The sequence below is a fragment of the Lagenorhynchus albirostris genome, chromosome 1 (genome assembly GCF_949774975.1).
Source record: "Lagenorhynchus albirostris chromosome 1, mLagAlb1.1, whole genome shotgun sequence".
Classification (NCBI taxonomy): domain Eukaryota; kingdom Metazoa; phylum Chordata; class Mammalia; order Artiodactyla; family Delphinidae; genus Lagenorhynchus; species Lagenorhynchus albirostris.
In genome coordinates this window covers 25,638,068-25,775,865 of record NC_083095.1, presented here as the reverse complement: position 1 = coordinate 25,775,865, position 137,798 = coordinate 25,638,068, and the positions used below count along the sequence as shown (strand labels likewise).

General features: G+C 50.6%; 3 protein-coding genes across 10 annotated transcripts; 2 read left to right on the top strand and 1 right to left on the bottom strand.

Moving 5' to 3' along the window:
* Positions 1-15,565: 15,565 nt before the first annotated feature.
* On the bottom strand, positions 15,566-21,966 carry ZDHHC22 (zinc finger DHHC-type palmitoyltransferase 22). The gene is made up of 2 exons (XM_060166311.1): positions 21,441-21,966; positions 15,566-15,831 (listed from the first exon to the last, which is right to left on the bottom strand). Exons 1-2 carry the CDS (start codon positions 21,964-21,966, stop codon positions 15,566-15,568), a joined length of 792 nt encoding a protein of 263 aa, XP_060022294.1.
* Positions 21,967-50,199: 28,233 nt separating this feature from the next.
* Positions 50,200-51,017, top strand: LOC132529591 (transmembrane protein 230-like). The gene is made up of 4 exons (XM_060166296.1): positions 50,200-50,296; positions 50,377-50,434; positions 50,726-50,809; positions 50,867-51,017. The coding sequence occupies exons 1-4, from the start codon at positions 50,200-50,202 to the stop codon at positions 51,015-51,017; spliced, it is 390 nt and encodes a 129-aa protein (XP_060022279.1).
* Positions 51,018-61,356: 10,339 nt separating this feature from the next.
* On the top strand, positions 61,357-131,530 carry TMEM63C (transmembrane protein 63C). Of its 8 annotated transcripts, none has more exons than XM_060129655.1 (25): positions 61,357-61,475; positions 74,991-75,132; positions 93,333-93,392; positions 98,445-98,607; positions 99,146-99,225; positions 99,638-99,719; positions 103,026-103,063; positions 107,928-108,070; positions 109,488-109,536; positions 111,351-111,459; positions 112,853-112,926; positions 113,536-113,616; positions 113,729-113,852; positions 114,607-114,740; positions 116,192-116,314; positions 116,751-116,904; positions 118,336-118,442; positions 119,476-119,562; positions 120,131-120,196; positions 122,911-123,073; positions 123,310-123,415; positions 123,684-123,929; positions 126,161-126,270; positions 127,653-127,721; positions 130,569-131,530. In XM_060129655.1, the coding sequence occupies exons 4-25, from the start codon at positions 98,458-98,460 to the stop codon at positions 130,767-130,769; spliced, it is 2,496 nt and encodes an 831-aa protein (XP_059985638.1). In that variant the 5' UTR covers positions 61,357-61,475; positions 74,991-75,132; positions 93,333-93,392; positions 98,445-98,457; the 3' UTR covers positions 130,770-131,530. The 8 variants fall into 8 exon arrangements, 7 of the variants coding, with proteins under 7 accessions (XP_059985638.1, XP_059985723.1, XP_059985442.1 ...); XR_009536928.1 differs by having other exon boundaries at positions 61,442-61,562; positions 123,845-123,929; positions 130,569-130,638; XM_060129740.1 differs by having other exon boundaries at positions 61,442-61,562; positions 123,762-123,929.
* Positions 131,531-137,798: the final 6,268 nt, after the last annotated feature.

Sequence of the window (137,798 nt, the reverse complement as noted above, 5' to 3'; positions counted from 1 at the left end):
TGACCTACGGAACATCATAGCTTAGCCCAGCCAACCTTAAACTTGCCCAGAACACTTACATTAGCCTACAGTTGGGCAGGATCATCTCACACAAAGCCTATTATATAATGATGTGTTGGATAGCTCATGGGATTTGTTGACTGCTGTACTGAAAGTGAAAACAGAACGGTTGTCTGAGTACAGAATGGTGGTAGGTATATCGGTTGTTGACCTTCGTGATTGCGTGGCTGACTGGGGGCTGCCCAGCATCACGAGGGGATCCTACCTGCACATCACTAGGCCGGGGAATAGATCAAAATTCAAAATTTAAAGTAGGGTTTCTGCAGAATGCCTCTCTCTTTCGCACCATCGTAAAGTCAAAAAATCCTAAGTCGGAGACTGTAGGTAATCAATTAAATTTTAAAGGAAACCCTGGGTGCCTACCAAGTAGGTTCCTAGTGCTCTGGTTAGTTGATTTTAAGGTGTTCTGTCAGATTTTAAACTTATTATATGTGACTCTGGGAGAAGCATTTTGCCAGCCTGCATTGGTTTTGATTACCTGGTTGCAGCTAACATGGATTTACTAACTCCCATGTAAGAGACTGCCCTCGAGTGAAGACTCATTAGCCCCAAAGGAGAATAATTGGGGATTAAATCAAATTATGTCCTTTCCTAGTCAGTCATCTGCCAATAGCTCTTTCATCTGAAATGAAGGACATAATGGGTTTTTATATTTTAGAGAATATGTCAGTTTGCTTTTATTTTGTTCCAGATTTCTCTCCCCATAACCTTTTAATATATTTCTCTTGGCCCACTCCCTTTGCCTCCCCCTGAATCTGTGTGATGCTGCCTCAGCTCTTCTCTGTGCACCGTGCTAGGAAGCTTCCTTTTTGGCAGAGAAGATGTTGCTGCGTGTTTTCTAAGGAGGCTCTTAGGTTGGTTTAATGTTACTTTAATGGTAAATAGTCATAGACCATGTAGATGTGGTGGTACTTTGTAAGGACTTTATTCTGGTCCCAGGCTCTGGGTATCATCTTTCATCCCCACCGGGAGAGAGGTAAGAGATGAGAAGAGGTCTGCCTGGGCGACACAGCACGAGCAGAGTGGCTGAAGAGAAAGAGGCAGCAGAAAGAAGCTTTATCTCAGTTCCCTTTATTATAAGAAAAGGGGAGTAGTCCTTGCTGTCCACTCGACATCCTGGGATTATGGTGAAGTACAAAAAAATGATGTCTCTAAAGTACTGTGAAATTGCTCCACAGAGCAAGGCAGCCTTCCTGCACGAAAGCCCAGCAATGGAATTCAAGTGATGACCTTTCACCCCTTAAGGGTTGTCATTTGCTTGGAACAATTAACAGTATTTTCTACCAAAATCACACTGACAACTAATGGGAAGAGAGTAAATCTCAACCCAGCCTTTGACTGGTTTCCTGGAAGGAGATATTCTGTGGGTCCATGGACTCCTGTGACCACTTTGGCATTTTCCTCTCTTCGTTCTTATGGCACGTGGCTTTCCTATCTGTTTCTCTTTCTGAAGGATGGTTATGCAAGGCATGAGAGAATTGCTTGAAAGAACAGTCTGTGTGGTTCCTGCCTCACATTACAGCATCTGGAGGAGATGAGAAAGAAAGAGAAAAGCCTGTGGAGTAACACAGTGAGTGGGTGGAAGCTGTTAGGAAATGAAAGGGAATAAAAACTGAAAGTAGGATCCCGAGGCCAGCCCGCGTGAGGGCCCAAGTCAGGTTGAATGATGTGCGTTTGGAGCGAGGCCTTCAGAGCGGCTGGAGAGCGCGAGAGTAAAAATAGCTGCCTTTAATCTTCCTAAAGCCTCACTTTATCTCAGGAATTGCAGGGGCCTTGGAGGAGTGCTCGCTAATTCTGGGAAATGTCTGTATAACAGAGGTGGGCCAGGGCCTCTGTTCTCCAGGGTCACCCGCAAGCCTTTGACCTCTGGCTGGGCAGGTGGGAGTGCTTGGCTTGGAGCCTGTCCTCCGTCAGGGGCCGAGAGCACGGCAGCTCCTGAGCCCTGGCCGCAAAACCCAGAGCTGCTCCCGCTCGCACATAGTAAAACCATAATACCCCTCCAGAGAGCTGGGCTGAAATCACCATCTCTTCTGCTCACCCTGATACAAATTCATAGGTCGCCCCAGAGTCAGGGGAAGAGAAGAAGCTTAAAGATACCCACAAATAAAAAACTGCACCTTCAGGAGGCCCTGCCTCCTATTTAGCAAGTGCAGGAAAGTCTGGTTCTGGAGGTCAGGTGGTCCCCCTAGAGAATGATTAATTCTGACTCCCCTCTGTTCTTCAGCAAGGCTTCTCGCCTGTCACTGGGCTGCTCGGGAAATGCAGGTGTGTGTTCACTTAAGCAAAACACGGAGGAAGGGCAGTGAACCACCAAAACCAACAGCCCAGGATGCCCGCAGCTGACAGGGCAGTCCCAGGCCTGGTTTAGAGCGCGTGCTTTCACTGATGGTCCCGGAGATCCAGCAGGCCAGAGGCGCTGGGGTAACTTTAAGGTGCAAGCCTTTTTTTAAAGCCTCAAGCCGATGCTTGTCTAGTCAAGATGTATTTGGAAGTTTACGCTGCTTGCATTCTTGAAGCATTTTCCAGGCTCAGTTACTCTGCGAAGCCCCTAGTCACTTACCAGAGTTGCCAATTGTACTCGTCAGGTCCGGCCGCAGTGACAGGACTGGCCTCCTGGCCCCGCCAACTGCAGGGCATAGGGAAACGTGGGAGAGCATGTACCCAGCTGTAAATGTCTCTGTTGCACTGATTTTTTTTTTTTTTCGGTACGCGGGCCTCTCACTGTTGTGGCCTCTCCCGTTGCAGAGCACAGGCTCCGGACGCGCAGGCTCAGCGGCCATGGCTCACGGGCCCAGCCGCTCCACGGCATGTGGCATCTTCCCCGACCAGGGCACGAACCCGTGTCCCCTGCATTGGCAGATTCTTTTTTTTTTTTTAAATTTATTTATTTTTGGCCGCGTTGGGTCTTCGTTGCTGCGCACGGGCTTTCTCTAGCTGCGGTGAGCAGGGGCTACTCTTCGTTGCAGTGTGTGGGCTTCTCATTGCGGTGGCTTCCCTTGTTGCAGAGCACGGGCCCTAGGCGTGCGGGCTTCAGTAGTTGTGGCACACGGGCTCAGTAGTTGTGGCGCACGGGCTTAGTTGCTCCGCGGCATGTGGGATCCTCCTGGACCAGGGATTGAACGCATGTCCCGTGCATTGGCAGGCGGATTCTCAACCACTGCACCACCAGGGAAGCCCCTGGCAGGCAGATTCTTAACCACTGTGCCACCAGGGAAGCCCATCTGTTGCACTGATTTTTTAATTGAGGGAAACAAGCATTCTGGGACCCACAGACTCAGAGGTGAGCAGGCATCTGACAGCAGAGGTCAGCCCCATGGTAGGTCCCACTTTGGGGACCTTTAAAAATCCTCAAACGTGGTCCTCACTACTCAGATTTTTCACTCCCCCTACCCCCCTAAGATTTGTATTACTCTCAAACCCTGATCATTTCCACTGCTGAAAGCTTTAATGTTTCCTGAAGCTTACCTGACCAAGACATTACCATTGTTAACTTCGGAGTAACAAATACATAAAATTGTCAATACATTTATGTCCCAGGTGCTGACCTAGTTGTAGGGTATGAAATGGTGAATGAAACAGACATGTTTCTTGCTTCTGTTCTAGTGGGAGGGTAGCAATGACCGTCAGTTAGTCAGTCTTCCCTCTGATGGTTTGGGTCTCACCAGGTCTTGTACATCCAGAGTTCTGTGTGTGAGCCTGGGCAAGGTGATATGGCCTACTCACTTCTACTTCTATTTCAAAGATTAATGTTTTGATAATTTTTGGCTTTAGCATCCTTTGATTAGGGCAAGAGTCCTTCATGTTAAACCACTAGCTGAGAACAGAAGTGTTGATAGAGGCGCAGTATATTAATGAGTTGGTAAGTTCACTCCAACACCCAGCACACTAGGAGAGAGTTCTGGAAAGTGGATTTCGGACTTCTGGGCTCACCCACAAGAGAACTGCGTCTGCTTTCCCCAGCCTCCCCCCAGCTGCCGCAGAAGCATTTACAAGACCCCAAGCGAGCCTGGGCACCTCTTTAAATTTTGCACCGTAGGCACCTCGCTTGCCTCACCCGAGGCCCAGCCCTGGCAGCACCAAACAGTTCCCGAGACCCAAGTCCTACAGAAGGACACACGTGGTCTCCCGCCCTGGGGCCCTCACAGCTGAGCCAGGAGATGTGACTCACGGGGAGAGTAGCAACGGCGAGGTAGTGTGTCTGGTGCCCAAGGTCAACTACAGACCAGGGTGGTAGGAGCTCTCCAAGGTCTCGAAAGGAACACGAGGCGAGTTGAGCTTCGAGCTCAGCCTTGGCGTTGGGTGGAGTTTAGATAAGCTGAGAGAAAGGGGAACAGCATTTTAGCCAAAGGCAAGAGTCTGAGTAGAGGCATCATGGTGAGATGGAAATACAACTTTGGATCCGGTTTCTGTGTGATCCTGGCAAGTTACATACCCTTCCTGGGCCTCCTTTCCAAGTTTGTTAGATTACTGTCTCCTCTAAAGGGTTACTGTGCCGTAAGGTGTGAAGTGTCTACTGCAGTGGCTCCACGTGGGGAGGGGGAGGGGTGCTCAAGAAGCGGTAATCATACGATCGTTGCTGCAGGTAAAGCACGAAGTTCGAAGCTCGAGGGGGTAGGATGGAGCCAGCTGAGCTGGCCTCCATCCAGGGTCAGCCTTTCACGTAGTCCTGAACGGGCAGTGAGCAGCCAATCAGCCCAGCTCCCTGCCGGCCTCCCACCCCCGGCTGCACCGAAAACAGAGCCCCTCCTTAGCACACACACTTGGCAAGCACGCTCTCCCAGCCTGTCCTAGGCCTCACCCCTCTTTAGGCCTATACAGCCAGGGGGTGGGGAGCTATTGAGGAATCCGTATTGATTGCAGGCCCCACCCTAGCCAGGATCCTAATCTCACACGTGGCCCAGACCCCTAGCTGATGACTCAGCCTCCAGTCTCGGCACATTCTGTCCTCACACCTGTACGGGGTGAACTTCTTCAGACCCTCTTGCTCTGGTCACTGCCCTCTGCAGGCACCACCAGGGCAGCGGGTCTAGCCCTGGCTGCATAGCGGAAGCCCTTGAAAATCCCGATGCCCGAGGCCACACCCCAGACCGATTCTGTCAGCTTCTCTGGGAGGTAGGACCTCCCCTTCCCTTTCCCCATCAGTAATTAAAGCTCCTCAGAGGACTGCGAATGTACAGACAAAACTGGGAACTCCTGCAATGGCTCCCCGTCATGGGCTTGGGTTTAGGGCTGGGACGGAGGAGAAGGGACTAGCCCTGCACTGTGCAGTGTGATCGGTAGCATCGCCATCCCCTGGGGCTTGTTAGAAATGCAGAATCAGAGGACTAGCCGATTGTGAATCTGCACTTTTACCAGGTTCCCGGGTGATTCCTGCACACTGTCAAGCACTGGCACCAGCTTTTACTAGACGCTCACAGTGGTCCAAGTGAGGTGCCAGGTACTTACACATGCCATTTCATCTCAGCCTCGCAGCCTCTCAGCCGTTAGCGCACCCTCCGACAAACAAGGAGACACCGGCCATTCGTTCAACAAATCCTTACTGAGTGCCTAATATGAGAGAAGCTCCGTACTAGGGACTGGAGATCAAGGAGGGCGCTCCCCTGCTGGACTAGTGCTTAGAGACCAATGGGGTATGATGTCAGCGTTATCACTTAACAGCTGTGTGTTCATGGGTGACTTCCTTGGCCTCTCTGAGCTCCAGTTTCCTCTTCTGCAGCTCTGGGCTGTGGTCATGATTCAGTGATTTCCCCTAGGCCAAGTACTCACCAGAAGGCTTGGATCTAGCGTGAGTTCAAGAATGGTTGCTATTGTCTATACTAGTAAAATACCAGCAGGTTGTGGGGAGGAGGGGGAGTGGGGTAGAGGGACACCAGGCCACAGTGGTGCCTGCGGAGAGGCGGCAGGGATGAGAGCGAGGTCGTGAACGCCAAGAACCTCCCAGGAGCTGATGCACCGGGGAGGAGCCGGGGTGTGGACAAGGCTGCCTTGTCCTCGCACTGCCTGCCGTCATTTCTCTGGATCAGGCTGGTTCTTCCCACTTTTCTGACGAGTAGATGAATCAGACCACTAGAAGCAGCATGAGTCTGGGCCTAGATCTCGCCCTTGGTCCCTTGAAGCCCTTTGTGGTTCCTCGAGGCAAGACACCGAGCAGCCCCTCCAGACCCGGGCTTGATTAGCCCGAGGTCCTCTCCTGCGCCCCACCTTGGCCTGCGGAGCGCGGGCGCCCCCTTACGGCGGAGCCGAGCCACGGCAGCGGCCCTGGCGAGTCCCAGGCGTGCCAAGGGCGACGGGGAAGCGCAGCCAAGCCGGCTGAGACCCCGCCCCACGCGGCCCTGGTCCCACGGGGTGGGGCCCCGGCTGTGGAATTGCGGCCCGGGCCCGCGCAGGGGTCGGGTCCGCGGAATCGGCTTAGGGGTTTCGTGTTCCTCGGAGTCCCACCATTGTTCCCTGTAATTTAATTTTCTCTCCTGAAGGCGTTGCTAATTAAATCCTTTCTCCGGCGAGCCGTCGTCCCCCTCCCCTGCTCCTCTGTTTATTAATTATCCAGCACGTGCGAGGGAGCCAGGCGCGCTCGGGTGGACGGGCCTCGCTGCTCGCTCTACTGGCCGCCTGCTCAGCTCCCTCCTCGGGTCTCTCAGGGCTCTTTCCACCTGGACCATGTGAGCAGTCCTTACAAGTCTGATTAAAAGCAGGAACAGCCCTTTTCCTGCTGCTGCTGACCTCTGCTGGCTTGGAATCCATCAAAATCCAGTTCATTGCATTTCACCTCCCCTTTCTTCCCACCTCTGAAATCGTACTCCTCGCTGCTTTTTCCCCTAAGCACTCTTCCTGCCTTTCCCCCCACCGTCCAGTGCACGACATGCTAGGCAGAGGTTTGCCACACTGAGCCCAGTGGCTGTGGAAGGTCTCACAGCTTATCTAAGGCACAGACGGGACTAGAACCCAACTCTCCTGAAGCTTAGCCTCTCAGGGGTCACGAACTCAGAAGGCTCCAGGGGCCCTGTGTGTTGCACAGTGGGGAGGGGTGGAGTCTGCGGCAAGGGAGAGCTGTGCTTGCGCCTTTGGGGGGGGTTCATTCAGTGTGCCCCACTGAGGGCCGAGAATGGCCACTTCTTGATAAGTCTAAGAGTGAGTCCAAAGAGGGTGTGGAGAAAAGGGAAGCCTCCTACACTGTTGGTGGGAATGGAAATTGGTGCAGCCAAAAACAGTATGGAAGTCCCTTAAAAAACTAAAACTAAAGTTTAAGCAATTCCACTCCTAGGCATATAATCTGGAAACAATGAAAACTCTAATTCAGAAACATACATTCACCCCAGTGTTCATAGCAGCACTATTTACAATAGCCAAGACATGGAAACAACCTAAGTGTCCATCGACAGATGAACAGATAAAGAAGATGTGGCACATATATGCTATGGAATATTACTCAGCCATAAAAAAGAAGGAAATAATGCCATTTGCAGCAACATAGATGGACCTAGAGTTTATCATACTGAGCGAAGGAAGTCAGAGAAAGACGAATATCCTATGATATCACTTATACATGGAATCTTAAAAAATGATACAAATGAACTTATTTACAAAACAGAAACAGACTCACGGACATAGAAAAACTAATCATTACCAAAGTGGAAAGTAGAGGAGATGGATAAATTTGGGATTAACAGATACATACTACTCTATATAAAATAGATAAACAATGAGGACCTACTGCATAGCACAGGGATCAATATCTTGTAATAAGCTATAATGGGAAAGAATCTGAAAAAGAATATCTATCATCTATAGATACATAGATGTACATATATATGTACGTATATATGTACAACTGAATCATTTTGCTGTACACCTGAAACATTGTAAATCAATTATACTTCAGTAAAAAATTAATATTGCATATTTAACTATAAAAAAGAAAAGAGTGAGTCCGATGTCCGAGGATGGCAGTGACCGGAACCACTGGGCACTTTGGACTCACCGTGTGGTGATCTTTCCAAGATGCCACTTACTGCTTAGGGGACATGTGAGCCCCACCCCCATGCCTGCCCATCCAAGGCCTAGTTCTGCCCATGCTGTGGAGAAGGTTCCCAGGCTGGCACCCCTCCCACCGCTCATGCAGGGCCCCCCTTCCCCTCAGATCTCCCCATGTCTTGGACGCCACTCTCCCCTCCTCTCTATCTACAATTCCCCATTCAGACCGCATCTGGCCCAACTCTCAGCTCTCTATCAATCAGGCAGAAAAAGAAGGCAGCTCCAGTGGATCCCAGAATTTGAAAGGAGGCTTCGTGGCTGGGGGGTGTGTGCTGTCTTTAAGGAGATACTGGTGGTCGGGATTTCAGGCATCACAAGGAGGCCAGAAGGGGGCATTTGGGGACAGGGACTCTGGGAAGGAGCCCACACACAGGACTGCCTCCCCTCTGGAAGCCTCCCAACGCTGGCTCTCAGCTGCTCTCGGCTCAGAGTTTCAGGTCAGTGCCCTGCTCCCTGCCTGCTAGCTTCTGGCTAAGGCTGCCTTCAGTGGGGAGGGCGTTAACATGTGATCTCGCTTCGCCAGCTATCCCTTTGGCCCCTCCGGAGGCTTCTCTTTTCGCATAGGTTGTAGATGAGCTTTGGCGGCTGTGTCTCTTCCTCCTCAGGGCCCACTCCATCTTAGGGTCTCTGGTGCCTCCCCTGCTCTGGTCTCTGTGGGAGGGGGTGTGAGAGGTGCCTGGCTGTGCTCAGCCTTCTGGCAGTGTCTGGTCCCCACCTGCAGGTGCCCTGATACTGCCTGGGAGTAACTGCCTGGAAATAACTGAGGCCTTTCCCCCGGGCTAGGCATTGTCCCTGAGCCCTGGAGGATGGCCCCCAGCCTGGACTGTCCTCAGACCCGCACAGTCAGTCTCTGGTAGAAGCTGCTTCATCCAGGGCAACTCGCCATCATCATCAGTCTGGGAGGAACCAGATACACCCCATAGTGCCTGAAATCAGCCTGTTTTCACCTGCACAGTCACCTTAAGCAGCTGACTGTCTGCTCTGTGAAGAGAGAGGCTGAGCCTTATTCCTGTCTCTGTTCCCACCAGGGCCTGTCACATAGTAGGTGCTCAATAAATGTGTTGGCTGAATCAGTCAGTCAATGAATTGATGAATAAAAATGCGACTCCTTGTTACTTTTCAGCAGGGAATTTATTGGATGTCTACAACAGTCCACGTAGAAAGACAATCTAGTGTCTGGGTTAAAAGGATAAAGTCAGGAGCAGGCAGCCTGGGTTTGAATCCCAGCTCTGCCACAAGGCTTTGGACAAGTTATATAACCTCTTTGGGCCTCAGTTTCTTTATCTGGAAAATAGGGGTAGGTAAATCATACCTCAAGGGGTTGCTATGAGGAATAAATAGTGCAGGTAAAGTGTGTGTACGACAAGGGCCTGCCATGCAGAGAATGTTCAGTAAGTGCTGGTCATTCTCACTCACGGTAGAATTACTGCGACAGTAGTGTCAGTGGACTGCACTCTACACGAGGAATGGGGGAAACCAGGGCACTTCATCGTCTCCATTCCTGCCTTCTAAGGTTCACAGTAGAGTTGGGAGATGAAATCCACAAGGAGGGAGGAAGTTAGAGCTGCCAGGTGTAGGGGAAGATTCCCCCAGGGCTGGACTAGTTGAGGAGAGGCCCTGTGGGATGTAGTGGGGCTGGGAGAGGCCTAGGCTGATGGAGGAGGCATGTAGTTGTGGGGTGTGGGGTCACCCATGAGGGGGCAGCGGGCCACAAGGGGGATGTGGACCTTGCCAGTCAACTCAGGAGATTGTACATCACGCAGGTCATCCCTACATTTCAGGGTTTTCAGCTTTTCAATTCTACTCTAGCTCCTGGAGGCCATCTTGGCAGAAACAGTTTCCTTCCAGCCCCATTTGCTGAGTCTGGGTGGGAAGGAAAGAGTGATGGGGAGCTCCCAGAGGCCCCTCTTTGGGCCCAGGGTGAGGTCCAGGGATCTCCGATGGTCCCAATTGAGTTTTCCAGCAGCTTCAGGCTGAAACTCTGGGCAGTAAACATGACCCCCTGCCTTTGGTCTCCAACCTGGAGGACGCTGCTGATCTAAACATCAGTTTGTGCCTGACGCACCCAAGCAGGACACCCTTGACCCAGGATGAGCCAAGGGTTTGTAAGAAGTGATCAGAGGGAGGAGACAGGGGCAGCGTGCCCTTAGGACTAAAACCTTCTCTGACTGTGGTTGCATACTCATGCTCCTATCACTCCTAAATGGAGACTTGAAATTCTCAGAAATCAACTGGCATCCCTGCCCCTGGATAGTCCTTCCCATCCCCACTTCCACCCACAGCCTTGCTTTTCTGCCTAGCCAACTCCTATTCATCCTCTGTGACCCAGATGTCACCTCCTCTGGGAAGTCTTCCAGCCTACCCACGGCTGAGTGAGTGCTCTCCTCCAGGCTTCCCTAGCACCCTGTCCTCCTCCTTCCATCAGCGCTGTCATACCACAGGACTGTCTGTGATTGGTCCTCTTCCCTGTGAACTCCCCCAGGTCAGGCAATGGGTCTCATTCATCTTTGCCTTCCTGGTTTTTGGCACCATGCCTGGCATCGAGTCAGCATCAATGAATGTTTGAGGCATGAATGGAGAAGCTGGGCCAGCACGACCCAGAGAGAGAGGAATAGGGCAGAGGCAGAGGCCAACACCAAGAGCAGCTGAGCTACCCCAGACACTGCCTGCCCCACCAGCAGGCTCGCCTGGCCGCTAAGCAGGTCCAAGGTTCTACCTCATCTCTAAGGCACCTGGGATAAGACAGGAGTCAGGCATCCTTGCTCTCTGCCCATCACCCCCTTCTCTCCCCAGCAGGAGGGGCTGCTTCCCAAGCATCCCTGAGTGCATGCCCAGAAGCAGGGCGGGAGGGACGTGAGGGGGAACAATGAGGCCAGTTGGAGGACACAGGGTACAGAGAGGAGCCAGGGCACTGGGGGGACCAAATACATGGAGTGACAGGGACAACCATGCTCTTAGTGGAGGAGACTGGCTGAAAGATGGCTGCCAGGACCGAAGGACTGGGCTCCTCATTATATTGGAGGGGGATGTGGTTTAGGTCTCCTCAAGTACATCGTTTCTCCAAAGCTCCTTTGGTTCCCGAGCGCTGGGGAGCCCAGTATCTCCCTGTGTCTGCCACTGGGTGTGGAGACCAGAGGACCTACGACCTCTATTGCCACAGGCAGATGGTTCCCCACCCCCCGGCTTTGGGAGTAGAGACTTGTGCGTAAAAAAGCTCTGAACCCCTTCCTCCACTCAAGGTTGCAGAGTGGTTATTAAGAGTGACACCATCAACTGCCAACCAATGGGCCAATGACAGTGGCGAGCGCTTCAGGGGCCCTGAACCCTGCCCAGGGTCATGTTCTCCTCCCAATTCCAGTGCTCCTGATGGCCTGTCCTTTGAGGTCACACTGATCACCCCACCTCAACCTTCAGGATCACCTTGGATCCTTTCACCAGTGCCCCTTCAGTCATGCTCCATGTCTGTGAAGTGCCTCTGATATCTTCCCTTCCTTACCAGCCGACAGCTACTATCCCCCCAGACCCTGGTTACATCATATGCAGATCATAGCAAATGCCTCTTATCTGGTCCCTCCCACTTCCAGTCTACCTGCCAAGGCTCCATTTTCTGAACTCTAGCTCTAATCAGGTAATTCCCTTGCTCAAAACCTTTAATGGTTCCCTATTACCGGTCAAATTTACTCCAGATCTCTTAGCTTGGCATTCAAGGCCCCTCTGCTCAGGTCCCAACTGTTAGCCTTAACTCCCTCTGCCTCACTGTGATGTCCCCTATCCTAACTGTTCCACGATCATTCCAAGGCTCCAGGCCTGTTCCCTCCACCTGGACAGCCCTCTCCATCCCTCTCCACCTGCAGAGATCTCATCCCTCCTTCCAGGCTCTGCCCAAATGGAAGCTCCCTACCTCTGGATGTGCTCTCTTCGTCCTTTGAGCACTCCCAGGAACCTCTCCCAGGATGTGAACCCCTGGAGAACAGAGCTGTCTCATTTGTCTTCCAGCCCCACTGTGTGCACAGCCCAGTGCTGGGCACATCAGGGGAAGAAGAGGTATGCGGTGAGTGAATGAGCACGGATCTGTGCAATCATTGAGCACCTACTACGTGCCTGGTCCCTGCCAGGTATCCAGGGTACAGTGTGAACAAGGCAGGTGTGTCTGCCCTGTGGAGGATGGATAGCTCACACTCTAGAATGTGCTGAGGGTTAGCTGCAGCTCCATTCATCCCTCCCCGCTGGCCCCAGCACATCTCGGGACTGCCTTGCTGGTTGCCCCTTGGTGTGTGTTCAGGGAACGCCGACCCATATACAACACTGACCTCGGCTGAAGGTTCTTCAACAGCCCAAGTAGGATGAGCACTTTGCAGCTGTGTCTTCCATCAGTCCAGGCCTGCACATCTTTGGGTGCATCAGAGGCTATGCCCATTCCCCTGCTCAGGGACCACTCCCTCCCTGCAGGGCTCCACACCCTCCCAGCTGCCAAGGGGCCGAGAGGAGGGGGCCCTGCCTGATCCTCGGTGGTGGTCAGCTGTGGCTGAGATGGAGGGCCAGGCGGACTCCCCTCTTCATTCACTCCCCAACTGTCATGGGAAGGAGTGGGAGAGGGGGATTGCGAGAGGGAGGCGGAGGCAAGTTCCCAGGTGGGACATTCCGTCCCTGGTGCCTGTGGGTCCACGCGGACCTGCTACCAACCAGGCTTGATACCCGCACTTTTACCAACCACGTGGCACAATCCTGACCGCTCACAGTGGACACTGGCTGAAGGGCTGGAGCAGGATCCTGGGGGCCCCGCGCCACTGCCAGGCGCTGCCCTTTTCATCGCTGGATTCGAGGTGAGCCCGGGATCCCAGGGAAGGAGCGACAGTGTCTGGGCAGCAGGGGCGGATTACTCAGGGAGTCTGGACACTGGTTACTTACCTACTGGAACAGAAGCGTTTTTAATACTTACCTTAAATATTTTAGCAGCTAGTATGACCGTGTCGGTATACTCCAGCCTTGCCAGCCCTGCTACCAACCAGAGCGCCAAAACCATCACAACAAGTCCAATTTAAAACCACATATTTTATTGATGTTCTTCATCGACATTATAGGGCCATGTGTACAAATATTTCTCAAGTCCTACACCTGGCAACCTCCCCACTGTCACCCCCACTGGCCAGTCAGCCAGGAGATGACTCCCTGCACGTATCCCTTTTGCTCCCTCACACTGCTGAGCCTCCAGGAGACTGAGCAGGGCAGGGCTGGCTTCCAAGCCTGAGCTTTGGGGTCAGGAGTGAGCCAGGCCCTTTCCCTTCTCGCCTTCCACTCCCACTGATTCAATATGGTCAGAACTGAGGGTGAGGATGCCCCCCCCGCCCCAATGACCCCTCCATCCAGGAAGCCTGGGCTCCCCTTCAACCCTCTCCGCCACATCCTTCCCCTCCAAGTGACCTATCCTGCTGCCCAGCAAGATGGCAGAGTGACTGTTTTGCAGGGGGTGGGGACATGGGGGCAGCAACAGGATGCTCCTGGTGGCAGGGATTTCATCCTGTTCACCACCGTATACCAGTGCCTGGTGGAGACTTGGCACACAGTTGGTGCTCAGTAAATACATGTAGGATGAACGAGTGAATAATATAAGAGGGAGAACTATGAGCAGGTGGCACCATTACTACATTAGTTCTCTAGGGGCCATGAAGGCAGAACCAAGATAAAGTCCTCCCAAGCTCTGCTCGAGACCTCGAGGTGCTGTGCGGTGTCGTGTGGCAACGGTTGGGGTCACTGTGGCCACCAGCTGGACACTGCAGAGTGTGGGCTCCAGCAGACTGGATGGCAGAATGGCCTTGGGACCCGGTCAGGAGGGGGCGCTTGTGTTGTCCCCACTCCCTCATATGCCCCAGGAGTCTGGTCTTCTGGGTCCCAGAATGCAGAGCAGTGCCCTCACCCAGAGCTAGTCAGGGCTGGTCTCCCAACTGCACCCCTATATTCCGGTCTCCCCGTTCCTGAGCCTCAACTCTCCCAATCTCACTCCTCAGAGTTGAACATGATTTTCCAGCTTTGCTCTCCCCACCACTGCCCCGACCTGCCCCTGACACTGTCCCCTCTCCCTGTCCTCAAAGGCCAACCCCCTCAGCTAGCATTAATACCTAGTAGTCCCATCTCGCTGGTGGTCGGGTAGGGTCCTGAAAGTTTGCATCATGATTTTCAGACTACTCCACGCCCGCCCCATCCTCCACGAAAGCAAATAATTCACAGGTGTCTCTGCAGATCTTGCCTCTGGACCTGGCAATCATGAAGAAGACACTGGCATCTTGGGGTGGGAAAGGATCTTCCTTTCCCTGACCCTGTGCAGAAATTCTTTCCACAGCATGCCTGCCAGATGACTGCCTAGTCCCTTCCGGAATACCTCCAGTTGTGAGGCACTCACTACCTTCCCAGGCAACTATTCAAACACTGAACAGCTTTAGCTGCTAGAATGTCCTTCAGAAATGAACCCATTTGCCCCTTTCATTCTCAGTCCCCAAATATCCCAGTGCCCAATCTCTGTGTGACCCTCTGTCTTCCCATTCTTTCTCTATTTTCATAACAACATTCCTCACCACTTCTCTCTCTCTCTCTCTCTCTCTCTCTCTCTCTCTCTCTCTCACACACACACACACACACACGATCACATGCCCCCCCTTCTATATGGTTGTGCAGTCACACACCACTCTCATTTATCAGTAGCTCCCTTTCCTTCTCTCTTCTTCCTTGCCTTCCCAGCATCTAGCAAAGACCCAGAGGCTGGAAGAGTGCCAGGGAAAGGAAGCATCCAGCCAGGCCCTGGATGGCACTGGGTAGCCGGCTGGGGCGGGGTGGACAGGGGACAGCAGCTAGAAGTCCCAGGCCATTGGCTGCTGTCTCCCAGAGAAAGGCCTTGCAACTTGAGGGCTGGGCAGCGAGCTGCTGAGTTCTTTTTTCCCTCCATTGTTCACAATTCCACGGAGGGGATGAGGACACACACCCCTCCTTTCCCAACCTCACTAGCAGCTGGCAGAGCTGACTTGGCTGCCTCTCACACGTGGTAATTTTAAAACTTTTGCCAGACTCCAGGTCCTGGGGAGCTGCATACCAGCAGCAAGAATCCCCTCCCGACTCCTGACATGGGGCTGAGAGGAAAAGCTCTAGCAGATAGCAGTGATGACATGAGACTTGGTGGAGCGTGGGTGAACCAGGCAGAGGGGAAAAGCAGGCACCCCAAGGGGGAAGAAACAAAAGAGAAGCTCTGAACGGTTAGCAGCCACCAGGCTGGCTCACGGGGAACCTAGCAACGCCTCAGTGGCCATTTTCCCTCCTTGTCATGATCCACCAGCCAACGCTGTTCTCTGTATGTTACAGACCAGGGGTGGATGCTAGGGCCTTACCGGCCCAAAGCTGTAGTGGGCCATGGGTGGAGACAGGGTGCTGTGGTCTTATGTTCACGAGGAGTCAACACACACACAGAGAGAAATGATGGGAGTGCCTGCTACTTGTCCCGCTGCTTGGAGCTCTCACTTCCAACATTGAACATGGGGACCAGCAGGCCCAGGAGCCACCTCTTTCCGAAGACCTCCTGTAAGTTCTTGCGCCAAGGCCGGGCCCTCACTGCCACCCCCTTCCGCACCTGGTGGCGGGTCTGCCCCCGGAGGATCAGCAGCAGCTGATGGCAGCAGAAGCCAGCGCAGGCCAGGCCGACGGCAAACCAGAGGTAGAGCATGAGGATGACGAACATTTCAGGACCAAGGACAGCTCCTGCAGGGGGGCGGGAAAACAACAGAATCGCTTTACACCCAGGCCACGCCCCGAACTGCCGTCCAAGCAGGCGCTTTCCGCTAGGGAGGGAGATTAATGAGATTGAAGCTACATCTCAGCTCGGCAGCGAGGGAGAGGAACAAGTTGTCCTAACTTCTTCTTACTGCTGATGGCTCCTGAGGCGAGAGAGGAGAACGGGGGACGTGGGAGACGCTTCTATGGGCAGTGCCTAGATGCTAGCATTTCCTCAGGGTCAGCGATACCATCTCTCTCTGCCTTCTCTTTTGGGGCTAGAAACAGGGAGAAGGGTTGTTTTTCAGGAGGAGAGAGGAGTGAGCTGAGGACCCTGGAGAGGGAGCTGGTGCCTGGGCAGCTGTCTAGACTGCAGTGCCTTCTCCTCGGAGCTGTGAGCACTGGCTGGGAGGACTCGGGAAAGTGACAGCATGATGGAGAACAGGGCCTAGTCATCAAGAAGAATAAATCACGAGTTTCAAGGCAGTGCAGAGGATAATTCAGTCATCAATGTTAAAAAGAGGACAGTATGGCCGCTGGAACTTTCAGCCACAGCTGTCCTGTCAGAGCTTGCTAAGGCTGGAAAAGGCCCCCAAGGTCATCAGTCTAGGTCCCTGCCTTGAGCTGGACCTTCCCTAAACCCCTCTAAACCAGCACTCTCCATGACTGGTTTAAACATCACTGAGTAAGAGATTCTCCACTCTTCCTCCGAGTTGGGGTGGCTGGTCCATGCTAAGTTTGAATCTCCCAGCTCTGTGGTCTTGCACAAGTTTCTTAACTTCTCTGAGCTGCAGTTTGCTCATAATGTAAAATGGGTATAACAACAATGACTCCATGGTGTTGCACGATTCAGAGAAATTGTATGCGCAGTGGCCAGCATTCTGGTTCACACTCAGCGCAGCACTCCCTGCTGGGCATCCTTCACAGATAAGGAGACTACCTCCAAAAGGGGCTCAAGCTTAACTCTTAAGACCATCACGCTTTCTCCTTCTCTTTTCCAGGGCTTGGAGATCTGGCTGGGCTACAACTTTAGCAGCCTTGACCTGCCCAGCAGCCAGGGCAGTGGGCCCAGGAGAGAACTCAAAAGCCCTCCTAAGCCCCTCTCTCCAGCAGGGCAAGCTCACCATCACTTCCTCCAGTGAGATGCCAGAGACCCTACCTTATAACCTATTCAACCTCTGCAAATCTCAACCCTATTCCTCCCTTCTCCAGCTTCCCGTGGTGCCCACGGACCTCTTCTCAGCTCCCCACGTTTCCATTCCCAGACCCCTGAGGGCTGGGCTTTTAAAACTTTTCCAGGGACTTCCCTGGTGGCGCAGTGGTTAAGACTTCACGCTCCCTATGCAGGGGGCCCAGGTTCGATCCCTGATCAGGGAATGAGATCCCACATGCATGCCACAACTAAGAGTTCACATGCCACAATTAAGCAGCCTGTGAGCCTCAACTAAGGAGCCCGCCTGTCGCAACTAAGATCCAGTGCAACCAAATAAATAAATTAAAAAAAAACACTTTTCCAATCTGAGCAATGGTGGACTCAGTGGCCAGGAGGATGTGGATATGACTCAGGTTTGCTCATTAGCATCCCCCTCTTGCCCTCAGCCCTAGGAACTTTGATAGCAGGTTTCTCTTTGCAAACTTGGGGACAAATAAAGTCCTGCTGTCCAGGGGACGGAAAGCTCAGTCCAGCTGGCTTGCACGGGGGGCAGGGGGCAGCAACGGTACAGGGCTCACCTTGCGCTGTGCCATGCCTCTGACCTACTTCTTCCTTGTCAGCACAGGTTAGCTCATGCAGCCATGTGCAGGATGAAGGATCCTGGAACCATGGTGCCCTCTGGGGTGCAGGAATGCTACAGGCAAAGATGGCGTTCAAGCTGGGCTGTGCAAACATCAGAGCTGTCGAGCGCAAGCCTGCCTTGCACCTCAGCCTCAGGGACAAGCCTGGGCTGATGGAAACTGTTTTCCACAGTCTCTTTTTTCTGGCGCTAAATCAAGGCATGAAGAAAAGACCTTGTGGCCTTTCCCCGGCCCCTTGCAGCAGCTACAAAAGGCTAATCTGGGGACATGCTTTCTCTCAAAGTGTTTGAAGCTGCCTAGCCTGGCTGCCTCAGCTTCTCTGAACTATTTAATAATAGTTCTGCTTCTTTTAGAAAATCACAGAATATTCCTAATGGGCCTGAAGGGTCACACCACCCAATCACTCCACCCTGGCTTTCCACCAAGCACCTATAGCACCTCTGACAGATCATCACCCAGCATCTTTAATATACATCCTGGGATAAGAAGCTCTCTCCCTCCCAAAGTGGCTCATTCATCAAGAAGCAACTGCAGGGAGGCAGTATTGTGGGAAGAATGTGGGCTCTGGAGGCTAGCAGCTCTGAGTCCAAAGCTTGGGTTGGACTCATACTAGCTGTGTGCTTTCAAAGCAACTTAACCTTGTTAAGCCTTTGGTTGCTGAGTCTTTAAAAATGATATAATAATACCTACCTCACAAACTTGTCCTGAGGATTGGATGAAATGAGACCTGCACAGTGGTTAGCACATAATATTTGCTCAACAAATATTAACCCCTTTTCCCTTCTACTGGACTTTCTGGCACTCACCACACTGGCGTACTTTTCCAAATGCCATGACACAGGTCAGATGGTGTCATCTCCATTTCCCAGATGAGAAGAATGAGGCTCAGAGAAGTGACACAACCTGTACTGGTCCCACGAAGCCAAAAGAAAGAACAGCTTCTAAAATCTAACTGGCCAGTCTCCTTCCTCTCTGGCATCAACGGAGGGCATGTGGGTACAGCCACCAGAAGACCCCCACCCCACTTCTGGCTCACGGGGCCCACACACGGCCATCCCATGCTCTGGTGGCAGATCTGCCTTAGGGGCAGTACCACAGTTGGGGACAGCTCAATCTAGCAAACGACTTGTCCCTTTTTACACCCTCCTGTCCACCTGGCCTCTGGAGCAGATGAGAGGGCAGTGCCCTCAACCATCTGGGTTGAGAAGAGAGGGAGAAGGGACAGGAAGGGAGAAGCTGAACAGGTGAGGTGTGTGTCAGGGCAGGCGAGAGAAGGGCTGTCAAGGGGAAAGATGAAAGGCCAGCAAAGGAGGAGAACGAGATGGGAGAGTTGGAGATTAGAAATCATGGCCTCGGGACTTCCCTGGTGGTCCAGTGGTTAGGAATCTGCCTTCCAGTGCAGGGGATGTGGGTTTGATCCCTGGTCGGGGAACTAAGATCCCACATGCCATGGGGCAACTAAGCCCGTGCACTCTAGGGCCCGCGGGACAACTAGAGAGTCCCCGCACCTCCACTACGGAGCCCGAGCACCACAACTAGAGAGAAGCTCGCGCGCCGCAGCAAAGAGCCCATGAACCGCAACAAAAGATCCCGCACGCGACAATGAAGATCCTGCGTGCCGCGGCTAAGACCCAATGCAGCCAAATAAGAAAAAGAAAAAGAAAAAGAAATCTTGTCCTCCTTTTCCTAGTGGGTCTGGTGAGGAGGTAAAAGATAGTGGGACTCACTTTTCTGCTAGAATAAGGATCTGGGCCCCAGGACAGGCACTGACTGGCTCTGCTCCCCCATCAGATCAAAGCAAGAGGTTCCTCTTCTTTACTTTCCTGTCTCCCACCCAAACCTAGCACATATGGACAGGCCTCAAGCCCAGCTTAAATCAAACCATTTCAAGATCCTCTCTTTGGAAGCATCCATTTTTATGTGATGAAACTACTTGGAAAAGAAAGTGTAATCAGCCTCTCTGGCTCTCCTCATCTCTCCACCTGCCTGTGCTCACACTCTACCGCCTAGCCCGCCCACTTTCCCTCCCTCGTCCTGGCTATTTCAGTCCCAGCAGCCTCCTATGCTGGCGCCAGGATCCAGAAGGTCGGAGAGCTCTGAGTTCTGGGTCCAGCTCAACCACCAGCCCTCAAGGCAACCCTCATAGCTGGGTCCTTCTTCCAGGGCCTCTGTGTTCCCACTGCCAAATGGCACAAAGTTTTACATCTGCAGAGGACTGGGCTGAGGCCCCAACAAAGACCAAAACGATGGCTTCCCCCAGAGTGGGGCCGAATTTTATGAATGTACAGCCCAGGCATATCAAGACAATTTGGGGTTCTCAGTGGAAGAAGCTGCACTCTGTCTTTTTCGTCCCTGAAAGTTCAGTGGGGTATGAAACACGCTGTATTCCCTCCGCTGCTGCGCGTTGTCTAAAGACCTGGGAGGCAGGCCAGAGGCTGCTGCTCGGAAGTACTAAGATCCTGGGAAGCCATTTAACCGCATCTGAGCCTCGGTTTCTTCATGAGAAATGGAGATGACATCACACACGCACAGCTACGTGTCCCTATGTGCATGCTACTAATTGTAACAGCCAAGTCAGTCAGAGTCAAAGGCCGGGGTAGGTGGAGTGAAGGAAATGAGGTAGGGGCCAATTTCATGGCCAGGTAGGGTGGGTCCTGACCGGTGTCAAGGCCTGGTCCCTGCCACCAGGAACCAGGTTCTCCTTGGGGTACTCTCCTTGGGGTACGCTATATAAAGCACAGTCCTCACCAGGGGGCATAGCTGAGCCCCAGCGTGAAGCGGTACTCTCCTTGGGGTACGCTATATAAAGCACAGTCCTCACCAGGGGGCATAGCTGAGCCCCAGCGTGAAGCCCCAGGTCTACATGCCTGGCTCCTGCAAGTGTAAGAGCCTCCTGGAGGGTCAGATCCCACGCCAGTCCCATGGCGCTGTGGTGTGAAGAAGGAGCCATTAAATGTGGCTGCATCTCCAACCAGATGCTCCTTGCTCTGAGCCATCTGCAGACTGGAGGACCACCTGGAGGGGGTCAAACATAGTGGGTAGGAGGGCGAGGGTTAGCCTCCTGCTGGGACTGGCCCGGCACCCTGGTCAGCCTTACTGTGGTTGACCAGCAAGACCGTTGGAGGGCAAAGTCCTCGGAGGAATGTGAGCAGGATTGGGGTCCAGGCAGAGGAAGGACAGAGCATGGGGGTACCTTGCAGGCTGCACGGAGGGACGGCCAGCAATCAGCCCCTCCTGGCACAGGGCAGGTGTATTGCCTGGTTTGCCACAATTCTATGAGCAAATGGGCAGCGGCGAGCACCGAGGAGAAGATGAATGAGGATGGATGTGGGGAGGGAGGTTGCCAGCTGACATACAGCATGCCCAGTTAGTCTGCTTTTGTTTGTTTTTTTTTACGGTACGCGGGCCTCTCACTGCTGTGGCCTCTCCCGTCGCGGAGCACAGGCTCCGGACGCGCAGGCTCAGCGGCCATGGCTCACGGGCCCAGCCGCTCCGCGGCATGTGGGATCTTCCCGGACCGGGGCACGAACCCGTGTCCCCTGCATCGGCAGGCGGACTCTCAACCACTGCGCCACCAGGGAAGCCCTGCCCAGTTAGTCTGAATTTCAAACAGATAACTAAAAAACTTTAGTGTAAGTATGTCCGCTGCAATATTCAGGAAATACTTATATTAAATAGTTATGCATTGTTTATCTGAAATTACAATTTAATTGGGCATCCTGTATTTGCTAAACCTGGCAAACTTGGGGTTGAGGTAGAAGGTCTTTGCATAGGGCCCAACCTGCCTGCCAAGGCCCACTCACCGGAGAAGAACTGGCTGATGGAGGTGGGAAGGAGTGTGAGGAAGGCCAGGGGGTGGGCGAAGGAGATGGAAAGGACTGCGGAGATGTAGGCCACGCCGGCCACCATGGAGTAGAGGCAGGCCAGGGAGGTGTAGAGGCAGAACAGGATGAAGTTGCGCATGTTCCTGCTCCCGATGCAGTTGCCGGTGAAGAAACAGTGATGGTCGTGCCTCAGGGTGACTCTGGCGCACACTCGGCAGAAGTGGGCGCTGGGCGGAGGGCACAGGGCCCTCCTGGCTGCGGTCCCCTGGCAGGCGTCCAGGTCGTCTGGGGAGTTCTGGATGACCAGGACGTAATTACCCAGGGCGTTGGTTGAGAGGAACAGGAAGAATGCCCCGTGGAGCAGCGCAGGTGAGAAGAGCCGGGCGGCCGAGGGGTCCTCACGCATACTAGGCAGGAAGAGGAAGAGCTGCAGCACGAAGGTCACCAGGGAGATGCACAGGAAGTAGGCGGGGGCCACCACGTTGAGCAGCCTGAGGGCCAGCATCCTCGATTACATTCCTAAGGGGCCCAGGGGGAGAGGAAGACTCACTGCAGCGTCCGGAGGGCTCCCTAGGGCTCTCCCCGGCGCTGTCTGTCCGTCCTGCTCCACGCAAATCCATGTCCCTCGGACCACCCCTCCTCTCTTCCCTAACCCGTGACCAAGCAGGCGTGAGACCCCGAGATCGTGACAGCGTCTGGGAGCCAAGCCCTACTTTCTGGTGCCCACCTCCTCCGTGTTTGAGGCACCTCGGCGCCTTGACGGCCCGGGGGTCAGGTACAAGGAGGGCGAGGTGGGGACTTGTTCTCAGTCCGTAGGAGGTGGATGGGGGTGGAGGAGCGGCGGGCGGGGGAGGGGGGGCTGCCTAGGGCTCTGCTTTTTTTTTTCTTTTTCTTTTTTTTTGCGGTACGCGTGCCTCTCACTGCCGCGGCCTCGGGCCCAGCCGCTCCGCGGTATGTGGGATCCTCCCGCACCGGGGCACGAACCGGCGTCCCCTGCCTCGGCAGGCGGACTCTCAACCACTGCGCCACCAGGGAAGCCCCTAGGGCTCTGCTTTTTTATGGCAGTGGAGACGTGCCCAGGTTTGGGATTCCTCCTTCAGACCCCCTAGGAGGAGAAAGCAGAAGATCTGGGGTGGGGGCAGATAGAAATGACCTACTGGAAGTACTGTTTCACCTCCCCTTTCTCCTTGCCACCCCCCCCATATTGGGCAATACTCAGGGACCTTACGCATAACGCAAAGAGCTTTGGGGGTATGTGTGCTTGCCTGTGTGTGCGTGCGTGTGTGTGTGCGGGGGGTGCTCCTTGTGTGTGATTTTGTATGTGTAATCTGTGTGTGCCTCGGTATCTGTGTTTGTGTGTATCTGTGTGTACACATACGCAGCCGCTGCCACCTGGCTTTTTAGAAAAAATCAATGACAACAATCGATACATTCCCACAAGCACTTAGGCGATGGGTGGGATGGGGGGCGCAGCAGGAATACCTGTGTCAGCCGTTTCCGGTCAGCCCATCTCTCCGAAGCTGGCTGCCCTAGCTATTTCTTGGCAAAGAGCGTTTTCATTTGAGGCGACGAAATTAAAATCGCCCCCCCCTCCGCGCTTTCCTCCCGCCCTCCTGGAGCGAGAAACCCAAACAACCCCGATGCGCTGAAACCCCTTCGATGCCAACAAGCTCTCCCTGGGCGCAGGCGTGGATGCTTGGCCAGGTTTCCAGGGGATCGACCCCCGCCGCTGAGCGCAGCCCTACCACAAATTTATTCCACCCCGCCCCACAGCCCCGGTTCCTGCCCGGCTTCGGAAGCCACTGAAAAATAGGATTCCGGGCGCCCGCGAGAACTTTTCCAGGGGCTAAGGAGCAGGCGAGCCCGAGGCGCGAGAAAAGTTCTGGGAAGGCTGCTGCACCCAGGACGGGCGAATGCCAGTAGGCCTCCGTCCAGGCTGTCCCGTCCCCACTGGGTGACTGATCACCTTGGAGTCCCCTTTGCAGGTGCCAGTGCCCCAGGAGACTCGCGCCAGCCGTGGGGACCGCGGATCTCTCTCCGCCGCAGGGGCTCAGCGCAGGGCACGCCAGGGGGTGGTCGCTGGGGGCTCCCGGGGGCTGCGGCGGCGCTGACCACCCTAGAGAGCCCGCGGCCCGGGATCCGGCGAAGCGAGTGTCTTCCCCACGCTGGTCGCCAGGGGGGCCGCGGGAGCAGCCTCCAGATGCGCGGCGGCGCCTGGAAGGCGAAGGATGGGCTGGGGGAGTGAGGGGCGCACGGCGGGCGGCCGCACCGCAGCCCCGGCCCTGTGCGGGAGAAGGGACATCGGAGACCGCCGGGGCGGCCCGGTGGCCGTTTAGCACTGGCGCCGGCCGCGCCCGCGGCGGCGGGCGGCACAGCCGGAGCCCTAGCGAGGCAGGCAGCGCGGGCGGCCGCCGGCCACCGCCTCCCGGACGCCCGGGAAGCCGCCCCCCGCGCGGCCGCCGCCGCCGCCGCACCGCCGCAGAGCAGTGGGGAAATGAACTCACCAAGCTCTGGTCGCGGACAAGAGGAGCCCTGCACGCCGGCTCTCGCCCTCCCCGAGGCTGCAAAGTTGTGGGCTCGGCCCCGCTGGCTCGTAGCCTCCTCACGCTTCGCTTCGGGGACTGGGCAGGTAGCGGGGGTGTGGGGAGGAGGGAGCGGGCAGCTGCCGTCCTCCCACTGGGGCGCCGGCGAGTGGGGGCCAGGAGACGGCGGGGATGGCAGCTGGGCACCCCCGCCCCCAGCCCGCCACCCCTCCCTCCCCTCCTGGGGGCGGTGCTCTGGCCACCCCTCTCAGCCTCGGGGACTTGCCCCCCTTCCTCCCCTCACTCCTCTGGAGCGGGCTGGGGCTCCCCGCCTGACTTCAGCCACTGGTTCCAGCTGGGAGCTCTGGATTCCACCCTGATGTGATGCTCTAACCATCATCTGCTCCTTCCCTCCCCGCTGTGGCTAACAGCCCTCCTCCGCTGCTCTCCATTCTCAGACCGAGGAAAACCTGGGGGTTTAGGAGTTCAGCTTGCCAGGGGCAACACCCGTAAAGATCAAAGTCATTGTGCACAGAAGTGCTGAGAGCCCCGACTCTGGAACCTGTCTGCCCGGGTCTGAATATCCATCATTCACTACTGTGTGATCTTCAGATTCCAGTTTCCCCATCTGTAAAACAGAGATGTGAGGGTTATATGACAACAATTTACGTAAAGCCCTTAAACAGGGCCTACCTATGGTGAGCACTTTGAGCATTATTTTATAACCATTGACTCTATCTATTGGGTCCTTACTAGGAACCAGGCACTGTGCTAATAAGCCTTTAGCATAAGGCAGCTTTGTTGATCCTCTCAGCAGAAGCTCCATGATCCCCTTGTATGGATGAGGAGATTGGTGCACAGAGAAGCTAAGTCACATGCCCAAGGACACAGAGCGGGTAAGTGACAGAGCCTGGATTTGAACTAATGGACCTGCTCTCAGCCTCTACACAACGCAGCATCACCCTGAGACCCAGGGGGAGCTCTGATTTGGGAGAAGGGAGGACAACTGAGTGGTTCATCCAGACACAGAGCTTCTGCCTGGAGTCCCACCCTCATCTCCCTGTTCCTATTTCCTTTCTTTTTCTGATCCCACTAGTCTGAGGTGGGTACCAAGAGGGTGGGGACAGTTGGCCAGTGTGTGTCAAATGGAGGTTGGAGGGAGCAGAGACAGCTTTGAACCACTGCAGGAATATTGACACCGCCACTACGTCGGTTTCTTGGGCTGTCGGAGCTCACCTACCTGCCCTGTTCCACTCCTCTGGGTGAAGGCAAACGTCATAAATAAATGATTATTTATTGTTCCTCAACGGGTTGATTAAAACAAGAACAATCCCTTAAAACGAGGACAATATGCTTATCAGCTCAGCCTGTATTTTTGAAACATCACATACTGTTTTCTCTGGATTTCGACAGTGTGCATCAAAATAAAAGAGGGGGGCTTCCCTGTTGGTGCAGTGGTTGAGAGTCCACCTGCCGATGCAGGGAATGCGGGTTCGTGCCCCGGTCCGGGAAGATCCCACATGCCACGGAGCGGCTGGGCCCGTGAGCCACGGCCACTGAGCCTGCTCGTCTGGAGCCTGTGCTCCGCAAAGGGAGAGGCCACAACAGTGAGAGGCCCGCGTACCAGAAAAAAAAAACCAAAAAACAAAAAAAGAGGGGACCAGGAAACATTTTCATGTTCTGAAAGGATTTTACATACAAACAAAAGAACAGCTTGCCAGGTGTTGGCTCTGAGAATCTGGCAGCCCTGTGAGATCCAGCGGCCACAGGGCAGATAGAGGAAAGCACAGGTGGCTTTTTTTTCCTTTAGAGCTTCTTGGTGTCAAAATCATAGCTGTCTGGAGGAGACAGGGAGGGAATGGAGCATTTGGCTCTATTGATTGAAGATCTCCATTCCCTAAATACCTTGAGAGTTGGGGGGTATTTCTAATTTTATTTTGCATATGGGTGTGTGGTGGGAAGGTGTGCGTCTGAATGTCTGTGTGTGTGTGAGGGTAGGGAAGGAGAGAGAGAGAAAGGAGAAGCTTTAAAAGAAACGTGGGAAGATGTTGGTGGGGGAAGGGAGTATTAAGCCAGGAAAGAGGCAGAGATCTGGCCTTGGAAACACAAACGGACAAAAACAATGATTTATTTAGAAATATGGTTTATCAACAGAAAAGGCCATTAAAGCTTCAGATCTAGAGCTAGTAGCTCCTCGGCACCCCGCTCCTAAGTGAACGGAGTAAGAGGAAACACAGCCAAATGTTATTTTGTTTTTGTTTTTCTAAAGTTGGTGATTATCTCTGACAAAATCAATATAGAAGGCAGTTCGAAAACTTCCCTTCAATTCTGGCCCCACCAGAATTAAGCAGACTAAGAATGGACACTTTATTGCCACTAACCAGCTGTGGCACCTGGAGCAAGTCATCAAACCTCTCTGATCTCAGTATTCTCATCCGCAAAACGGGATGAAGATGTTACCTTGTGGTGTTGCTGATGATCAAATGGGATGACATAAGTGCCTCAGTCCCAGCAGGAGACTGGACAGTGTTAGCTTCTTCCTCCTCCTGTCTCTCTTCTGGGCTCTTATCTTTATCGGCAAGAACGCCTTATCTTTCTAACTAAAATGAGAGCTTCCGGTCTATGTTGGAAATATTTGGGGGTCTCCTCCATATTGCCTAACATGATGATGGGACACTGAGTAAAAGTGTATCGATGATGAATTGATACTGGTCTTTATCTGAGAGGAAAAGCTACATTCCAAGGTCTTTGAAATGTCTGCTGAGGACACATTTCCCATTGATCTTGCATCCCGCCACCACCCACCCCAACTCCAGTCTCATCCTCCACAAACAGTGCCAGAAAATGATTTATAAGCCACACTCTCCCTCGCCCTTATCATATGTTCTCATAGTCAAGCTATGACTGTACCTGCAGGCGATCCCAAGGGGTCAGGAACACAGACAGGCATCTGATTGCTTGTGAGCGCTTTCCCAGAAATATGTACCACAAATCTTGCTATTTCCTGAGGTTATCTGAATAAAATGAATTCCCTTCCCAGTGGCGATCATTCCACTTTGCTTCAAAATATTGTGTACAAAGAGAAGAACTCTGTGCAGTAAGCAGCTTCTCCCTTGGGTGGGGAACCCTACACATGTCTGTCTGGCCCTACAACTCCCCAAGTGTCTGGGACAGAGAACATTCCAAGAAGCAAGGGCCACACCTAAGGAGGCAGTGGGGGTGGGTTTCCTTCATTCTCATGCTCTTATTTCAGATTGATCAGGATGAAGATAGACTGGGGTCTCAAGGTTACCTTTTTGTTTTTTCCAATGTTCAGTTTCCTTTAATGACTCCCATTCTCCCTGAAGGGCAGGTGCAGGCAGCTAGGCGATGGCAGGAGATGTTCACTTAAAGATATTGCCCTGATTGAAGGTTTTGCCTAGTGCCCTGAAATTAAGATTTTAATAGACATCCTCAGACAGGATGCTCTTCACTGTCAATACCAAGTCATAGCCAGAGGCAACCACAAAATGCTCCCCAAGTCTCAGAAAGTTTAGTGAGACGCCATCCCTGCCTGCCTGGATTCAAAAAACATACAAGTGTAATCTTCGTCTTAGCCAGCCGAATACATGAAAATTGGATTATCACAGAATTTCTATTTGGAGGTGATAATTTACTTGGCCAACTGCATCTTCACTTTAACAGTAACATTACTTTGATGTAATATACTGCTTTGCAGTTTACAAAGTACATCTACAAAATTAAAATTTTATTCCACAAGCCTCTCCACAGCCCTGTAAGCTAGCTGGGGAAAACGTATTAAACCCATTTTTCTTATGAGGAAACTGAGGTTCAGAGATTTCCTGCACATTAATTTGCAAGCCTTGCCTATGTTCGATTTAAAATGTGGCTTAACATGGAAAAATCTCATTGATAGTTAACTTTTCTGGAAGATGAATGAAGGATGCAGGTACAAAACATACTCCCTCAGAATAAGAGATCTGCATAATATCTCTTTACATAAGATATTTGGGTAAAATTGCATAAACAAAGTAAGCCTGCAGCACATTAATCAAATGTTCTCTAACGCTCTGATGTTTGTGGTGCTGGAGAGTGTGAATGTGATTGGGGCCAGTGATGTTCATCATGCAAGACCACAGGCCAAGGTAGAAACAGCAGGTGTGAATGTCACCCTCTGAGTGACAGGTACCCTCAGCGGTCTCCCTAGTGATTGATGCATCAGGGTGGCAACCTTGCCTCGGCTTTGGCAGAGCCTCCTTTGAAGTGTTCAGGCTATGGAAAAATGAATGCGATCTTTTACCAATTAGCCATGGTTTTCAGGGACTGCTCAGGCAGTCGTGGTAGGAATGCCTATGCCTGTGGACCGGTACACAGCTTAGCGGACAGAGGTAGTGGCAGCAAGATTAATTGGCCCTTTCGTCTCCAAGCATGCAGGAGGCAGAGGGAGAGAGAAAGAGGGAGGGAAAAGAAGAAGGAGGTAGAAGGCAGAGGGGAGAAGAAGGAAAAGGAGGGAGGAAAGGAAAGCGGTGCTGAGAGAGTGGACATTCACCTGTCTGACACAACCTCAGTGTATGTCTTCAAGATGGAGAAGCTCGGGAGGCACAGGAGGAGGTCGGCGGTCTCCGTGGAGACCCCTGCAATGCCAGGTGTCCAAGATGGGAGGGTATGAGGCAGAAGGTTGACATCTCAATTAGAGGAGGAGGGAGGGGAGACCAGGAGAGTGAGGTCACTGCAGTGCGCTTGGCTGTCATAGGGCTCTTGGCTATGCCCTTATGGCCGCAGAGCAGCAGGCTGCCCAGACCTCACACCCCGGAACCCCCGCTGCTCCAGCAGAGATGGCCCAGGGCCTGGTGTGATGTGATGGAAAAAGCACGAGCTTTTGGTGTGAGCTTTTGGTGTCTGCTGGCTAGAGCCTGAAGCCTTGTTTTCCCATTCACTTGCTGTGTGACCTTGAGGAAGTTCCTTCCTTTGAGCCTCAAATACCTTGCCCATTAAATGGGGCTTTTAACTAACCTGCAGCTTTGGTTGTGAATTTTAAATGACAAGGATAGCACCTGCCTTTTCGACTGAAATAATCCCCCAGCTACTAACTACCAAATAATCCTGCTTGCTGCATAGCATCTACTGCTTCTATGATGATCCTGTTTGTTTGTATGTTTATTTTCTAGTTTGTTGTCCCGTTCCATCTGATAAACTATAAACTTCCAAGGACAGGGACTTACCTGTCAGCTTTGTTTCTGTAGCTTGGACCCAGCACAGAGCCTGGCACACAGTGGGTGCTCAATAAATGTTAGAATGAGTAAGAAACAGTCTTGGGGACGAAGGAGGGAACAATTTGGGTGTGGAAATCTATACCTTGATTGTGGTGGTAGTTATATGACTATATGTTTGTCAAAACTTATAGATCTGTACCCTTCAAGAAGGTGGACGTTACTGTATCTCAATGTCTGACCTTTAAAAATAGGCTAGAAGGAGCAACGGATAAACAGAATCCCACCGTATAAAGATTCATATTTACTGATACTTATTGTGCCTGGCCGGTGGGGGCCAGGAGCCTTCACACTGGTTATTTCATTTAATCCTTACAGCACCCATGCCTAATGAAAGTCTGATTCTACCTATTTTGTAGAGGGGGAAAATGGGGGCTCAGAGTGGTTTTGAGATGTGCCAAGATTGCAAAGCTTGCTGGCAGCAGGTATAAAATTCACTTTACTTGATTCCAGTGCCCAAGCCTCACCCAGTGTTGTTCCTTCTGTGTTTCTCACACTTAAACCCTCACACTGACATAGAAATAAAGAGCCTGCTTTTCTTATGGAGCGGGAACATATCATGCTGAGGCTGGTCTCTTATGCTTTAGCCTGAGTTAGCCAGCCAGAATCCTTTCTCAGTGAAACAAGGTGTAGAGAGAATGGGCTTTTTGCTGGAGACAGGGAATGGGGTGGAATGGGGACTAGAGATAGCATAAAGAGGTCTGCAGTAGGGGATGGAAGTGTTAGCTGGGACCAGGAGCCAAAGGAGAGGGTCCGGAAGAGCAGTCAGAGGACAGCCTCCGGCGCCAGATGATCTAGGCTCAGACTTCAGTTCCATCAGTCACCTGTGTGACCTTGAGCAAGTTAATCAACCTCTCTGTGTCTCAGGTTCCTGATTTGCGAAACAAGGTTAATAATAGTTCCCACCTCATAGAATTTTTATATGGATTAAACAAGGTAACACTTGTAAAGCACTTAGAATAGTGGCTGGGGCAGAAATATTAAGTAAGAGGTAGCTATGGTAATTAATTAAGGTTAGGTTCTGTGATGTATGACAGAAACCCCAAGAGAACACTGGTTTAAACTAAGATGGAAGTTTACTTCACTGTCACATCAGTGAAGTTTAAAGGAGCCAGTCCCGGGCTGCTACGGAGGCTCAATGTTTATCTGCCCAGACTCTTTCTACTTTGTTGCTCCATCATCCCAAGCATGTTGCCTGATGGTCCAGAATGGTTGCTCCTGCCCCAGCCATCATATCTATATTCCAACCAGCAAGAAGGGGACAAGGAGAAAGGACATGCCCCTCTCTTTAAGGATGTTTCCTGGAAGTTGCACACAACACAGCCACTTACTTCTCATCACCCAGAACTTAGTCACATGGCCACACCTAGCTACGGATAGCTAGGTAATCAGCTAAAATTTGTGAGTTGTATTGATAAAAAGGAAAAGTAAAATTAATTTGGGGGACACCTTGGAGTGCTTTCTTCTACTATGGAAAAGCTTAGGCACATTCAAGTTATTTATCCCCCAGATCTCAGGACAGACACAAGATTTTCCTGGCACTTCCGGCCTCACTGAGATCCCAGTTCCTCACTGGTCAAATGGAGCTACTACCCCCTGCCCTTCCCCCCACCCCCACTGCCCTTTGCCTTGCTCTTGGCATCTCTCCTCACAGAAACAGGCCCAGGAGAGGCAGCTGCAGCCTGCCAAAGCCTTGACCTCAAATGAACATGGACAGTAAGGACTACAGGCAGCTGTGGTCAGTGTCCCAGACCATCTGGCCAGCTCAGCAAGCTTGAAATCTGGCCCTGGATGAAACAGAAAAGAAGAGACAGAAAAGGTGAATTTTGAATTTTTTTTTTTTTTTTTTTTTTGCGGTACGCGGACCTCTCACTGTCGTGGCCTCTCCCATTGCGGAGCACAGGCTCCGGAAGCGCAGGCTCAGCGGCCATGGCTCACGGGCCCAGCCGCTCCGCGGCATGTGGGATCCTCCCGGACCGGGGCGCGAACCTGTGTCCCCTGCATCGGCAGGCGGACTCTCAACCACTGAGCCACCAGGGAAGCCCAAATATTTTCTATTTTTAAAAATCATATGAGTAACATGTTTTATAAGAAAACACAAAAATTTTTATTAAAACAAAGCAGAAATCCTTTAATACTAAACCCAGAGATAATCATCATTAACATTTCATATGTGTCCTTCAATCCTCTATCTATTCAGACTTTTCCTCCTTAATTACAAATTTGGGCTCACACTTCATCCTCTTTTATAACTAGTGTTTAAAATTCAGCAATAATAAAAAAAGTCCTTCCATGTTGATAAATACATTTCCCACATCATTTTCAATGGACCATTTGTGTATGTCTCTCTTACAGAAGGGACACAGTTTAGCAGGGAGGCAATTTGCCTTTGACCTTGGTATCTGGTCAGAATATGCTCTTCAGCTTCATCTTCAGCCTTGGTCTTTGAAAGGCTGAAGAGCTAAGTTCAGACTTCAGCATCATTTCTGGGTTCCCTGGACTTGTGTATGATCCATGAGCTATGACTGTGTTACATAACCTTCGCATCCAAGAAGCAAAATCATCTCCGTTATACACACATGGCATGTCATTTGGCTCTACCGCTAATAATCACTTTCTAATGTAGATCACCTTCTAGAAGTAACTTGTAATGAGTATCTTCTTTTGTGCTCTATTTGTTGAAATTCTACCAGTTAAAGAATAAATGTATATTTATTATTGCAAAAGTAAAATGCTGTATCACTCATGATAATTATAAACACTGTCCCTTTTTTTGGGTACAGAAATCATTATTAAGCCTTTCAAATGTTTAAATATAGAAGGAAACATGGATAGCTAATACAAATATTGAGAAAGCATGTCAGCCAAATACTTTTAGAAGATGCTTTTGGAGGCGACAACAATAAAACATTAAAATATTATGAAGCAGAATAATAGAGATTAGATTGTATCGTAGTTCTAATCTTTGTAGAATTGTTTGTGACACTAGCATTTGCAACACTAAACAAAATAATCTTTTTTTATTTTTTTAATTTTATTTATTTATTTTTGGCTGCACTGGGTCTTCGTTGCTGTGCGTGGGCTCTCTCTAGTTGCAGTGAGCGGGGGCTACTCTTCGGTGCGGTGCGTAGGCTTCTCATTGCGGTGGCTTCTCTTGCTGCGGAGCACGGGCTCTAGGCACGTGGGCTCCAGTAGTTGCGGTGTGTGGGCTCAGTAGTTGTGGCTCGCGGGCTCTAGAGCGCAGGCTCAGTAGTTGTGGCGCATGGGCTTAGTTGCTCCGTAGCCGGACCAGGGATCGAACCCGTGTCCCCGGCACTGGCAGGTGGATTCTTAACCACTGCACCACCAGGGAAGTCCCAATCTTTTAAAATGTAGTCAACTTTTAGTCACCTTATTCTATCTAGGTCATGAAGCTTTAATAGAAAGCCCTATTTGTCATTATTTACACCTTGTAAAGATAAAATAAAAACAGAATGTCAGCCAACATCCCAATTTCATGAGGAGGCAAACCTCTAAAATAATGTGTAATACTATCCATGGCAAATCATATTTGACCCAACATAGGAAGAAATATAAAGAATTTAAAGAAAAGTAGAAATTATTAGAACAAGTGAGGATCACACTTCTCCACCATCCTCAGTTGAAAGTAAGCATCAATTTATTAACACAAACGTGCGTAGTATCCAATACAGGAGCAAAGCTCACTACTGCCAGCCCTGGGGAAGTGAGTATTGCTCTCACTCTAAAATGTTAAATGGTTAAGCATTGACAATGACATTCATTAATAATGAAATTATCATCACAAGCAATCTCTGATAAAATTTTAGATGTACTCTTTATCAAAGATGTTTGTTCCATAAAGGTCATATTAGACATTGACCTGGACTTCAGCTGAATAGTACTGATCTTGGCCATTTGGCATTCAACCAAAGTGTGTGTTGAGTGCATCTCTGACTTTAGATTATTCCCAATTTCTCACTATTATTAGTAACATTGCAGTGAATGTCCTAGCACAAACAACTCTGTGGGGCTCTATGATTATTTCCTTGGCTGAATTCCTAGAAGTGGAGTGGCTGAGTGGAAAGGATCCCTATTGCCAGCTACCCACCGCAGAAAGTTTGTACCAGCTTCTCTCCCATAAGAGGAGTGGAGCAGGGCGAGATTGGCTCCTGGCGCCTCGACAGCTATGGCACCTGTATTCTCAACCTCGCACGGTGGTTAGCAGTTGGATGGTTGAGAGTAGCATCCTTCAGGTAGCTCCAAACCCTCCTGGATCCCACCACTGTGACCATAGCTATACTTCCTTTTGGGTTTATCTTGTTTCTGGCGTTGTGATAGACCCTTTAGGTACTTCTTGCATTTTAATCCTCACAGTGGTGGTCTTAGTAAAGATTACTTGCCTCATTTTATACATGAGGAAACTGAAGCTCAAAGGTTGGGTGGCCCTGCTCCCAGCCCTAATGGAAGCCTCCAGAGGCTGGCCAAGCAGCAGAGTGAAAGTTATTTCCTGCAAGTAAACGAAACTGTAAACTCCAAACCCCATTACGCCAACTATTCAGTCCCTGGAAGCTAATAGGCTCCCTGAGGCCTCCTACCTGCATCCATTCCAGCCAGGGCTTAAAGGTAGAAGAAAGGTGAAGGGCAGCGCCGACCGAACCCAACCGTGCTCTGGGCTGGGCTCTGTGCTGGGCACTTTACGAGCTTTGCATGTCCATTGCTTCTTGGTTGTTTCTGAAGGAGGCTGGGCCAGAGCCTCTGTTATCCCTGAGCAAGCTGCCCCTCTGCCTGGTGTGCGTGTGTGTGCGTGTGTGTGTGTGTGTGTGTGTGTGGTAACTCAGACTCTAACAGCACCAGGAGAAGGTCAAGACTGTTGGCCACTGAGTCCCCCACATAGCTAGTTGACAGTTGACTAGTTGGGGAGAAGTGTAAGTAATGACCACATGCCTGGAACTTTATATACACTATCTCATTCAGGTCTCAAACTGCCAGGTGAGATATTCACATCTTACTGGAGAGGAGCCAAAGGCTTAGGAAAATGTTCAAGAACTCACAGCTAGTAAGTGGCGAAGGACACAAATAGTCCAGGATAGACGCTTACACTTTCTCTGATCCAGATGGGAAAATGCACCCTAGTACATTTCTATAAATATTACCCTTGTAAGAGCCTGAAGGCTTGAGGGAGAAACAAGCAGTCTTCAGAAGCCCCGTAAGAGCAGGAAGGCTGCTGTTCTGAGGCCTTGCAGAGGAAGAACGCATTGTCCCTGAGCTGAGGGGGACGCACGAGGGGAGTCCGCCTGGGGAGGGTGCTGAGCCCTGACTTTCCAGGCTGGAGCAGAATTGCCTGGGCTGAATGAGTGGTAGCGGTGAGGCGTTGTCCTCTCATATAAGGACCTACCCCCTTCCTTTCTTTTTCTAGGTCTGGGCCTCAGGAAGGGAGACCTGAAAGCTTAAAGGAGATGAGGATGGGAGTGGTCTCCTCTCCTCCCTGGTGTCCTTCAGCAGAGACACATACAAGACCCATGGGTGCCACTTCCAGAGCTTGGAGTCACAGATCTGAATCCAACCTGTCTTAGTTACTCTCCAGCTGTGTGACCTTGAGCAAGTTACTTAACCTCTCTGAGTCTCAATTTAAGCCATAGAATGTGGGTGCACGAATAGTTCTCTACCAGTGGTTGTGAGGATTGAGGGAGCTGAAGCCCCAGCCCCATTGCCACCTCAGCCAGAAGCCAGCCCTCTGTCTCCAGTGCCCACCTGTGCAGGGAGCCTGCCCTGGGAAGTGACCTGGGACCTGGGACCTCTGGAGTTCCAAGGACCCACCTGAGGCCCTCCAGGATCCGACCCCAAAGCCTTGTAGGCTGCATGCTTACTCAGAGCCTTCCGGCCTTTGCATGTGCTATGGCCCCCAACTGAAACACACTTCCTGCCCCTCTGCCTGCCTTATTGAACTAGCCTTCAGGCTTGACATAGCTGCCCTTGTCTCCAGGAAACCTTCCCTAGCCCCCAAGTCTGCACCATATCACACCGAGTTTTAATGTCCTGTTCTCCATTGAACTGTGAGCTCCTGAAGTGTAGAGAATAGGTTCTGCCCATGTTGTAACCACAGAGCGTAGCATGGAACTTGGCCCAGAGCAGATGCTCAGGACATGTGCACAAAGTAGAAGGAAGGATGAATGGAGTCTATAGGGGCCTGAGTAGCAAAACTATCGGAGACAGACTACAACAGTACCTCTGTTTGAGCCAGGGAATCCCAGGCAAGAAAGAGGAGGGCAGGGCTTTAGTTACCACGGTTTCAGGGAACCTGTCTTTTCAATCTGTCAGGAGAGGGGAGATGTATCTAGGGCCACCCAGTACAGTTGTTCAGGTTCTGCACTTTACAATTCCAGGGGGCATCATTTTCACACTTGAGTCATCCTAGATTTGCATGGTTATTATGACAATTTTCCAGTAGATGGCGGTAAAGCATCTCGAGTTAGGGGCATTTTTTTCCTGTTTGTGCAAATGCACTGTTTGTGTTCTCTAGTGCTGGGAGCACCTGTCTACCAGCCCTCCAATCTGCTGAGAGGTTACCTAATGTCCCCAGCCTTGTCCCACCTCCTCTTCACTTCAGGGCTTTACAAACCACACCCAGGGCCATTAAAGCCAGAAATCCCCAATTGCATCCTTTGTTCCAAAGAAGGTAATGTTTGTGATCAGAAGCCCCAGGTTCAAGTTCCAGCTGCGAGTGGTCTTGGGCAAGTGACTCTGCAGTTCTACGACCTAGCTTTCTCTTCCAGAAAGAATGCAGTAATAACCCCTGCCCTTGAAGTTGTGAGGAACAAATGCTACCCTGAACATGGTCGAGCCATTGCTAGCTGTAAAGCACTTCTTCCTAGGAATATCCTGCCTTAATAACGTGCAGGACTTTCCCAGCTGACCCCAGGAGGATTGCACTGTTTGAGCAGGGGTGTGCTACCTACCACACCACTCCTATTTTCTCACCGCCCCACCCCCCAGAGTCATCGTCTCTTCTCCTATGTTATCTCTTTCCTGGTCTCCACCACTATTTCATCCCCAGGGGTGCTTTGGTCCCCTTCAGTCTCTGCTCCAGACTCCTTAGTACAGTACAGAACAGTCAGTCTGCCAGTAAACAAATACTCAGCCAGCATCTTCTGTGCGCCGGGTGCTGCGCTGGTCTCTACCTTTTAGTTTCTCATAGTCCCATGGGGGCATAAAGTTAACTCAGTCACCATCTTGGTTCTGAGTCTTCAGACCTCATTCTCATTTTTAAAACACTTTGGAGTGTTGTTACATAAGGTGTTTTAAAGGGAAGGGATTATCTTTTTATAGGAAATAATGAGAGGCCAGAATATTTTTCAAATGTACTCTTTCTTTTAGGTTTACTATTGCTCCTCTATTGAAGTTCATTAAATGAAGAACTGTCTTGTTTAAATGTGGCAGAGGAGAATTCAGCTCAAAATTGTGAATACTGGAAATGGAAATGATTCTTTTTGGAAGCTGTGTCTCTATTCCTCTTCTGCTGGCTGTCAGGTGGATTTTAGAACTGTATTTCCACATGTTCTGTTTCCATGAGAGCTCGATGCTTCCATGAAGGGAGGATTACACACTGTTTTTCTGTTCCAACATATATAAGTGTCCACTCACCATCCAGTTCTGGAGGTCAGAAGTCTGGCCTGGGTCTCACTGGGCTAAAAATCAAGGTGTCTGTCTGCTGGGACCCTGAGGAGAAAGAGGCCTTGCCCAGTCCCTCCCTTTCTGGCTCCTTGGCCACTTAATGACTGGACACTGTCTTTGGCCCTCATCATTAAATATCCTCCAAGGTCCAAACCAAGAGAGGCTTAGCTGGGGTCTTCCCTGCCCGTCTCATACTGGCGAAAGCCTAGGTGAGGGAAGCAGAGAACAAACTCACTATGGGTTTCACTTAGAATTTGGTTTGGCTGTGAAGGGACAAGAAACTCAAAGTAGGATTGGCTTAAATGAGATAGACTTGTATTGCCCTCTCATGTAAATTAAGTCTAGAGGCAGGCCATCCACAGCTCATATAGACACTCTACAGTGTCAGGAAGGACCCAATCCCTTTCCGGTACCCTGTTCTGTCATCCCTCAGGTGAGGGCGTGAGGACCTGTCAGAGCCGGGTGTGAAGGAGTGCCTTGGCCCAGGTGTTCGGCCTCTTGCACCTCACTTTCGGACACTGTAGATGACAACAATCAGAGCGCCAACCTTGCTAGGTAAGGATGAGATGAAACCATGCATGCTGAGCGCCCAGCACAGTGCCCAGCACAGGAACCAGAAATGTTAGCCCCTGAGGGTACAGTGCAGGAATGGGGTGAGTGAGGCGCCCTGCTGATGGGCAGGGGCTGCCCAGCTCCCATCCTCCAGGCCATCAAGTGACATCACAGGGGCCTCGGCCTGGGAAGCTCCCCGCCCTGGTGATCAGGTCAGAGATCCAAGCCTCTGGCCAGCGGGTGTGAGAGCCACAGGGAGGAGAAGCCCAGCAGGGAGCCGGTGGGTGGGGACCCAGCAGCTGCACTGGAGCCTGGGTTATCCTGCTGAGTCATTCCCCCTGGGGCTGTGAAAGAGGGGGCAGGCCTGTGTGAGGGAACACACACACACACACACACACACACACACACACACACACACACACACACACACACACACACACACACACCTCCCAGCTTAAGGAAAAGGAGCCCCTCCCAGCAGAGAGAGGCTTTGTTCCCCACAAGATGTAAAAGCCACGGAAACAACAGAAAGGCAGCTCCCACTGCCCCCGTCCCTCAGCTGCCATTTCTGCCCCCTCTCTCTATCCTCACCCCATTTCCACCAGCCCTGCGATCCATCCAACCCCGACCCTGCCCCCAGGGTAGTGATAGACAGTTCCAGGGACAAGCTGCTCACCTTATTTGCCCACCTCTATCCCCTCCTCATCGTGCACCCATCCCCCTGGCCCCATCCCCTGTGAATCGTGCCCACCCGGCCCCTCTCAGGCGATAGACGCTTTCCTGACTCTGAGGTGGTGTTCTGATGTACCAGACTTTTCCTGCACTGTGGAAGACAGATGAGGGAGGCTGGGTCCCTGTGCCCAGAGGGGCTGTATATACCCTGTGGGGTGGGGAGGCTGAGGATGGAATTCATCCCCCTCTACCCCAGAGCCGGCTGAGTGCTGGGCCCCCACGAGGCCCGGCTGCCTGTGAATCATAGGGTCTGGATGGGCCGGAGACTCAGAGGCGGGCTGGGTGGAGACAGAATGCTTCCTTCATTGAAAATCGCTTTTTGTCTTCGTACAAAATCCCCAAGCCCGACTATTATCTAATACCCAGCTCTATACCCGTCCAGACGTATTCCTATTCATGTGGACCTGGTTTATGGAAAAGTCTGAATTTGACAGGATCAAACAGGACCCATTTTTGCTTTGTCTCTCGTCACAGCCTTCAACCACGCTCTGTCACATCTCTTCTTCTGGCCTTGAACGATATTCCTGGCAGATTTCTAGTTTTCTGATCAAATCTCCTAGTTGTTTTTTCAATGATTAAAAATTCAGGTTAGTTTCGTCCAATTTAAAAGCTAAACATCATATGCAAATACAGGCCGATCCTACCCCCTCCTCCCCCAATGCCAAGCAAAGCTAGGAGTGGGGAGGGGGCTTCTCTTCCCTCTCTCCCCCATCAGAATGCTTTTACCCCCTGGGTTTGAGGTTGGGGTGTGATGGGGGTTGGGGGATAAGAGCTGGAAGGGGGAGGCCACAGGTCTTGTTCTCTCGGCCAACACTGCCTGATGACCAGTGCCTCCTCGGGGTGAAACCTTCCAAGTGGGGTGAGGAGTCGTATTCTCTGGGGAGAAGGGTCATCTGGCTAGACTTTTTTCAACACACCCTGTCAACACTCACCCCTGGATGCCCGTCATTGGAATTCCTCCTCAGTTACCTCCTTAGGAGGTACTGACCCATAGGAAACTCCTGCATTCTTGCCTAGCCAAATGGGGACATACAGACCACCTTCACTGCCCCAGCTCTGCCCTGCTGTCTCTGTCCCTCCTCCTTTCCATCCCCCCTCACCATGAGTGGGACAGGTTGGCCAGTCAGCAGGCACTCAACTAAGAAAGGGGGTGCCCAGCTCTCCTCTCACAGGCACTCCTCCCTCTGGGAATAATCTCTAGCAGCCCTTTCTCCACAGCCAGAAAGTGGAGGGAAAACCAGAGCACCCCTGCCCTAGCCTGGGAACACTTGATCTGTATAGTCATACAGTGCTGCACGCCCAGAAGTGCCCCTCACTTGGTCTGATGCTCTGCTGTCTTGAAATTTTTCATGATATTTGAACAAGGAGCCATTCATTTTCACTTTTCACTGACCCTGGAAAATTATGTAGCTGGTCTCCCCTGGGACTGACTGCTCTGACCATCCTCATCAGCTTGTAGAGTAGCAGGGCTGGTTCGGGAAGTACCACCCCACAGTGATTTCCACCTCCCACCCTACTATCTTCCCCTTTGGGTTCCAGTCATCACTCCCAGGCAACAGGATATGAACTAACCAGCAGCCTATTAGGCATAGAAGCATCCTTTGACACTATCCTTTGATATCAAACACACTAACCAAATTGCGAGTTGAATACGTTCAGATTATGTGCTTTTTTGTGTTTCTTACAACAGTGAAATCATGTTGAATATATTGTTTTATAGCCTTCTTTTTTCACTTAACAATACGTTGAAAATATATTTTCATGGAGCAAATACCCATCTATAATCTAACCTTCAACATCTGTTTCAGTTACGTATTGCTGGGTTACAAACCACCCCAAACCCAGGGCTTAAATCAACAGTGATTGATTGTTTCTCATTATTCTATGGGTTGACCAGACAGTCCTGATCATTCACAAGAAATACAAAAACTAGAGAAAGAAAAACTGGGTTCCAGTGTGAGCTGAGCCACTTCCTGCTTGTGTGACCTTGGTCAAGTAATTGAACCTCATATTCCTCATCTGTAAATTGTTACAGATGATAACAGTGATGTCTCCCTTACCTGAGATATTTTGAAGATCAAATGAGAACTATAATAATAATATCTACCATGTACGGTTGTCATGAGGATTAGATGAGTTAATATGGCAAAAGTAACAAATGTTAGCTATTAGCTATTATGCGTCTTGGTGAGGGGCCAGGCTACAGAGGGGATTGCTGGGGCAGGGAAGTAGCTGGTTCTCCAGCTCATTAGACTGAGACATAGGAGGGAGGGAGGATTTCTGCTGGGAATAGAAGCATGTGAAAGGATGCAGTGAACACGCCTGAGAGTATTAAGCATCGCTCAGCCACAGGGGAAATGAGCGCTGGGGGAAGAGTCATCTTGCTGCAGTTGAAAAATACTTACTTGTAGCCATATTTTTCTGCATACTGATAATATGCTGGTAATAAAGTCAGGATTAAAGTATGCTGGAAAGCAGATAGTGCCAGCCTAGTGATATCAGACTCAAAGAATGACCCATGGGTATCCACTGCCTCTATTCCTGCTCTATCATAGGGACCCCTTCTTCAGGAAACAGAGAGAAGAGGACGAAAACCAAGGAAGTATCTTTGAAGGGCCAGAAAAACAGTATCAGGTAGTCCAAATCTAGGCCCCAAAAGCTTTCTGTGCCCCAAATGTCTCATTTCAACACTTTCATTACACTTTCAGAGACTCTAACATGTTGAGATTCATGTCCCTGTGTCTCTTTAAAAATTATGCAATATTTACAACAAAAGGATGTAAAGAATAACACAACAAAACCCATGTTCTTGCTACCAGCTTAAGAAATAAAACATTGCCAACAGTTAAATTTTCCTTTTCATAAGAGGTAACCAGTATGCTGAACCCTGAGGTTGATTATGTCCTTGTACCCTTTTTTATTTTTCAAATACATGAATAAATCTGACAGAAAGGATAGGTTGTTTATAGAAATTTGTGTTCCAGTGAAGGACTTTTAGGTGCTCCAGCAGGATCTGGATGACTTCCAAAGAGGCTACAGGAGAAGCAGAGAGGGAAATAAAAGGTTATAAAAAGAAGAGAGTCTCAGTAGCCTATGACAATATCAACTGGAATAATATATGTAATTATTCCATATACTTAAGGGAGGCATATACTTGAAAAGATAATGGCTGTAAAATTTTCATGTTTGATGAAAAATATAAACCCACAGATCCAAGAAACTGAATCAATGCCAAGCACAAGAAATTATACCAAGGCACATCATATTGAAATTGCTGATAAAAATAATTACTGAAGGGCTTCCCTGGTGGCGCAGTGGTTGAGAGTCCGCCTGCCGATGCAGGGGACACGGGTTTGTGCCCCGGTCCGGAAAGATCCCACATGCCGCGGAGCGGCTGGGCCCGTGAGCCACGGCCGCTGAGCCTGCGCGTCCGGAGCCTGTGCTCCGCAACGGGAGAGGCCACAGCAGTGAGAGGCCCACGTACAGCAAAAAAAAAAACAACAAAAAAAAACCCCTGAAAATCAATGATAACAAAACTTTTTTCAAGGAGCCAGAGGAAAAAAGAAACATTATATAAAGGAAGAAAGGTACATGAATAATCTCTGACTTCTCATTAGAAATAATACAAGTCAGGAGACTATGGGACTAAATCTTTAACATCCTACAAGAAAAATGAGAAAACTGTCAACCTAGAATTCTGTTTCCAGGGATAAAGCTGAGGGAAACCATCACCTGCAGACCTGTTGGAGGCTTGAGGGAAATGATACCAGGTGGAAACTCAAATCCCTGCAAGGAAATAAATAGAAAGAAATGAATATGGGAAATGGTAAATGTAAACGATGTTTTCTCTTCATTTTAAAATTTATGTTAAAGATAAGTAAAAGTTTAAACAAAAATAATGACAATTTACTGTGGAGCTTATAATAAATATAGAAGTAGAATGTATGACAAACAAGCACAAAGGACAAGAGAGGAAGAAAAGGAACTACAGTGTTTTAAGTTTCTTGTGTACTATGTGAAGTGGGATAATATTATTTAAAGGTAGAAATTAAAGATGCACGTTGTAAACTTTAGAGCAAACACTAAAAAAAGAGAAAGGAATAACTAATAAGCCAACAGATAAAACGAACTCCTAAAAAATACTCAATCCCCAGCAGGCAGGGAAGGCAAAAAAGAACAAAGAACATATGGGGAAAATGGGAAAAAATAGCAAGATGGTAGATTTAAACTCAACCATAGAGATACTTACGTTAAAAGTAAGTGGACTACATGGATGAACTGTGAAAATATTATGCTAAGTGAAAGAAGCCAGTCTTAAGAGACCACATATTGGATGATTCCATTTTTATGAAGTGTCCAGAATAAGCACATTTATGAAAACAGAAAGTAGATGAGTGGTTTCCTAGGGCTGGGGGAGGGATGGGGGAGGGAGATGGAAGTGACAGCTAATTGGTATGAGGTATCTTTTCGGGGTTACAAAAATGTTCTGAAATTAGATTGTGGTGATTATTGCACACCTCTGTGAATATGCTAAAACCCACTGAATCGTACATTTTAAATGAGTGATTTGCAGGGCATGTGAATTATATCTCAATAAAGGTGTTTTCTTAAAAGTAAATGAACTAAACATTCTAAATGAAAGTCATCAAAGAGCTGATAAGAGGGTGAAGAAGCTGCTTTAGTTCTACAGACATTGCCAAACTAGAAGAGAAAGATGCAAACTTGGGCTGTGTTTCTGGCTGCTGGGCTACCCAAAATGATGAGTTTAAGAACTTCCCTACTTTCAGGTGGCACCCAAAGGACAAGCCCTCCAGTGTAACAGTGAATTAGAAACAACTCAGTTCTTGTGTAAGTTTTTAGTCAGGGTTCTTGTCACACCTTTGATCAAGAAAACCTCAATACTTTAACTTGACTTAAGGTAGTTCCAGTATGGTCAGCAAAAGCAGATGAAAATCCTCCCTGGGGAAAGTGCTACGATCCTAGGCCTCAAAGTATTTCAGCAAATACTCTTCAGATGCAATGTCCATTCGTATAGCACACAGTTAAGCAAAAGATAACCAAGCACACAAGGAAATAAGACACTATGAGCAAGGAACAGCAAAAACAACAAGCAACTGAAACAGACTCATAGACTCGAAGCACTGGAATTCTTGATCACAGAATATGAAATATATGCTTACTGTTTTAAAAGAAATAAGTGCTTAAAATATGTGCATGGGAAAAAAGAATTAAAACAATCTATAAGAAGTGAGAGCAGTCACTGTAAGTTGCCATGCTAACATTTCAAAGAGAAAAAAGTTATCATTTTATTGGATGCAGAAGAAGTGATTGATAAAATTTAACACTTATTCATGATATAAAAACTAAGAATAGAGGTATACTTCTTTAATCTGATAAAAGGTATCTATTAAAATTTTACCAAACATCATGCCTAATGGTGAAACAATAAAAAGTTTTCCCTTGTGGTTGGAAACAGACAAATATACTATTATATTTTATATTTTACATCCTAGCCAGCTCAGAAAGGAGAGAGAGAGAGAGAGAGAGAGAAAGAGAGAAAGAGAGAGAGAGAGAGAGAAGGAAGGGAAGGAGGGAGGGAGGGAGGAAGGCAGGAAAAAGAAGAAAGAAAAAGGTATAAGGGTATTATATTAGTCTGCTAGGGCTGCCATAACGGAATACCACAGACTGGGTGGTTCAAACAACAGAAATTTATTTTACAGTTCTGGAGGCTAGAAGTTCAAGATCAAGGTGCAGAGTTACTTTCTCATGAAGTGTCTCTCCTTCCTTGCAGTTGGCTACCTTCTTGCTGTGTCTTCATCTGGCCTCTTCTCTGTGTGTGCATGGAGAGAGGGAGCTCCTGGTCTCTTCCTCTTCTTAAAAGGATGCCAATCCTATTGGATTAGGGTTGCACGCTTATGACCTCAGTTAACCTTGATTACCTCCTTAAAGTCCTTTCCTTCAAATGTAGTCACACTGGGGGTTGGGGCTTCAACATATGAATTTGGGGGGACACAATTCAGTTCATTACAGATAGGAAAGGAAGAAACAAAATTGTACAAATTATATGCTTATATATATAGATTTAGAAAATCTAAAATAATCTCGGAATTATTAGGATTAATAGAGTTTAACAAAGTTGCTGAATACAAAAGTTAGTATATAAAAGTCAATTATATTCCTATATAGCAAAAACACATATTTTGAAAATGAGAAAATTTTAATGTATTACTTAAATAGTGGAAAAATATCAGAATTTGGAAATAAATCATTTTTTAAAAAGATGTGCAAGACCTCTATAGGAAAAATGATAAAACTATACTATATTCTTGGTATGATATACCATATTCTTGGATTGGGAGATTCAATAATTCTAAAATGTCAATCCACCCAAACTTATTTATAGGTTTGATCAAAACTGAGTCAGGGTACCACCAGGTTTGTTTTAGAACTTGAGAAGCTGAATCTAAATGTAAACAGCTGAGAAAGGTCAATGATACTCTTGAAGTAAAAGGATAAGGTAGGAGAAATTGCTCTATCATATTTTAAGTTTTACAATAAAGTTTTAGTAATGGTGGTTGCAGGGATAGACAGATAGGCCAACAGAACAGAACAGAGAGCCCAGAAACAGGCCCCACTTATTTGGATCCTTGACAAACAACAGAGTTGGTACTGCAGAGCAGCCTGGAAAGGTCAGGGTTTTTTCCTCAATAAATGACGATGGAATAATGAGTATCCATAGGTAAAAAATGAGATTGGACTTGTATTTTCCATACACACAAAAATCAACTACACGCGGACTTCTTTTGTTAAGATAAAATTAACATAAAATTCACCATTTTAAAGAGTAAAATTCAGTGGTTTTTAGTATATTCACAGAGTTGTGCAACCATCACCACTATCTAATTATAGAACATTTTAATTACAAGATGACTTTTTCCCATTAAGCAGTCACTCTCCATTCTCTCCTAGCTAAAGGTTTGTCAATTTTGTAGATTTCCTAAGAAAGCACCAACTTTTCATCTTGTTGATTCTCTCTATTGTTTTTCTATTCTCTACTTCATTTATCTCCACTCCAATCTTTATAGTTTCCTTCTTTCTACTTGCTTTGAGTTTAGTTTGTTCTTTTTGTGGTTTCTTAAGTTGGAAGTATGGGTTATTGATTAGGAATGTAGGAATTTATAGATATAAAGTTAATGTTCTTTTTAATGTAGGAATTTATAGGTATAAAATTCCCTCTGAGCATTGCTTTCACTATATCTCATAAGTTGTGGTATATTATATCTTCATTTTCATTCATCTCAAAGTCTTTTCTAATTTCTTGTGAGATTTCTTCTTTGACCTATTGTTTAAGCATGTGTTATTTAACTTCTACATTTTTGTGAGTTTCCCAGATTTTTTTCTATTATGGGTTTCTAATTTTATTCCACTGTGGTCAGAGAAGATATTTTGTATACTTTATATACTTAAAGTATTAAGATTTGTTTCATGGCCTAACTTGTGGTTTATACTGGAGAATGTTCAATACACATTGTGTTCTCAATACACATTGAGAAGAATGTGTATACTGTTATTGTTGGGTGGAGTGTTCTACAGAGTCTGCTAGGGCTAGTTATTTTATGTTGTTCAAGTCTTCTATATCTTTGCTGATTTCTATATAGTTGTTCTATCCATTATTAAAAGTCGAGTATTAAAGTATCCAGCTCTTATTGTCAAACTATTTCCCCCTTTAAACATTTACTTATTTTATTTATTATTATTATTATTTTTGGCTGTTTCGGGTCTCAGTTGCAGCACATGAGATCTTTGGTGAGGAATGCGGGATTTTCGTTGTGGCATGCGGGCTTCTCTCTAGTAATGGCGTGTGGGTTTTCTCTCTCTATTTGTGGTGCATGGGCTCCACAGTTTGTGGCATGCAGGCTCTTTCGTTGAGGTGTGCAGGCTTAGTTGCCCTGTGGCATGTGGGATCTTAGTTCCCGACCAGGGATCAAACCCATGTCCCCTGCATTGGAAGGCAGATTCTTTACCACTGGACCACCAGGGAAGTCCCTTCCCCTTTAATCTTGTCAGTTTTTGCTTCATATATTTTGGTGCCTCTGTTGCTAGGTACATATACGTATATAATTGTTATATCTTTTTGATGGAATGACCCTTTCATCATTATATAATGTCATTTCTTTGTCTCTTGTAACAATTTTGTCTTAAAGTTTATTTTTTCTGACATAATATAGCCACTCTAGCTCCCTTTGATTATTGTTTGCATAGACTATCTTTTTCCATCTTTCACTTTGAACGTATTTGTGTCTTTGGATCTAAAGTGAGTCTCTTGTAGACAGCTTATACTTGGATCATGTATTTTTAAAAAATTTACTCTGCTAGTCTCTGCCTTTTAATCAGAGTTTAATCCACTTACATTTAAAGTAATTACGGTTAAGGAAGGACTTACTTCTGCCATTTTGCTATCTGTTTTCTTATGTCTTATACCATTTTTGTTCTTTATTTTATCCAGCACTGTTCTCTTGTGTTAAATATATACATTTATTTTCTAGTATATCTTTTCAATTTCCCTGTTATTTCTTTTTGCTATATATATATATATTTATACATTTATTTATTTATTGGCTGCACTGGGTCTTTGTTGCTGCGCGTGGGCTTTCTCTAGTCGCAGCGAGCAGGGGCTACTCTTCGTTGCAGTGCGCGGACTTCTCCTTGCAGTGGCTTCTCTTGTTGCGGAGCATGGGCTCTAGGCGCATGGGCTTCAGTAGCTGTGGCTCGTGGGCTCTACAGCACAGGCTCAGAAGTTGTGGCGCACGGGCTTAGTTGCTCCATGGCATGAGGGATCTTCCTGGAACAGGGCTTGAAACCATGTCCCCTGCACTGGCAGGCAGATTCTTAACCACTGCACCACCAGGGAAGTCCCTTTTTTTGCTATATATTTTTGAGTTATTTTCTTAACGGTTGCTCTGAGGATTACAATTAACAGCTTAATTTATAACAATCTAGTGAAGATTAATATCAACTTAGCTTCAAAAGTACGCAAAAACTTTGTTCCTGTATAGCTCTACACCCACCCTTTATGTTGTATTGTCACAAATTACATCTTCATACATTGTGTGCCTATCAACATAGATTTATAATTTTGGTTTTATGCAGTTATCTTTTAAATCATATACAAAAAAGAGGAACTACAAACCCAAAATACATTAATACTGACTTTTATATGTATCTGTGCAGTTACCTTTACCTTATTCTTTATTTGGTGAGGCATCCATTCTCATGGTTTCCTTTAGTTCTTTGCACTTGGTTTCCTTTAGCTCTTTGAGCATATTTAAAATGGTTGGCTTAAAGTCTTTTCAATTAAGTCCAACGTCTGGGCTTCCTCAAGAACAATTTCTATTAATTGCCTCTTTTCTTGTATATGGGCCATACTTTCTTGTTTCTTTTCATGCTTTATAATCTGTGTTGACAATTGGAAAATTTGAATATTATAATGTGGCAACTCTGGGAATCAGATTTTTCTCCTTCCCAGGGACTGTTGTTGCTGCTTGTTGCAGTAGTTATTTGTTTAATGTCTTTTCTGAACTAATTTTGTAAAATCTATATGTTTTGTTGTGTGTGTCCACTGAAATCCCTATTCCATTAGCTTTGTGGTCGGCTAGTGATTGGACAGAGACTTCTTTAAATATCTGGAACAACAGCAGCAAAAATACCCCCCAGTCTCTGCAGCTGGGCTCTGTGTTTGTGTGGGCATGCTTTCAAAACTCAGACAGTAGTTCACAACTCTGCCTTAACCTTCACTTTCCACATGCACAGAGACTGAAGGCGAGCCAGAGGTGAAAGCTTAGGAACTTCTCAAGTCTTTCCAGAGCATGAGCCCAGCCCTGGGGGTGTGTTCACCCTCTAGATTCCCAGGTATATGTCAGAGCTTTTCACATACCTGGGAATCTACCTGGAGAAAAGGGAATCCTCCTACAGTGTTTGTAGGAATATAAATTGGTGTAGCCACTATGGAGAACAGTATGGAGGTTTCTTAAGAAAGTAAAAACAGAGCTACCATACGATCCAGCAATCCCACTCCTGGGCATATATCCAGAGAAAAACATGGTTCGAAAGCACACATGCACCTCAATATTCATTGCAGCGCTGTTTACAATAGCTAAGACATGGAAGCAGCCTAAGTGTCCATTGGCAGATGAATGCATAAAGAAGATGTGGTACATATATACAATGGAATATTACTCAGCCATTAAAAAGAATAAAATGAAATAATGCCATTTGCACAATGTGGATGGACCTGGAGATTATCATACTAAGTGAAGTAAGTCAGACAGAGAAAGACAAAAATATGATATTGCTTATATATGGAATCTGAAAAAAATGATACAAATGAACTTATTTATAAAATAAAAACAGACTCACAGACTTAGAGAATGAACTTATGGTTACCGGGGTGGGGGGAAGGGTGAGGATGGAGGGATAGATTGGGAGTTTGGGATTGACATGTACACACTGCTGTATTTAAAATAGATAACCAAGGACCTACTGTATAGCACAGGGAATTCTGCTCAATACTCTGTAATAACTTAAATGGGAAAAGAATTTGAAAAAGAATAGATACATGTATATGTATAACTGAATCACTTTGCTGTACACCTGAAACTAACACAACAATTGTTAATCAACTATACTCCAATATAAAAGGAAAAAAAATTTTAGATCCTTATTCCCCAAAGGATCTCATTTCCCAGCTTTTCTTCCCAAGTTTTTGGTTAGCCTATTTTTTGCCCCAACTGTTATCCATTACCCGCAACTGTTGTCTAATACCCCCAACTGTTATCCAATACCCCAGGCAGCGGCGATTGATTCATTGGCCTTAAAATGTTTTCCACAAATGCCGCCAAGCAGCCACCTCAGCAATGGGAGAATTCTGAGTTAGGTGAGATAAAGGCAAGGCTTTTGAACCAGTCCTCCTGGAAGCTACCAAGCAGGTCGAAGTAAACAACTATAGCATTTTTTTAAAGAATGGGATCAGTACTGCTAACCTCCCAGCGCTGGTACTAGGAATGCAGGCTGTTGGCACCAGGATAAGTTAAAACACTGTAAAGCATGTACAAGAGCTACATAAGGAAAACTACAAAACTCTGATGAAAAAATTAAAAGAATAACTAAATAAATTGAGAGATATTCCATTTGTTCATGGATAAGAGGACTCGATATTGTCAAGATGTCAGTTCTTCCCAACTTGATGTATAGATTTAACTCAATCCCAATCAAAATCCCAGCAAGTTATTTTGTGGACATTGAAAGAATGATTAGAAACTTTATATGGAGAAACAAAAGACTGAAAACAGCCAGCACAATATTAAAAGAAAAGAACAAAGTTAAAGAACTGAAACTACTGACGTAAAGATTTACTATAATATGATCAAGACAGTTTTTTATTGATGAAAGTTTTATTGATGAAAGAACAAATAGATCAACAGTTTTATTGATGAAAGAACAAACAGATCAACAGAACACAATTAAAAGCCCAGAAATAGATCCACATTAATATAATCAGCTGATCTTTAATGAAGAAGCAAATGTAATACATTAGAACACAGAGAGTCTTTTCAACAAATGGTGCTGGAACAACTGGACATCCACATGCCAAAAAATGAACCTTATACCCTTCACAAAAAATTAACTCAAAATGCATCTTAGAGCTAACTGTAAAATTCAAAACTATAAAACTCCTAGAAGATAACATAGGAAAAAAGCTAGATTACCTTTGACATGATGACTTTTTGGATATAACACCAAAGGCCATGATTCATGGAAGGGAGACTTGTTAATCTAATTGTTTTAATTAATTAAAAATCTCTGGGGTCGGGGTCGGGGAGGCAGTTGTGGGAGGCGTGCCATGAGGCCTCGGCTCGCCCGCTGCAAACCGTGAGCTAGCTGTGGCACGCAGATGGCCTGGCGGGGCTCCGACTGTAGCTGTGTCAGCGTGTTATGATGCAATCTCGTACCAACCTGGCTACCGAAATCCCCAGTAGTAAAGTGAAATACTCAAGGTTCTCCAGTACAGACGATGGCTACATTGACCTTCAGGGAGGAACTAACTGCTAAAGCCGACAGATTTGTGGGAATCTTCCTTCTTTCCTGATGTCATGAGATCCAATTTATTAAAGTTTAAGAAAGGCCCTCCTAAGATTCCATATAAGGCCATTGCACCTGCTACGGTGCTGTTTTTTTAACAATTAATTAATTTATTTATTTTTGGCTGTGTTGGGTCTTCGTTTCTGTGCGAGGGCTTTCTCTAGTTGCGGTGAGCGGGGGCCACTCTTCATCGCGGTGCACGGGCCTCTCACTGTCGCGGCCTCTCGTTGCGGAGCACAGGCTCCAGACACACAGGCTCAGTAGTTATGGCGCACGGGCCCAGTTGCTCTGCGGCATGTGGGATCTTCCCAAACCAGGGCTCGAACCCGTGTCCCCTGCATTGGCAGGCAGATTCTCAACCACTGCGCCACCAGGGAAGCCCCACGGTGTTGTTTTTGATGGGTGCCTTTCTCATTATCATAGGCTCCCTCCTGCTGGCAGACTATGTCAGCAAAGGGATTTTGTTCTCAGATAACAAGACATGTTTCTTCCTTTGAGCTTCAACAAACTTCTCCCAGAGTTCCCATGAGGGGGTAGACGGGGCTGTTCCTGTCCTGATCATTGGCATCCTGGTGTCCCTGCCGGGATTTTACCACCTGCGCATCGCCTGCTATGCACCCAAAGGCTACTGGGGACACTCCTACGATGACATGCCAGACTTTGGTGACTAGCACGCACCTCAGCCCTGAAGAAAAGAGTCCCAGATGGGACTGAGCCCAGCTTTAAGACATTGAGCAGATACTATGGCTAAGGGCTAAGGAGTTCTGCGATTTGCAGATATTTAACGAAACAGTGGCCAGATTTTATGGGTCCATCCTAAAGACGTTAACTGAGCTTACAGCTATCCATGTCATCAGGACAGTCTCTACTTTTCATCTCCTGGCCCTGGCAAGAGCTCCTGACAAGTTTTTCCACGTGAATATGTATCATGAAAAGTAGCCATGTTAATTGTATGGGAAAGTGGGAGGTAATTCTGTAGTGGAATGTGTTGCTGCCACCACCCTTTTTAGAGTTGAGCATTCTTTTAAATAGTCCTCATTGTCAATATGTTCTTGTGGCAAATGGAAGAATGCAGTTAAGTCAGATTTCTTATTACTAAGTAATTTATTTTGAAAATATCTAAGTGTCTTATCCCCATACTCTAACCTTGTGTTCTAGTGGAAAACCTTGGCAAAATCGAATAACCAGTGTGGTGCATCTCTAATATTTTTTACTTGCTTTCTTATTAACAGCAACTAGAAATTTTTTAAACCTCAGAGAAAATTTTCAAACCGTAAACACATTCTCTGTTCACCGGTCCTGGGCCAGCTCTGATCTGGTTCACCGACAGGTTGGCCAGCGTATAATTTGGATAATTCTGTCCTTTGTAGATCTAGATGTTCTGTATATCATGCCTTTAAGGACTGGACTTTTGGCTGTTTCCTAAGGAAAAAATGTAAATAAGTGGTTATTATTTATAGTTTTTAACCCTGTTGTTAGCACCTCATATTATGATGTCATCCTGCTGAAGATTGTAAGAACTGGCCTGGATCTCTAGAGGACAAGACTGCCTTAGTTTGATTCTGTTTCCTAGCTTACAGAAAGTGACTTGTATTCAAAAGAAATTAAAATATCAAAATCTAAAAAAAACCACAGAAAACCCCCCTCTGCTCTGTGAAAGACACGGTCAAGCGAATAAGAAGATGAGCCACAAACTGGGAAAAAATATTTGCAAATGACATATGTGATAAAAGATGTTATTCAAAATATATAAAGAATTCTGGGGCTTCCCTGGTGGTGCAGTGGTTAAGAATCCGCCTGCCAATGCAGGGGACACGGGTTCAAGCCCTGGTCCAGGATGATCCCACATGTCTCAGATCAACTAAGCCCACGCACCACAACTACTGAGCCTGTGGGCCTAGAGCCCGTGCTCCGCAACAAGAGAAGCCACAGCAATGAGAAGCCCGCGCACCGCAATGAAGAGTAGACCCGCTCGCCGCAACCAGAGAAAGCCTGCGGGCAGCAACAAAGACCCAGTGCAGCCAAATATATATATATATATATATATATATATATATATATAAAAAGAATTTTTAAAACTCAAAAAGAAGAAAATGAGTAACCTCATTAAAAAATGGGCAAAAGGCCTGAACAGACACCTCATCAACGAAGATATATAGTTGGCAATAAGCACATGAAAAAATGCTCCACATTGTAGGCTACTAGGAAATTGCAAATTATGACAGCAATGAGGTACCACAACACACCTACTAGAAATCCAGACACTGACAAAATCAAACGCTGGCAAGGATGTGGGGTGACAGGAACTCTCATTCATTGCTGGTGGGAATGCAAAATGGTATAGCACATATTGTTACCATATAATCCAGAAATTGGGCTCCTTAACATTCATCCAAATGAGCTGAAAACTTATGTCCACACAAAAACTTGCACACGGATGGTCAGAGAAGCTTTATTCGTAATTGCCAAAACTTGGAAGTAGCCAAGATGTCCTTCCATAGGTGAATGGATAAATGAGTTAAGGTACATCCAGACAATGGAATATTATTCAGCACAAAAAGAAATGAGCTATCATGCCATGAAAAGACATGTGGGAAACTTAAATGCATATTACTAAGTGAAAGAAACATCTGAAAAGGCTACCTACTGTATTATTCCAACTATACGACATTCTGGAAAAGGCAAAATTATGGACACAGTAAAAGAATCAGTGGTGGAGGGGAGAGAGAGATGAATAGGAAGAACAGAGAGGATTTTTAGGCCAGTAAAACTACTCTGATGATATTAAAATTGTGGATATATGTCCGTATACATTTGTCAAAACCCTTGGGATGTACAACACCAGGAGGGAACCCTAACATAAACTATGGATTTTGTGTGATTCTGATATGTCAATGGCGGTTCATTTTGATAGCAGGGAGGCCGAGCATATGTGGGGCCATGGGGAAATCTCTGCCTAATTTTGCTAAATTTTTGAACCTAAAACTGCTCTAAAACATAAAGTGTATTTTTAAAATACCGTAAAGCTTTCTTACTGGGATTCAGCTGCTTCTTCCCTTGATTAAGCATTCCCCGAGTGCTGCAAGCCTTCCGTTAGTTTCCAGAGTTCCAAACAAGTTGACTCTGATAGTTTTTTTGCCAGTTTATTCATTATTTTTGAGGACGGACAGACTTTTGGAGTTACCTCCCCTGCCATTGTCACTGATGTATGTCCATATAGATTCTAGAGTTAAATGTAAATTGCAAAAAACTTCAAACTTTTAGAAGGTAGTACAGATGAATGTCTTTAAGTCCTCAGGGCCAGGAAATATTTCTTTTTTTTTTTTTTTCTTTTGTGGTACACGGGCCTCTCACTGCTGTGGCCTCTCCCGTTATGGAGCACAGGCTCCGGACGCCCAGGCTCAGCGGCCATGGCTCACAGGCCCAGCGACTCCGCAGCACGTGGGATCTTCCCAGACCGGGGCACGAACCCATGTCCCCTGCATCGGCAGGTGGACTCTCAACCACTTGCGCCACCAGGGAAGCCCGAGGAAATATTTCTTAAATATGATATAAAGAGATAGATAAATTTTGCTAAATTAAAATTTAAAACTCTTGTTAATCTGAGAACACCATAGACTGAAAAGGCAAACCCCCACGCGGGAGCAGATAATTGTAAGGATATTTATAATGTCTTTCAAATCAATTAGAAAGACAACCCAATTTTTAAAAACTGGGTGAAAGGCTTGAACAGGTACCTCAAAAAAAAAATTCCAAATAGCCAATAAATACTTGATCATGTACCTCACCTCATTCATAATTCATGAAATGCATATTAAAACCACAAGGAGACACTACTAAAACCCCACCAGGATGGTAACAAAGACCATCAATGTCAAATATTGAAAAGGATGTGGAGCATCGGGAATTCTCACCCACTGCTGGTGGAGGTACAAATTGGTACAACTCTACCTTGGGAAACATTTTAGCATTAATTAGTAGAGCTGACGATACACACCCCCCATGTGGATGGTCGTCCCCACAGCTTGACTCGTGGTCTACAGAAACTCGAGCAAACGTGTAGCAAGCATAGTGGCACTGTTTCAGAAAACAAGCTGATGCACAAAAAGTTGTTCGTGACCCCAATGTCCACCAACCAGGATACATTAATTATGGCAGAGTCAAGCAATGGAGTGCCATACAGCAATAACAATGAGTAAACTACAACTGCACGCCACAACTTGAATGAATCTTTCTTTTTTTTTTTTTTGCGGTACGCGGGCTTCTCACTGTTGTGGCCTCTCCCGTCGTGGAGCACAGGCTCCGGACGCGCAGGCCCAGAGGCCATGGCTCATGGGTCCAGCCGCTCCGCGGCACGCGGGATCCTCCCGGACCGGGGCACGAACCCGCGTCCCCTTCATCAGCAGGCGAACTCTCAACCACTGCGCCACCAGGGAAGCCCCCATTGAATGAATCTTTAATATATAACGTTGAGTAAAAGAAGCCCTACGTGAAGTATATACAGACTCGGAGTCCATTAATATCCACTTAAAAAAAGAGACCCAACCAAACTCTATTGATTAAGGATGAATAATCAGGTGGTAAAGTATAAAGAAAAGGAAGTAAAGGTTACCATTAAGGTCAAGAGAGGGCTATCTGTGGGTGGGGGGGCAGGTGGAGAAGACAGGGGTGCGACTGGGTAGCAACACAGGAAAATGTCTGGTATAATGTTCTATTTCTTGACCTAGGCAGTGGCTACGTAGTGTTTGCTTTATGATTATTCATTATAGCTCTCATTTCTGTTTTATATACACCTCTCTTATGTCCATTGTTTTTTTTTTTTTTGGCTGCGTTGTGTGGCTTGCGGGATTCTTAGTTCCCTGACTGGGGATTGAATGCGGGCCCTCAGCAGTGAGAGCATGGAGTCCTAACCACTGGACCACCAGGGAATTCCCTGTCTGTGTATTATATTTCACAAGTTAATAAAGGTATAAAATAAAGAATGTGTTCATTACTGGAAACAAATGCCAACTCCCACAGTACAGCAGAGCTACTTTCAAGAGGCTGGCCATGGAGACGGGATCCTCACTTTGTAGCCCAGAAGAAATCCAGTAGGGAAACCATATTTCTGTCCTATGAGGATCTGCTTGAGGGGTGAGGGGTGGTCTATAGCCTCAATAAATATCAACATGAGGACCCAAGTATTTATTTTTTATTGAGGTAACATTGGTTTCTAACATCATATGTTTCATGTCTACATTATATTTCTACTTCAGTATATACTACGGCAAACTCACCACTGCTAATTTAGTTTCCAAGTATTCTTTTTTTTTTTTTTTTTTTTCGGTACACGGGCCTCTCACTGTTGTGGCCTCTCCCGTTGCGGAGCACAGGCTCCAGGAGCACAGGCTCCAGACGCGCAGGCTCAGTGGCCATGGCTCACGGGCCCAGCCGCTCCGCAGCATGTGGGATCTTCCCGGACCGGGGCACGAACCCGTGTCCCCTGCATCGGCAGGTGGACTCTCAACCACTGCGCCACCAGGGAAGCCCCCCAAGTATTCTTTAACAACCTAATCCTGCAGGGCATCAGCCAGGCTCAAGACAGAACTGAGGTGAGGTTGTGCAGGCTTCAGACCTCCAGATCTGCCCTGGAAATGTTCGGTTTAGCTCAATTCTGGATGGGGAAACCCTCCCTCTCCAGTGTGTCCCCAGAGTTCCAGCACACGGTGGCGCTTCCCTTGTGGTGTCATCTGCATCCACCTCTGAGCCGGCCCCACGAGGAGTTTCCAATACTGATAATTCGTAGTGACTTGGAGGTAGACGACAGTGACCTCCCACCAGTCATGAATTTCCCCTCTTCCGGGACAGAAGTAAAAGAAGCTGCGGCTAGCTAAGAGCCTCTACCTGGTGGGGCCTTGGTGAGTGGCGACCCAGCCTGAGGCCACGGGTGAGGGAGGGCAGGGAGGCCAGGGCTGTCCCAGCGGAGGGGAGGCTTAGGTTCTCTGCCCTGAGGACCATGTGGTTAGAGGGCCCTGACTTCTCCACTCTGGCCCCACCAGACTGGGGAGCGCCAGCTTCCAGTGAGGGGTCAGTGCTGTGTGTCTCTCAAAACCCACAACCCCATGTTTGATTAGATAGAGGACACTGAAAAAATAGTATTCAATCCCAGTACATTGCTTGCCTACTTTCTGAACAGGTAATCAAATTTCCTTCTGTTTGGAAAGGCAGATTAGAGTGTGTGACAGAAGCCTGAGCTCCCAAAATAGACCCACCTTCTTGGAGAGTTTTGATTGGGCTCTTGGGGATAGGGGATACCCTAGAGTATCTGGATTGTCACAAAGTGTGAATAGTGATGTGGTTCTGCCTTGAAAAAGACTGTCCCTGTCAGTGGCACGTCTATTTCTAGATCCTATAGCAAGATCTGCAGACTCTCAGGCCCTCCAGACCTGCCGCCCCCTTTCTTACCCCCTACTTAGCTAGGTGACTAGCACTGGGCTTTAGGATGATGGGGACACTAGTGTATCTCTCCTGCCTCGAAGCCATCGAAATGATGTGAAACAAGCAGTGGGCACACCTAGCTGACACTTTCCTGGACCTCCCGCTTTTTTCCCTCTTATTTTGAATTTTCCTGAACATCTCCCCTGGACAGTGAAGAAAGGCCATGCACCGTTGTGTAGCCTGTGTACAACTGTGTTTGTTTTTGGAATTACAACCAGTTCTGCAATGAAAATCCTGTGCATGTTGGTCTTGTGAGCTCAGGGGAGTGTTTCTGACGAAATGATTTCTAGACAACAGGGGTAGGGTCACCACGGGCTCGGAACGCTCTTGGCTGTGAGGGCTGTGGCCCTGCAGCTCTCCACCAGGGTGTTTTGGGACCTCAGGCAATTTCACTGCTCAATATTCCACATCAGCTGGTGGGACCCTACTAAGCTCTGGCATCTAAGGTAACACAGATTTCACCCCCTTAGTTATTAAAAAATATTTATTTGAGTTAGCACTGTGCTAGACACTAGGAATAAAAAGAAAAAGGAGATACAATCTGATCTTAAAAGGATGTATAATCTAGTGGGAGAAGGAATATATCAATGAGTCAAAATCTCTACTTTCTGACCCATCAGGAAAGATATTATTTTGAATGGATGCTGCAGGTTTCTACCCTTAAGCATACAAGTTTTATGTTAACCATTTTCAGACACATTAGACATATCATATAATTGCTTTCCTTTTAAAATAAAATATTCCATCAGAATTAACCTTCTCTTAATGATTCAAGATTGTTATTCTGAGCATTTCCAACATTATCTTGTAATACAATGGCGCCCCCAAGGCTTCTTGGCCCTGAACTAAATGACCCCAAACTCTGAGTTTGTTTTATATCCTCTTGTTTATATAAGTTGTTCTATATCCTCTTGCTCTAGGCTTTTGCTAATTTCACTGTGCTTGCTTTTTGTAAGTCCTTTCTCCTTCCAATATGCTCTTTTCCCTCTACTGTGGGCTTGAAAATCAGGAAACTAGATTTATCAGGCTATGGGTTCAGCTGCTGTCATAGACCAAGGTGTCAATAGTTCAGGGCTCTTCTTCTCCAGGTCATCATGAGACTCAGGTCTTGTAGATTGGCCAAAGTCAGGTCCTTGTCAGCATCATCAAAGTTGTCCCCACCTCCACCCCCCTGTCCATGGTCCCGTCTGCACAAGGGGAAAGAGGAACTGGAGAGCAGGCAGCTTCCTTTTAAGAATGTGGCCCAGAAATGAAACAGATCACTTCCACTCCCATCCCATTGGTTATAACTTAGTCCTATGGCTGCACTTGCCTGCAAGGGAGGCTGGGATGTGTAGTCTCTAGTAGGGTAGCCATGTAACCAAGTTTTAACCTTGGAAGCTCTACTGCTAAAAGAGGGGAAAAAAGGACATAAGCGGATACTTAGCGGTCTCTGCCACACTGGATCTGTTTAAACCGTGTGTAGAATAAACGCAGGTGGGCTGTCATTGAAGACACAAGGTGCTCTCCTACAGAAAAAGCGTCTGATTTTGACAGCAGTTCCTTCCGTTTGGATTGCTCAGAGGACTTTTGTGTCTTTGTTGTTGTCCTGGATTAAGATCCCAGGCAAGACACTGGAGGTTAAGAAAGCAGTCACGAAGACAACACTCATCATCTTTCAGAGATCTCCCACCTTAATCACATGAGTGAGAACATGAAAGATGTTCTCAGCACCCACAGGCCAGAAGCACCTTTTCTTTGAAAGCCTCTCAAGGCCACAGCTATTCGCAAAAGCCTCAGCTATTCATTCCCACACATCTTCACGCCTCGACAAAGCACCTTCTACCAGCCTGACACTCGTCTAGGTCGTTGATGTTCAGTTGGTTAGGGTCATCTCTCTGACTGTCCCACCATACAGCCCACCTGGTATTCCCATGGATTCCGCCTCCCTTTTCTGTATCTCCCTTTATTGTACATCCTTGATGCCTGTCAGGTCTCGCCTCCAGGAACTGGAGTGGGTTGGGTGTTGGCTCAAAAACTTTATCCCATGGCTGCTGTTCAAAAACTTTCCACGGCTCCCTTTGCCTGCTGAGCAAAGTCTAAACTCCTGAGCCCCGCGTGTGAGGCCTTTCAGGACCTGCTTTCAGCCTCCCATTCTGGCCTCAGCTCCCAGCAGAGGGCGTGTTCAGGGATCGGGCTCATCCAGGGAGGCTGGTTCATAGGTTCTGTGTGGATGGCACCTGGGCAAAGGGGGCTGGAGAGCTGCTGATGCCAGCTCTGGGTCTGAGCTAGAATACCCACTACCCAGTCTTCTCACAGGACACTCAGTCAAGGATGCCTGGAAATTTCAGCGCTAGGGTCTCCCCTCCATTCTATCTAAGGTCCTTCCTGGAAGGGAGAGATTAATACTGACCAGCCTCTGTTTGTGAAAAACTGACCCAAGTAACTTACATGCATTTTATATTCACACTGACTCTATGAGGTAGGTACTACTGTTGGACTCCTTTTATTTCCATCTCCGTTTTATAGATGTGAAAATTAATCTCAGAGTGGCTAAGTAACTAGTGCAAAGTCACCCAGCTAGTAAGAGGCAGAGCCCAGATTTTTTTTTTTTTTTTTTTTGCGGTATGCGGGCCTCTCACTGTTGTGGCCTCTCCCGTTGCGGAGCACACGCTCCGGACGCGCAGGTTCAGCGGCCACGGCTCACGGGCCCAGCCGCTCCACGGCATGTGGGATCTTCCCAGACAGGGGCACGAACCCGTGTCCCCTGCATCGGCAGGCGGACTCTACAACCACTGTGCCACCAGGGAAGCCCAGAGCCCAGTCTTGAACCAAGTTTCAACTGGATCCAAAGACCATGTTCTTTCCACTTAACACAGGGTTTTTCTAAAGGAACAGCTATTACCCTCATACATAAGACACTTAATCCTTCCACCCTGGAGTCAGACACTAGTTCTGTAGTGAGGAAGCAGAGAGGAGGACAAGCTGCTTTTGTCCAGGTTTTACTCTCTCCCACCAGTACCATAACAACGACAGCAAAAACAACAATATTTATTGAGCATCTACTTTGTATGCAATATCTCATTTAATCCTCACAACTACCCTTTCAGGTTGTTATTATTATTCCCGCCATTTTGCATATGCAAAGAATGAAGCTCAGAGAGGTTAAGTCCCATATTTAGATGGCCCAGCTGGGACTGGAATCGGGCAGCTAGAGTTCTTAAACATTACTTTTGTACTTACCTGGTTTATATTTGTTCCCACCAGACTCTGTCCTAGAAGAGAGGAATAGAAATGTTAGGGCCAGAGGGGCCTTAAACCCCAACGAGCCCAGCCCTCTCAGTATTAGAGATGAGAGGGAAAAAGAAAGAAAGACAGATCAAGCAAGTTATCCAAGATTGCAAAGCACACTAGCAGCTGAGCCCAGGCTAGAACCCAGACCCTTGATACCCTGTTGCCATTGCATGATAGACAACCAAAAGCCTTTCTAGTCCTTGAACGAATGAATAAACGAATGGGTGAGGGAGCGAAGAAATGGACGGATCTCAGCAGAATGCCTAGTGGCTCACTTTGGGTTTTCATGGCACTGCTGGGTCAGAAGAACCAGGGGGTGAGGGGGCGAGGGCAGGTGCAGGGGAGGGAGAGAGATGACCAGGGTGCGCCAGGCTGGAGGGAGTGCGGTGCTGCTGGTTATGGGGAGCCAACCCCTGAAAGCCTAGCTACCCTTTGACCCTCCTGTCAGTGTCTCACGACCTTAGACTCACACTGATTACTCTGTGGCCTTCTTAGCACATTGCTAACAGCTCTGTCAATATCTTACCATTATACAACTGTTAAAAGAGAGTCACTTTCAAAGGTTGGTCAGCAGCCTGCCTCTCTGGTAAAGTCTATTAAATAAACATGCTTAGGCCCCTTCCTGGGAGAGAGGAGAGTGGCTGTTTACTACTGCCCCTTAGTTTGTATACTGATCTTTGGGGGTTCGAACACTGACCCCAGAGTCAAAACTAGTGTCTCCAGCAGGGTAGCCAGGACTTTGAAGAAACTGGAGACCTACAGGACTGTGGCCCATGGCAAACTGGAAATGACCCAGCCCACCCTCTTGGGCCTCCTGGACAGGGCTGTGGTCAATTTGTAGATGTTCCCTTTGCTGGGGAAGAAGGAACCAATCACTGGGCCGGTGCCAGGAGCTGGTCCCTGGGCGGGGCTCAGCGCTGTTACCTTTGTGCGGTTGTCTTTTCTCGCTTTGGCTGGCGGGGTTGGGTGGGTTGAAAGGGGCACTAGCCTCAAAGGAGAGCTTGAAGTGGGGGTGAAGGCTGTAGGGTGGGCAGAGAGCAGCAGGACGCCTGCCAGGGCCCAGAGCTTCGGAGGGTGCTGGAGTGTCTACAGCAAGGGACTGCCAGCCTTGTATATCTGCGATGGTAATTTGCTGATGGTTCCTGGTAGCTACAAAGTCTCTAAGGCGGAGCCTGGGCCTTTGCATATGAAAATCCAGCCCGGGTTCCCTCGCGGGTCAAGCAGCATTGGGGCGGGGCCAAGGTTGGCTTCTGCCTGGGAGGGGCCGGGATGCCGCTCCCATGGTGATGCAGCGGGGAATTTGCTGACAGTCCCTTGCCAGGTGGGGCTGGCTTCACTAGGCCCGCGAGGAGGAGGACCGGCTGGCAGTCTCCTCCCAGGTAGGGAGCGTGTTGCCCGTCACCGCATCCCGGCGGCCTGCGTACCTTTTCTGGCGCTGGGGCCGTGGCGCCGAGGGCGCAGACGTGGTGAGCAAGCGGGTGGTATCAGCTGGAACTGGTCTTCCCGGCTGGAAGAAGGGGCGCACAATCCGGGTCCTGGACGGGGGGTGGGGGGTGGGGCAGGACTGCTTGCTCTACGCTTTCCGGGACCTCGGAGTGGGATGGATGGGGGTGGGGGAGACTGCGCCACACTCCGTGGCCTCGCCGGCTCTCCCCCAGCGTGGACCCAGGGCAGGGTGGAAGGAGCCGCCTACCAGGAAGGGCCGTGACTTGGTCGACCGTATTCATTGGGTCGGGGGGGTGGGGTGGGTGGGCAGGAGGCTTGCCTGGGGTCCCCCTCTGTCTGCCTGTTGGTTACCTCTCTGGACCACCCCCATGCAGGGATTCCCTGGGGCTGTGCCTCCCACTCACTGGGCTGGCATGGGAGGGGCGCCCTCTCCCCCGCAGTCTACAACGCGGTTAGGACTTCTGGCAGCGTCACGGCTGCGCTGCAGTTGGCGGGGGTGGGGTGGGGGTGGGTCGGTCTCATTCTGTGCTGAGTGGGCGGGACTTCTGGGCTCTCAGGGGCAAAATACGGCACCTTTTCTCATATGCTTTCACAGAAAGGTTCTTGCGTTCATCCTCACCTTGGCCTTGAGAGAGAAACTTTGGATCTGTATGATGGACCTGGGGAAACTGAGGCCCAGGGGTGCTGTGGCTTCACCAAGGTCACTCAGCAGGTCCTGCAGAGCTGGCCTCCCAGGCACTGCCTTGCCCTGACGCGCTCTGGAGGGCCAGGGGCTGAGCTTACTCTGTAGGCCTCCGTTCCAATCTGGGGTGGACACCCCCCGCCCCCAGTGCCCCCTTTCCTCATTCCTGAGAATGGAGGGAGATATAACTTCTGTGGAGGCTCCGGAGTGTCATGGCTGTGAACACTGCAGGGATCAGAATTGTATGAGGACAGGGAAAAACTACTCATGAAAAACAGTCATCTAAGTAGAGGAGCTACGGGCCCCTGCTCTGCTTGTGGGCTCAGGGAGAGAATGAGAGTTGGCTTCCAGGGGAGGAAGGCCGGAAGGGGCAGCCCAGTTCTGGGCTTCAGTCTCGTGTACCAGCCTTGATGAAAGCCAATTGGAAGTTCCCAGGCTGCTGTGGGAGGGACGGGGGACAGGCAGATGGACTTTCTCCGTTAACAGCCCTCTCCCTGGAGAAGAGCTGGGGGAACTGAGTCCACCTTCTCTCAGCGTCAACCCCACCACCACCCCGTGGATCTCAACCTTGCTCCCTCCCCAACTCCTGTCCCCGGGAGAAATGGACTGCATAGGATCTGTTGCCCTTGGAGGTGAACTTTTCCTGAATTCACCTTGTGAATTCATCCTCCTTCTCCCTGGTGCAGATGCCTTTCTCTGGGGGGAAACTGAGGCGGGCAGAGAGCTGTATTTTATTTTAGAGCTGGAGCCAGGCAGTGTCACTGTACAGGTGAGGAAGCTGAGTCACTGAGGGTGCAGCGAGTTGGTCCAGGGCTCTTACCTGCGCCCAGGTCTGCTGACTCCCCCGGCCCATCGCAGGGCAGACTGGATGAGGCCCCTTCCTCTCTCCTCCTCTCCACCTTCAGCCCCTGCCCCGGTGAGGTGAGGCTGTGAGTGCCTCCTGATGGGAGGGGGGTGTCAGTGGTAGGGGACAGCTCCAGCGTCTTCTCCTCCATTGAGATGTGTTTTCAGATTTCTTAGGAAAGAAGCAACTTGAAGAGGGGAGCCGAAGTCTCTTGGTTACCTTCCCATCGTGCGCCCAGAGTGGACACACAAATTCTGTGGGCGTCTCAGAGCCAAGCGCAGCTATTTCTGCTGCCCTGGTGCCAGCAGCTGTGATCACAGCCACTGAGGGGCCACGGGCAGAGGGACTTCAGTCATCCCTCTGACAGCATCACGGGATGGGAAGTCCGTGATTCTGAGCAAAACAGTTACCATGGGCCCGGTGCATGAGTTGATGCTTTTCAGACACACCCTCCGAGCACAGAGCCCCTGAAAGCTGGCCCCTGGTGATTCCATCGCATGCCCTGGGCTACATGATGACCACGAGTAATCACTGGGGTGGCCTGTGGGAGGGGATGGGGTTCCCAGATCACAGCTAGCTGCCCGTGGAGTGACAGTACAATGCCAGAGAGAGGAGTACCCACCGTGTGTCTGGCTCCTCTGCCCCCCAAGGGTCCCTTCTAGCCCTTCTCCAGGAGGAAGGCCACTGCCCCATGACCCAGGGAAGCTGGTGGTGATCCCTCCTGGTGGGCAGAAGCAGAGGCAGGCCTTGGAGAGGGTAGTGGGAGGACAACCACTTACGGAACATAGTACCTGATTCTGGACCAGAGCCCCTAGTAGCTGGCACTCTGCCCTCCAAGTTTCCCTACCTGAAAACATGAAGACACGTTCCCCTGTTGCGTGGGAGGGCTTTGGACACATGTCAAGTGTTTATTGTAGATGGGAAATGTTATTCCTGGAGACTCTGGTCTAGATTGAAGCCATCTGTTTCCGGCCTCGTTGGGGGAAATGTGGCCAATCCCTCTGCGGAGGCTGCCCTCTCCCCGCCATGGCCAGTCTAGAGCACCCTTCTAGGTTTGGCAGGCAGGCCATCCTTCCCCAGCCCAGTTCATGTTGTGTTTTGGCCCTTGAGGACTTCCCTTCCCCCTCCTCAACCACCTGTGACATTTAACATGATTTCCACACCATAAGCACAGCAGACCTGCCTGCAGGCCTGGATCCTCCCCACTGACTCTCGAATCCCGTGGACTCTCCACTCCGGTTCTTCCTGGGAAGGAGCTGGTGAAAGAACTGTCGAGATAATGGGCGTAAAGTGCTGGGAGCTCTTGGCACAGAGTGCCCAGGGTGCAGGGTGGCTGCAGAGCATTCAGGGCCACGGGCAGTCTCCCCCTGGGAAGGCTGTAATGGAAGCGCTTAGGGGAAGCACGCAGCTTCAGGTGAGACCAGCAGCTTTTAGTGCACTGTTTTGCCTGACGTGGGGCCCTCCTCTTGCCCAGAGGGGCATTCCCTCCTCTTCCCTCTCCGGGAGAGCAGTGGTTTTTGCAGCTCACTCACAGGTCAGCATGGGTGGTGTACAGCGGGCCCCTCGTTCTTGCCCACGAGGTGGCTGGTGCAACTTGTGCAAAACAGGGTAATGGGGCAGTTGAGATGAGAACGTGACACGGGCAGCTCATGAGCTATGCTGTGTCCTTGTTCTAGATCTGTCTGGATTGCTCTGGGCCAACCAAGCGTGGCCCTTTAGAAGAGCACCAGTGGCCAGAACTTTCTGTCCTGTGTTTCTAGGGCAGGGTAGGTACCCAAGCTGCCACGGTCCTTCCCAGCGTGCCTGGGGCTGGTACTGGAACCCGCAGAGGCAGGGGGAGGGGGTGTCCCACTGTCACCTCCGGCCTCCTCGTGATTAGTAATGCTCCAGAAAGAACCTGAAGCCTGGGCCCAATTAGAAAACCGGGATCCAAGTGTCCTGGGCTCCCTCCTTCTGCTTTTCTCACTTTCCACTCTGCTGTTTCGCACGAGCCCCCGGGAGGCAGGCTCTGAAGAGCTGAGCTGGGGTGGCTGAGGTGCGGCACAGCCCTGTGCCACCTGCAGACCCTTGGTGATGCCAGGTCGGGGCCTCTGGCAGCCCCAGAGGATCAGAGGCAGAGAGGTCAGGCCAGCTTCCAGCCAGAAGCCAAGCCTGCCCTCCCCATGGCTGAGTGGCCTCGCCAAGGAAGGTGACCCCGGAGACAGGAGCCTTCTCTTCCCTCTGGCTGAGTCTTCTCAGAATTGTGCCCAGCCAGCGGGCCACTGGCCCCAGGCCACGGGGTCCTGGCAGAAGAGCAAGGCGTCCTGAGATCTGTGGAGACACCGATGAGCAAGGTGGACCTCTGGCCAGTTGGCCAAGGATACGGCTATCTGTTAGGTTTCTGATGTGGAGGCCAACCATGCTTGATGGAGGGCTTGGGAGCGTGGAGGCCGGCACACCAGACACACTGCCTGGGGGCACTTGGGAGCTGAGTTTCCACCTGCTTCATTAACTGCTCGCTTCACCTCTGTGAGTCTTCCATTCACAACACGGCAGAATACCCCCCACTGCAATGGGCCATTTGGAGGATGAGTGGGAGGAAGCAGAAAGGTGTCTGGCGTGTGACTGGTGACTGGGAGCTCCCTTCTTCCCAATTGCTCACCTTTTTACCTGCCGAGTGGCCAGCTGTCCTGGGGTCTCTGGGTTGGCTGGCCATGCTTTGGTGGCAGTAGCTGACCAACGGTGTTGGTGGCCCTATAGGCACTGTTGGAGCTGAGCTGTTCCCTTAAAAAGAGCTTCAGATCCCTGAGGACCTGGTAGAGGGGGACATCTCAGAGCCAGAGCGGGGCATCCTTCAGTACAGCAAACAGGTTGGTACCAGGTCAGGGATCCCTCCTGGGCCAGGACCTAGTGTGCCCAGGCCTGCGAATTAGGCCAGACTTCGGGAAGACTTCCTCAGGCACCGGAAGAGCAAGAGCCTGAACAGTGTCCCTGGCCTGAGATCCTGGTGCCACTCAGCGGCCTCACATTCCTTGTCATTACTTTTTAGTCCTCTGCACGCCCAGGAGAGGGACAGAGCAGGTGTGAGTAGCCCACTCGACAGAAGAGAAAGCTGGGGCTCAGAGAGGTCGTAATAGCCACAGCCACACCCACGCACAACAGTGGTGGAGCCTAAACTGGCCCAAGGCTGGTCCGTCTCCAGGGGACGGTTCCTCCTCCCTGGAGCGCAGCTGACACATCCTCAGCTCGCTCGCCTGCCCTTGCCGCTGCTGGTGGTTTTGCTGAAGTTGCTTAAGATGAAGTGAAGGTCATGCGTTTTCCCCTTCCCCTCCACTCTGGGCAGGGTGCCCAGAGCTGGGTTCTGCTGAAGGGCAACAGGGAAAATGGAAGGATAGGATTCCCACCCCACCCCACCCCACCCATGCCCTGGGACACACTGAAGGCGTATTCAGGATGCCTGAGCCCAGGCAGAGGGAAGAGATGCTCCGCACTTCACAGACGGACGCCTCGGAGCCCTGGTCCAGGCACCTGCGCGGAGCAGGGGGCGTGGAGGGGACAGGAAGCGATGTGCAAGCCCCTGGCCTGGGCTCCCAGAGCTGCCAAGTGGAGGAGCAGGTAGAGCTCCCTCCCTCCTGTGGGTCTGGGGAGGAAACCCAGGCCCCACGGCCCTGATTTTTTCCCGGAGACAGAGGAGGAAAAGAGGTTGGGAGGAGCGGGCTCTCTGACATAGGCCTTATTGCCATTTGCCTGCCTGTCGGATGAATCATCTTGGAGCCCAGCTCTGACCTGGTCCCTTCTTACTGGCTCCCCAGAGCCCGCCACTGAACGGTCATCTTGGATTAAGCCCCAAATACCTTTTCCAGTCTGTCCTCCTGCTTCCTTCACCCTTCCCTCGCACCCTGCTCCAGCTCAGAGGCTCTTCCTGCATGGGGACAGGGGAGGTATCAGATCGCCTTGAAGTTTTTACAAAACACACACACCCCACCCCCAGCTCGGCTAAGAACCATTACTGTGGCAAAGCAAATGTACCCTGGATTGTCCCACCCACTCCCCCCACCATCCCAGTCCTTGCCCTTATCCCCATCCTCATCTGTTCAGGGTCTCCCTGGTCTTCAGACCCCAATTTGAATGCCTTCTCCTCCATGAAGCCTTCCCTGGATCCCAGCCACAGGAGGTCTCGTAGCCTTTAATGCGCTTGTCCCATTTGAGTCTGTCTCTTCTGCTAGACGGTGAGCTCATCCTTTCATTTATCGTGTTCATTGAGTGCCAGTCACATACATGCCCTCCGGTAATTCATGGGGAAGGGGCAGGTAGGCACGTCACCAGATAATGACGACAGCTTCAGAGATGCTCCAATAATGGCAGTACAAACACCAGGGGACATTTGGGCAATGGCAGTTAAAGGTGAAAATGTATATACTTTATGACCAACAGTTTCACGTCTGGCTGTATAATTATCCAGAGAAACTCACACATGTGCATAAGGAGACGGTTCCATGGCTATCTAGGGCAGCAGTGTTCGAAACAGAAAAAAAGAGGTCTCGACCTCAATATCTACAGTAATGAAGTGGACAAGTAAAAATGTGATGTTACAACAGCAGTTAAAATATAAATAATTGGAGAATTTTATGTTTTATAAATTATACCTCAAAAAGTTGATATATATACACACACACGCACATATCCTTTATTATCGTGCATCAATCTCAAAAACAATATTGCAGAAAAAGGAAATTGTAGAATAGTACCATTAGTGAAAATTTAATTTTAATAAAAATCACAAAACAATGTCTATGATTTATGGACACAAACATGTTGCAGTGCTGTAATACCTACCAAGTTCATGCTTGTACTGGTCTTTGGAGAAGCAGAGAGAGGGCACTGAGACTGAAAAGGGAAAAGAAAGGACTTCTAATTTGTAACACTTCTTTTAACAAGAAAGATCGGAAGCAAAAATGACAGAATGTTAACATTTGGGTTTTTTTAAACTTCTTTTTGTTGAAGTAGAGTTGATTTACAGTGTTGTGCCGATCTCTACTGTACAGCAAAGTGACTCAGCTATACACACATAGACATGATTTTTTTAATATTCTTTTCCATTACGGTTTATCACAAGATATTGAATACAGTTCCCTGAGCTATACAGTAGGACCTTGCTGTTTATCCATCCTGTATATACCAGCTGGCATCTGCTAATCCCACACTCCCAGTCCTCCCCTCCCCCACCCCCTCCCTCCTGGCAACCACCAGTCTGTTCTCTATGTCTGTGAGTCTGTTTCTGTTCTGTAGATTGGTTCATTTGTGCCACATTTTAGATTCCACGTATAAGTGATATCATATGGTATTTGTCTTTCTCCTTCTGACTTACTTCACTTAGTATGATAATCTCTAGTTGCTTCCATGTTGCTGCAAATGGCATTATTTTGTTCTTTTTTATGGATGAGTACTATTCCATCGTATATATGTGCCACATTTTCTTTATCCATTCATCTGTCGATAGACATTTTGGTTGTTTACATGACTTGGCTACTGTGAATAGTGCTGCTATGAACATAGGGGTGCATGTGTCTTTTCGAATTATAGTTTTGTCTGGGTATATGCCCAGGAGTGGGATTGCTGGATCATATAGCAATTCTATTTTTAGTTTTCTGAGGAACCTCCATACTGTTTTCCATAGTGGCTGCACCAACTTACATTCCCACCAGCAGTGTAGGAGGGTTCCCTTTTCTCCACACCCTCTCCAGTGTTTTGTTTTGTTTTGTTTTGTTTGCGGTACACGGGCCTCTCACTGTTGTGGCCTCTCCCGTTGCGGAGCACAGGCTCCGGACGCGCAGGCTCAGCGGCCATGGCTCACGGGCCCAGCCGCTCCGCGGCATGTGGGATCCTCCCTGGCCGGGGCACGAACCCGCGTCCCCTGCATCGGCAGGCGGACTCTCAACCACTGTGCCACCAGGGAAGCCCCGAGTGTTTGTTATTTGTAGACTTTTTAATGATGGCCATTCTGACTGGTGTGAGGTGGTACCTCATTGCAGTTTTTTTTTTTTTTTTTTTTGCGTTACGCGGGCCTCTCACTGTTGTGGCCTCTCCCATTGCGGAGCACAGGCTCCGGACGCGCAAGCTCAGCGGCCATGGCTCACGGGCCCAGCCGCTCCGCGGCATGTGGGATCCTCCCTGGCCGGGGCACGAACCCGCGTCCCCTGCATCGGCAGGCGGACTCTCAACCACTGCGCCACCAGGGAAGCCCCTCATTGCAGTTTTGATTTGCATTCCTCTAATGATTAGTGATGTTGAGCATCTTTTTCATGTGCTTACTGGCCATCTGTAGGTCTTCTCTGGAGTAATGTCTATTAAGGTCTTTTGCCCATTTTTCAATTGGGTTGTTTGTTTTTTTGTTGTTGAGTTGTATGAGCTGTTTGTATATTTTGGAGATGAAGCCCTTGTCTGTCACATCATTTGCAGATATTTTCTCCCATTCCATAGGTTGTCTTTTTGTTTTTTTTATGGTTTCCTTCGCTGTGCAAAAGCTTGTAAGTTTGATTAGGTCCACAGAATATTAACATTTGTTAATTTTGTTGGTTTTATACTTTTAACTTTTTTGTGTCTAAAATTTTTCAAAATTAAAAAAAAAATTGAGTAATCTGGGATATCAGAGGAAAGGTGCTGACGTTTCCCAGGGAAATCAGGAAAGGTTCCAAGAGGAGGTGACAGCTGGGTGTTGAAGGAAGGGTGGGAGTTGGTGGGTTTAACTGGGTGGGGGAAGTTGGGGAAAGGAGATGTAGGGTGTTCAAGGCCAGGGAGTAGGTGGGCAGGCTCTTTGCACTTTTCAAATGTTTATCAAGCTGCCCCTCCCCTGCTACTTTCCTCATCCTCATCCCTCATTCTAGCTCCTCTATTTGTGGGCTGTGCACATAGTAAATAGGCTCCTGGAAAAAAAAAAATCATGTGTCACTTTATGATTTTTTTTAAGTCCAGATAATCTAATGTGAGTTGGGGGAGGAATGAGCCAAACATAACATTGAACATTAAATTGGAGAAGTAGCCAGTGATACAGAGAAAACAGAAAGAATTCTTTAAGGATACTGTGCTCGACCACATGCAAGTTGAAAGCCATCTGAAACTGAGAGTTTTCTGAGAAAATACAAATCATCAGTTTGACCCCAGAAGAACTAGAAAACCCCAACAGACCAATAATCATGGAAGAAACTGAGTTTTCATAAAACTCCACTCCCAAAACCCCAGGTTTAGATAGCTCTTAATTTCTATCAAAGCTTCAAGGAAGAGATGATTCCAATGTTATTTAAACTGCACCAACTGCGCCAGATCACAGAGAAGGAAAGATTCCAGAGGAGTCTATGAAGCCAGCACAACACTGACAAAAACAGCACACACGCGAAAAAGAGATAAAGTGCTACAAAAAGTCTCATTTATGAATATTGGTGCAAAATTCATAAATTACTAGAAACAGATAGACTCACACAACCTTATGTTTAAAAAATGAATATACCACAAGCAAGTGGGGTTATATTCCAGAGATATAGATTCAATATTAGGAGAACTATTAATATCATTGAACAAACTAACAGTTCAAAAGAGATGAAAAATCATATAAGCAGCTCCAAAAATGCTAAAAATACTTAAAAGGCATTTGATAAAGTTCAACATATGTCCCTGATTTTAACTCTTACTTAATAGGAATAGATGGGTATTGCTTAACATTTTATGTGTTTGTGTATGTATGTGTATATGGGTGTACAAAGACATACCTACAAGGAACAAGTGACCACCGTTACCTTCATTCTTTAACACTTCCCTAGAAGTACAAGCCAATACAAAGTTTGAAAATGTGAGTTATAAAAGGAGGCCAGTTTATCAATTTAAATTGTAGATGATGAGATTGGCCATCTGGAGAAAAAAGAAGATAGTCCACTGAAAAACTATTAGAAATAATAATGGAATATACTAAGATGGCTGCTAATAAGTATTAAGAACAAAAATGTATCATTTTCCTGTATATAAACTTTAGCCTCTTTTAAAATATAATGGGGCTTCCCTGGTGGCGCAGTGGTTGGGAGTCCACCTGCTGATGCAGGGGACACGGGTTTGCGCCCCGGTCCGGGAAGATCCCACATGCCGCGGAGCGGCTGGGCCCGTGAGCCATGGCCGCTGAGCCTGCGCGTCCGGAGCCTGTGCTCCGCAATGGGAGAGGCCACAACAGTGAGAGGCCTGCGTACCACAAAAAAAAAAAAAAAAAAAAAATATATATATATCTATAGATATATATCTATATATATCTATATATATAGTGAAAAAAATATTTTTTATATCAGTAAAAGTGCTAAAAATAACTAGAGGTGAGTCTAGCCCGAGGGGGCAGGAACAGCTCTTATTACTGCTGCTCACTCCTGGTTCCCAACACTTACTTAGAACAGGGCTTCACACATAATTATAGATATTTGTCGAGTGATGGAACTGCCTCACATATCAATGAAACAAAAAAGTATATCTAGACAAAGACCCAAGCACGTTTACTATGTGGTGATGATAATAGTAATCACCAACATATAGTAATTCCCATGTGCCAGGCACTGTTCTGTGGCCCTCACCTGTAGCCTAACATGTGATCTATCGTGGAGAATGTTCTGTGTGCCCTTGAGAAGAAGGTGTATTCTGCTGCTGTTGGGTGGAGTGTTCTATATATGTCCATTGGGTCCAGTTGGTCTATAGTGTTGAATATATCCAAGTCCTCTGTTTCCTTATTCATCTTCTGTCTGGTTGTTCTACCCATTATTGAAAGAGGTTTATTGAAATCTCCCACTATTATTGTGTTTCTAGTCCTCCCTTCCATTCTGTCAATGCTTTCTTCATATATTTGGGTGCTCTGCTGTTAGGTGCATATATATTTATAATTGTTATTTCTTCCTGGGGAATTGACTTTTTATTATTATATAATATCCTTCTTTGTCTCTTGTGGCAGCTTTTGACCTAAAGTCTGTTTTATCTGATATAAGTGTGGCCACCCCTGGTCTCTTTTGTTTACCATTTGCATGGAATATCTTCTTCCGTCCTTTCACTTATAGCCTCTGTGTGTCTTTACAGCGAAGGTGAGTCTCATAGTTTCATCTTTCTACATCCTTTTTCTGAAATAAGTCATTGAAGTCTCATAATAACCCTAAGCAGATGGTGCTATTGTTGTCCTCATTTCTTCCCAAAGTTAGAAATATTTATTTATTTAGAATGAGAAATGAAATTATATCAAATAATGTGTCAGAAAGCTGACAAGTACCACACATATCCTAAAATCCATAGAAATAATATAATATTTTTCTTAGTGAACTGCCTGAAAATCCCCACAATACTTTGTTTCCCTCTATTTTCCCCTACATAATTCGGTTAACCCCATTTTTAGACAAGGAGACTGAGGCACAGGAAGGTTAGGTAACTTCTCCTGGATCCAGTGAAGTTGGCATTTGACTCAGCACTTGACTCTTTGTTATCTATCCTAATACGTAGTTAAACTGAGATTTTGAATGTAGAGGGGTGACGGGCAGAAAATGAATTATCCAAACATGACTTTGAGACAATTAGCCCTTTGGAGAAAGAAAGAAAGCTGGCCTACCACACTTGAAACACCAAAACAAATTCTAGAAAGAAAATTAAAAAGAAAAAAAAATCCTAATACTATTGGAAAACATGGGCAAATATTTTTAGGATCCTCTAGTAGGAAATACTTTTTTTTATTATAAAATTTATTTTGTTTTATTTATTTATTTTTGGTTGTGTTGGGTCTTCATTGCTGCGCACAGGCTTTCTCTAGTTGTGGCAAGCGGGGGCCGCTGTTCATTGTGGTACACGGGCTCCTCACTGCAGTTGCTTCTCTTGTTGCAGAGCACGGGCTCTAGGCATGTGGGCTTCAGTAGTTGTGGCACGCGGGCTCAGTAGTTGTGGCGCACAGTCTTAGTTGCTCTGTGGCATGTGGGATCTTCTTGGACCAGGGGTCGAACCTGTGTCCCTTGCACTGGCAGGCGGATTCTTAACCACTGTGCCACCAGGGAAGCCCCAGGAAATACTTTTGACTACAGAAAAATCTGAAATTTCTGTAAACAAAAGATGCCATAAATAAAGTTAAAAAAAGAGACAAATGACAATTTGTAACACACGTAAAAGTTAATTGCCTTAATTTAGAAAAACCTCTTAAAAATCAGTAAGATAAATTAGAAAGAACATAGTTCACAGAAAAATAAATGCAAAGGTCAGTCAATCAATAAACGTGAAAATAATGCCTGCCCTTTCTGATATTTAAAGAATTACACATTGAAACAAGTTGCCGTTTTCAACTTGCATATTGGCAAAGTTTAAAACTTCGATAATTCACAGTGTTGTCAAGGGTGGTGGTGGGGTAACAGGCACTCTTCACGTGTGGCTGGGCAGCGCAAACTGGTTCATCGTCTTTGGAGGACAATTTGGCAATATCAGAATTTTAGATCCACCTAACTTTTGACTCCTTACGCCTAGGGATTTATCCTACAGCTAACCTCACACTTATGCACAAAGATGTATAACCAAAGCTGTTTACTGCAGCTTTGTTTGTGCAGCAAAAATGTAGAAACAATCTAAACGTCCACCAACAAGGACAGATTCGTGTAAATCATAGTGCGTCCTTCAGTGGAACATTATGAACTGCTACAGGAATGAAGGATCTGCCTCTTGGTATGCAGAGATGTGGGATGTATACTAACTAAGAGACAAAGATAGAGTACCGGGAATATGGTCCTGGTTGGGTTTAAAATAAAGATGCAGGCATAGATATATATTTGTCAATATTTATGGAAAAATCCTTGAAGAAAACAAACAGGAAAGTTAACAATGTTTATGTTTGGGAGTGGAACAGAGGTCTGGAATAGCAGGGAGACTTTTCATTCTGCATTATTTTGAATGGTTTGATTTGTCCCACCGTAAGTATGTTATTTTCAGAATTCAAAAAGTGAATTTAAGAAAAACTATTTATACAGGGAGAATACTACTTAAAATGCTCCCTGAACTTTCTTTATAAATTTACTTCTCAGTGGGTTCACCTCTCCTTACATTCATAATTTTACACCTGGAAGGGCCCAAGAGGTCATCTCCAATCTGCATTTTGTCCACGAGGAAAATGAGACCCAGAGAGGTTTGCAGGGGCTGCCCAGGGCCCCTGACTAGTCTGCTGCAGAGACTGGGCTCCTATGATGCTGCTTTTAGGGGAGGGACTGATGACCCCCTCATGCGTGTGATCAAAGTTTCATCCTTGGACTTGTAGACCCTTTCCCAGCACATAGTGCAGCGAGTCCTAGTTCATTTGCACTCACGTGGGAAACCTGTTAAAATGCATGTTCCCAGGCACCTTCCTGGAGATGGGCTAGGATAGGGCCCTTAAACCTGCAGTTTAGCAAGACCTCCGCCCCAAGATGATCCTGGTCGTACTTGAAGTCACCTGATGGTTATGGGTCCCTCTGATCTCCCCAGCTCAGCCCTGCAGGCAGTGTCTGTGTATCTAGCTGAAGCCTCCACCCCACCGAGGGAAAGTGGGAGTGTTTTAGCTCACCAGGGGGAAGTAGCAGAGCGGACCTAGGTGCCGGGACTCCAGTGCAGTGTTCTGTCCATGGTCCCCCTCTCTTTGGGCCCTTGCCCATCTGCGAGGAAGGATGGCTTCCTGGCTCAGCCACCCCAGGGCTAGGCAGCTGGATGTGGAGGTGGGGGGCAGACTGGGGGTCATGGCTGCATCCTGGGTGTCCCTCACCCCATCAGAGCTCCCCTGAGTCAGGCCTTGTGGGAACATGCTGAGAAGCATGTTGGACCTGGGAGGGGCCTGGCCTGCTTGGGCTGGGGGAGGAGCCACAGGGAGGCTCAGGGAGGACTGGAATCCATGCCCGCCTGCCCTGAGAGCGCTTCTTTGTCCCTGTGCCACAGAGCCTTGGAGGACCCATCTTTGTGGTCAGGAATTAAGCAGGGACTCAGCCGGGACGCTTGGAAGCACCTGAGGACTGATTAAGAGGAGGGAGGGCCAGTGACAGCCCATCTCCTGAGTCCCCGACCTCACCTGCTGCTCCAGGTAGGTGCTGTTGCCATCCTCCTGCCCAGCAGGGCAAAGCCCCTACCACCAGCTCCTTCCTCAAGCCCATGGCCCGTGGCTGTCTAGTCAACGCTTGAGCAAAGGCCCTCCCCAGCCCTCCTAAATCCATAGCCTAACAGGAGAGGCCAGGAAGGACACTGTCCCAGGTGACCCTGGCTCCTGAGACCTGGGAAAGGGGCCAAAGACTCTCTGGCTCTGGTTGGGATGCCCCCAGCCCGAGCTGCTAGCTGAGTCCCGAGTGGCTCCTGCCCAGCTGACTCCAGTTTGGGAACGGGCCTAGTCCCAGCCTGACAAGGCTCTTCTGAGAGTTCCCTGCCTCTTGACAATTTTTCCTTGGGAAAAGGTTAAGACAGATGGTATCTTCATAGACTGTTGGAGCTGGAAGGACTCAGTGATATGTTCCAACCTCAATTTCTTTTAACTTCTCAAGCATTACTTATATGAATAGTGTCATTTAAAATGGTGTAGGCGAACATCTCAGAGGAATCAAGCGTAATCTTGTTAAAACAGCACAGGAAGCCCTGGGTCTCAGGGCCCTTCCTGGGTGCAGCTGCCTCCTCCCCACACGGCCTCAGCCACCCTGAGCCCCTGCTCCCTCCCTCTCCTTCCATCTACCTGGTGACTACCTGGTGACTCCCAGAAACTCATCCTCCTTTGCGAAAGGGACGCTGGTGGTGATCCGACCTCCAAAGCTAGAAGGTGTTAAAGCCAGGTTAGCATCAAAGTGAGGCTTTCTCTCCTATTTAAGTAAATAAGTGAATACATAAAACCAAGAAAGGATTGGATAGTCAAGGGAGGCTATAACTGTGATAAGATTTCTTTGTCTGAGAGTCTCTAAAATTTCTTTTCCATGAAAGAAGTTATCCTGTATGGGCTCTTGGCCAAGAACATTGTGATTGTTGCTTTTATCAATAAAAGTGATGAGCTATAGTTCTTTTCAGTTCAGATCAAAGTGCTTGATGTTCACATCTCCCTTGTACTCTCCTGGTCCGGCCTTGTGAGAGCCCTCCACGGCAAGGGGTCTAAACCGCAGGCAGTGTTCCACTTCTCTTCCTTTGGCCCTGCCCACCGCCCAGGCCATGCTGGACCCTTGTTCCCCCAAGCCAGATCACTGCGAGAGGCAGCATCAAATAATGGTAAAGGAGGCAGGCTTGGGAGCCAGGTGAGTTCAGCTCCCAGCTCCACCACCTACTAGCCTTGGAATTTCTCTACACATCAGTCTTCTCATCTGTAAAATGGGAATAACAACGTACTACCCCCTAGGGTTACTATGAAGAGAAAAGTTGATATCTGTAAAGCACTTGAAACAACTCTAGCACTCAGTAAGTGAGTGCTTAACACGTTAGCTCGGATCATTACGAAAGCCTGTTCTCCCCCAACCATGCTTTGCTGCCTGATTCACCTCCCTAAACCACCGCGCAGTCATCTCACTCCCCTGCTCTAAAATCATCCGTGGCTCCCCATTGCCTATTTAGTGACTGCTGAATGTTTGCTGAGAGAGAGAGTTTCTACCCTCCAGGTAGGTTAACTGCGTTCCTCGGCTGGGAACCCACAGCTGGGGTTTTGATCCAAGCTCTTTGGCCTCCCCACTGGTGGGGAGCTAGATCTGTTGGGCGCTCGATCTGTACCCAGGGGTAGGTTTGGTTTCCCTGCATCTGCTGGGGCCGCAAAGCCAGGGAGCCCTCTTTTGGACTCCAGCTCTCATGGTGCACACCGGAGTGAGGAGAGGACGCCTGGCCACGGGCCAGAATGGGCAGTGTTCACACCCTGATGAGCTCAGGCCAGGTGGCAGGTGTGACGTCATTGTCCTCGTTCATCATTGGGACGTGGCCAAAACTTCAGCTTCCATAGCTCAGGTGGGAAGCCCGAGGCCAACAGAGACCACCCATGATGTGGCACCTTGGACAGAGAACTCAGCAAGCTCCGCTCTGCTCCGCGCATCTCAGCTGCTTGTCCGGCAGAAGAGAGGCCATGTGCCATGGAGGAGCAAGCACTGGGTTGGAGGAGGATAGATCCATGTTCAAAATGGGGCTCCTCATCTGGTGGGAAGAACTTGGCCTTATCCATTAGCTTCTCTGAGCCTCTATTTTTCCATCTGTAACATGGGAGGATAATTCCCACTCCATAGGGCTGATGGGCGGTCAGAATGGAACAAAATGCCTAGAGCCCCTGTATAGTGCATGCAGTGGTGGAAGCTCGTTAATGTGCAGTTATTCTGATGAGTCCATCCGAGTTGTTCTTCCAGGCTACCGAGTGGGGTTGCCTTAGTCCTGCAAGCTTCTTGCTTCCCTTAACTGAAATTTTCCTCGACTGGCCCCCACTCCAAGATGAAGGGAAGTGGTGGCATTTTGGGCAGCATAAGGAAGAAGGAACAGTCCAAATCTTCTCAGACTCCTGGCAAGGGTGAGAGGCGCAGCAGGGAAGAAGCAGAATTCTGTCTGATTTTCTCAGAGATTTTTCCACTCAGGCACTGCCAAGCTTAGGAAGCCAGGAGCGAAGTGACAGGGAGGAAACAAACCAGACTGTGCTGGTTCATGCTGGGTGGTATTTTTCTCTTGATTCATTCCACACATGAATGGATTTTTTGGGATTCCAGGCACTATGCTAGGCACTGGAACATTCAGCAGCAAGTAAAACAGACATGGACCCTGCCCTCAAGAGGCCTGCATTCTAATGAGGGTGGGGCAGACAATAAACAGCGTAAACCATGGATGAAGTATGTTAGAAGGCAATGAATGTGATGGGAAAACAAAGAAGGCAAAGGGGATGGGGAGTGCTGGGGAAATTGAGTTATTAAATAAGGTCATCAGGATAGGCCTCACCAAAAAGGTGACATTTGAAACACCAGTTGTCTGATCCCCTTGGGAACCCCTGAGAAGTCTGTGGACTCAGAATCAGGGCCAGGTGCCTTTCGGGAGCTCCTGACAGAGGAGCAAAATCTAGAATCCCTTCCAGTCTCAGCCCAGATAATGTCATGCTCTTCCTCCGAAACCTTCAATAGCTCCCTACTGCCTGCACAATCAAGTGCAAATCATTCAGCCTGAAATTCAGGACCTCATGGTCCCCAACCTGCCTATTATCTTACAAGATTCTTCCCACCCCACTTTTGTAGCCAAGCCAGTCTACCTGCTATTTCTGGAATATTCCATGCTATGCTTCCCTTCTCCACTCATTTGTCCCCTCTGCTTGAACTGCCCCTGCCCCCACTGGTTTCTGCCAGCCTAGGAATCCCACGTGCCTTTCTCTGAAGCCTTCCCTGGCCCCTGAGGCTGTGGTCTTTTAGCCCCATCACCTTGGCTTGCACCTTTCTCGTTGCGTGGCCCTTATGCTGCCTTGGGTGTGGGCACTGGTTTAACTGTCTGATCTCCCACCTGACAGGCAGAGCCCAGCAGATACAGGGCTGAGTGAACATTGGCTGAGTTGAGTGTGCCCAGGCTCAAAGGCCCGCAGCAACACTGAGACAAGCTGAGAGAGCCTTTGCCTACTCAGACAAAGAAGGCAGAAATGGGAGGTGAGCAGGAAAGGAGAGAAGGAACTAAAATGTAGGTAAGATTTGATGGAGAAGCTAGTGAAGGAAGGGGAGAGATAACTCCCCACCATATTTTTCCCAGACAGGCGAACTGTCAAAGACACAAGGTTAGGCCCCTCTTCTTCCCCAGAAGAAGGTCTCTCTTCTCTCGTGAGCATCCTAGGCCAGTGCTTCTTGGTTTCTAACTAGAATACCTTTTGCTGCGGCTGGAGCTCATTTCCTCTGGCTCCATCCTCTGGATTCAGGTCACTATTTGAGTACTCATTTAGCATGGCTCAGAGTGGCTTTCCTTACCCCTCACCCAAGGGGCAGGAGCAAGGTTGTAAGGAGGCTGGCCCCTGGCCTGGGGGCTTGTGCTCTACTTGAGGAGGTCAGGGACCCCGAGAGCCACACAGAGGCTGCCTGGGGGCCACGCGAAGTCATGGAGGTTGTGCCAGCCAGTCACCCCTCAGCCTGTCTTCAGGGCTAAACTTCATCACAAACAAGTCTGTACATAGCGGGCCGCACCCCTGCAGCACTGGGAGTCTCAGGCCCCTGTGTCCCCACTTTGGCCCCGGCCAAGTGAAGCCACGTGAGGCAGACCTGCAGCCTCTGCCATGAGGCTCCCACCGTTCACTGGAGCAGCTGCACTCAGAGAGAGAGCACCCTCCCTCTGCCTCTGTCCAGCTCCTGCCCAAGGCGGCAAGGCAGCCAGCGGGCTGTCCCTCCCTAGACTGCTGCCCCGACGGAGGGCTGGTGCCTTTCCAGCAGGAAGGCCTGGACACAATCTGAGCCCACCACCCTCTCTGCAGGGATGCACACATGGTCTCCTCCTGGAATGTCCTGCCCCGGCCTCCACACCACAGCTCCTCCTTCAGGTCAGGATCCCCATAGATCCTCGAGGCTGGGAATGAGGCTGCAGACTGGGCTCAGATCTCCCTTCAGTGACAATAGTTCCCGTTTGGGGATTGTTGTGAGGATTGAAAGAGCTCATGCTTGCAAAGTCTTAGCACAGTACCTGGCAGTAAGCTTTCAATTAGTGTAGCTACTGCTGTTCTTCCCTTAAGAGCTGCCTTGGCTGGAACCTGCCCCAGGCAGCCTTTCCAGATTGCCCCAGGCTCAGTCACGGGCTCCTCCTCAACGCTCCCAGCATCCCTTCAGCAGCCCTCCTGAGTCCACTTATGCAGACGTGTCGTGGTTTCTTTGGGGGTCTGTGTACCCACCAGAATCTTGTGCCTAGACTGTAAGTGCCTTAAGTGCAGGGAACAGAGCCCATTATTTTGCTGAATAAATGATTTCCTGAGTGACAGGTGGGTAACTGTGAGAGACAGACTGTGAGAATAGGATTAAGCCTGCCAGCCCTGACTTGTCCAGGGCCTGTCCTAAAAGAGCTGGAAGCCTGCTGCAAGGCCTACGCAAGGGGGAAGAGGAACCCCATCCCCTGTCGTGTGGTCTAACACAGTGATTCTCAAAACGAGGTCCCAGGTCCAGCAGTGTCGGCATCACCCAAGAATTTACTCGAGACGCAAATTCTCAGGTTCCACCCCAGACCTAGTGCATCAGACACTCTGGGGTGGGGCCCAACCATCTGTGGTGTAACAAGCCCTCCAGGTGATGCTGACGTACCGAAGTTTGAGAACCACTGCTCTAATGTTTCAAAGTAACTCAGATTCACGGGAGGGGGTCTCTCTCTCAGGGGCCTCTGTTCTGCCGAAGGCTTCCAAGAAGGCTGTCAGGCTAGGCCCCCAGAGTATGGCTCCTGCTAGACCTACATCCTGACCTTGAAACCCTTAGGCCGACAGGACAGGCGCAATGGAGGACACTCTCCCCACGGACCTCCCCTTTCCCAGGTGGCTCTGCTGCTCCAACCTAGCCTGAAGCTAGTGCCTCTCCACGACCACTGGCCTGCATCCTCTGGAGGCCAGCCTCTAGAGCAGGGGCCCCAGGGCAGGCTCCTGGAATGGTAGGGCTGAGCGAGACCCTAGAGATAGATCATTGGCTGTATACACATATGCCCGCAAACACACCAAAACACACATACACACATACGTAAACGCACACACATAACTCAACTACACATATATGAACACGTAAACACGCATGCACCCCAAAACGCACACAAGCACCCAAGATTCAAATTACAGTCATAAACACTTTCCCAAGCACATCCAAATACCCGCCAAAACATACACAGATACACACACGTTCAAAACCCATTGATACACACACCTCAGAATACACAAACACAAATGCATAGACCTATTGTATTCATTTCCTAGGGCAGCTGTGACAACTTACCATAAACAGGGTGACTTCACAGACATCTGTTCTCTCGTAGTTCTGGAGGCTGTAAGTCCAGAATCGAGCTGTTGGAAGGGCCGCGCTCCCTCTGCAGGCTCTGGGGAAGAATCCTTCCTTGCCTCTTCCAGCTTCTGGTGGTTGCTGACAGCCCTGGGTGTTCCTTTGCTTGTCTGTTCCTCTGTCGTCACATGGTTTTCTTCTCTGTGTGTCTCCATGTAGCCTTATTGTAAGGACACCAGTCACTGAATTTAGGGCCCACCCTAATCTAGTATGGCTTCATTTTAACTAACTATCTCTGCAGAGATCCTGTTTTAAAATAAGGGTGTATTCTTTCTCTTTAGTTGAGGTATAAGTTTTTTTAATACATTTATTTATTTTATTTGTTTATTTTTGGCTGTGTTGGGTCTTCGTTGCTGCGCGCGGGCTTTCTCTAGTTGTGGCGAGCGGGGGCTACTCTTCATTGCAGCGCGCAGGCTTATTGTTATGGTGGCTTCTCTTGTTGCAGAGCACGGGCTCTAGGTGCGCGGGCTTCAGTAGTTGTCTCACCGCGGGCTTCAGTAGTTGTGGTGCACGGGCTTAGTGGCTCCGCGGCATGTGGGATCTTCTCGGACCAGGGCTCGAACCGTGTCCCCTGCATTGGCAGGCGGATTCTTAACCACTGAGCCACCAGGGAAGCCCCAGTTGTTGAGGTATAATTGATAACATTATATGAGTTTCAGATATACTACATAATGATTGGATATTTGCTTATATTGCAAAATGATCACCACAGTAAGTCCAGTTAGCATCCGGTTAACATCCATCACCATATACAGTTACATAAATAAGGTCATATTCTGTGGTTCCAGGTGGACATGAACTTTGGAGGGACACTATTCAACCCAGTAGGTCCACACATCCCAAACACACAGGTACAGAGACAGACCCACACAGATACACACACACACCCCTTGCAGATGAGAACTCTGAGTCCCTTGATGTCAGAGCTGCCGGTTCCTCCTCCCCGAGCCCAGCACAAAGTTCACACCCTATTGTGGTACCTGTCACGTGGTGCTTTTCATCTTTGTTTTGCTTTTTTTGGTTTAATTTGGTTAGATGTGAACTTAGTACAAAATCCAAAAATTAACATGAAAATATCATGAAAAGAAAGCCTTCCTCTCCCTGCCTCGGCCTCCACCCCCCAGGTGGTATTCCTCTCCCAGGAGACAACCACTGTCAAGAGTTCCTTGAGTCTCCTTCTGGAGAAAGTCCAGACGCAGGCAGGTGCATGGGAGATGGCATCTGCATCTTGCTTTCTTCACTGAACAGAGCACCTGTTCCTCTTTGTTCTGATTGTGTGCTCTGGCCTGACTGTGAGCTCACTGAGGGCAGGTCCGTCTGCTATGTGTCTTTCCTCCCCACTTCCTAGTCCAGTGCCGGGCACAGAGCAGGTGTTCAGTTAAGGCTGGCTCTGTCTGCACACCAGCGAATCGTCAACAGCTGGTTGGTCTGCATGGACTAGGGCTCAGCCTCCCGGCTGCAGAGCCTTGGGTCTCTCTGTCTCCCCCAGCATGTGGCACCATCCACCAGAGCCCCTGTGGCAGCAGACACAGCTGGGGTAGGACAGCACCCAGTAGCATCCAGTCTATTTGCTTCTGCTGCAGGCGCCTTCATCCCGGCTCTAACTGGGGCTGACTCTGGGATGGACTGGGGCCTCTGCTGTGGCTGCATCTCCCCTGCCCTCCTCTCTCAGTCCACCCAGGACTCCTGCAGAGGAATCCATCAGGGAAGAGACTGAAGAGAGAACAACACTGCTGGCATCTTAGGCTGGGGGATGGGGTCTTGCTGCAGACAAGCCTTTTGCCCAGTCTCCGCTAGCTGAAGGCTTAGTCTGGCCTTGTTACCACGGAGACGGGAATTACGGCAATAACTCAGGTTGAATGGAAGCCTGCAGCTTCACAAGGCTGTGGTGGGCATGTATTTTTTTCCACAACCCTCAGATATGAGATGACGTGTGACTTCTTTTCCCCTAAATCGACAGAAATGGATGCCTCAGTCCAAGATTTCACCATGCCCTCAATCCACTGAGTGAGCAGAACGCAGGGGGAGAGGGAGTTGGGCAGGAGACCTGTGAGACTGGAAGCCAGGGAAATGTTAGCCAGCAGCAACCTTCGCTCATCTGGGGAAGGAGGGGCTTAGGTTAGAGGATTTGTAAGAGCCTCTCCAGCCAAAACACTCTTGAGTTTGAGATCCTGGGGCCAAATGAGACCCGCCCTAGCCCCACTGCCAATCGTCCCTTTCTTCAACAAATATTTGTAAAGCACTGTGCTCTACCCAGCACAGCAGAGAAAATAATGAGCAAATCCAGCCCTGGGCTGTGTGGTCAAGGAGCTTTCCATCCACCGGGGGAGTCAGCCATTTGCTGTGTCATCCCATAAATAAAATCAGAGGTACTAGGTACTCACAAGGAAATAACACTTCACTGTGTTGAGCCATGGCTATGGGCTAGGCACTGTTCTGAGTGTTTCACGTGAATTGGTTCATGTACTCCTCACATCCACCCAGTAAGGTAGATGCTATTAACATTCTCATTTTACAAATAAGGAAACTGAGGCCCGGGAGGTTAAGACACTCACCTAAAGACATGAAGCTAGTAAACAGCAGAGGCAGGATTTGGACCCAAGGAGTCTAGCTCTCCCTAGGGACCCACATCTAAATGCCCCCTATGTCTGTCTCCCAGGATGGAATGTGTGGGCTTGACCTGGTCTGGAGTTCTTCCCTAAGGAAGCAAAAATTGAGCTGAGATCAGCTAGTGGGAGAACGAGTTAACTCATGGGAAGGGGAACATTCCAGGTAGGAGGACGAGCATATGCAAAGGCCCTGTGGCAAGAGGGAAGGTGGCATGCTACAGGCATTGAGGGACAGACAGAGGGGCCAGGGGATGGAAATGAGGGGAGAGTTGGGTGAGACGAAGCTAGAGCCATAGGCAGACCTTGTTGGCCAAGTTAAGGAGAGCTACAGAGAGCCCTTCCAACAGAGTCCATCATGACCTGCAGGACAACTTAGGCTCCCCTGATCCTGGAAGGGTCCCTAGACACTCCAGATTGGGCTCAGCTCCCCTCACGGTGAGTCCTGCCCCTGTGGCAGCCCTTTTTACACACTATATATTATAATTGCCTCTTAGCCAAGCAAGGCCTTTGTCACGTCCCTTCCAGGATGAGGTTGGCAAAGCGAGAGACACATCTCATTCTCTTTAGCACCTACTACCCTTAGAGAACTCTAGAAAGGATAAGTGAGGGCTCTAAGAGTTGAGGGGAGGATGAAATTTCTGAGACCCAGGGTGCCTGGAGGAAGCGGAGCTGAGCTGGCTTGACAGTAGAGCGTCCTGTCGTGGGGAGGCTCACGAGGCCTTTCCACAAAGCGGAAGAATGGAGTGGGCAGAGAAAGCCAAGGCCTTTGAGGGACAGGGGTCTACCCATCTGCTGGAACTGAGGCTTCTTAGAGGGAGAGGGGGGAGTTAAGACTGGAGGAGTCCCTGGGGCCAAGGGGTCCTCCCCCTGGAGCAGGCCAGGAGTCAAGAGCTCAGATGTCAGAAGGAGCAGTGAGCTGTGGAAAAGCTCAGGCGCTGGCTTCAGACTCCCACCTGCATCTGCTTTACCACTGCTGGCTGTGTGACCCTGGGCAGGCTCCTCACCCTCTCTGGGCCTCAGCATCCTCATTGGTAAGATGGGGACAGTCATCACTCCTGCCCCCACAGGGCTGTTGGGGGTCAGGTGGGATGATGGCTGTAAACACACTTCATAACCTGGAAGGGAGTGTGCACCAGAGCCTGTCGGGCACCTCAGAGACAGCCCAGAGGTCAGGCCCAGCCCAGGAGGCTCCTGTGTCTCTTTTGTTCCCTTCCCCATGGGAATCTAGGTTCAGACCATCCGCCAAGTGGTCCCCATCTTCCACTGATTGATTGGGGTGGGCTGGGGAAGAAGGGAGGGGCTGAGCAGGGGACAGGGCAGGCTGGCCCCCGCCTGCGCAGGTGAGAACTGGGCTGGGGAGCCACGGAGCCCCCTCCCTGATCACTGCACCTGGGTCTTCACACTGCGGTCAGCACCGCAGCTGCCAGAGGAGCTACTGAGCTGCCTCGGCTTCCAGGCTGACCCCCAGGGGCCTGGCGGCTCCCTTGGCCCACGTGGTGCAAGGTCAAGCCTTGACCTTCCTGCGCCTGGCCAAGCCAGGCCCTGCGGTTGGAGGGAGGAGAAGGCGGCCTCAGATTCAGGCCTTGAGTCTTCTTTCTGAGCAGGCAGCCTGCACAGGAACCCCTGGACCGCTTATCACCCCGAGGGCCAGGCCCCTGCCCCCCGCACTACCCCCTTGACCCCCCTGACAAGCTTGAGTGGCAGCTGGTCAAAATGTGGACACTTGAGGGGGGGAAGAAGAAGGGTTTGATGCCGAAGGCTGAAGGGAAGCTGATTGTAGGTAGGCTTAGAAATATCAAGCCTGCCTTTTAACATATGATTTTTTCTAATTATAAATAATAATTCATGCTCATATTCAATAGTTTTTCAAATTCAGAAAAATTTTTTAAAGACCAGTGAAAGAACATAGTCTCACCACCCAGGGATAACTGGTCTTTTTTTCTACAGGCATTATTTTGGTTTTTTATTCTCCCCCCATCCCCCGCCTTTCGTTTAGAATTGAAATCATCTAGTTTAACATCATTATATCCTGTTTTTACTTCCTACTTCGTCTTTTTGGCACAAGTAGGCAGTTGCCCCTCCATCTCCCAGTGTCCCCCTGTCACTGCCCAGCTCCCAGGGGCTGGTGTCGAACACATCCCCATCACTGCCTCGCCCCTGCCCCCAGCCCCATTTGGACATGATCATGGCTGCTCACCGACTTGGGGGCCATAGGCAAAAAGGCATGAGCCCTGGGTTGGGGTGCAGGGTCTGGTGGGCAAGGGAAGGAACCTTCCCAGCAAGAAGAGGGCCTCCTATGGAGGTCCCAGAGGTAAGACGGGTGAGGGGGAAGTCGGCGCACTCAGCCTCCATCCTGGGTCCAAATGGCTACCATCTCCCCTGGCTGTGCTGCAGCTCCCTCTGCCCACCGCAGCCTTTCCTCCCTGTTAGTGGAGAGTCCCTTGGATGTAGTACAGATGTGGGGGGGGGCCTGTCTTCCTGTACCCCAGGAATACGGCCCTCCTGGAATGGGCAAAGCAGCTCTCTCCCCAGTTGTGCCTTCAGAGATCACATGATGTAGTAGAACCAGACCCTTAGATTGCAATCCTGCCTCTGTCTCTCTCCAGCTGTGTAGCTTTAGGCCCATTACTTGAGCTCTCTGAGCCTCAGTTTCTCTACCTTTAAAATGGGGATACTGATGGTACCTACATTTTAGGCTGCTACCTCTTAGCTTGCTCGTGAGGTGTGAGTGATGGTCAGTGAGATAAACATACGAAGGCACCAGTGCCATGCCTGGCCCTTCACAAGCATCTGTGTCGTCTCCTTCCCCTTCTTCTGAGGATTTGTCGTGAGCTGTGTCCACTCAGGCCTGGAGTTCGTTTCCAGAATTCTTTGTCATCTTTTTCTTTTCTCCATTTAGCTTCTGTATTTAGCCTGGGGGCTTTATTCCTGTTTGCTGGGATGTTTGCTGGTGGTCTCTGCCTTGGGGGTGGCGCACAGCAAAATGATTAGGAGGGGGCTGGGTAGGTGGATGTCCTGGGCTCAGGTCCCACTGCTCACTGGCTGCCTGAACTAGGCTGGTCACTTAACCTCTCTGTGCCTGAGATTCTCTGTGCCCAAGATGGGATAATAATAGTACCTACCTGTTGTTAGTACAGGAAGCAAAAACCACTTTAAGAACTTAAAGCAAATAGAATTTAAACCAGAGAATTACATGCTCATAAAATCACCAGAAGAGTTAGAACCTGAGTCTTTAAAACAGAACAGAACTGACCCACTAGCCAAACTGCTCCTCAGCCACAGCCAGGATGGGACTACTGGAGCCATGAATTCGCATCCTCTCACCTGCAGCCAGGATGGGACTACTGGAGCCATGAATTCACATCCTCTCACCTGCAAGCCAGGACCAGGGAGCCTCTGCAGCCTGCACCGCAGTTTCTTCTTGCCCTCCCTTCCCCGGGAGCCAAAGACTGGGCATTGATCTCCTGCAGACAGCTCCTTCCCCTCCTCAACATTGCTTGTCAGCTGAGCACAGCAAGAACAGCAAGAAGATGGCCTCCGCCCCACTTCTGCCTTATAAACCTAGCTCCAGTGCATCTCATCGACTGAACCTGATCTGTATTCAGAACCCCAGCTGCAAAGGGGTGTTGTAAATGTAGTTTTCGGCTTTCCAGCTTCTGCAGTAGAGGAAGGCGCACTAGAAAGATGTGGGGATGGATGCCGAAGGCCATCGACCGTAGCCAACGGGCAATCTGATAGGTTTGTTAACCCAGATGATGCATCAGGAGACTTGGCACAGTGCCTGGCACGTAGAGCTCATTCAGTAGCTGTTACCTGGCCTTCTCGTTATTGGGCCAGGGGTATCAGCAAGCACTGCCCACAGAGCCCTGGCACAGAGAAGCAGCAGCAGAAATGAGTTGCTCTATGTGGCGCTGTCCGTGGTGCTGAGTGCCTTTCTGATTTTAGCTGGCGTGATCGCAAAATGGAACACCAACCCGCTCACCCCGTGCTGGGGCTGGCCACAAGGGTGATGGAGGGGATCATTTAGGGGCTATCCTCGATCCTAGGAAGAGGATAGCAGAGGCAGCCACCCATATTTGGGGTACTTATAGTTTATAAAAATGTCTCCACTTATTATCTCCTTTAAGCAATCTTCATAGCACGCTGGTATAGGCAGGATGGACATAATTATGTTCATTTTATAAAAGAGAAAACTGAGCAGCAAGGTGTTAAGTAAGAGTTAGCAAATAATAGAGCCAGATCCACACCCGATCTCCTGACCCCAAATCATACGTTCCCTTTCCTCTATGCTGTGACATGAGGCGCAAGACTTGTTAACCAACTATGTGCTGTGGAGAGGTGAAAATGAATGACTCAGGTACTCTCTGCACACTATGCAAGCATATGCAAATCACCCACATTTTATTTCCTGCCCCAAATGTGGCCCTGGATAAAGACCCGTCTATTTCCTTGAGCCCTATAAATGTTGGTCATGGTGGGGGAACCGCAATGACATAGGCCCTGCCATCAAGAAGCCCACAGAGGGCTTCCCTGGTGGCGCAGTGGTTGAGAGTCCGCCTGCCGATGCAGGGGACACGGGTTCGTGCCCCGGTCCGGGAAGATCCCACATGCCGCGGAGCGGCTGGGCCCGTGAGCCACGGCCGCTGAGCCTGTGCGTCCGGAGCCTGTGCTCCTCAACGGGAGAGGCCACAACAGTGAGAGGCCCGCGTACCGCAAAAAAAAAAAGCCCACAGATTTGTCAGGGAACTGGCCACTCTTGTGCACGGAAAACCAGGAGAATTGTTCCAGGTGGTGGTAGCAAAGGCCGGCTGTGAAAAGAGGGTGGGGACAAGGTACAGACCGGGCTGCTCACTGGAGGAAGGCTTTGAGCTGGCCCCAGGGGCTGTAAGGCTGCTGCGACCAAGACTCCAGCCAAGGCCAGGAAGAAGTGGCTCAAGCTCAGTCAGGGCAGGAAGAGCAGCCCTGACAGATATGGGGGCAGGACAGACGGCAGGCATGGTGCGCCGTGAAGAAGTGGCCAGGCCATCGATCTCTGACATAGGGAGAAATGCGAGAGTTTGGGGATTCAAGTGAAGAGGTGGTGTGGGCCTCTAGATTTCCAGCCAACTTTCCGCAGACTCAAAATGAGCTGGGAAGGGGAGGGGAGCTCTCCGGAGAGAGGAATATAAGGACCGGTCTCACGAGCTGCCCCACGGTGGCACGATTTAAGGGCCACTGAGCTTCCATCCTTTATCCCCAAATCTCCTCATCCTCCCTGCTTATTTAGGGGGTGTCAGAAAACCTTTGGGATCTTCAAGAACTCCTTATCTAGATGCAAATAACCCTAGAAATCTTAAGCTGGTGTTTCTCTTTCTTGGCCGTATATAAGAATTGACTGGAGATTCTCCTTCCTAAAGTCTGGAGTGGGGCGTGAGTATCTGGATCTACTAAACACCTTCCAGGTAATTCCAGTGTCCCCAACCCCAGGCTGAGGATCACTGGTCCAAGCCCAAGAGTGCTGAATGGGGAACCAGAAAACCCAAGTTCTGATCCCAAATCTACCACTTTTCCCAGCCTTAGGTAGATGTCTTCACCTGCTGGTGACCCAGTCTCTTCATGTGTAAAGTTGGACAAACCATCCTGTGAAGATATGAGGAGACCCAAGAGCAGTTTAGAGCAAGGAAGGGCTTACTGACACTTGGGGAAGAGTCATGGCCAGCTTGCATGGCAGGTGGGGAAGGACATTAACCAGAACCTCATGGCGGTTACACCCGCTTCCCCTCCTCCCTGTGCTCAAAGCCACTGCCCCCTAGTGGTGAGAGTGAACCTGAGCCCCTGAGCTTTTGTCCTGGAAAGCTTGGGGGTGGGAGCAGATCTGAGAGCAGAGGGCATGCAAAGGGGATTTAAGGAAAGACCCAGAGAGGAAAGGGAGATGGGAGGGGTGCCCATGGCCAGGAACGCTATTTTTTTAAGGTCCAGAACCATGGGGAATAATCTTTCTTGTTGTTAACAAGAGGTGATGAATTATTGAAGAGACTGAGAAGGCCAGATGGCAGGGGGTGCAGGGCAGGTGCTATAGCTTTGTGTACTCTGTGGCGGGGGGAGACCTGGGGGGGGATCGGGGTGACTTCCCCCCCACAGCTTCTTCTCCTAGGACGTGGCTTGTGACTACAGTGATTTGCTTCTCCAAATCAAAATGCGGGCCCTATGGACCAGTTCCTGAGAGCTCATGGGGATGGTGGAGCAGAGTCAGCTCTGGCCAGTGCCGGGAATGCAGGCCGTGTGGCTGTAGGCTGTGTCTCTGGGACACCCGGAATCCTGGCTCCAGCCTGGACCTTGGAAGCCTCCTACGAAAACCCCAGCCCAGAGAAGGGAAGGCAGCTGCCCAAGGTCACACAGGTGGCCTAGAGCCCAGCTCTCCTGGGATCCCTCAGGCCACAGTACCTTCCACTGCTCCACCCTGAGAGGCTGGGAAAGGTTCTATCCCTGGACTAGGGCTTGAGCGAGGTCATCCCCTCCCTCTGACTCCTGCCCAGCACTGCCAGCCCAGCAGAGGCCCAGAGGGTCTAGGAGGTGTCAGAGCAGAGGGTTATGAACTGCCCAGTTCAAGGCCCAGCTCTGCCACTTACCAGCACTGTGACTTTGGGCAAGTTATTTAACCTCCGTGAGCCTTAATTTTCTTTTTCATCTAGAGGAGATTCTAGTACCCTAGGGTACTTCTGAGGATTAAATGAGCTAGTACTTCAATAGGAAAGATTTTCCTATAATAAATGCTCGATAAAGCATTAGGGGTTAATAAGATTGGCTGCTTCTAGGGCTTCCTGGACCACCTAAACTCTGGGATTTGGACTTGGCCTTGAGATGGCCAAGTGGGGAGGAGAAGTGGGGAGCAAAGTGCTGGCCTGTCTAGTTAGGACGGCAGTAGCTGAAACCAGGCCAGGTCTGGAAGCCTGGAAGTGAACGATGGACCAGAGGAGTAATAAGGGCAAAGCCAGTTCTTTCTGAAGCCTTTGCCCAGTTTCTGAGGAAAACTTTGGCCAGGCCTGGGACTGCTGAGCCTCCAGCTTGTGCTGCAGGAGGCTGATGGGGCAGAAACGGGAGGGAGGAAGGCCTCGCACTACCTTATCAGATAAGATGTGCAACTGAAGGGACCTGAGAATCCTGACTCACCAGTCACCCTTAACACCATCCCCCCTCCTTGGCCCAAAAAGCAAGGCTGACATTTGCTTTCCATGTACAGGAAGAGCAGAAGCAGCACCAGCCCCAGGCTGCAGTTGGAGGATATTGTAAGGTCCTTCGCATGCTCTGCATCTCTCCTTTTGCCTGTTCCAGAGCAGAGTAGGGGGAAGGATGCTAGGAATGGTCCCGTCCGGGCCCCTTACTACCATCTCACAAAGAAGCTAATGACAATGATGGCAGTGCTGGCTAATTTTGAACACATGTATTTCCAAGCACCATGTAAAGGGCTTTATGTGAATTATCTTACTTAATCTTCACAATAACCCTGAGAGGCAGTACTGTTGTTATCCCCACTTTCCAGATTTGGAAACTGAGGCTCAGAGAGGTGAAGTCACTGTCCATGCTCACACAGCTAGCAAGGGTAGATCTGGGACTTAAGCTCAGACACTCTGGGTCCAGAGAGCCTACTTTTCCCTGATGCTCTGAACAGCCTCCCTGTGCTCTGCTGTGAAATTCATGCCCAAAGAGAGGAGTTCCTTTATGCCCCCTGCACCAGGCAGGTTGGTGTCCCTGCTCTGTGTTCCTTTAGTACCCTCCAAATTTCAAGTTTTATCATTTCCAGGGCCGATACTCTGGTCTCCAGAAAGCTTTCTGTCATCTTCTTCACACACAAGAGCTAGTTCCACCTCCAGAAAGCTCTCCTTCCGGAAAGAAGAGAGAAGGAAGGTCCAGGCATGGTTTAGGGGTGAGGAGAAAAGGCTGGGTGCTGCTCTGTGTTTCCATGGCAACGCAGCAGCCTTCCTCATTACTGCTTCGTTTGCTGCTGAGAAACCTGAGGAGGGTGGTGAGGTGGGGGTGAGGCTCTCTTCTCTCCTTTCCTTCCTCACCATCCCTTCAGGCTGGGCAGCCAGGTGAGCTGAAAGCCTGCATCTGACACAACCTTGCTGGCTGGATTCCACCCGACTCCAAGCTTAGAGGCTGGGACCTTGTAGCTGGAGTCCTCCTGGGCAGACTGGCAGCCTGGGCCAGGCCTCTCAACAGCATTCCCCTCCCCAGATCCCAAAGGCTGTGAACTCCCTAAAGAGGATGGCATGTTTGTACCTCCAGGGTCTCCACAGGGCCTGGCAAGAGTAGACACTCAATGGATTCTTATTGAATGAATGAATGAACAAATGAAAGAACAGACCAGCAATCCATCCTATATTAGAGCTACGAGTATTCATTTTCACGTTCCCAAACCTCCATGCTCTGTCTCCCTTCTGGGTTTTTGCCAATACGGTTCCCTCTGCCCATGCTTCCCCACTGCACTGTGCTGATTCTGACACCTCACGTCTCAGCTTGGAGGTCACATGCCCACAGAGGGTTTCTGTGACTGCTTGAGGGTGGGCCCTCCCCATGGCCCCTGGGCTATGGGCGTGTGCTGGAGTGCAGAGGCATGTGCCTTGTGTGCTTGTGTGTCTCCCCAGTGAGTCTGGAAGCCTCGTGCAGGTGGGAACCATGTCTGCCAGGCCCCTAGATCCTGACATGAGGCCTGGCCCATAGTAAGTGTGCAGCTCTTCTTTGTGAAAGGTCAGGAAGGATGGGGTGGTTCTTTTGGAATAAGAGAGAATGAGGGAGTGGGAGTTGATGAGTGAAAAGAACAGCATACAGAACTCAAACCTCCTTAGAGTCGGATGGAAGCCAGAGCTCTTCACAGCCCAGGACCCCTCCCCTGCCCTCATCATGCATAGTGTTAACCAAATAATAGCAACAGTCCCAAGTCCTTGTGGCTGTGCAGCAGCTCACCAAAGCTCTTTCACATCCTTGGTTCCAGTCCCCAGACAGCCTTGAAGAGAGGGCCTTATGAATTGTTCCTCTCATTTTTTTTTTTTTTGCGGTACGCGGGTCTCTCACTGTTGTGGCCTCTCCTGTTGCGGAGCACAGTCTCCGGACGCGCAGGCTCAGCGGCCATGGCTCCCGGGCCCAGCCGCTCCGTGGCATGTGGGATCTTCCCGGACCGGGGCATGAACCCGTATCCCCTGCATCGGCAGGCGGACTCCCAACCACTGCGCCACCAGGGAAGCCCCTGTTCCCCTCATTTTAAGGTGCTGGGCAACTGGATAGCCACATGCCCAAAGATGAACTTGGACCCTTACCTCACACCATATGCAAAATAACTCAAAATGGATCATCAACTTTACTGTAAGAGCTAAAACTATAAGGTTTTTAGAAACATTGAAGAAAATCTTTAAGACTTTGGGTTAGGCAGAGACTTCTTAGATACAATACCAAAAACATGGTCCATAAAAGAAAATTTGATAAATTGGACTTTGTCAAAATTTATAACTTCGGTTATAACTTTGGCTTCAAAAGACACCACGAAGAAAATGAAAAGAAAAGCAAAAGACTGCAAAAAACTATTGGCAAAACACACACATGATCAAGGAAGAGCATTCCAAGCTCAAAGATGATGAAAGGGGCCCTGAGGGATGATGCCTCCAGCAGAGACAGTCTGGGTTCCTAAGTCTCGTGGACTCTCCACTGCGTTTGCTCTTTTCCAGCAGCCCCGTAGCTGAGTGGGGCCTCCAGGCCTGACTGGGACTCTCGCTGGAGAACTGACTCAGGTAGGAAAAGTCTCTCCCAAGGCCTGCAGACTTAACCAGATGCACCTCCCTCCTTTTTCCACCTGCTTCCTCAACAAGGGCTCCCCTGAGTGGCCACCGGCAGAACTGTAGCTTCCAGCCACAGCTGACCCAGAGCCTGGGATGGCTGAGATGCCTGTTCCGTCTGCCAAGAGACCCCAGGAATGCCATCGCTGCTACTCTGACTCTCTGGCAGATGGCTTACTGTTAAAATGTACTGCGTTCAACGTAAACTATTACACTTTTACATTTGGCTAAACATGTCGTGTAAATGCGTGGAAACCAGCGACCTGGGATAATTAAACTGTGGGCAACCTAGGCAGAAAGAGAGGGGAGCAGAAAGTAGGGAAACTTAAGGAGATAGGCAAGAGGCTCCCTGCTCCCGTCAGATGCTGATCTGGAGGCGGGTGTTGTCCTCCTTCCTTTTTCCAGGACTAATCTCATTACGCCCTTTTCCCCTATTTTTGTGAGTTAGCACAGGGAATCCAGACTCCCGGGCCACCTCTTGTCTCCTGTACTCCAGTCCCTTTACCTTTATTCCCTTCTCCATCCCCAGCACCCAACCATCCCTAGTACCTAGAACCATTCCAATGTGTCCCCTGGAACTCTGTGTCCACTTTTCATTTTACAGATATCTATGGGATACTGCCTGTGTTCCAGGCATTTTTCTCCATGACTGATAAACCTTAATCCACATGTCCCTCTTAACAGCACTGTGAAGTGGGTACTAACTGATAGCACCATCCCCATTTTACAGATGAGTAAATGAGGCATGGATAAAGAGCTTGCTCCAGGTCGCTTGGCAAGTAGGAGTTGGAACTGGGATTCAGTGGCAGAGCTCACGGTGCCCAGAAACACCCCCCAGATCCTCAGAGCATCACCTTTTCACTGGGAACTGAAACCCAAGACTCCCGAGGAGCCTTACCACCCTCTCTGCAAGTGGTTTCTGTTTCTCTCCCAATACCATGGACCTGGGGATGGGAGAGATGCCTTTCTTGCTCTTCTTTTTAACTTTCAGACTATTCTTCCCTCCTCCCTGCAAAAGCTCCCGTCTTGTACACACGGGTGTCAGCCTAGACGTCCTGCTCCCCCTCTGTGTCATAGGCATCTACTCCCCCCAACCCGGGTCACACCCCTCCTTTCTGGAAGAGTTCAGTTCCTGCCTCAATGTCATGACACTACTGCTCCTGTCTTCATTCTTGCTGATTTCAGTATCCACATATCCACAGAGATGATCCGTCTAACAGTCTAGCCCCATGGTTCTTTGACACTACTCAGCCTCTCACTCCATGGAAATGCCCTAGACCTTATCACTGCCAATAACTGCAATCCCTTCTTAATCTCAACATCACTCAGATCATTTTCCAACAGCCAGTTTCTATCTGTCAACTCACACCCTCTAGGACTCAAAAATTCTTCTACCCACTGGAGGTCCAACAGCTTTCGCTGTTCCTCGCCCTTCTCATGTTTCATTTCTCTCCTTACGTGCCTTAAATTCCACGGCCAGTCATTAAAATTACTCCTTTGCACCTTCAGTCCTCTTGTTTCATTCTCATACTTGCTTGGGAAAACCTCCACCCTGGTTAAAACTATCTGTGTGACTCACACCTGTAAGCACACAGATGGATACAGTTGAGGGAAATGCACAGTAAGTCTGGCTGCTCTTGTTGGAAATTCAAGACCGTGAACCTCAGTGGGCCCCTAGAGCTGCCCGTCAGTCCTGCTACATTCCCCTAACCCATTCACTCCTCTGGATTTCTGCTTCTACCTTTCTTCCTGTTCTCAAACAGCCCACGTCTGCCTACCACCAGCATCACACACTCACCTGAGACCTTGTTCCCTCTTTTACTGAGAAAATAGAAACTGTAAGGAAAGCATGTCCACAATCTCCACCAGCACTCCTGCTACCGCGGGTCAGCTATCCGCCCTCAGCTCTCAACAGAGGCCAGCTTCTCTCCTTGGGCACTAGTTCCCAACCCCTCCTACATCCTTGCTTTGCTCTGGTGATTCTGCGTCTCTTACATTGCCAGATTTTTATTTTCCATTGGATCGTTCCCATCAGCATACCATGCGCAGCTATTTCTCCCTTCCTAACCACTTCCACCTCTCCATGCTCTTCGAAAGAGTTGCTGACGCCCCTGGCTCCAAATCCTCTCCTATCATTCTCTCTTGCAGCTCTTCTAGTCTGGCCACCGATAACCTCCACCTTGCTTCAACTATGGCTCCTCCTCAGTTCTACTCTTACTTGACCACATCAGCACAACTGGTCCCTCCCTTCTCCGGGAAGCATTTTCTTTACCTGGCTTCCAGGACAGCACCGTTTCCTGCTGTTCCTCCATCCTCACTGCCTGCTCGTCTCAGTCTCTTTTTCTGCTTCCTCCTCATCTGACCAACTTGTATATATTAGAGCAGCATTCCAAGGCTCAGAACTTGACCCTCACTCTCCACTCCAGTGATCCAGTCCTACGCCTCGAACCGTCATCTGTCTCCATGCTGGCGACTCCCATGTTGTGTGTCCAGTCTCTCCTCTGAACCGCAGACGCATATCCAGCCGCCTGCCTGGCATGTCCACAACCCAGCTCCCGGTGCCCCTGCCGTCCTGCACTTCCCATCCAGCACTTCCTGTCTTTTTCATCCAATGGCAGCACCTCCAGTTGCTCAGTCCACAAGCCTTAGTCATCCTGGATTCCTCTCTTTCACGCTCCCCGTTCAATCTATCAGCAAGTCTGGTTGGCTCCACCTTCAAAATATTTCCAAAATCTGACCACCTCACGGCTCTCATCGCAGTCCAGGCTACCACTATCTCTCTGGTTTTTTTTTTGTTTTTTTTTTTGCGGTACGTGGGCATCTCACTGCTGTGGTCTCTCCCGTTGCGGAGCACAGGCTCCGGACGCGCAGGCTCAGTTGCCATGGCTCACGGGCCCAGCCACTCCGCGGCACGTGGGATCCTCCCGGACCAGAGCACGAACCCGTGTCCCCTGCATCGGCAGGCGGACTCTCAACCACTGCGCCACCAGGGAAGCCCGAGGCTACCGCTATCTCTTGCCTGGGTTGCCACAGAGTCCTCCCAAATGACCTCTCTGCTTGCCCTCACCCCCATTTATTCTCAGTGCCAGGGTCAAAGTGACCCCTTTAAAACATGAGTCACTTCATGTCACTCCTTTGCTCAGGTAACCCCCATGCCCTTCACTCTCCCCTGTCCAGCCACGCCGGCCCATTAGCTTTTCCTCTGCTCCAGGCAAGCTTGCACCACCACTACTACCGCCCCCAGGCTTCTGCTCTGCCTGCAGTGTCTTTCCCCCACGGCTGCATGGTCTGCTCCCCTCTCTTCAAGTCTTCGCTCAGATGTCATCCTCTCAGCGAAGCCTTCCGCAATCACCCTCTTTACAATCCTAATCTCACCCTGACCCCTGCACTGCTTCTCCCCACTAGAATCCCACGAGGGAGGGATTTTTTTGTCTCGTTCACTGATATACCACCAGCATTAGTCTAGCACAAAGCAGTCGTTCACCAAATATTTGTCGAATGAACAAGCCTACTTTTCTTGAATGGGAGTAAAGAATTTCTAGAGTGTGATGCAGTCTGGAGCCCAAACAAATGATCTTTTAAAATCAGAGCAACCTTGCAGATAAGTCCAAGCAGCTGCTGGTCACATCCAGCTTTTGCTCGTACTTTCCGCTCTTACCCAGGCCTGAAGAATACGGATGCCCGTGACCACGAGCTCAGCATCTGAGTCTCTGACTCACTGTATTGGCTCACGACCATGAACAGGTGTTGATCTCCCCGGTTCAAGTTCTAGGTGAAACAGGGAGTCATTGCTGTGTGTCAGGCACTCTGTATCCTTTCCTTACTTAGTCTTGGGAGCTATTGCCTTTCTTGGAAACTAGATGAGAGAATCGTAAGACGTTAAAGATGATCGTCCGTGGCCCTACCTGCGCGGCACCCCGTGATACAGTGGTTCCATCCTCTAAACTGAACCTTTCCTCTCTGAGACCTTTGTGAGGCTGGTTCATTTATATACAAGAAAAGCTTCACAAAGGTAGAAGTAGGAAGGCCCATTGGAATGACTGCTTTGTGCATTTTACAACTCTTTTAGCAAAAGGAGCAAGTGGTACAAAATAAACACTCTCCCGGGGAATCTGGGCTATTCTGTCATCTTGGCCCTGGGTTTGAGGAAGTGGTGTCTTACAGCAGCAGTCCCCAGCCTATTTGTCACACGGGACCGGCTTCATGGAAGACAATTTTTTCATGGACTGAGGGCGGGGGTAGGGCATGGTTTCGGGATGATTCAAGCACATTACATTTATTGTGCACTTTATTTCTGTTATTATTACATTGTAATATATAATGAAATAATTATACAACTCGGCACAATGCAGAATCAGTGGGAGCCCTGAGCTTGTTTTCCTGCAACTAGCTGGTCCCATCTGGGGGCAATGGGAGACAGTGACACCCGAAGTGTGTTGCTTATGTCTAGTCTGCTCTGTAAGATGCAGCTTAACTGTCACTCTCCACTCACTGATAGGGTTTTGATATGAGTCTGCCAGCAACTGATTTATTATGGTCTCTGTGCAATCAGACCTCCCTGCTAATGATAATTTGTATTTGCAGCCGCCCCCCAGCGCTAGCATCACCGCCTCAGCTCCACCTCAGATCATCAGGCGTTAGATTCACATAAGGAACGCGCAACCTAGATCCCTCGCATGTGCAGTTCACAGTAGGGCTCCCGCTCCTATGAGAATCTAATGTTGCCCCCATCTGACAGGAGGCGGAGCTCAGGCGGTAATGCAAGCGAAGGGAGCGGCTGTAATCGCTGGCCCGCTGTTCACCTCCTGCTGTGTGATGTCCCACCAGGGGGTTGGGGACCCCTGTCTTAAAGGACAGGGCTGCATGCCATCTCAGGGCTGAGCCTCCTGCCTTGACCATTTATAAGCTCAGCGCACCCCTCCCAGCTCCCCGGCAGGCTTCTGCGTGTTGCATAATGGGGGGGGAGGGGGGCCTCATGTTTGACCTGGAAACCCCTCTGTTCACCAGGGAGCCTCCCAGGATGACTATCTCGCCGGGCAACCTGAATATGGTGGAAAAGTCCCGGAACTTCTCGGCTGACGACTGCTTCCACTCTCGGAGCACTGTCCTGCAGGGACAGCCCTTTGGGGGTATCCCCACTGTGCTGTTCCTCAACGTTATCTTGTGGGTGGTGAGTTCTGGGCAGTGCAGTGGGCAGACATCACCCAGGGTGGATTGTCCAGCTTTCACAAATGATACAAGGGGCCCCAGCTGTCCGTGGATGCCAGCCACAGTGGTGGGAACCATCTGAATGTCAGTCCTGCCCAGGGAGGCCCAGGGTGGGTGGGCCTTGGAGAAGAGGAGGCTGCAGGAGCAGTGGAATCCCTGATTCTCTCCCTTGCACCCTTGTCCAAAGGTCCCCCTGGCCAGTGCCCTTGAGCCTCCCATCTGTCCCCTGATTTATTCAACGAGTGCTCTGTCCACTGTTCTGAACATGCCACCAGCGCCTCCATTCAACCGCTCTGAGCATCCACTCTGTGCTGGGATGCTGCCGGGCACTGGGAATCTAGAGTTGCAGAAGGCATGACCCCCACCCTGACAGAGCTGGCCACCTAGCGGGGAGCCCCTGGGGACCTCAGGGACAGTCTTCCCCATGGGAATTCAGGGGTCAGTCGAGGGGAAGGCATCCATGAGCTCTCTTGCGCCATGTTGCTTTTCCTGACCTATAGGTCATCGTCTTGGTTTACTCCTTCCTCCGGAAAGCCGCATGGGACTACGGACGCCTGGCTCTGCTGATACACAACGACAGGTGAGGAGAGGCTGGGCATCGGGAGTGAGCTGCTAGCTTCATCGGGGGGTGTGCTGCCGTGACCAGGACACGGCTCTGACCAGTGCCCAAACTGCACAGGTGTCTCGTCAGCAGGTGGCATCTCATTACCACCCCTGCCCGTGTTCTAGCCCTCCCTGCATTAGGGTGACTTGGAGAGCAGCCACCTCTGGGCACGAGGCCACTTTTTTCTCAGATCTCAGCCTTTCTGGATCTCATGGCTCCCAAGATGCGTTGGCCACCTGTCTGTGCCCAGAGCTGTGTGCTCAGCAAACACGTTGAGGCGTGTCTGCTACTGGGCAGGAGGGGACCACAGCCCTCAGCCCAGGGAGCAAGGCTGGCACCTAAGAACTCTCTCCTTTTCCACCTCCCCACTACCCTTCCTGGCTGGCAGCCTGACCTCGCTGATCTATGGGGAGCAGAGCGAGAAGACGTCTCCCTCGGATATTTCCCTGGAGATGGAACACAGGGACAAGGTGGGTGCTGGGGTGGGCCTGGGCCTGGTGAGGGCGGGGGCAGGGGTCCGGGCATCTGCAGGAAGGAGCGGGTTCATCAGCTGGGGCTTTGCAATCAGCCACCCAACCACTCCTAGCAACGTGACCTTGGACAAATGCCTCCACCTTGCCAAGCCTGTCTCCCCATCGGAAATAGGGAGACACTGAGCGTACCTGCCTCCTAGGGTGCTGAGAAGGTGGTGGCAGTAAGTGCACGAAGGAGAAAGGGAGCAAGGAAGGCCCTCCAGAGCGATGGAGTGGAGCTAAAGCGCTCTAGATGGTGCTCGGGACTGGTCCGAGCTGAACAAGCGTGGCTCCCACCCAGACAGCCCCAGGGCCACCAATGGTCCCATGCGATGAAATCCAATGGGCTTTCCTCAGTTCTCATCTCTCAGAAACACCTGAGCCTGCAGATCATCTTCCCTCCCTTTTTTTTTCTTTTTTTTTGCGGTATGCGGGCCTCTCACTGTTGTGGCCACCCCCGTTGCGGAGCACAGGCTCCGGACACGCAGGCTCAGCGGCCATGGCTCACGGGCCCAGCCACTTCGCGGCATGTGGAATCTTCCCAGACCGGGGCACGAACCCGCGTCCCCTGCCTTGGCAGGCGGACTCTCAACCACTGCGCCACCAGGGAAGCCCTCTTTTTAAGTTTTTTAAATAACGTATACTTTATTTTTAAAAAATATTTATTTATTTATTGGCTGCGTCGGGTCTTAGTTGCGGCACGCAGGATCTTTCGTGGCAGCGAATGGGCTTCTCTCTAGTTGTGGCCTGCAGGCTGAGTTGCCCCGTGGCATGTAGGATCTTAGTTCCCTGACCAGGAATCAAACCGGCATCCCCTGCATTGCAAGACAGATTGCCAACCACTGGACCACCAGTGAAGTCCCTGCATTCCTTTTGTTCAGCAGTCTTAACCCAGTCCGTGATGATTCCTCATCTACACAGTTAATCTAGTGTGCCCGCTTCCCCCACTGAGAGCTATAGCGGTCTTACTCCCCACTGTCCCAGCACCTGGTCCAGCCTGTCGTGTAATTAGTATCGGATATGTGTTTGTTGGAAGCAAATTTTCATCCATTTTCATCCCTCCAAGAGACCTGGTCCCTTTACTTGCCGAGACCTGCCCCTGACAAGAATGGGAGCCTCAGACAGGTTCACGTCCTGGAGGTTTCCTCTGTCGAATAGGGACAGTACCACCTACCTTGCAAGGCAATTCTCAGATTTATCTTTAGAAACATCACTTCAGCTTTGTGTGTTTTTTTTTTCTGTACAATGACATTTTATTTTAAAAATATCTAGAAGATAAATCATGATGGCAGCAGTGGGGTAGTCAAACAGAAGAGGGTAGAAATTAGACATGGAGGAAGAGTGCGCTGAGGTAGCCCCTGCAGGGCCCCAGGCAGATGGCGAGGCCTCAGCCAGGCTGAGTGGAGTGGGTGAAGTGAACAGGTCTCCTCATAGCGCCCTCAGCAAGTCAGGGCGGATGTGGCGGGAGTGGGGAGGATGGAGCCACTGAGGTGGGTGCAGTGAACTGACCGCTGTCACTCAGGCTTGTCAGCTGAGCTGGCTCCTGGGAGCCTGTGGCCATTTCCACGGGATGGGGAGAAAAGGAGAGATGTGTCTGCTTCTCAGGCCCACTGTTCAGCTGCTAAGTTTTCTGAATGGTTTATGCCTTTCAGAGGTACAATATATATGCAGGGGAGTGTGTGTGTGTGTGTGTGTGTGTGTGTGTGTGTGTGTGCGCACGTGTGTGTGAGAGAGGGAGAGAGAAAGAGAGAATATGGGTCCATACCTGGTCACTCACACATCTGTGTCCATGTGCCTTTCATGGGTACATAGGCCACACTTCTACTCACTACCTCTGTCCTCCCACCGATACTCCTCCACTCTGCATATCCACTAGGGCCTGTCAGCAAACCTGCTTGCTCCCTTAATGAATTGCATGTTGGCCCAGAGGTGGGAGGTGAGGAAAGACTCCCCATGTAGGGAAGGGGTGGCCAGACTCTCAGCCCAAGTCTTGTCTAGCAATTCACCCCCTCCCTGGGACTTTCCCAGTCGCCACTGCCACCATCATGCCATTTCCCGTCATCGCTCTGCCTCATCCCTGGGCTTTTATCCCTACTTTAGTTCCCTAGGATATAGCTGGGGAAATGGTCCCCCCACAAGTGGACATTCCTGATGGGCATTCCCACTGTCAACCCACCCAGCACAGGGAGGAGGCCTAGAAGGTGGGAGCCTCCTTCTGTTTCATGTTTGCCTGCCCCTCATTTCTTCCTTTTGGGAAATATGCCTTCCCCAATCCATGTGGTTCTGGGGGACTATCAACCAAGTGGGCCTGCCTGGGTCGCTGATGGGCTCGTGACCCAATCAAGAGCTGCAACCTTTTCCAAGGTTTCGCCAAACCCCCTGGGATCCCGGAAGGAAGCATGACCAGGGTAACTGAAGCAGCTACGACATCTGGCAGCTTTTAGAGCTGTGGCCCTCTGCCTACCCTACGCATACAGTCCCCGAGCTGACTGCCTCTCTAGCCCCTCCCAGCCCCCGGCTGAGGCCACGTTTCCCCACCACCCGGAAACTCCAGACAGCAAGACCCTGAGAGAAATGTATAATCGACAGGACCCCCAGATGCAGAAGAAGAAACCCAGCTCAAGTTAGCATTATAACAAAAGGGTGATGTGTGGCCTGAGTGCGGGGAAATCTAAGGGAAGCAGCTGCTTCAGGTACAGCTAGATCCAGGAAGTCCAGCATTGCCACCAGGATCCCCTCTGTGGTCCTCTCTCCTCTGAGCAGGCTTTTTATCTCAGACAAGCTCCTGCATGTGGCATCAGAGACTCACAAAGCCCCTCCAGGATGCCTGGTGTTGACCGAGATGCAAGAACTCAGAGGAAGACCCTTCTCCCAGCACCCATATCAGTCCCCTTAAGAGCATTTTGCTTGGCCCCTCTTGGGTCATGTTCCCGTTGGTCAACTGACCACCGGTAGCAGACACCTTCTTGACGGACAGTCCGCCGGGCCACATGCATAAGGGAGGGGCATTTCCCAGAAGGAAGCAACAAGGGACAGACAGAAAGCAATTGACGTCCACCCCAAAGTCCCTTCTCTCCCTCCAGTCTGAGGCCCACCCTCTAAGCCACCACTTGCTGTAACAGGATGCCCGACTTCTGAAAAGACATCTCCCTCAGCACCGATTCCAGTCCAGACCTTGCCGGGGGAGGAAGCCCCGGACACTGCCTCACTGCCTCAGACGCCCCAGCGCTGGGTTTTCTCACACTTTCTCTCCTTTTTCCCCAGGGCTTCTATTCCTGGTTTTTCAACACCATCACCATGAAGTAAGTGCCTGAGCTTCCTGAGCCTTATCTGGGGGAGGGTGGGGACAGGGTCTCCTGCCCTGCAGGACCAGGCCTTGGGCCTAAGTTCTGTGCCCCAACGGCCACTCCCCACTCCCCCTGCCCACCGCAGCCCGGCCCTGGCACAGGACGCTTTCTCGTGTTCCATTGGTGAAATGGGAACTGGACGCTGCCCACAGCCCATTTTCCCTCTGCCACAGTTCTCAGGAAAGACCCCTCTCACATGCTTGTAAAAATGCTTTTATGAAGCCCACACAAGGAAAAAAAAATCCTTCCCAGGTACTCTTTGCTTTACTTCTGTGAACATCATTCTTCATATTTGCCTAGATGGAAAAAACAAAAACCACCAGGCGGAAGGGCAGGTTTCCTCTCCCAGCCTCCATGCCCATTACAGAGGGACAGCCCCTGGCCCACCACACCTTCTGGATCTCTTTAGTGTGAGACCCCACTTGGCAAGGAGAGAGACCCCGAGTCACCTGTCATCTCCCGATGGCCTCATACCAGCCAGACGCCTCCGCAGAGCAGACACCTGTCAGAGCTCCATGCCTCCACACACATGCACACACACGTGCACACACATGGGCATACACACTTACATGTGTATACACAGCTGTCTCCACCTCAGAGCACTGTGTGTTCCTGGGCTCTCCCTAAATATCCCCCATCTGGCCTGCCCTGCCTGTCCTTTGAACCCCTCCTCCAGGGTCCGTCCTTGCCTAGTGATGCCTGCCTTAGGGTGCAGCCTCAGTGCTCCCCAGAGGCCACCTGCACCAGGGGCCTGCCTGGACATGCACGTCTGCTTCTTTGCCAAGGCCCTTAGGGCTTCTTCCTTCATGTACCTCCATGCCCACACCATTCAAGGGCCTTGCTGGGAGCATTCAGACATTGCCGCAAGATCCCATCCACCCGCATGAGCTACACCAGGGCACCTCTCTTTCCCCAGACCTGTTGAAGGGCCTGGGACCCTTTGGGGGCACAAGATACCATGACTGGGCCTTGGGAATCCAGAGCTGGGCTTGGGACCAGCAGCCTCTGGGGTTTGAGCCCCAGCTCCACTGGTGGAGGACGCCCCATGGCCTTGGCCTCTTGTCTTCGTTCATCGTTCACCAGAGTCCCGAGGAAGTGATACAGCTAGTTTGTGCGTGGGCGGGAATCTTAGCCACATGTTGGGGGAGTGGGGGGGAGGCTTTTATTTCTTAGCACCTTCTCTGGTTTTGCTTTGTTAATTTTTAAAACATGCACCAGCTCGCATAAATACATTTTTATTAAGAGAAACCTATACCTCCAGTCTCTCATGCCCCTCTTCATGACCGCCCTTTCCTGCAGAAGCCAAAGTCCCAACGCACAAAGTCCACTCAGTCTAGTTACAAAAACATGGGTTGACAAGACCCACTACACATTGTTGATAATGGGGAGAGCATAACTGCTGGGCAGAGGGCATTTGGGAGAGCGACAAATTAATTCCAATGTGGGAGTTCAGAAGAAGCATAGTGTTGAGCGAGGCCTTGAGGAATGGGAAGAATTTTGACCGTTGTGATGTGGAGGGCCCATTAGAAATTAAGGACTGCATGAGCAAAGGTTTGGGGCAGAGAGGGACAGGGAGTGTCCAGAAATGGTAAATCTTCTGGTGTGGCTAGAAACAAGAGTACATAGCAAGAGAGGGGATGAAGGATTGGGCCGGAAGGATCAGCTGGGATCTTGACTACCATACCGAGAATCTTGGCCTTTGGTTTAGAGGCAGCAGGGAGCCAGTGACTACTTTTGAGCGGGACACTCAGGTGATGTCTGTTTGTAGGCAGGGGCATGAGGGGTGAATGGCAGTAGGAAGAGTCCAAAGGCAACGTGAGCAGCTAAGAAGGTTTTTCCAGCGTCCAGGTGAGAGGTGGTGGTGACCAGGGAAACAACGCGGAGGAGACGTGGGGAGGGAGATGATGGGGCAACAACAGTCAATGGGTTGTTTCCACCTGGCTTCCACCCGGTTAGGAAAAAGGGAGAAATCGAGGTCTGGTTTCTGCGGAGGGTAATAATACCACCAGTTGGGAGATGAGGAGAGATGATGAGTTGGGAAATTAATGACATAGGGCCGGAGTGAGCATGTGAGTTGACCGGCAGGCTGTTGAAAAACAGGATTAAAGCTTAGGAGAAAGGTCAGAGCTAGAGATTTAGACTTGGGATATGGGCGCACAGAGGTCGTAGTTGAAGTCATGGGAGCAGATGGGACACCCAAGGGAAAGGGCCCAAGGAAGAGACTGGTTGGGACAAGAGGAAAAGGTGGCAACCTCTAGGGCACGGGCTCACTGAAGCCAGGTAGGCGCGAGGTCCAGACAGGGTGTGGTCAGCAGCCTCCAGCCCTACGAGGTTGAGTAGCATGAGCACTCAGCAGAGGATGTCGGCTTTGGGGATGTGAATCTCCACTGGGAGCGCAGTTCCGGGACGAGGAGATGTCCAAGAAGTAGAGGCAGAGGATGGAAGCCACCTTTTTCAAGAGGTGGGTGGGAGCAGGGAAGGAAGGATATTGGATGGAACTTGAAGGGAAACTGGTGAAGGAGTGGATGCTTAAGGAGTTTCTTGGGGTTTTGTTTTTTAAGAGTAGCAAATGAGCCCTTGAACCTGGCTGTAGTTGAAAGGGAAGAAGTGTGGGCATCTGTAGAGACAGATGGATGTTAATTTAAAGATGAGACAGGTAGAGCAAGTCTCCAGCAAGAGGTAGAGGAGAGGAAGTGATTAGAGCAGAGATGAGAATTAATTGTGAGTAGGAGAAAGAGTGATGCCTGGAATGTCATGGGGCCGGCACTTTAAAGAGTGGCGGGAAGAGAACAGAATTGAGTAGAGGAATATGTATAGGCAGACTCAGAAATTCAGGCTTCCCTCAGAACTGTAAGATAGGCTGCTGAGTATAACCTGCGCTTCCGGTGCAGACGGAGCAATGGGCCCAGTGGGGAGGCGGGAATTGTCAGCCCAGAAGGGAGATTCTTGTGTTCTTCGTCCCGTCCAGCCCTCTGCTCCCTCCACCTGGTTGGAGGCTCTCACCCTGCCTCTGGCACGCTGTTTCTATCAGGTGAGCAGATCTTGGCACCCCAAGCCTGCAGGGGGACATTCCCCCATTCTCCCTTCTCATCAGTTCTCGTCCACCCCATTCTTGGGATTTAATTCTCAAGTCCAAGGCAGGAAGTATTTTAACTGCTTGAAGTTAAAAAAAGGTTGAGAGCTCTAAATAATTACCTAAATGGTGATACTGAAAGCCTTAAAGATATGCTCTTTGTAATATTGTTGAAAAATAAATCTGAATCCTGGACTGAGTGCTAGGAGTTGCATGCAACCTTCAAGTCTGATCGGAGGGCAAGGGTGAGTAAACTATGGCACGTCCACCAAAGGCGGGGGCGTGCAGCTTGGGGCTGGGTGTGAATCAATAATCCACAAACAGAGGCTATTGTCACCATTATTATTGGGCAGCCATAAAAATATTTAGACAAAATGTAAAACGGTCAGAAAAGACTTAAGATTAAATGCTGAGCAAAAGAGCAATACATCAAATGCTGTTTATACTACAGTCACAAGTTAAACCAGCAATACAATAAGAAGCTAAAGGAAATTGGCCAAAATGATTAATAGCCATTATCTGAGGTTTGATGAGATTGTAGGTGAATGATTTTCTTCTTTTGTTATTTTCCAAAGTTTCTATAATAAACATGTATTGCTTTAAATTTTTTAATTGAAGTATAACACACGTACAGAAAAGTGCACAAAAAATGTGTCCAGCTCAATCATCACAAGCAAAGCCTATACAAGCACCATCCCGATAAAGAATTAGAACATTGCCAAGACCCCAGAAGCCCTCCTCCTTCTCCCTCCCAATCTCCTATCACCTCCCGCCTCTCCAAAGGTAACCAGTATCCTGACTTCTAACTCTGTAGTTCAGTATTGCCTATTTTTGAACTTTGTATATGAAATGATATGGTATGTATTGTTTGTGCCTGGCATCTTTCACTCAACGTTGCATTTGTGGGGTTCAGCTATGGTCATTCATTTTTATCTCTGTATGGTATTTCATTACATACATATAATGTGATGTATATAGCTCACTATATATATATTTCACTACATATATATTTCAATTCTTGTGTCCATTCTACCTTTGATAGACAATTAGGTTGTTTCCAGTCTGGGGCTGTTACAAATAACGCGTCTGTGACATTCTTATACATGTCTCTTGGTGCCCATGTGCATGTATTTCTGTTGGGTATAAACCTAGGAGTGGAATTGCTAGGTCATAGGGTATACTTATAGTCAACTTCTGTAGATAATGTCCACTCTTATCCAAAGCCGTGTGCTAGAGTAAGTACCCATGAGTGTGAGAGAGCTCCCGGCATCTCACACCCTCACCAGCACTTTCTCACCAACACTTTCCTCACCGACTTTCCAACTTTGGCCAGCCTGGCAGTGTGGAGTGATACCTCATTGTGGCTTTGAGTACCCCTTTTTAATTTAAGGAACAACTTTTTGAAAAATAGGATGAATCCTGTTATCACTAATGGTTTATTCAGTGCCTGTGCTATAGCAAGCACTCAACATGTTTGAAGAAGCAATAAAAGAGGAAATAAATGCCTGATTTAAGAGGGCTTCTGGATTCCCAGGAGTGTATCTGTAGCCTCTATCTTTGATACGCCTGTGAAATTCAGTGAAATACATTTCAGGCATAACAAGTTTTGAGAAGGGTGATATCTCTAAAGATTAAAAACTCGGGGGTAGGGTGGTCATCTTCTCTCCCTTTCCTCTATCTACCTCCGACTTCCGTTGTAGCCACACTGGCTCCTGAGCAATGTCCTTGTCTCTGTGTCTCTTCCAGGAACGAAGATCTGATTAGCAAGTGTGGAGACGATGCCCGTATCTACATCATGTTCCAGTATCATCTCATCATCCTTGTGCTTATCCTCTGCATCCCCTCCTTGGGCATCATTTTGCCCATCAACTACACTGGAAATGTTCTGGGTAGGCAGAGCTCAGCAGGTCCCGGGCCCGGCCCACTAGACCTAAGAGGCAGCCCGGTAGGCAGGACAGAGCTTGGGTCTTGAGCGTCTAGGAATCTAAATTTTAATTGCACTTCTCAAAATTAGTTATGTGACCTTAGGCAAGGTCACATAAGGTCACACTTCAGTTCTCTCACATGGAAACCGGAGATGATACCTCTTGGTATAAATTTGGCCCAGGGCCTGGCACACAGAAGGCAGATAGTAGTAATTCAGTCTAAAACTGAATGTTTATTTATGACCCCACACTGCACCTGTCCAGATGTTCCTGGAGGCCTTGTTATGACATGTGACCCACTACAAAGATCTCTGGACCTGATCTCTCTCTGTACCCACTCTGATGGACACAGCACGCAGAATTTCTCATAGGGATTCTACCCACACTCCTTATAACAGGGTAAATTTTCACACAATAATGTGGTGGGTGAGGGCTTGGGCTTCAAAGACAGAAAAATCATGGTTCCCCAACTTTTACCCACATCTGCTTCCCAGAAAATTACTTCATCTTATACAGTGTCCTCAGGCCTCAGTTTCCTCAACTGTCATAGGGATAGAGAGACAATGCGTGTCAAGTGGTTGGCACAGTGCCTGATAGTGGGCACTTTGAATAACAGCCAGGGTTTCACTAGGAAATGCAAACATAGAGCTGTATGAGGCCCATACAACTAGGTGGTACAGGATAGCACCTTAAGTGCCCAGGTGGCAGCCAGGTGTATGCTGATTGCTCAAGTTTCCACCTATTTCTCCTCGGCCAGTGGTAGACCTCAGTTACTTCAAGGTAGCACCCATTTCTCATGCTACCAAATACCACCACCAGAGTAAATAACTACTGAGCCCTGCCTTCCCAGATTCTCATCCTAAGAGCTAGTATGTTGGCAATGATAGTATGATAGTACGGCAATGATAGTATGATTTCATAAAACTTGGAGATGTCTAAACCAGCACACTGATACACTCAGCCAGAAGGATTTGCTCTGTTTGAATGAGGCAGCAATGCATTTTCAGAAGTTCTGGGTTTTGTGATTGTTGCCAGCGGTAACAGTGTTGCTAATTTCATCATTCCGCTCATGGTGGGGCTGCCGGGTCCCTCCCACCAGCGTTCACCGGTGTCTACCCTGAGTCAGTCACGCCCTGGGGTTGCCGCACCAATGCTCGGTCTTGCTTCACAGCCGAGGAGCCCCAGTCAGCAGTCCCAGGGAGGAGAGGAGGCCTCTGATGGGGCTGTTTGGAAGCTGGGGACAAGCTCTGGGGAACTAGAAGGAAGACCAGGATGTAGACAAGCATCTCTAGACCCCGGGCATTCGCTCAGGAACCCTGAAGTCTGGCACCCAACCAGTCAAGGTGTCAGGCTTGAGGTCAGCAACTTTCTTCTCTTTCAGACTGGAATAGTCATTTTGGTCGGACCACCATTGTCAATGTCTCCACAGAGTAGGTACCTGATCCTCTTACCTCCCATTCTACTGGCTTGGGGGCTGGGTGTTAGCGTGGAGAGATGGTCCAATGTGTGGGTCCGAAGCATGAGCCCCACTCTGCTGATAAGAAAGGCCTGGTTTCCTGGGGAGCCCAGGTTCCAGGTGGGATGCCGGAAGTTGCATCCTCTTGGTAAGGAAGTATTCTTGGTGTCTCAGTGTCCCCACCTCTGTAATGGGTGGAACTACCTAAACCGGTCACTCCTGAAGATTTGCGAAGATGGTCCTATTTGCTTAGTATGTCCAGCTCCCAATAGGATTACTGCAGTAAGCAGAGGTTTAAGGTATTGCTTCCCTGCCCACAAAATAGTTCAGGTCAACCCTCATATAACCCAGTGAAGCTCAGACCTGACTCCCACAGCAGCGAGACAGAGGAACCACAGGAGCTGGGTTCATGCCCCGGCTTTGCCATTAGCCGGCCCTGGGTCTGGGGCAGTGCACCCTCCCGCTCTGAGCTTCATCCCTAGTCCATGGTGGGGGGAAGAGCTGTTGGACATGACCTCTAAGCCCCCTCCAGCCCTCATGGTCCGGGAACCTGTGGATTTTAACGTCAGCCAACCCAGTTGGTGACCAGATCAATCTGTACTGAGCCAGATGCGGCCCTGCCGGTCCAGGCTGAGACATCAGTCCCCCTCTAGGTCTCATGGCCAGGCTTGGCCGACTTCCTGACAGAGCTGAAGCACTACTTCCAGTACCTGAAGCAGGTGTGAGTGGGGTTTGCACACTCCTGCCCCACCTCCCCTTGCCCCACCCCTGGCCCCCTGCCCCTGCCCCCCTGCAAACTCCATCAAATTCCAAATCCATCAAAGTCCAAACTCAGCAGAATGGTTGGGCACCCTCTCGCCTCCACCTTCAACCAACTCTTTCCCGGGTACTGGCAACACCAGACCAGAGCTTACCAGCCTCTCCCAGGCCAGCCACTGTTGTAAGTGTGGCACCTACAACTTCCCAACTAGAAGTGAATTTTAATAGGACAGCAAAGAGCCTTCAACGTTTGTTAAGTCCATACTGGCAGAGAGCTGGAATGTCCCTTAGGGACCGTGTCACCTTGCCCCCTCCGAGAACACTGAGGAGAGAAACATGTAACTAGATGGGGGAGGTTAGGTGAAATGCCAGCACGGGGACAGTGGTGAGGAGATATTCTGAAGCAAGGCAGCCTTTCTCTCCTCCAACTGCACCACATAAGGCGGGCCCTATTTCCGAGCAGTCCTCCTGGCTGGGTGCCTTGGGACAGCATCACGTGAGCACAGAGCCCAAGGGCCAGCCCTCTTCCTACCCCAGGGAGGCGGGCCGAATCTGCAGGCCTGCGTGTGACCCCGGAGTCCCTTACCACAGAGGCCGGGTGGCCCCTCCTGCTGTCCTCACGGTCGGCGGGGGCGGCCTGAGCCACAGCCGCCGGCAGCACGACACGGCGTGAAGAGTGTAAGTGCTTCTGCAGCTCCGGGCTCACCTCCCGGCACTGCCACAGCTAGGAGTGACCTCGAGCGGTCACTCTAGCCCTTGTTTCCCTACGGGTAAAATGAAGACATTCACAGTACCACCTTCACGAGGTGCAAGAGTCTAGGGAGAAAATGTCCACAAAGCATCTAGTCCCACCCTGGGCCTGACGTATAGTAAGCACTCAATGAACGTGAGCCTCTATTAGTCGGAGTGGACGTCCCCTTCTCCATTCCCTTCCAAGGTGCCTGAGTGGAGGCACCAGAGGGTGGCGCTGGGGAGACCGTGTGGGGTGGAAGCGGGGGTCTCACGCCTCCTGTGTCTTGTTCTTGGCAGGAGTAAGTTCCTGTGGCTGCACAGCTTCTTCGCTTTCTTATACTTTGTCACCAACTTCCTCTTCATGACTCATCACTGTTTAGGGTTTGTGCCCAAGAAGAGCTACAAGGTGAGTAAGTGAAAAGAGCTACTAGAGCAACACCCTCTCGGCTAGAGGCTCTCCCCAGCTGGACACCATCCCACGCCCATACTTCAGAGGCATCCCAGCTTGGTGTGTTCTGCACACCTGGGGGTGGGCAGTCTCACCTGAGTAGGGCAAGCCTCCTCTGCTTATCCCTGGGAATCGTCACCTGGCATATCTGTCTGGGCTGTTAAACCACTAATACACTTCCAAACCAATTGGTAAATAGCTGCTCCCAGGTGCCTCCTCCCCCTGCACCCCTGCTGCCCTGGACCCTCTCCAAGGACCCCTGGAGCTCCCCACCATCAGAAAACTAAAGGCTTAACTAAGCCCTGAACCTGCGAGGGGCCTCCGTCTTCAGCGGCCAAGGCCCCCTGCTGACCCTCTGGGTAGATATTTTGACTTGCTGTGCCCAAGCTTCTTGCCCTTCCACCATCTCCCTGAGGTCAGAGACCCCATGTCCTGCCCCAGTGTTGTCCCCACTGTCTTGGTTTGTGTGTCCCCCATCCTACCTCCCAAGCAGACCCTGAGACAGGGATTTGAGTAGCGTTCACTTATTTGGGAGGTGATCCCAGGAAGGACCACTAGGTGGGTAGGGTCTTCTGCGGTGGAAGGTGGCAGGTAAAAGCGAGATCAGCTCCTTCAAGCTGTCCATCCTAAAGGACGGATTCACTTTACCCCACCCCAGAATGCAAACGCACATACCCCTGAAAGGTAATCCCGAATGTTTCAGCCTGAGGCTTGGGCACCCCTGACCAGTCTGGACTCGGCCACTTCAGCTTTCCTTCTTGCCACCAGAAGCTTCTGCCCAGACTCCCCTCTCTTGCAGCACAGTTTACCAGACTGTCACCTTGAGGCGATGGCTCAGGAAGACATTTCCCACTCACAGAATAAAATGTGGACTTTGAGGGGCTTCCACATTCCCTCCCCAGAGTCTAGCTCGCCTCCTAACTCCCCTGCACAGTCTGATGAGAGGGACGACCCAGCGAGGTGGGACGTCACTTGGAGCGGCGGAGGTGCGGGGAGACTGTAAATCAACAAGAGAGTATGAGCAGCCCTTGCAGGGCGTGGGCTGTGGTCCTTCCCCAGGCCCTGTCTGCAGCCTCTGGCTCTTCCGCCCTCCATCACAGCCGTCTATGGCAAGGGGTCCACGGGGGGCACAGAGATTAACAGAGGTGTAGCTTCCCTGGCTGCAGCTTCCCACGGCCTGCTGACCTCAGGGACACAGGCTGGGGAAGCTGACACCTGGCTCACCCAGCAAGGAGGCGGCCTGATGTGAGTAGAAAACCTACTCCAGGTGGTTCTGGGCCACCTGAAGACCCAGACTCCAGGAGTCCTGTGTGAGCACAGGCTTCTTTCTCCATTGACCTTCCCCACCTAGGTCACAAGGACACTAATGATCACCTATGTCCCCACGGACATCCAAGACCCAGAGATCATCATTAAGCATTTTCAGTAAGTGGGTCGGGTGGGCTGAGGCGTGGATTGCATCCTCCTGGTAACCCTGCCTGGGTCCTCATGTGGGTCGTGATGCACAGGATGGTGGAGTGGGGCTGTGGCTCACCCCAGATTCAGCTCAGGATCAACCTTGCAGAATGGGGGAGGCTCTGGTTGGGGCCAGAGCAGGGTTTCTGAAGTCAGGGAATTTCTGCATGGCATGGGTGTGATGGGGGATGCCTTACCCTTGTACCGCCAACCGTGGAGCCCAGGGAGCTGCCAGATGGCAGTTATCTAGAGCGGGTCATCTTGAGGCAACTTTTGTGACCCGAGCTCCTAGCCACAGGAGCCAGTTCTCTCTCCATGAGCAGCAATTTCCAGCTCTGCTCCCTGGCCCTGTTCTGTGTCACCTGGGGAAGATGTGGCAACTCTCAGATTAACAGGGATCAACCCTGACATCCAGCCTTAGGAGCAAGGGGTGGATTCTACCATCCAAGCAGCAGGAACCATGGGTATAGCTGAGCCCCCTAGCCTGTAGGCTGTAGCTCTGGGTAGGGGGTGGGGGGTGGGGAAGGGGGAGGTCCCCAGCCCTACGGAATGGCTCAACCTCCATGTTTGTGGCTTCAGTGAGGCCTATCCAGGGTGCGTAGTGACCAGAGTCCACTTCTGCTACGACGTCAGGACCCTGATTGACTTGGACGATCGGAGGTGAGGCTGTAGCGGGGCCTGTCTGAATCTGGGGTGGGGGGAGAAGGAGAGGTTGTGGCTCTGCTGGCACCCTGACCACAAGATCCTTCTCCCATTGCCCATTGGCTGACAGGCGCCATGCAATGCGGGGCCGGCTCTATTACACTGCCAAGGCCAAGAAGAAGGGGAAGGTGATGATCAAGGTCCATCCCTGCTCCCGGCTGTGCTTCTGCAAGTGCTGGGTTTGCTTTAAAGAGGTAACTGGCAAGGGCATCGGGGGACACAGCGGAGGGGCTAGGGCACCGGGTCTCCAGGCTTTGTCCAGGGCTCTGGGCAGCGCCCCTTGCCCGCACCCCGGGGCCACAGGCCTCATTCAGGTCTGCTCTGTGCTGCGGCACCTGGCTCCTGCTTTCCTTTCCACCCGTCCTATCTCGCTGTTGAGAGGAGTCTTCCTTGGGGCCCCCTCCGGAGCGATCCAGGGACGCTTGTTCTTGGCCCCTCCTGGGCTTGGATGGGAGGACCAGTGAGGTCACAGCAGGCTGCTATAGGCTCCCAGGCCTCAGGCTTTCAGAGAGCTAGGACAGGAATATTTGAAAGCAGTGGATTCAGTCTTATCGCCCAACCACCGTGGCTAGAAGGAGGTCTTGGCAGGACTGAACTCCAGCGAGTCCAGAAAAAGAATCATCCCCTTTCCTGAAAATGCTACAGACACATTCTATCACTCCTCTGGAGGCTACTCGGAGTCCAAAGGCACCCCCTTACCCCCAGCGATGCCTCGCTTTCGCTAGATCTAAGAGCAGGGAGCTAATCTCAGAGCCATAGCCTCTTCCTCTTCTAGAGCTGGGACCTTGGAGCCCACCTGGGGTCTGGAGCTTTTTGCCGGGCTTCCAAGGGAGCCGGGGATGGAACCGAGACCTCGGGCCTGCCGCCTGAGTGGAGAGAGGCCTCCCATCTAGGCGTGAGGCCTGGAGCTCTGGCTGCTCCAGCTCTGAGGGCCACATCTCACCCCAGGTAGACGCAGAGCAGTATTATAGTGAGCTGGAGGAGCAGCTGACTGATGAGTTCAACGCTGAGCTCAACCGCGTGCGGCTGAAGCGTCTGGACCTGATCTTTGTCACCTTCCAGGACTCCAGGATGACAAAGCAGTGAGTGCCAGGGCCAGCTGCTTGCTGTGCCCAGCCCAGCCCTGACAGTGGGCCTCTGCTTCTCTGAAACCATCCTCTTTCACCCCCATTCCAGCCAAGGGGAGGAGGAGACAGAGCCTCCCTCCGGTTTGCCATATTCTGCCCTCCCCTCGACCCCTCCATGCTCCTCATGGGCATGGAGCCGCCATCTTGCTTTCTAGAGCATGGCCATATCCGTCTTCCCCCAGCTGCCAGGCTCAGCTTGTCTCCAGAGATGCCCAGGCCCTGGGCTCTTCACTCCCATATGTTCTTGCTTCAGCACAGAAGTGGTCAGAGTAGCTGTTGACCTCTTGCTTCCTCTTCCAGGCCTTGACAAGAATGGCACCCAGTTCTCCCTCATTGCACATCACCCCTCCCCTCACCACCAGTGACAGAGTCAGGGTAGAGAAGCCCTGCTTGCCATTTCTCCTCTCCTGCTGCAAACCTCCCCTGATTCATAGCCCTACTGCCTCCTCTCTCCTCCACGCCAGCCTCTGGCAGCCCCACCTTGATAGGGAGTGGATGAGGGCCACTCTGGAATGTTCTGGAAGGAATCTTAGGACTGGGTCAAATAGATGGGAGCCTCAGAATCAGTCTTTTGAGGATTATGGGGCCCTCCTCTCCCCGAGGGAGCCTGATCACTCACCACATTTGTCCTCACCCCCCCCAACCCTACCAAGGAACAGCGGCAGAGGCTAGAGTTTAGTCGCAAAAAATTGTGTACAATTTTGCAAGTCACTTACATCCTCTAATTTCTTACCTATCAGATTTGATTACTTATATCTTCCCTGTCCTCCTCCCAGAGGGTTAAGAAGGGATATGTGTTCTAGTTAGTGTATGTGTTATAGAAAACAGTACATCTACATAAGACAATAACTTTCTGAGCACACTCTCTGTAGAGAGGATCTAAGGTTTAATTACAGCAGGTGTGTGAATTAGAAAACCAAAGATGAGGCTCCGGTGCCAGCACCCGCCCCTCTTTGGTTGTGTCTTCAGTAATCTGTGCAATTAAGACGATGTTAATCACCAATTAGCACAGCGTCATGCACTGTGTAGAACTCAATAGTCGGTAGCTACGGATACTAAGATGGGGCTGAAATGAATACCTCTCCTGTCAACCTCACGGAAAGAGCGCGTCTTTGTGCTGTCACTACTGTTAAGGGGAAAAGACGTGAACTGAGAACCGTGTGGCCCCCTTTTTTCCTGGACAGTCCCTCCCTCTAACGCCCCTTTCGTTCAGTGACTAGGCCTTGGGGACTGCCCACTTACGAGGTCGAGAGAGACATATCCAAGTCTCCAAGACTTCCCAGGAAGTGGACGAGTCTCTACCTGTGGGATGGCCACAGCGGCCCCGGGCCCCTGGCATGAGCCCTCCCCCGCCGCGGGCCATCGTCCTCACCCCCGGACCTCTGTCTACTCCCGCATCTCCGCAGCATCCTGGAGGATTACAAGTTCATCCAGTGCGGCGTGTCGGCCCAACAGTCCTCGGTGACCACCGTCGTCAAATCCGACCGCTGGAGGGTTGTCCTTGCCCCACACCCCAAAGACATTATTTGGTAAGCCCTCTCCGTCCCTCCCCTCTCCTTTGAGCTCCTCTGGGACTGAAGAAGGCCGTAGGACGGGGAAGGGAGTCAGGGCCTGTCCTCCTGCTTCACTGCCCACTCACGGCCCCCGCTGGGCTGTTTCTCTCGTGGGCATCACAGCCTCCTCCCACGCCCAAGCCCACCCCACCACAAGCATGGAAGGCACCCAGCCTTTGGGGAAAGAGTTTTTCCTGCAGAAAGAATTCGGATCGTTTTTTTGGCTTGCTTTACAAGTGGTGTGACTGAGGCGAAGGCCCAGGGCTGTCTCATGCAGGTGTGGGTGGGCCCACGGGCTGGAATTAGACCAGGGCAGCCTGGTCCACAGCTGGCATGCAGGAAGCAGCACGGGCTGTGTCTGAGGGCTGAGACCCGGGGTCCTAAGTGCGTCTCCCTCCTCCGTCCTGCCCAGGAAACACCTGTCTGTCCGCCGCTTCCATTGGTGGGCCCGCTTCATCGCAATCAACACCTTCCTCTTCCTCCTCTTCTTCTTCCTCACCACGCCTGCCATCATCATCAACACCATCGACATGTACAACGTCACCCGCCCCATCGAGAAGCTGAAGGTGCCTCCTCTGCCCAGGCCAGGCGCGGGGGCCCCAGGGAGATGAAGGAAGAACTCAGGCGAGGAGGGGGTGGGAGGCCCACTGGGACGTGACTCCGATGCCTGCACACTTGTGGCCGTGGCAGTGGTGTAAATGGTGGCACAGCGCTTCCTGTGCTCTAAAGGGCATGAATGTGGGTCGTTGCCCATCTTAGGGACGGGGGCTGAAGAGTGGGGGAGCCCCAGGCAAGTTCTGGGATGAGTTTGGGGGGTGGGCTTGGAGGGCTGCTTTACACTGGGCCAAGCTAGAGGTACAAAAGGGGCAGCAGAAGGTGTGGCGAGCGTGACAGCTCTGTTCTCCCCACGTTCCCTAGAGCTGGGCTCCCTGCTCTGAAGACAGGGTTGAGAGCGGGGCAGGCAGAGGTTAGTTCCAAGGCAGCCCTTCTAGAGGAGAAGGCCCTCCAGCTCTGTCTCCACTTCCCGCACTTCCAGACACACCCACACCTGGCTGGGCGTGTGCGCGGCTCACAGGAGTCATCCCTGGAGGGAAGGGCTGCTTCATATGGACAGAGGTGTTCCGAGGAACTGGACTGGCTCGTTTCCAAGTTCCATAGCCTCAAGGCTGTCATAGTGATCCCAGAAGGCCCCTCCTTTCCTGTTATCCCTGTGCCTGTTCCAGCAAAACACACGCACCCACGCGTGCACGCACGTGCGCGTAGCCAAGCCAAGCACTTCTGCTGCCGCTGCCTACCTTTGCCTCCTTTGTCAGCTTCACAATAGGCCCCAGGCAAGGGCACCACAGCTCTCCCTGGGAAGTCTTGCTCCATACCCTCCCCCTCTTCGCCACTTCTCACACAACATCATAACAAAAGCAGCGTCTCCGGGGGCTTCCCCGGTGGCGCAGTCGTTGGGAGTCCGCCTGCCGATGCAGGGGACATGGGTTCGTGCCCCGGTCCGGGAGGATCCCACATGCCGCGGAGCGGCCGGGCCCGTGAGCCATGGCTGCTGAGCCTGCGTGTCCGGAGCCTGTGCTCCACAACAGGAGAGGCCACAGCAGTGAGAGGCCTGTGTACCGCAAAAAAAAAAAAAGCAGTGTCTCCTCCCTGAGGTCTGAGACATGAGTGACAGCAGCTGGCTGTGGCCTTAGGGCCAAGTCACTAGGGGCAGCGTAGGGCACCCCTCCCGTGACCTCAGTGTCGAAGGCCTGCACTCCCTGGGGATGTCACTTGACCTTGGGGTGTCAGCCTCCGGCCGCCCCAGCCGGGCAGACCCCTGACCAGGAAGGCGGGTCAGAAAGGCCAGGTGCACTGTGCAGCCTCGGGGACACCAGGCCTGCTCTGGGGCTGAGCTGGAGAAGAGGCCAGGGACGTGGGCGAAGGCGAGGGAAGCCTGCAAGGAGAATGGGGCTTCTCGCATTGACGTCTCTCTGCCCTCCTCCGCTCCACCCCTACAGAGCCCCATCGTGACCCAGTTCTTCCCCTCCCTGTTGCTCTGGGCCTTTACGGTGATATTGCCTCTGATCGTCTACCTGTCCGCCTTCCTTGAAGCCCACTGGACCAGGTGAGCTGAGGGCCCCCCCTCCTAGCCCTGCTCTTGGCACCTGCTTCTTCCTCTGCCCCCCCAAACCCCACCAGCTTAGGACTCTGGCTTCCTGTCTGGCCTCAGGAATGGAATAGATACGGGGTGGCTTTGATGCCTGAAACCGTCCCAAAACACTAACGATATTTTTTTCTTTGGAAAGAGGGGACGGGTTTGCCTCTGGGCCTCTGGGCTCAGGGATGCTGAGATAGGGCCACCATACCAGGCATGTGGGGTCAAAACCCAGCCCTCCTCGGGCTGCTCCCTCAGCCTCCAGCCACGCGCTGAGGGTCTGGAGCTGCGGGCAGAGATAGGCAGTGCCAGGAATTCCAGGCAGAGGGCAGAGGATGAGAGTGAGAGAGCAGGACTTGTTTGGAAAATGTCAGAAGAGCTGCTATGGCCATAGCAGAGGAGCCCCTGCACTCAATCTGACTGCAGACCCACGTAGCCTACACAGTGCCCACATCTTAAACAATTAAGAGCTATTTCCTATTTATTAGCACTAATAGTTCTATGGTAGGAGCTAATTAGTTAGAAAGGATTTACCGTACGCTGGGGCAGGTGGACCTGCTTTGGCCTGAAGGCTGCGTGGGTCTCAAAAGTTATTTCCTGCACCAAAAGTTTCTATCATCCTATCAGGCAGTAAGCCAGGAGGTTTATCTTAACAGAAATCCTTACTGGTCTTTCCTCTGGCCAAGAACAGGGCTCATGTTGCTTATTGAAACTCTGCAAGAATTCTGAGTATCATTAGTAATGTCCCTTGAACAGAGATGTCAAGTATATGGTATGTGTGTGCCTTCCCTTCCTTTTCTTATGCCCAAGGCAGACATCACTAGTTGATCACGCTATTCTTTCCTGCTGCTCCCAGCCACAGCACAGCTCACAGTGCTCCGTGGAGATGGCACTGGTATGCACTGTGAAACCATTTTCTAGGCCAGGTAGCCGTCTCTCTCTCTCTCTTCATTCTGTAGTAAGGCGTTTGGTTCTTATCATGTCTCTCTTTGTTTCCTTCTAGATCAGCTCAGAATCTGATCATAGTGCACAAGTGCTACATCTTTCTGGTGTTTATGGTGGTCATTCTGCCCTCTATGGGACTGACCAGGTACCTCACCTCCAATTCTCTCTCTGTCAGCCAGGCTCACCCTAGAGTTGGAACCTCCTCTTTCAGACACTGTAGGCCCACCTCTGGTTGCTGCAAATCCATTCCTCAAATGACAGTCCAGCGCCTGTCCTGAGCTTAGCATGAGTCAGGTATCATGTGAACTCTAGGCTGTCAGCCATGAACTCTGACCTCAAAGAGCTTATCCTCCAGCTGGGGAAACAAGCTGTACCTATCAGCTAACTGACAGCCCAAGGTGGGAAGAATGTGCAGTAGAAATTCGGAAGAGGGAGAGAACACTGTGGGAGCAATGGCTGGCGAAGGTTTGCTAGAGGGGAGGCCTTGAGCTGAAAGGCCAAAGGGTTAGCGCCCAGCATTAAGAAGAGAGACAGTGTGGATTGGCCAGCTAGAATATTAAGATGCAAGAGTCTTTGGGGATTGGGCAAGGGAGGTTGAAAGGAAGGAGGCCAGACCAGGAGGAACTGAACCCCAGGCCTTAGGTCATAGATTCATTAACTGAAGGGTCTGCTTTATTCTTGTTCTTTTTCTTGTGCTTGATTCTTTATTCTAGTTTGGATGTCTTTTTCCGCTGGCTCTTTGACATCTACTATCTGGAACAGGCATCCATCAGGTTCCAGTGAGTACTAGAGTGCATGTTTCAGGTGTACTCCCAATGTGCATTGGGGCTTCACACCAGGTGGATATGTGTATCCTTTATTTGCTCATACAGGTAGAGATGAATGCATGCTAACACTCTCATTAGGCAGCCTCTTAACATTTCCTGTGCCACGGACCCTTTTGGGGGTAAAGCCCAGGGACTCCTTCTCTGAATGAAGTTTTTGAACTAATTATAGATTCGAGGGAAATTGCCCCCAAAAATGTCCTATGTACCTTTTTTTTTTTTTTTTTTTTTTTTTTTTTTTTTTGCGGTACGCGGGCCTCTCACTGCCGCGGCCTCTCCCATTGTGGAGCACGGGCTCCGGACGCGCAGGCTCAGCGGCATGGCTCACGGGCCCAGCCGCTCCACGGCATGTGGGATCTTCCTGGACCGGGGCACGAACCCGTGTCCCCTGCATCGGCAGGCGGACTCCCAACCACTGCGCCACCAGGGAAGCCCCCTATGTACCCTTTATCCAGTTTCCCCCAATGGTAACATCTTGCATAACTATAGTACAGTATCACAACCAGGAAATTGACGTTGAAACAATCCACAGAGCTTGTTCAGATTTTGCCAGTTTTACTTGTACTGAGCAGATTTCTTTAAACGTACAGAATACCTGGGTTATAACAAAAACCAATTATGCTGAAACATAGTTATCAAAATACTTTAAAATTCAAATTTGTAATGCAATCTCTATTAACACGTTTAATAATAGGCTGATGTATTCTAAAGGTAGGCAAGCAAAAGTTACATTTTACTGTTTTAAAGGCATCGGTGTGAAAGGTGATGTTACTTACCTAGAAGAAGAATATTAAGTTGGGCAGGGGAGTGGATTTTTGACAAGGCAACATGCATGTCGTGTTAGATATCCAGCCACTTTCTTTTTTGTTTTGTTTTGGTTTTAGGGTTCCAAATTTCAAAGGTATATTATTGCAAATGACATGCAAGCTTTCATAGCTTGCTTTATATAGGGCAAGGACCAGAATTCTCCAAGCTTTCTACAATTAAACTATAACTGTAATAAGTTGATTTTTTCCCAAGATGAGTGAGTTCATCTTTGGCTAGGTCATTATCTTCAATACAGTTTGTATATGAGAAAGAAAAGAATTGTGAGTTCATGACTCAACTCTGATGCCGTCAAGAAAGAATAGTGTTTGAAGGAGTTATGAAATATGTCCAGGGGCTTACAGATTTCTCTTTTCAAGGAAGGTGACAGAATTGTGTAGATGGAGACACTGGAAAGCAACAGAGATGCCTGGGTCACCAACGTGAGAACAGGCAGTGTGACCACCCATTCAGGTGGCTGAATGACTACTAGTTGAGGTCGGCCAGCTAGCTATGTGAAACACGCATGTGCAGACAGAAAAGTCTCAATCATGTGAATTTAGCATGTCTAATTTAGTGGCCTGACTAATAACTAGCATCATTTTGAAACGATGATGAGCACAAATGGTATCGTAAGAGCTCAGCAATAAGTACAACACGATATGAAAATACCTCATTTCAACTGGTGACAGACTCATGGCTATGGCTGACATCGCTGTGATTTGTTGCCTATGCTCTTAATGGAAGGAGGTGCTAAATCGGAGAAAGTGAAGACGTAATCTTTTCCCTATTCAAGGTCACAGACCCGCAAAATTCTACTTATGGACTCTCCAGGGTCTGTGGATCCAAGTCAAACAGTCCTTCTTTATTATTTGTTTTGAATTTTATTTTAATTTATTTTTTATACAGCAGGTTCTATTAGTTATCTATTTTATACATATTAGTGTATACATGTCAATCCCAATCTCCCCATTCATCCCACCACCACCACCCGCTCCCCGCTTCCCCCCCTTGGTGTCTATACGTTTGTTCTCTACATCTGTGTCTCTATTTCTGCCTTGCAAACCGGTTCACCTGTACCATTTTTCTAGTTTCCACATATATGTGTTAATATACGATATTTGTTTTTCTCTTTTTGACTTACTTCACTCTGTATGACAGTCTCCAGGTCCATCCACGTCACTACAAATGACCCAATTTCGTTCCTTTTCATGGCTGAGTAATGTTCCTTTGTATACATGTACCACATCTTCTTTATCCATTCGTCAAACAACCCTTCTTTAGAGCAAGCCAGTGCATGTATCTCCTAACCCATCCACAAATGCCATAGACCACCCCCAGCCCTGCTCAGAAGGGCCCTTGTTAACTTAAACTGGTCTGAGAACACATGTATACAGTCAGCCCTCCATATCCACATCTTCGGATTTGACCTACTGCAGATCAAAAATATTCAGGAAAAGAATTCCAGGAAGTTCCCAAAAGCAAAACTTGAATTTGCTGTGTGCAGGCAGCTACTTGCACAGCATGTACGTTGTATCTACAGCTGTTTACATTGTGTTAGGTATTATAGGCGATCTAGAGATGATTTAGAGTATACAGGAGGATGCATACAGGAGGATGTGCCTATGCAAATATTATGCCAGTTCATGTAAGGGACTTGAGCATCCCCGGATTTGGTATCCGCAGGGGCTCCTAGAACCAATCCCTCACAGATACCGAGGGATGACTGTATTTGAAAGCTATTCTCCCCATCTCTACCTCCACCCCATCCCCACTTCCTCAATTCGTTTCCTCTCTCTCCTCCTTCCTCCCAATACCTCTGCCCTTTCCCTCTTCCCCGGCTTCTGTGGCTGTCTTCCACCCAGGTGTGTGTTCCTGCCAGACAATGGCGCCTTCTTTGTCAACTACGTGATCACGTCAGCTTTGATTGGCACAGGCATGGAGCTGTTGCGCCTGGGGTCACTCTTTCTGTACACCACCCGCCTCTTCTTCTCCAGGTCGGAGCCGGAGAGAGTCCACATCAGAATGGTGAGGGCCAGGCCCTTCCCTGAGCACAGCCCTCAGAGTTTCCCTTGGGCAGGTGTCAGGAAGGGGGCCTGTTAGAAGCACGGAGGGACCGGAGGTGGGAGGCATGGTGAGGTGGGGCGAGGTGCTTCTCGGACACCAGGGTTGGAAGGGAGGTTGCCATCCCAGACAAGGAGCACAGAAGCAGCGAAGCCAAGTGGACCAGGCCACCTGAGGAGGACCCCTGCCTTCTGCCCCAGAACCAGGCCATGGACTTCCAGTATGGGCGCGAGTACGCGTGGACGTTGAACGTCTTCAGCGTGGTGATGGCGTACAGCATCACCTGCCCCATCATTGTTCCTTTCGGTGAGTCATCCCTGAAGCTCCCTGGGGACTGCACACCCTCGGACTGGGAGCCCCACAGCATCCAGCTCCCTCCTAGATCAGGAGGGACAGCCTGTCGGAAGGGTGGGAGGGGCCAGGTCAGAGCCAAGCCAGTCAGGGGTTGGGTGGCTGTTTACATAGGATGTTTGTTGACAGAATAGGTTCTAGGGGCTCAAGGGAAGCTGCTGGTCCCAGAGGTCAGCACCGTGGAGCTCCCACAGCCTGTTCTTGGCCCTTGCCACTCGGACAGACCTGAATCTAGCATCTCAGGCCTGGGTGGGGAGCCTCGGGACGGCCGCTGAGCGTGCGTCCATCTCCCGGCCCCCAGGGCTACTCTACCTGTGCATGAAGCATGTCACGGACCGCTATAACATGTACTACTCCTATGCACCCACCAAACTCAACGAGCAGATCCACATGGCTGCCGTCCACCAGGCCGTCTTCGCACCGCTCCTGGGTCTGCTCTGGATGCTCTTCTTCTCCGTCCTGCGGTTAGGTAGGTACCCAGCCCGCCCCAGCATCCCGCCTCTGCCCGTTCCCCGTGGCTCCGTCACCCCTCAGCAACTCTGGAGGAGCAGAAAAAGCCTGGGAAGCGCAAGGTGTTACTCGTGGAACAGGGCAAAGCCCAGTGCCTTCTCTAGGCCTTGAGGGCTCGTGTTAGAGTCCCGGCAGACCTTGGAAACTAAGCGGAGGACCAGCGTGGTCCAAATCATATACATTTTGGTTTACAACTTTCAGGGCAAAACCAAAGCAAAACAAACAAACAAAAAATTAAAAAAAAAATCCTATTCCTTCATTCTAACTCAAGACTGGCAGGAAATAAAATATTAGCTATCAGGCTCCACTCGCAAGACATTCCCTCTGGGATCCTAGAAGATGCCTGGTCTTATGTGTTGTCAAAAACCTAGAGGAGGATTCAGAGCCTGCCCCAGCAGCCAGCTTGGCTACACAGAGCTGCTGACCCCGCCCAGCTGAGCTCAGAGACACCCTCACAGAGAGAGGCCCCACAGGCCACATACTGGAACCCCCCGGCTCTCTCCCCTCAGAGCCACCCATGCCCCAGGCAGCAGTCTCTGCCAGCCCCTTCCCAGTCTCAGAAAAGGCTCATGCTGACCTCCGCGTCCTCCTTCTTCCCCCCCACCCCCCACACTTGCCTTCCCTCAGGACACTTGACCTTAACCTTCTCAGTGGTGTGGAGAAGGGAAAGTCCATGTTTTTTCACTGCCTGTCACAGGGGCGTCAGGCAACGTTCAGCTCACAGTTATTTATATGCATTGCCCATTTGTTGTCGCCCCCGAAGACTTTCCTGCCCCAGCAGACTTCATTTTTTTAATAATGCTTTTTTTCTAAGTATAAAGAACTGCATGTTTATTATCAAAAATAGAGAAAATTGAAAGATCAAAATTTGAATGACCTACCAGCTCCCCTACAGCCTCATGCCTATCGCTCCCACACCTCACTCTGTGCATACGTTTTGGGGGACAGGGCAAAGTGGAGGGAGTTAATTGGTTTACTCTTACTTTACAAAATTGTGATATCCACTTTATACTATTCAGACTTGCATCCTGAGTTTCTTCACTGAACATTATGTTCTGAGCAATTTCTTGCATTATCAAAATACTGTTGAGTACATGCCTTTTAACGTCTGCGTGAAATTCTGTCACTTTTAGTCAGTTCTCCATGGTTGGGATATTGACGTTGTTTATCATTTTTTGCTTTTATAAAAACACAACAATAAACATCATTATGCAATAACTTCTGACTGTAAAGACTGATTTTCAATATTCATGTAGTTAGAAAACTGCTACCATAAAAAAGTTACCAAACATCCCCAAACAAAAATTCTGAATTGCTCTTCCATGCCATTAGCACGTGTAACCGAGCACACTCACTCCAAAAGGCTTACAAGGGCCAGACAAAGACAAGTATCATATGATATCGCTTATATGTGGAATCTCAAAAAAACAAATGATAACAAATGAACTTATCTACAAAACAGAAACAGACTCACAGACTTACAGAATGTACTTACAGTTACCAGGGCGGTCGGGGAGGGATAGATTGGGAGCTTGGAATTGACATGTACACACTGCTATATTTAAAACAGATAACCAACAAGGACCTACTGTATAGCACAGGGAACTCTGCTCAACACTCTGTAATAACCTAAATGGGAAAAGAACTTGAAACAAGAATAGTTACGTGTATATGTATATCTGAGTCAATTTGCTGTACACCTGAAACTAACACAGCATTGTTAATCAACTATACTCCAGTATAAAATTTAAAAAAAATTTTTTTAAAAAGGGCTTACAAGAAAAGGTGTGGGTCTGAGACTGACTGTATTTTGGGGCAGTGGCATAAATGAGTGACTCTGAGATACTTCCCAGGGACCGTGAGGTGGAAGGTAACTGACATCAAGGAGGACGTTTAATGGGCACCTAAGTGGATATTTAAGTCAATTAATTTTTTTCATGGAATCCACTGGATGCCAAATCCTAAACTGGCCAAATAGCACAGAGGGTTGATGTCCCTGTGTTGGGCTCATTGATCAAGTTGTTAAGGGGAGAACTGGGCAGGGACATCTCTGCCCCAGGCTCCAAACTCCTACAGGGGTGCTGAGCTGGGCCCCAGCCATCTGTCAGCCCGGGCGGCATCTCAGCCGGCACCCCTGCCCACAGCTCTGGGCCTCAAGCGCCACGCCCATGCCTTTCCTTCTCCTTGCAGGGCCGCTACACGCCATCACCTTCTTTTCCCTCTCCACCCTTATCGTTTCCATGATACTGGCCTGCGTTGGCACTTTTCTGGGGAAGATTCGGAAAGCGTCTGACTATGAGGTGAGTCGCCAGCCTGGCTTTCCTCCGCAGGTTCTCCCGGTCCCAGGGCACACAGCTCCTGGACGCCCACCCGAAGCACCACGATGACGAGAGGCTCTTGCCTTCCTCTCTGATGACGGGATGTGCAGACTCAGTGCCGGGTGTACGTGCTGCATGTATCCTAGCGCTGGCCCCGGAATCACGTCTCCCGGGGCAGGGAAATTCGGAAGACAGCTGTCCTCTCCTCTTCTCCCCTCTCTCATCTCCTCCGAACCACAGGCTGCTGGCCCATCCCTCCTACGATGTGAGCCTAATCAGCCACTGAGCCGCGAGGGCTATTCCAAGGCACGGAGGCTTGAGAGAGAGGATGGAGTGAAGGAGTAAAAGAGGGGGTGGTAAAGGAGGATAACCTGGGGAAAGGGGTCAGTCATCTCACTTTTAAGAATCTCAGGATATTGAACTTGTCCGGAAGGGAGGCCTGGCTCCCTGGGCCCCATGACTCTTTCGGCTCTTTGCCAGTGGGGCCGAGCCAATTATTAGAGAAGGGATCTAATCCATGCCAACAGGACTGTGTGCTCTAGATCAGCACTTCCTAAAGTGGAGCGACCGTACAGGTGTACGGGAATGATTTCCAGTGGACTAAAACATTTTATATTTTTCATGGTCACACATTTATTTTTCTACTTAACCTTGCTTACGCAACTGACACAGGATTTCTGTTCATAAGAGTGAATTGTTTCCTTTTCAAATGAATTTAAATAAGAAAGAAAGTTGATTTAAAGTACTAGCATCCTGCTGAGTCAGAGGAGGGAGCCTCTGAGAAGAGAATCTCCTTGCTTCCAGTGGTTCTGTATCTGTGGCCCTGGGCACAGGTGCCTGCTGCCCTTTCTACCTGGACCCTCCTCTATCCCCTGGCCCGAGTCCACGCTAGTGAAGGACCAGAGCGAACGACGCCTCTGGCTCTGTCTTCCCAATACAACGGGATCTGGGATCTGGTTACTCAAGGGTCCATTCTAGAGACAGAAGGTGACAGGGGACCTAACCCCTCATCTCATTACAGAGATAGAGGGGAAATTCTGGCAGGGGATAAGGTATTATGGAAGTCAAGGCTTCTCCTAGAGTCAAAGCATCTTTGAACCACAGCCTCCACTCTGCTTACTCTCTCCCACTGTGGTCCTTGCGAATGGAATATTTCAGAAGGGTCTCCCCAGCTTCCCGGTCTACTCTCTGTCCCCCTGGGCTTCAGCCCTGCCAGCTGGACTGCGGGTCTGGAAAAATAGAAGATGAGTTGAGTTTAAGGGGAGCAGCAGGCCCCTTAAGCCTGAGTTTAAGGTCCAGGCTTCTCTGGACGTGGGGAGGGTGGGGGCACCCCGTGACCCTCCTTGTCTCTTCCGCCGCTGCAGCCCGAGGAGGAGATGGAGACCGTGTTTGACCTGGAGCCCAGCAGCACCTCCTCCACGCCAACTTCCCTTGTGAGTCAGTGCCTTCGACCTGGGACGTGTCGGGAGGCGGGTGCTTGCAGGGGTGGGCTACTCCAGCAGCATTGCGGGGATACCAGCAGTTAGTGGCCACCCTGGGTACTGGGGAGGAGCCGGGCGTCCCTGGACCCCCTCCTCTGATGCAGCAGCCCGTGGCCCTGGCTGAAGAGCCTTCAGAAAGATAGAAGATCTGGGATTTACTCCAGGACATTCTCTAGAAGGAGCTCAGAGAGGACAAGAACAGTCAGGGCGAACCCAGCCACAGGGAGCTCAGTCGTGTAGACGCAGGGCCCTGCTGGGGCTCAGCCTCAGGACCGAAGGCTGCCTCCAAGGGCACAGGGGCCAGGCAGAGTGGCGCAGATAGAGCCGCAGCGAGCTATTGGAAGTCTGCACCGCATGGTAAGGCAGGGGCCGTGCCGGATGAGTGAGTCCGTCAGCTTGTGAAGAGACGAGGCCGGACTCAGAGTGCGGGGGGTCCAGCAGGCTGGGCGTTGGCTCCCACACTGTGGCTCAGCCTGGAGGGGCGTGAGCGCTCGCCCGCAGCCCGGCCACAAGTGTGGCTGCAGGGCCACTGATGCATGCACTGAGCAGGGTACCGGGTCAGCCCGTGCCCCGATGCCAGGGTGCCTTGGGGAGCACTGAAGAAGGGTACCAGCCAGCCTGGGCACTCAGGGAAGGCTTCCCGGAGGAGGGAACATCTAATCCGACCCCAGGAATGGGAGAGTAGGGGTTACCAGGTGGAAGAGTGTGTGGGGGAAGAGCATTCAAGGAAGAGGATCAGCCTGTGCAAAGACCCCGAAGAGAGAATCTGGAGCACCGGGGAACCTAAGACAGTTTGGGGCCTGGTGCAAATGCAGAGTGGGCGGCAGGGACCGGTGCGAGGGGAGGCCCTTTAGTCACAGCAGCGTTGGGTGAAAGCTCACAGACGCAACAGTGGGCGGATGTGCCCACGCCAGGTGCATAGAACTACAGGTCTGCCTCACTCTGAAACGAACCCTACAGATAGGGCCCGATGAGCTCTGGGAGGTGGCAGGCAAGAAGGAGCTCCAGTACCAGAGAGACAACAAAGGTTTCGAAGCAGGAAAGTCTCTCTTCACATAGCATCTCCCCTGGGGCCCTTCCAAGATGACCCCTCTGGAATGTTGTAATCAATCGGTTATTGAAACCTTACAAACTAGACGCGTCACCATTCTCGCTCTTGATCTTTATGATAAACCTGCACAGTAGGGGGTTTTTATCCTCATTTTACAGATGGGGAAACTGAGACTCACAAAGGTGAGTTAATTTAGACCCTAGACCTACTATGCAAGGACGTGGCAGAACAAGGTTTGAACCAGGTCTGTCAGACTCTAGACTTTGAGCTTTAAAAAAAACAAATTACTGGAATTTATTTTTTTAAATCTTTCATTATTATAACAGAGGAGTCTGAGCGTTGTAGATAATTATGGGGGGAAAACAGAGAAGCAAAAATAAGAAAATTAAAAGTCCATGTTTCTACCACCTAGAGATGACCACTGATAATGTATATTTTTTCAGATATATAGATATTTTTTAATGACATAATACTGTACACTATTTTATAACCTGTATTTTAAGTTAACAATCTCTGTCTTTCTACATATATGCATTTTTACCTCTTCAAATACCCAGTCCATATTCAACTTGCCCTACATGTTCCAGAAATATCTTTTACAGCTTGTCCAGACCAAGATCCAGTCCAGTCTCTGTGCTAGATTAACCTGGCACCTGTGCATGTCCCTTTTATTTTAGCACCGTCTCTGTTTTATGACTTGTTGGAGAGACCAAGCCAGGAGTCCTGCAGAATGTCCCAACTTCTGGCTTTTTCTGGCTGTTTCTTCATGGTGTCTTACAGGAGGTTACACTGTCTCCTGTATTTCCTGAAAACTAGAAGTTAGATCCACAGGCTTGATAGATTCAAGTTCGACACTAGGGGCTAGATAGAACACATTACAGGTAGTGCTGTGAGTCACACCAGGCAATATATAATATCCCATTTATTGCCATTAATGATGCTGAAGTGACTCCCTGATTCAGGGATGACTGCTGGCTTCTTCCATTGTTCAGTTACCATTTTTCCCCCAGGACCCAAAAGTCATCTGTGGGGTTTATTTTGGCCTTATGAAAATACCTCAGTTCTTCTGTAGAAAGAGTGTTCTCTCATCAACTAGGGCTGTTTAGTTTCACTGAGATAAATTCCCACAGGAAAGGTTTAATTCTACCCAATAATTACCTATTTTCAAAATAAGGAGTTGGTTTAAAAGTCCCTTCAAAGGGTGACAAACAGCTCTGACCCTAGTACTTCTTGTATTTTTCTAGTCTGCTGCCATCCCAGGCATTCCTGGGCCCATGCCTGGATTTCACAGGTCACATGACCAAGACCTCAGCTAGCAGCCTCAGTTTCAAATCCTGGCCAACCAATGACACAGCCCGAGGGAGCTGGCTGCACCTCGGAAGCTGTGTTAGAAAATGCGCTAGCTCAGGAATGGGGGGGTCCCTCCAGACCCCAGTGTAAGGGAGACTCATGTCATCACCCCCTGGGTTCAGCCTGACCTGGAACCAAGAATAAATGGCACGTGTGCTGAACGAAGAGTAGCCTAGGAGACTCACACTAACCAGCCCAGGGAGCACACAGATGCTCGATAAATGATCGAGAGCAGCTGGGCAGGCGGGATGGCCGGAACTTGGGCTGCGGGGGAAGAAGGGAGGAGCCACGGCTTAGAGGGGCAGAGGCTCTGCGTGTAAAGCGTGAGGGGGAAGCGTGTGCCCAGGGACTTGCCCCAGATGTGACCTCACCCCATCTCCCCTCTCTGTCCCGAGCAGCTGTATGTGGCCACCGTGCTACAAGAGCCGGAGATGAACCTGACCCCAGCCTCCTCCCCAGCCCGGCACACCTACGGCACCATGAACGGACAGCCGGAAGAGGGAGAAGAGGAGAGTGGTGTGAGGGGCTTTGCAAGGGAGCTGGACTCGGCCCAGTTCCAGGAAGGGCTGGAACTGGAGGGCCAGAGCCAGTACCACTGACCAGGACCCAAGGCCTCCACCTGGCGACGCCAGCCGGGAGTGGCGGCCAGGGGAGAGCCCAGCAGGGGGAGGCAAGGAGGGTGGCCTGGACCGCCGCCCCACTATCTCCTGCAGACTTTGGGAAGGCCCCAACGGAGCCCCGGCTATCTGTCGGCCACGTGGAGGCCCCGACCTGCTGACCAGCTAGAACGGGAGATGACAGGCAGTGTCGAGGGACCCCAGGATGGGATGGAGGATACCGGCGAGCACCATGTCTTGGGAGCAGGGGCTGGAGCCCTGAGCGCAGAGACTGAAGGCTGGGGGACTTCCTGGGGTCATGGTGGAGAAGGTTCGCATCAGGGAAGAGGCAGGAGGAAGCCCACTGAAGACTCTCTGGGGTCTTCGCCACCCTTCCACCAGCTGCCCTGCCCAAGGAGCTTCTGCTGCTGTCCTACCCTAACCCTCACTCCCAGCCCACCCCTCTCCTGCAGTCTGAGGAAGCAAAGGTATGTGTGCTGGCCTCGCCAGCAAGACACAGACGGCCACCTCCTCCGGGTTTCCCTGCACGGGGATCTGTAAAGAGAAAGTCTCTGCACCGGCCCGCAGGAAGGGGCAGCTGAGACCATAGACTTAAAGGAGGCGACTGAGCCCCTTCCTATTCCTCTGCCCCTCATCAGATGTCCCCAGGAGCAGCAGGGTAGAGAGCCTTCTTTCTGTTCCTGCAGGAGTAGCTGGGATGTGGTCACGCAGGGCTCATTAAACGGGACCTGTGTGCATTTTGATGAAGGCTGCTGGTTACTGTAAGGTGGGCGGGGCAGAGGCAGAATTCATGGAAGGCGGTCTTCTCCCAAAATGCTGAGTGATGAGAAACCCGATATACCTCCCCAAGCCCCGGGGCCTAATGGGAGGACCCCCAAGGTCGAGGATGTGGCCACTGAGAGCTGCTCCGGCCGCACACCCATCTGAGTGCCTAGGCCCCCAGGGTGACCAAGGTGGGGGGTAGCTGAGGGTGAGAAGCCCTTGCTGCAAACTGAAGGCACTGGCCTCTCCCCGGCCTCCGAGCAGGACCCCTCCTCTCCTCTCGGGGCCGCCCTGCGCTCTGCACTGAAGAGCAGTCCAGTGGCCTCCAGTGTGGTCCTGGCTCAGACACTGCGGATGCCCTGCGGGGGACTGAGGGGCGCAGGCGGGAGCTGCGTCCTCCATGGACAGGCAGAGTAAGGCTGCCCTCCCGGGGCGGCCCCCACCCGAGGCCTGGAGGGGCCGAATCCTGAGTGGGAACAACGCTGGTGCCACCACTGCTGCAGGCCGGGGGTGTGCAGGCCTCTGGGGACAGGCCCCCATCAGGACCACCAGGCAGCCAGCTGGGGAGACACGAAGAAGGGCTGGCCAGGGTCTGGGTGCACCAGAATGAACCAAGTCAAATGGGATCTGCACGCTCTAGAGCTCTCCTGAGCGCCCTCCTCCAAAGGTCTGGGCCCCTGCGGCCAACCTACTGAAGGTGGGCGTCCAGGTTCACCTCACCTGGGTGTTTCCCACCGGCTGCCGGGCACACACGTGCTCCTGAGCTCAGATCACCTGAGCCTCACTTCTGCTCCACCCGTGCCCACATCCTGGCTCCGGAAGCTCCAAGCTTGACCCCAGAGGAGAAGTAGCACTTGAGGGGCAAACACTGCTCTCCCCCGAGAGCTCAGCCCAGACCTGGGCGTGAGGGATCTTTCCAGAGAGCCTGGCTCATCTGGGAGGAGGCTGTCTCTCCTCGTCCAGGTAGGAATAAGGAGGAAATACCCAGCTGGTCCCTCGTAAACCCAGGCCCCGCAGGGCTATCTCCCCCAAGCATTTCACCAGCCAACAGGGGGAAGTGGTCCTTTCCAGGACAGTCCAGCACGGAGCCCTGCCCACCATGGGGAGGTGGCAGCCCCAGGCCCTGCCCCGCGCCCAGGTGTGTGGCGAGGGCCGTCCTGCCCGAAGCTGGCCTGCGGGCTCGCCTTCACTTGGCACTACTTGCTGGCATCCGCCCCGGCCTCCGCAGCCCCTGCGGGACTGTTCCTGCTGCTTGTCTCGCCTCCCACTGCCCTGCTGGCCGCCTGTGGAGGCTACATATGGAAAGGTCCCAGCAGATGCTACGGCAGCATGGCTGGGGCTTCCCCCTCTGAATCTGGGTCAAGTGCAGTCTGGTTCTGAGAGAAGACGGTGAGGATGTTGGGAAAGTTGCTGCGTCTACTGGCTTCTCTACTCTTCCCGGAGACCCTGGCCACAGCCGCTCGACCTCCCGTGGTCACTGCTGCGGGTGTGGGCGTACTTTGGCTCCTTACACGCCACATCCAGGCCCTCCTCAAGCATCTCCCCTCCAACCTGCTCTCTCGGCCCACACGCTTCTCACCCACTGACCTCCGCCTACGACCATCCACCCCATCCCACTGCCCACTTCCCAGCCGCCCCTGCCCCATCTGTTCCCCCAAGCCCCGCCTCTCAGACCTGATCCTCTCTGGAGGGAGCTGCCTCGGGGGGACCAGGTATTGCCTAGAGCCTTTGAGAAATGCCCCTCCCGGGGCCTAGGGCAGCTCCATGCTTGCCTGCCTCTTCCTCAGACACTTCTGGAAGCAAAGTGCCTATCAGCAGCATTGCATCCTCTGGGGACCCCGGTGGGGAGTGTGGACTTGCCTTGGCCATCACCACTAAAGCAATGTGTCAGAACGCCGAACCTTCTTGTTACTAACGCTATGACCGTGCCTTGAATAAACAAGTCCTCCCAACCTCTGCTGGCCTGTGCCTCTGCATCTGAAGCAGCCCAGCGGGGCTTTCCCTCCATCCAGAAGGAGCCAGAGCTCCCTGAGGTGGCCAGGCTGGAGCACCACATCTTGCTTTGTGGCTTTGGCCCCTGGGGCCAGAGCTGCCACTCTGGGACCCTTGACCCCTGAGGCCTTCCCTGGCCCCTGTCCTCACAGGGGAAGGCCTGGCAAATGCGACCTCATCTGCTGGAGAAACAGGAAGTGAATCTGCCTCTTTCCACTGCGGATGCTCTGAGAGTCCCCTGAGCAGTAGAGGAGAACTTTCCGGTCCATGAGCTACCCAGGAAGCCACCAGGGCAGACTTTCCTGGGCAGCAGAAGCCCTGGGGTGAGTGCTGGGCCCTGAGAGTGGGCCCCCGGCCAGATGAGCAGCCGGACTGGACAAGACGAAGACTTCAGGTGGGAGCCCCCAGCAGGAGGCAGCATCAGCCTCCACCAGCAGCACGAGGGCAGGGGGAGGTCAGGGAGAGGCTGGGCATTAGGCGGGTATGCGGGGCTGTCACAGCAGGCCTGCACAGGAGAAGAAAACCCTCTAGCAAAGGGTAGTTATGTCTGCTGTCACACCTGTGGCAAGGTGGGTAAATTCTGCCCTGGGGGACGTGTGTACTGGCCCTTCCTCTAGCTAGCTCGCTGACCCTAGGCTGGTCACCTCATCCTGAAAGCAGGAGGACGGGAGGCTGACCACTCTGTCTCATTACTGAATAGAGCAGATTCAGCCGCAGGGACAGAGGGAATGGGGTGTGGAGGGGGCCTCCTCCCCCGCCGCTCCCCGTGAGGACAGAGGCCACTCTCGGGGCACAGTGCCCAAGCGATGCTCCTGAGCCCCCCTCGCTGGACCTCCTCCTCAAGCTTCCACAGTCCACCCATGGGCAAGGGCTCAAAGCCCCCCATGGTGTGAACCCGGGCAGGGGGCCAGGGCCCATCCCCTTGACCCCTCTCCCCTCAAAGCAATTATCTTCCAAGTCGAGTCCGATGAAATCCACAAGAGATGCTTCAGTGGAGAAAGGAGTAGGAAGACCACCCTGGCCGGGTGGGAGGGGCTCGGTCCTGCTGCCTGGGAATGGGGATCAGGGGGTTAAGGAGGCGGGGAGTGGGCAGATGGCCAAGAGGGAGGCCTGGTGCCAGGGAGGTCCAGGATGCCAGCTCCATGGGGCTCTGCCCAAGAGGGCATTGGTGCACCAGACTGAGGGCCAGGTTGGGCTCTGTGGGACTGGGGAGGAAGCAGAAGGGCCCTGGGCTCCAGCAGGCTGTGCCTGGAGGCCAAGCTTGGGGCAGCTCCCCGCCACCCTCCCAAAGCCGTCACTCGGGCAGCTCCATGCTGGCGGGCTCTGGGTTTCTGAGCTCGCTCTGTGAAGGGCCCGGGGAAGCGTGGCGGAGCCTGGCTTACGGGAAGACAGTTCACAGGTGTTTTCAGCAGAGGCTGTTTTTTGAACATCTGAGGTCCCACCTTGACAACCAGCAGCCCAGCATCTCTGAAGCTTCAAGTGCTGGGTCTCTAGCCCAGCTGCAAATTGGAGTATCCTGGGAGATTTTAAACATCCAGGCCCCCTCCATGAACGAGCCAGAATTACTGGGGAGGGGCCCGGACATTTCTATTTTACGAAATCCCCCCGGTGACTCTGGTGTGCAGGAGGGTTGAGTGAGCAAGGCTCTCGTGGAGCCGGAAGGAACCATCCCAGCCTCACGGCCCTGGAACCAGGCAAGCTGCTCTCAGCACCTCACACTGCCTCTCACCTCGGGGAGGGGGTGGCCCTGTGGCTTGTGCGTAGTTACAAATCCATAGGCTGGGAAACCTCTCCTCCCTTCACTCTGCCTCCAGAGAGCTCAGAAGGCAGGTGCCCGGTAGGTAAAGATTAGGCCCAAACAAGCATTTTCCTTTGGGCTTACAAGCAGTTAATGCCTAGCGTGGGCACAACTTCTGTTGTAATCATCTTACTTTGCAGTAAGTACTACTGTTGGGCCAGAGAGACACACACACCAGCTTCAGGGGTCATTTCTGCCTGTCTGATCACCTGCAGCAATGGTTTGAAGCCTCTCCTCTTCTATCCAAACATAGAGCCCAAAGTGGCTTTCTTGACAGCCTTCCCATGTGGAATGCAATAGATTATAAGTACAGTAAACAAATTTACATAGTGGGAGGTCAGGACAGGTGCTTTGAAGAAAAAATAAAGCAGGATGGGGGGGGCTTTCTAGAGATGGGGAGGTTGGGGGACGAGCTCTGTGGGAACGTGACATGAGACACGTGAGCCAGCGGAGGCTGCATGAAGCGAGTGGGGACTAAACGCGGGCCCGAGGACCAGCGAGGAGGCCAGAGTGGCCAGAGCAGAGTGAGCGAGGGGAAGAGAGGAAGGAGGCGAGGTCTGAGGGGACCATGGGGCTCTATGGGCTAAGCTACTGGAGGGTTCTGAGCAGGGGAGAGACATGATCTCCTTACTAGCCACTGGGTGGGGACAAGACGGAAGCAGAAAGCCCCGCTGGGGACTCGAGGCCTCCAGGGGGCGACAGTACAGTACCTCACCCAAGGACAGGGCAGCGAAAGAGGAGACAGGTAGTGAAATTCGGAATAGGGCCTGGGGATCCCTGGATAGATTCGATGGGGGGGTCTGAGAGAAAGCAAGGAGGTAAGGATGACTCCCAGTTCTTCAGCCTAAACAACTGGGTAAGCTGGTTTACCAAAGCAGAGAACGCTGGGAAGGAGCAGGTCTGGGAAAAAGACCAAGCGTTCCGTTTTGGTTGTGTTACGTCTGAGATGGTGCCTTGTGTGGACGTTGGGCAGGTGGCTGGATACAGAGTCTGGAGTAAGGGCGAGCTGGGCTGGAGGAGTAAACTCCAGAGTCATCAGCGTCCGGATGGTGTTGAACGCATGGGACTGGCTGCGACCTCTACAGGCGCAAGCGTAGGTCGGAGAGAGATGGGAAGGAGGATCTGCAAGGGAAACTGACAAGGAGTGGCAGAGGGGAAGGAGGGAAACCAGGAAAGCCTGGTGTCCCGGAAGCCAAGGGAAGAAAGGGACTCAGAGGGGAAGGGGGACCCCAGCTCTAATCACACTTGACAACAAATACGGGGCAGAGAGGAATGAGCTCAAAGACGCCACCAAGAAGCACCATCCAAGTCAAATGCTGGACCTGCCACTGAACAAATAAGCAGGTTTCACCCACAGATCAATAGCCTGGGGGAGGAGGCGAGAGGCTGGTAGAGAACGGGAGGTTTAGGAGGCACAACCAGATACAGTGTGTGGCCCCTGACTGCATCTTGAATTGAACAAACCAGCTGCAGAAAGACATCTTTTAGATACCAGGGAAATTTGAATATGAACTGGGTGTTCTTAGGTGATGTTGAGGAGATAACTGCTCATCTTGGTAGGTATGTTGACAGCATGAGTTAAAAGGTTAAAAAAAAAATCAGCTAGAAATTCATATGGAAGACTTTACGAGCGAAAGAACATGATGTCTGGGATTAGCTTTGAAACTGTCCAGCAAAAGAAAAGGGCAGGGGGAGGTCTTGAGTTGCTTCACTGCTGATTCTGGGTGAAGGGTACATGGAGATCTGTTAGGCTCTGATTTTTGTGTATGTTAACATGTCTCCATGTTTAAAGATAGAAGAAGGGGTGATCAACACTTCCAGGTGCTGCTGAGCAGAAGAGGAAGATGAACACTGAGACACGGCCCCTGAGTTTGGCAGGATAGAGATTGTTGGTGACCTTGACGGTAAGATTGGTGGGTGGATGAAAGCCTGGTTGAAATGGGTTACCATCCTCGTACAGGAGTGAGGACGTGAGAACGGCGAGGAAAGACAACTCTTCTGAAGAGTTTTGCTATCAAAGGAAGTAAAGAAATAGGGTGGTAGCTGGAGAGGGAAGGGGGCGGTGAGGGAGGGGAGGTTCTTTGTGTAGGACGCGAGGTATGGGCTGATGGAATGAGGAGAAGAGAGAGAGGATTCTAGGGTTGAGACCTGGAATGGAGGAGGAAGGAACTACCCGCCCCGCACACACACACACACACACACACACACACACACACACACACACACACACTCTCTCTCTCTCTCTCTCTCTCTCTCTCTCTCTCTCTCACACACACACACACACACACACACACACAAGTGGAAGAGAGGCCTTCAAGAGAGGTGAAAGCACCCATGCTTAGGATGGCTTAAGACACATCAGAGGAGGCTGTTTGGCCTCTCCAGAGGCAGGTCACCCCAGTCTCCTGGGTGGCTGTCAAACATTCAGGAGCCTTAGGCCAGGCTTGGCCACCAGATCC

Bases quoted from the DNA above. Each gene is read 5' to 3' on its own strand.
- ZDHHC22 (XM_060166311.1), bottom strand. From the start codon at position 21,966: ATGCTGGCCCTCAGGCTGCTCAACGTGGTGGCCCCCGCCTACTTCCTG. The intron at 15,832-21,440 runs GTGAGTGGGCCT...GCCCCCCTGCAG, and splicing joins CATCAGCCAGTTCTTCTCCG to GAGCTGTCCTTGGTCCTGAA.
- LOC132529591 (XM_060166296.1), top strand. From the start codon at position 50,200: ATGATGCAATCTCGTACCAACCTGGCTACCGAAATCCCCAGTAGTAAA. The intron at 50,297-50,376 runs AGGGAGGAACTA...CCAATTTATTAA, and splicing joins CGATGGCTACATTGACCTTC to AGTTTAAGAAAGGCCCTCCT. The intron at 50,435-50,725 runs GTTTTTTTAACA...CCACCAGGGAAG, and splicing joins ATTGCACCTGCTACGGTGCT to CCCCACGGTGTTGTTTTTGA.
- TMEM63C (XM_060129655.1), top strand. From the start codon at position 98,458: ATGACTATCTCGCCGGGCAACCTGAATATGGTGGAAAAGTCCCGGAAC. The intron at 109,537-111,350 runs GTAGGTACCTGA...TGTTCTTGGCAG, and splicing joins ATTGTCAATGTCTCCACAGA to GAGTAAGTTCCTGTGGCTGC. The intron at 113,617-113,728 runs GTGAGGCTGTAG...ATTGGCTGACAG, and splicing joins ATTGACTTGGACGATCGGAG to GCGCCATGCAATGCGGGGCC.